This window comes from Bidens hawaiensis, unplaced genomic scaffold (assembly GCF_021521415.1).
Source record: "Bidens hawaiensis isolate Kalapana, Puna unplaced genomic scaffold, B.hawaiensis_p1.1 tig00043759_1, whole genome shotgun sequence".
NCBI classification, from domain to species: domain Eukaryota; kingdom Viridiplantae; phylum Streptophyta; class Magnoliopsida; order Asterales; family Asteraceae; genus Bidens; species Bidens hawaiensis.
The window spans coordinates 1-126,022 of record NW_027497765.1 but is presented as its reverse complement, the minus strand read 5'-3'; the positions used below and the strand labels follow the sequence as shown (position 1 = coordinate 126,022).

General features: G+C 38.0%; 5 protein-coding genes and 1 pseudogene across 5 annotated transcripts; 4 read left to right on the top strand and 2 right to left on the bottom strand.

The window, feature by feature from the left end:
• Positions 1 to 16,688: 16,688 nt before the first annotated feature.
• LOC143594510 (protease Do-like 9) lies at positions 16,689 to 21,981 on the bottom strand. Its single transcript, XM_077073806.1, has 9 exons — positions 21,450 to 21,981; positions 20,028 to 20,227; positions 19,759 to 19,939; positions 18,735 to 18,926; positions 18,397 to 18,629; positions 18,219 to 18,320; positions 18,060 to 18,110; positions 17,885 to 17,989; positions 16,689 to 16,812 (listed from the first exon to the last, which is right to left on the bottom strand). Exons 1-9 carry the CDS (start codon positions 21,979 to 21,981, stop codon positions 16,714 to 16,716), a joined length of 1,695 nt encoding a protein of 564 aa, XP_076929921.1. The 3' UTR covers positions 16,689 to 16,713.
• Positions 21,982 to 52,482: 30,501 nt separating this feature from the next.
• Positions 52,483 to 55,878, top strand: LOC143594513 (xyloglucan glycosyltransferase 4-like). The gene is made up of 4 exons (XM_077073809.1): positions 52,483 to 53,307; positions 53,404 to 53,712; positions 54,183 to 54,587; positions 55,195 to 55,878. The coding sequence occupies exons 1-4, from the start codon at positions 52,660 to 52,662 to the stop codon at positions 55,831 to 55,833; spliced, it is 2,001 nt and encodes a 666-aa protein (XP_076929924.1). The 5' UTR covers positions 52,483 to 52,659; the 3' UTR covers positions 55,834 to 55,878.
• Positions 55,879 to 88,602: 32,724 nt separating this feature from the next.
• Positions 88,603 to 89,685, top strand: LOC143594509 (uncharacterized). The gene is made up of 3 exons (XM_077073805.1): positions 88,603 to 88,681; positions 89,122 to 89,407; positions 89,501 to 89,685. The coding sequence occupies exons 1-3, from the start codon at positions 88,625 to 88,627 to the stop codon at positions 89,683 to 89,685; spliced, it is 528 nt and encodes a 175-aa protein (XP_076929920.1). The 5' UTR covers positions 88,603 to 88,624.
• Positions 89,686 to 107,280: 17,595 nt separating this feature from the next.
• Positions 107,281 to 107,582, top strand: LOC143594507 (uncharacterized). Its single transcript, XM_077073804.1, has 2 exons — positions 107,281 to 107,403; positions 107,471 to 107,582. The coding sequence occupies exons 1-2, from the start codon at positions 107,281 to 107,283 to the stop codon at positions 107,552 to 107,554; spliced, it is 207 nt and encodes a 68-aa protein (XP_076929919.1). The 3' UTR covers positions 107,555 to 107,582.
• A 5,012-nt stretch (positions 107,583 to 112,594) lies between these two features.
• Positions 112,595 to 119,071, top strand: LOC143594512 (uncharacterized). Its single transcript, XM_077073808.1, has 15 exons — positions 112,595 to 112,814; positions 113,363 to 113,554; positions 114,613 to 114,768; positions 114,853 to 115,370; positions 115,474 to 115,548; positions 116,019 to 116,085; positions 116,189 to 116,514; positions 116,588 to 117,012; positions 117,112 to 117,250; positions 117,323 to 117,431; positions 117,540 to 117,642; positions 118,134 to 118,323; positions 118,412 to 118,510; positions 118,584 to 118,642; positions 118,730 to 119,071. The coding sequence occupies exons 1-15, from the start codon at positions 112,595 to 112,597 to the stop codon at positions 118,998 to 119,000; spliced, it is 2,949 nt and encodes a 982-aa protein (XP_076929923.1). The 3' UTR covers positions 119,001 to 119,071.
• A 327-nt stretch (positions 119,072 to 119,398) lies between these two features.
• LOC143594511 (senescence-associated carboxylesterase 101-like) lies at positions 119,399 to 121,876 on the bottom strand (annotated as a pseudogene).
• Positions 121,877 to 126,022: the final 4,146 nt, after the last annotated feature.

Sequence of the window (126,022 nt, the reverse complement as noted above, 5' to 3'; positions counted from 1 at the left end):
CCAATTCACCCAAAGTGTCACAAAATGAAGACCGAGCTTAGGTTTCCATTGAGAACCCAAATCTTCTAGAAGTAGACCATAAGTTGGTGATATATGTATTGGTTAATGTGTATCAAATTATCAAATGAAGACCAAGCTTAGGTTTCACAACATTTAATTTCCCATGTTTCTAAAACGTGTAGCGAAAAATGGAGTCGGGACAAAGAAAAGCTTGAACTCAAATTATTTAACAGCCGGGGCTAGGTTGAGGTGGCTCCTTTACCATCAAGTCGGTTTCAATTAAATAATTTACGAGTGAACTTTCGACTTATTTACTCCGGTTTAGATTGTTTGAATCAGCTTTACTAATTTAAAATCGCTAATTGGTGTGAAAAAGTATGGTATGACCAGCTCCAGGCTGGGTAACACCCCGAATATTCTAGGTTAATGAAGAAACACTAACAGAACCCCGGGCAGATTACTAGTAACCTGGGGGTTAGATAGCTGTTTCCCACGAGGGTTAGACCCTTGGAAGATGGTTCTTCTGATAACCTGCAAAACAGACACCGTGAGCTCGTCACTGAGAAGGGGGGGTTCCTCCTTGTGACCACCCTCCGGCGTGAGAATCAGACTAGATTGCTCTTTAAATATAAAAGTATATTAAGAGATTGCTAGAGCAGATATCAGGTATATTATGATGATAATATGATAATGTAATGTGTCGATGATCATACCATTTGGGGTATTTATAGCCGAAGGTAGGTTTCCAAAGAGGTATGGCCGGCTGCAACAGTGTTCCTGTTCCACCAACAGTAGCCTACGCACGTGCCCTGCTGGTAGTTGGTGGGTAGGTAGCGGCTGATAGTGACCAGGCCTGCTGTATACTATTCCTGTTCCACCAACTGACGGCTACGCACGTGGTATGGCAGTAGTTGGTGAGTAGGCAGCGGCTAATAGTGATACAGTACAGGAGCATGCTGCTCGCCATACTGTATCAGTGAGCTGTCGTATCTCTGATCAGATCTTTCGCCCATACCTCGTCAGGTACAGTAAAAGATCCTTCAGTATACGGACTGGCTTATTTGGGCGGGAGTATTCCCCCTCCCGCCTCTGTGCGGGATTGCTCCCGGCTTGGCTCATTCCTTCAGGTGACACTGAATGATCGAGAGCTAAGTGCCTTGTGCGTGTAGCCATGCTGCGCGGGTGGCCTTCCCTCATGGCTTGTATCCGAGGCTGCGGGAACAGGCGGAGTCCACCATGGGAGGCATTTCCTGCGGGAACAGCTTGCGTACTGCGCGTAAGGACGTCACGTCTCTGAGCATGGTTGGTCCTGCGGATCCAGTTGGTTTTTGCGCAGACGTCCCTGTTTAAGGTGAGTCTTGCGGGACCAAATGGGCTCTACTGGGACCTACCTCTTCAAGTCCCCCCAGTCCAATGTTCTTCTCACGCGTGTTTAATAAAGTGAGGTGAACTTTTGGACTTTGAGCAAAGGGTTTTGAAAAGGGTTTTGTAAGGTTTTCCATGGGGATTCTTTCCGCGGAAGTCCTTGTCACTTGCAGAAATGCCCGAGTTTCCTGCTTGGTCTTTGGGTATGATGCGGGTAGGTGTGTAACCTCCTCGCCAGTCAGGAGCATTGAGTCCCCGTTGTATGGATTTTCCATGAGGTTTTGGTAGTTTTGAACATAGTGATCAATTATGTTAAGACCACCAATTCCATCCTGGAGCTTCAAACAACGTAGTTCTCGACGTTCCCGCTATGCAGGGATGTTATTTCCGTTTCCGCTAGCATTGCCCAGAAGATCCTTCTTGGTTTCAATTCCCAGCGGAGCGCTAGGTATGTGAAGGGTTTTGCCTTGACACTGTACCTGCGCTCGTCTTACGGTTACTTTACTTCCAAGGTATTCCTGGCGTCAATTCCCTGCGGGTGCTAGGTATGTGGAGGGTTTTGCCTTTACACTGTACCCGCACTCGTCTTGTAGTTACTTGGTTGCCGAGGAATACTTGGCTTCAATTCCCTGCGGGTGCTAGGTATGTGAAGGGTTTTGCCTTAACACTGTACCCGCGGCCGTCTTACGGTTACTTGTTTGCCAAGGTTTATTTGGCTTTAATTCCCTGCGTGTGCTAGGTATGTGAATTGTTTTGCCTTTACACTGTACCCGCATCCGTCTTACGGTTACTTGTTTGCCAAGGTTTATTTGGCTTCAATTCCCTGCGGGTGCTAGGTATGTGAAGGGTTTTGCCTTTACACTGTACCCGCATCCGTCTTACGGTTACTTGTTTGCCAAGGTTTATTTGGCTTCAATTCCCTGCGGGTGCTAGGTATGTGAAGGGTTTTGCCTTTACACTGTACCCGCATCCGTCTTACGGTTACTTGTTTGCCAAGGGGTAAGGGGTATTTTCCCGCTTACCTTTTAATATTTTCAAATTTTTTGAATTTTGAAATTTGAAGAGTTGGTGAAAAGATAAGAACAGTCCAAACCTCTGAAACGTCGTGCGACGGTTTCTTCTGACTGTGTCAGGACGTGCCGGAAGTTATGGTGACGTGACAGAACATGGTCATTCCAGACGCTTTTCCTGGCGCGTGGGCACGATTTTTCGGGCGCGTGGCCGCGAAATTACTGGCACACGTCCTGTCAACAGCTGTTGCCAGCCTGCTTTTTGCCACGTGTCATAGTTTCATTGCACCTTCGATTTCTCTCTCCTCCGCATTAAATTCACCGCATTAATTGCGATTAGTATATAAAGGGGGAGAGGCCTCTTTGTAATCCACACTTTCACCTCTCTTCTTCTTCTTCTTAGTGATTTCCGGCAAATACTCCCCTTTTTCAGGCAAGCATTTTCCCGAAATCACTCTTCTTTCTGCAAAAATGTCTTCTCATGATGCTGAAGCTGTAGCCGACGATAGGAGTACTGCTGGCGAGTGCCAGTGTGCTCTACCTGTCGATCAGTACCAGTACATCGTCAGGAAGTTCATGCTCGAGTCTCTCGAGCCTGAGTTTCCTGAATCCCACCAGACTGTGTACGATGCCCCCAGTGGCAAGATCGGGGTATATGCTGCATTCTTTGTTTATGGGAACCTTAGGTTCCCATTGACAAAGTTTGTGTACCGTGTCCTGGAGAGGCACGGGGTGCACCTGACCGAGGTGCATCCGATGGCGATTGCCAAGGTCCGGCCTTTCTAGTGGGTGTGTCGGATTCTGGGTATTGAGCCCTACGTGGACCGCCTAATGACCTTTTATACTTGGAGGTGCGTCCAGGGGTGGTACACCCTGACAACCCGTATTAAGGGTTTGAAGATCTGCGTGACCGAGCGCAGTCTCCGATCGTGGAAGCGGGAGTTCTTCTACATCTCTGCCCGCGCCATCCCCATTGCTATGAAGTTCAAGAAGGGTCAAGCGCTTCCGAGCCTTCACGCTTCCAGCTACCAGGAGGCGGAATGGTTCGCGAAGATATCCCGGGTCCAATCTCCGGTTTACCGGTTTGCGGAGTCCGGGATGGTGCTGCTGGGGATGAGTCGGGTATGGAAGGATGCGTCCCGGTTTCCCATCCTTCTTGAATATGGTTTGAACTCTATTCCTTATGGTATGTCTTGTCTTTCTTGCTGATATTAGTTAATTTTCTAACTGTTTCTTTTTCTTTCAGAGGGGAATAATTTGGAGTCGCTCCTGTTCCCGCGGGAAGCTGACAGTCCCGTGCGGGTGGGCACTCGTGCTCTGGACGACAATGAGTTGCCCATCCTGGAGCAAACGGCGGATAGGTTTGTGGAGGTCTATCCGCCGGGCCAAGAGATCCTGAGCCACCGGCGGCCAGGTAAGGAGATATTCTATCCTGAACCCCTCAATGCTGTACCCGTTGCTGGAAATCCTTACATCCTGTCTTCTTCTGAGGAATCCGCAGATGGTCCTCCCCTTGTGCGGAAGAAGAAGGCTGCTGCCGGCGTGAAGGGGAAGGAGAAGGCCTCCACAGCTGATCCAGTGGTTCTCTCTGACTCAGAGTCAGATAGTGAAGAGGTGGCGGGGAAGCCCGGTGGTGAGGAGACCACTACTCCGGAGGCTACGACCGTTACCTCCGGAGAACCAACGAAGACGACGGTGACCGGTACCAAGAGGCCGGCTCCATCGGGTTCCTCCCCGCCCGTCCGTACGTTCAGGGTCAAGAAAACCCGTAAGTACAATCATAATGTCTGCAGATTTATCACTATAAATTTATCTAACACTTTCTTCTTTGTGCAGGCGTGGGTGTTGACGCATTCCGGGGTGAAGCGCAGGGGAGTATCCCCCCGCCAATGACGGTAGGCTCGGTCAGCCTTCCTGAGGCGTCGACCCAGGCGCCTGCGCCTGCATCCGCTGGTCCAGTTGCTCATTCCTTTGAGCCAACTGTTCCGGCAGAGATGACGTCACTGCCGGCTGTGAGTGCGATTTTTACAGCATCCTTCACAGAGCCGGCGGTTACTGCTGCTGCTTACAAGGCGGCGACCACAACGGCGACCACGGCGGCTGCCGCCATGCCCGCGCCATCGGCACCGATGGCCGGACCATCAGGTACGCGCAGGGCTTCCCGTCGATTTTTGCCACCTTCCCGTCTGCCTGACCTGTTGGATGGATTTCCTTTAGGTTCAGGTGATGGGTTTGGCGGCTATCGGCCTGTCATTGACCCTACAGGTGCGTAGGGTTCCTTTCTTTTTCCCTTATGTTTTTTATCATCTTTTCCTTACTGCTTTTGTTTGTTTTGCAGTGTCGGATTCCAATGAAGTGTATGTTCCTCGATGGAACATACGCCGAGGAACAACCCTTCGCACACCTGTGGAGTGCGTGGACTGGGCTCGCCACGCTGCTCCTCCGGGTGCGTTGGGGGAAGCCATGGTTAGCTACCAGGAGGGTAGGCTAACTAATGAGCTTCGGGTTCTCCAGGCCCGGATGCAGCCGCGCGTCGAGCTGCTTTGTCGTGAAAACGACAAGTTGAAAGCAGCTCGCGCCAAGGACATATCTGAGGCGCGTGCTCTTCGGGAGGAGAACCAACAGCTGGCGGCAGCTGCCGCCGACAAGGAGAAGGCCTTCAAGGCCCTCGAGGTTGAAGTTCAGGCGCGACTCGAGGCCCGCTCCAAGGCTGCCCAAGCTTTGAATAAACAGCTTCGGCTGGCCAGGGAGACTGCGCGAAACGCAACCGAGAGGGCTGCCAAGGCTGAAGCCGTTGCTGAGCCTTTGCGTGTGGAGAATGAGGAGCTGAAAGGCAAATTAGAGGCTCTCCAACGCGCTCATGATGCCTTGGCAATGGAAGATGCCAAGAAACTCCAGGAAATCCTGGACCAGAGGGGGGTGCTTGACCACACCGAGCGGAGGCTTAAGGGCGTCGAAGAGGCTGCCGCAAAGGAAGTTTTACTTGCCAACCTTAACAAGAGCGAAGCCGAACGCGCCCATAAAGAAGCTCAAGCTGCCCTCCAATGGCTTCTTCGAGAAGCGTTGCCTCAGGTATGTTTAGTTTTATCTTCACGCTTTTCTTTTGTAAGAAAAGGTTCTAATACTTGTGTTTTTTCTTTGTAGGTTGTGCGTCGGGTCTTTTCAGAGACCTCTTACGATGATGCTATGACCGCAGCCCTCAACGCTTCTCATGAGGATGGGGAAAAGGCCGGCTTCCTGCTTGGTCTAGGGTTTGTTGAGAAAGGCGTCCCGCCTTCCAACTTCCCTTTGTTCGATGTGGATACCGAAGCCATTTATGACCAAGCATTGAATCAATACGCCGCCTTCCCGCATCCAGTGGTGGAGAAGGTGGACGAAGTAGCTGCTGCTGATGATGGGTTAGCTGTCCTCAAAGCGTTCCTCGAACCACCCCGTTCTTCTGACGGAGCGGGTCCAAGTGGAAGCGGCCCTGAAGCTTGATCCTGAAGATCCCTTCCCATTGCTAAGATAGACTTGTATAGCTTTTTTTTTTTTTTTTTCTTTTAGGCGGGTAGTTACCCGGCCATTCTTGTAATATATTTTTGAAATATTAATCTTTTTGCGTATAAGATTGTTATTTCCTTCTTTGGGTTCCTTGCTTTATAAACTTATGACTTGCATACTTAGTTTAAATTAGCAATTTTCCAAGTGTTTAGAATAAGAACCTTTGAACGTGGTTGATAATGTGTTAAAGTTTCGCTTCCTCCTTCGTGATTGTGCGGGTAGAACCGTCACTTGCACTTGGTAGGATGGCTAAACTTTAACTTTTATCTGACCTGCGTGTAGGTTTTCCTTTTCGAAATTTCTAAGGCATTAAGATAAGTTAACCTTTGAACGTGGTTGATAATAGGAAGTTTTGCTTCCTCTTTCGTGATTGTGCGGGTAGAACCGTCACTTGCACTTAGGATGGCAAAACTTTACCCTTATCTGACCTGCGTGTAGGTTTTTCTCTCCTTTTGAGGATAAGTTAACCTTTGAACGTGGTTGATAATAGGTGTGAAGTTTTGCTTCCTCTTTCGTGATTGTGCGGGTAGAACCGTCACTTGCACTTAGTAGGATGGCAAAACTTTACCCTTATCTGACCTGCGTGTGGGTTTCTCACCTTTTGAGGATAAGTTAACCTTTGAACGTGGTTGATAACAGGAAGTCTTGCTTCCTCTTTCGTGATTGTGCGGGTAGAACCGTCACTTGCACTTAGTAGGATGGCAAAACTTTACCCTTATCTGACCTGCGTGTGGGTTTCTCACCTTTTGAGGATAAGTTAACCTTTGAACGTGGTTGATAACAGGAAGTCTTGCTTCCTCTTTCGTGATTGTGCGGGTAGAACCGTCACTTGCACTTAGTAGGATGGCAAAACTTTACCCTTATCTGACCTGCGTGTAGGTTTTCCTTTTTAAGAATTTTGTTTTGAACCGTTCGACGCGCGGTTGCGTGAAGGTTTGTCACGTTATTGGGTTCGTGCGGGTAGGACCGCCTTCCCACGCAACGACTTCACGTAATGTGAATGCCGTCACCAGTGTTGCATAGTTTAACCGTTCGACGCGCGGTTGCGTGAAGGTTTGTCACGTTTTTTGGGTTCGTGCGGGTAGGACCGCCTTCCCATGCAATGACTTCACGTAATTATGCGGTGAAAACCGGCATATTAGTGTTCAGAAAAGTATTAAATGTAAAATCATCAGCTTCGATGTTCTTAAAAGAGAATCATTTCCATTAGAAGTGGCTCTTGGCCTTTTCTTTACAAATTGGAATTGATTTACATGCAAACTGTGTAAATGAGCTCCCTTCCATGTTGGGATGGGAGCGCCATCGAGCCGATACGCACCTGGTTCGGGATCTCGTTCTTTACGCAGCATGTAGTCTCAATGTTGAAGCTGGAATTTTTATTCGTTTTCCCCAGCTGGGGTTCTACACGCATCCGCCTGCTCAGCCTTTATTGCGCCACGAGGTGCGCGAGCGTCCCATCTCTGACAAATGCTTCGACCATGTCTTTTACATCTATGCATTCTTCAGTGTTGTGGCCCTTTGTCTTGTGAAAGTCACAGTATTTGCTCCGATCAGCATCGTGACGATGTCGGATTATCGGAGGTTTTGGCCACGGGAGCTCTTCAGTGGCGAATATCTCAGTGACGCTTTTGGTGAGTGGCGTCCATCTGGAGTTTCGGTGCGGCTGTACATTATCCCTTCCGCCCACTCGATGTTGCAAGCCGGATGAGGTGTCAAAGTTTACCCTTGACTGCCAAATGCCTAGCTTTCGCTTTTTATTTAGTCTGGCGGTGAGGACGTTGTCCTCTCTCGTCTTCTGAGTGTAGAGGTTTGTGCTCTGTGGGAGAGCTCTACCCAGTTGCTTCTCCGTTTCCGCATAGCGTTTTGCTGCTGTCATGATGCCATCCCATGTGGATGGCATGCCATCTTTACCCGTTAGGGTGCGGATGAGCTCTGGGTCATGTGCGCCCTGGATGAAGGCAGCGCGAACAAGATCTTCGCTGATATTGCCCAAACTTAGCTTCTTTGAGTTGAAGCGAGTGATGAAGTTTGGCAGAGATTCATCTTCCTCTCGTATGCATTTGAGGATTGTCCATTGTGTCACACCCCGACCAAAGGCGGATTATACATCGGGGCGCCACATATTGTTTCATTACCCGTGACACTATTGGGTGTCAATATTTATTAATACACATTTATCGCGCGCGCGCAGCGCAACACAAGATAACATAAATCAACAAAAATCATTATATTATAAAGCAAAGTATTCGATCAACATATACTTGTCTTGATACATTTTAATCTAGGTCCAAAATAAAAGAAAACTTCCTACGTGACCTCAAGCTCCAAAACAGCTACTGCAAACCTGAACATGTGTTAAAATAAACGTCAAACACTTGCGTGTTGGTGAGAAATCAAGTTTAATGCAATACGGTAAATCTGCGCGCAACACGTGTATGTCTAGAGTTTAGCAAGGGTGTAATCAGATTGTGATCAAGCCTAAGATAGATCATAGCTCATAGTTCAATCCGTGCTCCCAATTAAGCACAAAAACGAGAAAACATCAGTGCAAGTGTAAACAAAGAAAAACCGTAAACGATAGGTCTCCCGTGTTCATCCAATGGATCCATGAAAACTTCGGAATAGGCCGAACAAAGCGGTTAATGATACACACATACAAATAACAGCCAAGTAAACATCCTCAACACATGGGATACTGCGCGACTAAAGTTCATAAACAGTTTAAGACTCTAAGTTTGTATGAACACATGAACATCCCAAAACATTAAAAATAAAAAGGGATTAGGTACGAGATAACTCACATGATAAACGGTGCGATGAAGATAATTAAAGCAAGAACCAAACAAGCAAAGTTAACCTATAAATAAGATTATCGGTTTAACGATTGGTTTTAGTGTCTTGATTATAACTAACCATAGGTAATATGCATCGATTTACTTAAACAAATTATAAACATTTACTAACCGAGATCTGGGCAGAAAAGAAGAGAAAGAAAAACAGAGGCAAGGAGAGCTGGATTTATGTTGACGGCTGCGCTGCGAGGATCTTCAGCAGGGAGAAGGAGAAGAGATTAAGTGTCTGTGTGTGAAATGTTAAAGAAAAATGGCTGGGTATAAATAGGCAAACCCTAGGGAACACAATCCCGGAAAAAGGGGAAAATATCTCACCAAATCTAAGCAAAAGATATGGCAGCAGGAAAAGGGGAAAAAGCTGTCAGGTTACTGTTCACAGCACATGGGATATGTCAGGCAAACACTGTTCAAGATAAGGAAAAGAAGATCTCAAAAGATATTGTCAGTCACCTTTTTCTGTCAACCAATAGGATTGACGCGCATGCTGCGCCGAAAGTAACTTTTCAGACACAAAGCAAGTTAGGTCAACAGCCCAAAAGATAAGATATCACCAAAGGTAAACGGCTGGATAAATCAAGATAAAAGACACAAGACTTAGCGCGAGAAAGCTGAGTGCGCGAGCGCGAAGGCACACACAGAAGGCTGACACAGACAAACCTTAGCGCGCTGCGGGAAGAACCACAAATCCTTAGCGCGTCGCGGAACGAACTGAAATCCTTAGCGCGTCGCGGGAAGAACATAAATCCTTAGCGCGTCGCGGGAAGAATTACAATTCTTAGCGCGCTGCGAGAAGAACTACAAATTTACAGCGTGTCGCGGGAGGATCTACAATTCTTAGCGCGTCGCGCGGAGAAGTATCATTCTTAGCGCGCCGCGGGAAGAACTATAGTTCCTAGCGCGTAGCGCAGGAACAGTCAATCTTCACGCAGGCTTCCTTGTAAGGAGTTTAGCGCGTGGAGCTGCGCAGACATCCTTAGGCGGGAAGAGCCAAAGGACAAGCAAGGAGTTAAGAGAAAAAGGGGTTCAAGGCTCAAGGGTTAAACAAAGGGGGGGGGGGATGGCGACAAGAGAAAAGAAGGCGGGACGGCGGAAAGAAAAGAGAAGAAGAGGAAGGAGAGGCGGAAGAAACATTTTTAAAAATATATATATACATAAAGATTTATTAAAGGTTAGATTTATAAAGATTATAATTAATTTTTAAATCATAAAAAGAATCGGATCAGAAAACGGGTATCTGGGTCGGGTCGGATTCGGGCAGATGTTACAGTCTCCCCTACTTTAAGAAATTTCGTCCCGAAATTTATCTCGAAGTAGGATGCGCAAAGAAAAGGTACGGGGATAAGGTCGATCAAAAAAAAAAAAAAAAATCGTTTTCATTAAGGTTAAGCGTGCAATCCATGATTATAAAGTTTATTAAAATAGTTTCGCCATTAGCCAATTCAACAGAAGTTTTCCTTAAGTTAATGCGCGGTCGCGCGAGCTTCTGCTCAAACGCGCGGGAAATAAAACTTCTATCGGCACCAGTAACAAAAAGTATAGATGCATAATGCCCGTTTAAAAAAAAATGTACCATTAACTACGTCATTAATCGCTTGCGCTTGGTGCGCGGTTATATTAAAAGTTTGTCAGCGCGTCACTTGGTTCGAAATTTGGTTCACCGGATTCGCTTGCGTAATCTGTACTTGTAGCCTCGGGCACGCGTTCCGGAAATGACTGGGATCACCGCAGTTAAAGCACGATCTTGGTTGGGGATTCTGGTATGTTGGTTGTGGGTTCTGCGGGTAGGTTGGTGGTGTTTGCACCATTGGGTTGGCGGGAGGGACTCTACAGTACTCAGCAGAGTGACCAGCGCGGCCACATTGGTTACATTGCCTACACGAGGCTTGAGTTGGGTGATGAAATTTACAGGTTGGGCAGAAGGGCTGATTTCCTGTGTAGGGTTTCTTAGTTGGCGGGGTAGGGAGTGCAGGATTAGTTAAGGCATAGTTATGGACTACAGGGGGAGTTGGGTAGGTAGACAGTGGGTTAGGCGCGTATACTGGAGGTTGGTAAAGGGGTTGCTGGACAACGAGTGGGTTAGTAAGCGCGTAAGCTTGATGATTGGTTTTGCGCCTTCGTTTATGGTTTGAGGGTTCTGGCTTGGTTTCTGTTGGTTCTGGGTCAGTCTTGGTGGGTTTGGTCTTTTCAGTTCCCCGCAGGAACAGGGTTCCTGCTCTGACATGGTTGTCGCTGAGCACAGCGGCCAACTCGATGGCGTCAGAGAGGGTTACTGGGTTTCTCGCCCATACAGAATCTTGAATTTCCATGGGAAGACCCCCAAGAAATTTTTCGATGGCTCGGCGGGAAGGGGTAACAAGGTGAGGGACAAGCAAACTTAGTTCGTGGAAGCGCGTCGCGTACTCGCGCGCTTCGCCACTGTACTGCTTCAAGTTCCAGAATTCCTCCTCAAGGCGCTTGACTTCGTTGGGAGGGCAGAATTCTCGCGTCAGAAGTTCCTTGAATTCCTCCCAGAGCATGCTAGAAGCAACCTCTGCGCCACGCGCATGAGCTACTCCGTTCCACCAAGTAAGCGCTCTAGATTCCAGGACACTTGAGGCGTATAAGGTTCGTTGGTTTGGAGGGCAATGGGTATGGAGAAAAGTGTTTTCAATTTTCTCGAGCCACTGGAGCATTATGGTGGCTCCTTCAAGTCCTTTGAATTTCGGAGGGTTACCCGCATTAAAGGATTTAATATTGTAACCAGAGTGGTTATTGTTTTGGTTTAAGGCTTGGGCTATCGCGGCGGCCATTTCCTGGGAACGTTGCTGCCTACGTCTGCGCGCGGCTTCTCTCCTCTGATAACGAGCTGATAGTGGAGGCATTCTATAAAAGTTCTAGTTTTAGTTAATATCATGTTATGAGAAACCGTTTTAGCGCAAAGTATAACCTTGTTAAAGCTTGTTTCGCGAAGTTAGTTGCTAACAAAAGTTAAGGTAAAGTAAATGACTTTATATGCAGACTTAATAAAGGTAACAAATTCGAATCGAGAATCGACAATTCATGTATCACCATGACCTTCCGAATTCTCAATTTTTAAAAAAATATACGAGCAAACGGGTATTGGAGATTGACGATTCATGTATCACCATGACTTTTCAATCCTCAATATAAAATATACAAGTAAATAAGCATTGGAGATTGACAATTCATGTATCACCATGACTTTTCAATCTTCAACTTAAAAATATAAAGTAAATGGGAATTGAAAGTCAACTATTCATGTATCACCATGACTTCTCGGATTTTCAACTCCAACAAACGAACATAAATAAAAATCGAAAGATCGCGGAATAAAACATAAAATCATATACTGCGCAGGCGCGAGCATATTTATAAATAACGAGTAATTAACAATAAGCGCGCAAACACGAGATTTCTCTCATGCGCGAGAGGGGACTTAAGTTTTCTAGGTCGTTACGTCTAACCACCTATCCTAAAGTCAACGAGCTCTGATACCAATCTGTCACACCCCGACCAAAGGCGGATTATACATCGGGGCGCCACATATTGTTTCATTACCCGTGACACTATTGGGTGTCAATATTTATTAATACACATTTATCGCGCGCGCGCAGCGCAACACAAGATAACATAAATCAACAAAAATCATTATATTATAAAGCAAAGTATTCGATCAACATATACTTGTCTTGATACATTTTAATCTAGGTCCAAAATAAAAGAAAACTTCCTACGTGACCTCAAGCTCCAAAACAGCTACTGCAAACCTGAACATGTGTTAAAATAAACGTCAAACACTTGCGTGTTGGTGAGAAATCAAGTTTAATGCAATACGGTAAATCTGCGCGCAACACGTGTATGTCTAGAGTTTAGCAAGGGTGTAATCAGATTGTGATCAAGCCTAAGATAGATCATAGCTCATAGTTCAATCCGTGCTCCCAATTAAGCACAAAAACGAGAAAACATCAGTGCAAGTGTAAACAAAGAAAAACCGTAAACGATAGGTCTCCCGTGTTCATCCAATGGATCCATGAAAACTTCGGAATAGGCCGAACAAAGCGGTTAATGATACACACATACAAATAACAGCCAAGTAAACATCCTCAACACATGGGATACTGCGCGACTAAAGTTCATAAACAGTTTAAGACTCTAAGTTTGTATGAACACATGAACATCCCAAAACATTAAAAATAAAAAGGGATTAGGTACGAGATAACTCACATGATAAACGGTGCGATGAAGATAATTAAAGCAAGAACCAAACAAGCAAAGTTAACCTATAAATAAGATTATCGGTTTAACGATTGGTTTTAGTGTCTTGATTATAACTAACCATAGGTAATATGCATCGATTTACTTAAACAAATTATAAACATTTACTAACCGAGATCTGGGCAGAAAAGAAGAGAAAGAAAAACAGAGGCAAGGAGAGCTGGAGTTATGTTGACGGCTGCGCTGCGAGGATCTTCAGCAGGGAGAAGGAGAAGAGATTAAGTGTCTGTGTGTGAAATGTTAAAGAAAAATGGCTGGGTATAAATAGGCAAACCCTAGGGAACACAATCCCGGAAAAAGGGGAAAATATCTCACCAAATCTAAGCAAAAGATATGGCAGCAGGAAAAGGGGAAAAAGCTGTCAGGTTACTGTTCACAGCACATGGGATATGTCAGGCAAACACTGTTCAAGATAAGGAAAAGAAGATCTCAAAAGATATTGTCAGTCACCTTTTTCTGTCAACCAATAGGATTGACGCGCATGCTGCGCCGAAAGTAACTTTTCAGACACAAAGCAAGTTAGGTCAACAGCCCAAAAGATAAGATATCACCAAAGGTAAACGGCTGGATAAATCAAGATAAAAGACACAAGACTTAGCGCGAGAAAGCTGAGTGCGCGAGCGCGAAGGCACACACAGAAGGCTGACACAGACAAACCTTAGCGCGCTGCGGGAAGAACCACAAATCCTTAGCGCGTCGCGGAACGAACTGAAATCCTTAGCGCGTCGCGGGAAGAACATAAATCCTTAGCGCGTCGCGGGAAGAATTACAATTCTTAGCGCGCTGCGAGAAGAACTACAAATTTACAGCGTGTCGCGGGAGGATCTACAATTCTTAGCGCGTCGCGCGGAGAAGTATCATTCTTAGCGCGCCGCGGGAAGAACTATAGTTCCTAGCGCGTAGCGCAGGAACAGTCAATCTTCACGCAGGCTTCCTTGTAAGGAGTTTAGCGCGTGGAGCTGCGCAGACATCCTTAGGCGGGAAGAGCCAAAGGACAAGCAAGGAGTTAAGAGAAAAAGGGGTTCAAGGCTCAAGGGTTAAACAAAGGGGGGGGGGGGGGATGGCGACAAGAGAAAAGAAGGCGGGACGGCGGAAAGAAAAGAGAAGAAGAGGAAGGAGAGGCGGAAGAAACATTTTTAAAAATATATATATACATAAAGATTTATTAAAGGTTAGATTTATAAAGATTATAATTAATTTTTAAATCATAAAAAGAATCGGATCAGAAAACGGGTATCTGGGTCGGGTCGGATTCGGGCAGATGTTACACATTGCTCCTCGGTATACTTCCGTTGCTGGCTGAAGTGTTGGCTAAACTTCTGTTGGAAGTCTGCCCAGTCGTAGATGTGGTTGACCGGTAGACGATCAAACCAAGCTCTAGCAGCCCCAACAAGCGTCATTTGGAACATGTAGCACCACGTGGGTTCCGTCCAATTGCTGACGGTTGCCCCCGCTATGAACCTGTTCAAATGATCGTCTGGATCAGATATACCGTCATATGTGCCTATGTTGGGCATTTGTTTGGCACTCTTTGGGGCGATTGCTTCAGCAATGTCCCTTGCAAATTTGGACGTTCCTGCATTTGCAACGTTTGGTCTGAACGTTTTAGAGAAGTCTCGTGGACTTCCACCTGTGCTTTTTGGTTTGAAGGCTTGTCCAAAATGCCTTTTCGGTTGGGATTCCGTTTCCTTACGCTTCCCTTTTGCCCTATGGCAAGGGTTCGCGTCGGAGTCGGATTCCTCCGAGTCATCCTCCCAATACTCGAATTCGTCGGCCTGTTGCACGGAACGCAAGCGTTCGTCCAACTCAGCCTGGAATTCCTTTTGTCGTGCCTCCGCCCATGCCTTAACTTCATCGAGAGTCTGGCGGGGGAGTCTTCGTTTCTCAAACTGGGTATCGGTGGATCCCAGTAGGCGGTCATTTACTGCACTTGCCCCAGCTTTGGTAAGTGGGGTAGTGTTCGTAAAATTTACTTCACTTGCCCCGGCTTCGGTAGCCGGGGTAGTGTTCGTAAAAACTGTGTTGCCGGTGTTCATCCCAGTAGCTGGGGTTGTGGTTACCGGAATTTCTCTAACCATCTTTGTAGAAGTTTGAAAAAACTGGAGAAAAATAAAGTTCTAGCTTTATGCACGGATGGCGCCAATGAAGAAACACTAACAGAACCCCGGGCAGATTACTAGTAACCTGGGGGTTAGATAGCTGTTTCCCACGAGGGGTTAGACCCTTGGAAGATGGTTCTTCTGATAACCTGCAAAACAGACACCGTGAGCTCGTCACTGAGAAGGGGGGGTTCCTCCTTGTGACCACCCTCCGGCGTGAGAATCAGACTAGATTGCTCTTTAAATATAAAAGTATATTAAGAGATTGCTAGAGCAGATATCAGGTATATTATGATGATAATATGATAATGTAATGTGTCGATGATCATACCATTTGGGGTATTTATAGCCGAAGGTAGGTTTCCAAAGAGGTATGGCCGGCTGCAACAGTGTTCCTGTTCCACCAACAGTAGCCTACGCACGTGCCCTGCTGGTAGTTGGTGGGTAGGTAGCGGCTGATAGTGACCAGGCCTGCTGTATACTATTCCTGTTCCACCAACTGACGGCTACGCACGTGGTATGGCAGTAGTTGGTGAGTAGGCAGCGGCTAATAGTGATACAGTACAGGAGCATGCTGCTCGCCATACTGTATCAGTGAGCTGTCGTATCTCTGATCAGATCTTTCGCCCATACCTCGTCAGGTACAGTAAAAGATCCTTCAGTATACGGACTGGCTTATTTGGGCGGGAGTATTCCCCCTCCCGCCTCTGTGCGGGATTGCTCCCGGCTTGGCTCATTCCTTCAGGTGACACTGAATGATCGAGAGCTAAGTGCCTTGTGCGTGTAGCCATGCTGCGCGGGTGGCCTTCCCTCATGGCTTGTATCCGAGGCTGCGGGAACAGGCGGAGTCCTTCACCATGGGAGGCATTTCCTGCGGGAACAGCTTGCGTACTGCGCGTAAGGACGTCACGTCTCTGAGCATGGTTGGTCCTGCGGATCCAGTTGGTTTTTGCGCAGACGTCCCTGTTTAAGGTGAGTCTTGCGGGACCAAATGGGCTCTACTGGGACCTACCTCTTCAGTTAAGTTCTGGCTTCTAACTTCATAATCATGAACCGGATCTTTAAACCGAGGTTTTCAAATCGTAGAATCAAACCCACATAAATCTTAAAATCAATCGAACCAACCATGCTTTAATTTAGAAAATGCAATCATTCTAAACTATTTACAATCACCTCCATTTTACATTCACTATATGTACTTGTGTTTATTGATGTGTTTAGATTCGCAAAGCTTTAGTTAATATAATTACCACTATATAATTTAATGTAACATGATTAAATGGATAACGCCACCTAAAGCAAAGGCTGCATTTAACAAGTGAGTTGTCCTTGTTTAACTAAACATATCACCTGTCAACCCTTTTGCTCGGCATCAAAGGTCCAAAACTGTGGTCGTTGTAGTTAACCGGTTACAAACAAATCACAATACAGAAAAGAAAACACCTGATAACTAACACAGGATTAGCAAAATATGAGCAACAGACCAGATATCGGTTGCCCGTCTTATAACTCCCATGTATGGTCAACCGATGGAGACCATATATGCATCAGTTCCACAAGACTCGGTTTTTATGACTTAAGATCCTCCGACATGGCTGAAGGTATACAATGTGTTAACAGAATATCCCGGGTTGCTTTCTTCGCCGGCTTAGTGCGCAACACCACAATCTACATGCATTATAATAATCAATACATCAGAAAACTAATCTTAATAATAAGAGTAGACTTCGGTTTTTGTTCAAGTGGTTTGTCCAAATCTGCAGTTTTAGTCCAATACTTACAAATTTACGATTTTCGTCCCTATGGTTTCATTTCACTTGCAATTAAACCCGAATTCGCTAATCCCGTTAAGTCTGGTCATTAAACCCATCAGCGTGTCCTTCACGTGAGGGGCGGTTTTGTCCTTTTACTCCCCAAATAAACCCCAGTCCTAATTCGCAGGCCCCCTCACGTGAGGGGCTGAGGTGTATTTTGGGGGGAAAAAAAGACAAAACTGCCCCTCACGTGAAGGACACGATGATGGGTTTAACAACCAGACTTAGCGGGTTTACTGAATTCGGGTTTAATTGCAAGTGAAATGAAACCACAGAGATGAAAATCACAAATTTGAAACTATTGGACTAAAACCGCAGATTTGAACAAAACACAGGGACGAAAACCGCAGTTCACTCTAATAAGAATGAAAAAAGAGTTAATTACAGGAATAGTCCTTGTAGTTTGACCAAAGTCACACCTTTAGGTACTAAATTCTAAAGGTAGCAAGTCTGGAAAAATAAGACCAACTTCTGTTAAATTGGAATATAATGACCAAAGTATCATTTTATAACCTAAGGGGCCATTTTTGTAATCAGAATATAGTTAATTGCAGAAATAGTCTTGTTCGTTATAAAAGGGTATTTTGGTCATCTTATCTAAACTTAATAAGAAAGTTAGTATAAGTTAGTATTAGACCACAAACACGTTCCATAAACCCCAAATTGCGACTTTTGGAACGTAGTACCCAAAAAGGCAAGCAGGGACAACTTAGGTAACTAACTCTGAAACAAATTATATAACTTTTAGAATAAGATGGTTTAAAAGGTTGTAAAATGTAAACCATCCGCTTTCATTTGACCCACACACGGACATACCTAACCTTTTTTAAAACCTGCGTGTTTCACCCGTTATCAATAAAATATAACTTGTTCAAATAAACGAGTTGAAATTGAAAACTTGGTGTTAAAAAAAGCTGCATAAGAACCTGTTCATATTCAAGGTCAAACTTCAAGAATTCTTCGGTACAGCTTTCTACCATATCTGCCAAACTTTTCAAATTCTTAACGGGCTTGTTGTTAAAGGCAATAACCTACACAAATCACAGCGAGTGAGAAAAAAGATGGATATAATATTCACATTTTGGATCTTTTGGGTTTAACCTGAGTGTTCACTATCTCTTCATAACCAATATTGATGTCTGCCACAAGCACCTGAATTTTAATAAAAATAATATAACTTCATTATTTTCAGAATATTCTTTGTTCAGAAAAACATATAATATAAACCAATGTGGGCCCACTTATACAAAGAAACCTAACCTGAGAAACCACAACAAGTTGCTCATCAACAGTTTCTGCCATAGCATGCAGATGCTTGTCCAATAGTTTCACAGGAGCATCGAAATCATAATCTTTCCCATACTGAAAATTAGAAAATGTAATTTAAAAAGTTGATTTTAAAAAAATAACTATAAATAAGTCAATTTCGAGAATGTACCTCAGACCGCAAATAAGGCACAGAAACAGCTGTAAAAACAAATCCAGCAATAATATAATAAGAAGGCGGCTTGCCGCCAATATGTGCCGGTATTAACCTCTTGTGAGTTACAAGATTAACGTTGAACTCGCGTATCTTTGAATTTCTAAGTATTTTAACTAAAGCCTTATCACCAGTATACTTTTGAGAAACAAGGTAACTGAAACCAATACGCTCACCATGCCGGAACGGAACTATAACCAATGATAACACACAAAATGAGCAAATAATCCCAAACAATAACATATAAAAAAATATTTACTCAACAAACAGCTAACAATAAAAACGTAATGTCATGCCTGTTCCATCATTGGCAACATTGACCCCATCAAAGCTAAGGATTATATCAGAAGGATTCAACAAGTTAGATTCGGCAGCAGTGGGTTCGATTCTTTTAACACGTACACCTTTATGCTCATTACCCATTCCCACTGACATGCGAAGATCTGGATTCTCCATCTTTTGCCACTCAACTCCAAGAATTGGAAACCCTAGAATTTGGATCCAAAAAGAATATGACTTTGTGAAAAAAGAAAACAAGGATTACTAACTTAATACAATATAAAGTCAGCATACTTTTCACTTGGTACGAAAAATATCAAAATAATGGTTTTCCTTAAATAAGGATCAATCATTAATGAAGTGTCATCGCAAACTAAACTAAATTAAAATAATGACGTGATTGTGCTCTCGTTTATGTTCGTTTGTTAATTATATAAATTAACAACTCACGAACATAAACAACAAACGAAGATAACTGAACATAGATAAGTGAACATAAGCAAACATGCTAAACTAGAATAAATTGTAATATGGGATTTCTAAACATAAAACCATACTAAATTGTAATGAGCAAAAAGGATTTAAAAGAATATGCAAAAGAAAAATCTTAAACGTAATCTAGCAAACATAAACAAATGCAAACAAACAAGCATAAACGAACGTTCACGACCATACACGGAACAAACAAAACATATGTTCATGTTCACTCCTTTAACTAAACAAAACAAACATAAACAAACTTCCCGCTAAATGGTTTATTGAACGTTCGGTTCATTTACAGGCCTATCTACATATCTACATGACATCCACATCAACAAAAAAAACCATCTACCTATCTCTAGGTGTGTAGCAGGTATGCTACTAGACGACATTTTTCATTTATTTCACGAATGCCCGCATTTTAAACAAACTCAGCAACTTTTAGACACCAAAATTACAGTTGAAAAACATTTTCACAAAACAATGAAAAGGTACGCTGGTTTGTAAGGTATTAACCCAGAAAATATACAAAAACTTAGTTATTTAAACATTTTAGCCAACCTGTATATTCTCCATTCTTCTCATAGTCACAAATAAAATGAGTGATAACTGGAGTTGGTATGACATAACCAATATTCTCTGCATCTTCATGTTTAAGAGACTGGAACGCGATACCAACACACTCTCCTTTATCATTAAAGGCAGGCCCACCGGAATTTCCAGAATTTATTGCAGCATCAATCTGCAAATCAAGAACATAAACAACAAGCAGCAATTATAAGTCAACAAAGACATTTTTTTAATAAAATAGAGAGAAGGAATTTTCATGCCTGCAAACCAAGAAGCTCGGTTGATCCATGAACATAAGATAATATCTCAATGCGTGACACAACACCACTAGTCACTGAGATTGTGTCTCCACCAATGGGATAGCCAACGACAGTAACAGCGTCTTGTAATGCAGGCAAGTCCCCAAACTCCAAGGGTGATACTCCTTCCCAGAATTCATCATCATTCACAGTCAACATTGCTGCAATTGCATGCAAAATCGCTTAGTTTATAACTAGGTTTGTATATAAATAACTAGCAGAAATTGTGATTACACAATATGCCACTTTAGATTGTTAAATTCTTCCCAGATTCTAGCAATGACTTCTTTTTGTCTTGCATGTTACAAGGCCTACCAACGAATTCTTTAAAACTCCAACCACTAACTTAAAAATCATACCCTAACAATCAAATCAGAAAAGCTAAATAATCTCTTTAATCAGCAATCACACATCCAAAAACCCTATTTAACCTCAAATTTCACAATAATTCCTAAATATTTCAAGTAAAAACCAAAGATTAATCACATTTTACATAAAAATGGTGCCACTTTAGATTATAAAATTCTTGCCAGTTTCTGGCAATGACTTCTTTTTGTCTTACATGTTACAAGGCCTACCAATGAATTCATTAAAATTCCAACTGAAAAACATACCCTAACAATCAAATCAGAAAAGCTAAATAATCACTTTAATCAGCAACTACACATCCAGAAACCCTATTTAACCTCAAATTTCACAATAATTCCTAAATATTTCAAGTGAAAAACAAAGATTGATCACATTTTACATAAAAATGGTGCCACTTTAGATTATTAAAGTCTTCCCAGTTTCAGACAATGACTTCTTTTTGTCTTACATGTTACAAGGTCTACTAACTAATTCTTTAAATTCCAACTACTAACTTAATAATCAAATACGAAAAGCTAAATAATGTGTTTAATCACACATCTAGACACTCTATTTCACCTCAAATTTCACATTGATTCCTAAAGATTTCAATTACAATACAAAATTAATGAGTGCTAAATAACCGTCTACCAAGACACGACAAGACCTGTTTAGCTAAAAAAAGTACACCACGCAATTTTATGCTTTTTTAAGTACGAAACTAATCATTTCTCCTTCTTGATACATAAAACATACTCAAACCACCAAAGACAAGTGTTAAACGAGTCGTTTTCATGTTCGATACTAGTGTTAATATTAACAGGCTGGCAATTCATGTCTAATATAAGTATCAAACATGAATACGACCTGCTTACCTACTTTATACGCCATGACTAGACAGTTTTAAGTTTGGTTTATCAATAGTCTAGCCCACTAATTTCAATTATTTAAGAAAATAAAAAATTCACATACCGTACTTTTTTAATTAGCAAGTACCGTTAAGCGCGTAATATTACAGAATATGAATGTACTAACCAATATCACATTCGGTGCCAATAGCAAGCACGGTAGCCAAATACTTGGTATCCGAGCCACGTTTCTTGACTTTAACCTGCGTGTGATGCTCGACCGAATGCGCATTCGTCAAAACCCGACGTCCGCCAATTATAAACCCGCTGCTACTGGAGCTATACTGCCGCTTCCTCTGCCACGTCAACGAGAAATTAGGCTCCGTGTGAACGCAAAACACCTTCACCACCGCGTCCATCGACGGAACAACCTTCGAAACAACCGCCGTGACGTCATACTCTCCGTTATGCTCGCTGTACCTACCCGCTCGTCGTTCGGGTGACGTAACCATCGCCACGTCATCGGCTTTCTCTTTTCCGGTTTTCCTCCGGCGTTTGGAGCCGCGGCGGTCGGTTGTTGTGGTGTCGGTGGCGGCCGTTAGAGAGGATACGACGTTGTCGGCGGCGGCGGTGGTGGCGGTTGTGGAGGAGTTAGGGTTTGGTTCGGTGTCCGGTGTGGCTTTGGCTTTCCGGCCACGTTTTCTCGCGGGTTTTTCCATGGTGACACGCCGGTGGCAAATGACGTGACGAAATGGAATTTGACGGTTTCCGGCGAGAAAGAGACGAAGCTACGAGAAGAGAACGAGAAAATGGGCTTGAGCTTATAAGACCTAATAATTGTTACGGAGTTGGTGGGTTTTGAGAAGCCCAATTCATTAACCCAGCTGACTTTTACATTTCAATTTGGATTGTTCACGAGCTGAGCCGGATCGAGAGAGGGCACGCTCGTTACTTGGCTCGTTTCAAATTGAACCGAGCCAAGATCAAACCAATCCAAACTGAATCGATTATTTTTCACGCATTTTTCAAGCGGTATCGAGTGAGTTCGGAGCATTGCTTTTTTTTTTTTATTTTTTTTCCCATTAAATTCTTTTATAAGAAACAAGCTTGAAGTTAAATATGATGTGCATGAAAATAAATTAGTAAATTTTAGAAAAGCTAGTGGTAACTTGTAATTTTTGATAAAATTGAAATTTGAAGTTGGATACAATGTAATAGAACAATTAATAATTAAAAAATAATTATTTATATAAATATATATGCACAAATATATAACTTATTTTTATAATTATCTTTAATATTGAAAACTAAATATAATATTTTTTATATTTAAAGTAATAGAAAAATATTCAGTAATTAAAAGATATTATATTTAATATTCAGTTTTTCAATATTCAAAATAATTATTAAAACAAAATAAATATTTATGAGTATATAAATTTATATAAAATGAATTTAAAATATTTGACTCGAACCGAACCGAGCTGACCGTTGCTTAAACCGAACCGAGCGGAGCGGCTCGTTTACAATCGAGTGAAAAAACGAGCAAGCATTTTCCGAACAAATTCTGAATGAGCGACGAGCGAGTTCGAGCAACGAGCGGTTTAGACAGTCCTATATCTAGTAAAGATTCACATAAATATGACGAAGTCGACTTAGTTGAGTTTTAATATTTTACTAAGTTAGTAACATGTGTATTACACATGCTGAAAAAATAATATAATGTCAATAAAAGAAATATTTATACATTCGATACAAGTTACATGTGAAATCAAGCATGAAGTATACATCATATCATATGAAACAATTATAATTATTTAAAAAAAAATCCATAATGACAAACAATTTAGGAATAACAATTTCTCATAAATAAAATTATATATTACACGAAATATAATAGTGACAAGGATTATAACATAAATTGTTCATAAAGGAAATAATTCAATAGAAAAAGTTTTTCGTCGGGTTTGAAAATGTCAGTTGTTTCAACAAACTTGTTTTGAATCATATATGAACCTGAACCGCTCGTTCAAATTAACATAAAACTAAAAACATATGAATAATGAATTTGACTTTTAAGTTAGAAAATACTATACCTTAAAATAACTCATTTCGACTCAGACTCATTCTGATCATAACTCTTTTTTACCCGTCCATTTTGACCCGAACTAATTTAATACTCTTTCAAAACAACTTGTTTTGAACCGAACTTATTTTACTCAAAAAACACATTGACCTAAACTTGTTTTGAACCAAACACGAATCTGACCCGTTTTTTTAAGTTAATATAAAACTAAGAATACATGAATAATGAATTTTATTTTTAAGTTAGAAAATATTATGATTTAAAACAGCGCGACTCGACCCGAATTTATTCGAATCATAACACTTTTTGACACACATGTTTTAACCGAACCAATATGGTATTCTTTTAAAACAACCTGTTTCGATCCGAACACTCTCCGTTCATAACCTGTTTTGGCTGAACTAATTTTACTAAAAAACCATGACCTAAACTAAATATGAGCCTGATCCGTCGTTTAAATTAACATAAAAACTAAGAAGACATCAATGATAAATGTATCTTTGTTTCTATATATAAACTTTTATGTAGCATTGTAGATGTTGCATTTGTTTTTTAGAGTCATGCAAAACAAGAGCTTGAATCTTACACACACATATAAAATAACCATAACCATCTTTTAGTTGAAAATGCTAAAGCTTACTCACTCATATATAGAGAAACGACCTTAATCATAACACCATTGGTAGTCATTTATCAACTATTAGCAGATTTTTTTTGTCCATTACACGTTAATCACAGCTGTATCAAAAAAAAGTCAAAAAGAAACCTTGAGATAAACATAAAAAATAATATTAGGGCAAATATTTTTGAAATATTATGAACAGTTTGTTAGAATAAATATATATTTTATATATATTTTATATATGGCCCTTATAATTATTTATCTTATTATTGATCATTGACCTAAATAACCTTATGTTTATAACTGGTAAATCCTTGATGGACGGAATTACCCTTACTAACATTAATAGGGTTTCCCCTTGGGTGTATATATAGAGAGCTTATTAGAGAGGTTAATAACTAATAATGAATAATAACACCATAAGAATCATCCCCTACCTCTCTCTCTCAAATCGTGTTCATCAAGAACACCTAATCTCCATCCTAACCATACACCCTAAAGGGGAACTCGATCAGATTAAGAAGATGTCAATCTCAAACATCACTGGATTATCAGGTATTACATATTTCCTTGTTTACATTATATCATCGATTATAGAAACTGATCAACATGTGGTATCAGAGCATGATGTTGATTAATCAGTTTCTTCGATGTCCATAAAAACCCTTATGTTTACGGTTTTGATCATCATCATAAAACTGATTGGATCTGATGTTCGTATTACTTCTAACGAATTGTTAGGTCTGATTAAAACCTGTTCATTATAAAAACCTGATTATTTTCGAAATCTGTTTTACAAAACTTTCAGATTTCGATTCCAGTATTAAATCTGATAATATAATCGAAAACAGTTTCGTAAAATTCTTGAAACTGTTCTTGTTTTTTTTTCGAAGATGTTCTTGAAGAACATCATAATTTTCGAAAACTAACCTTAATTAGGATTAACTTGGGAAAATGAAATCTGTTAAAGAGATAATATTATCTCTAAGTTTAATTTCAAAATCTTTTAAATAAAATAAAAGATATAATTTTGAAATCTTATTAAAATTAGAGATAATCTAAAACTTTAAAGAAATAATATTATCTCTAAGTTTAATTTCAAAATCTTTAATATAAAATAAAAGATATAATTTTGAAATCTTATTAAAATTAGAGATAATCTAAAACTTTAAAGAAATAATATTATCTCTAAGTTTAATTTCAAAATCTTTAATATAAAATAAAGATATAATTTTGAAATCTTATTAAAATTAGAGATAATCTAAAACTTTAAAGAGATAATATTATCTCTAAGTTTAATTTCAAAATCTTTTAAATAAGATAAAAGATATAATTTTGAAATCTTATTAAATTTTGAGATAATCTAAAACTTTATAACAGAATCTCCCAAATCCCTTAAAATTAGGAAAAGGTTATCAGGTTGATTATTCTTTTCGAATTCTGCTAATGTTGCGAATCAAGGCATCTATTCACAACAACTGGACTCTAATCGCAACAAATGAAATGTTGCGAAATCGCATGATGTTGCGAGAATTACATATTATCTTGCGAGTAACATGTTGCGAATGTCCACTAATTATGTTGCGATCAGAACCTAGCATCACAGAATGTTGCGAAGGGACATATGTTGCGAAAAGTCACTAATGTTGCGAACCTTAAGATGTTGCGAGTATTACTTAAGATGTTGCGACGAGCTAATTTTGCAAGATGTTGCGAGTATTACCTATTGATGTTGCGATCAGCCCATAAAATCACAGGATGTTGCGAGTACTCTTAATCGCAACAATTATGTTGCGAGTGCTTTAAATCGCAACAATGCTGATTACATCACAACAACTCCATTCGCAACATCTCTCATAACAACATCATTCGCAACATCTCTTATAAAACATCAATCGCAACATTACTTATGACTGCACTGTTCGCAACATCTAAAATCCCCTAACCAAATTCGCAACATCACTTCGAAGAAATCGCAACTTTACTTATATCTTACATGTTGCGAAATGATCAGAAACCCTTATATATAACCTAACTGATTAAGGGGCCCTGCTCCGTTAAATTACTTAACTTAAATAACACTTATAGTTCACTTCTGCCCAACGGTGATGTGTAACCTAATATTGTTATTTAAGTCTAATTAAGTATGTCACTTAAAAGTGTATGTCCTAACATTATCAGACATTCGCATGACTTTAGTTTTGCTTAACTTAAACAACACTTCATGAGTTCACTTCTGCCCAATGGTGATGTGGTAGCTTAACAAAGTTGTTTTAGTCTAACTAAGCATAGTCATCTAAAAGATGAGTATCCTAAAATTGCTAGATACTCAAATGACATTAACTTTGCCTTAAATACCTTAAATGTCTCAATTCTGCCCAACGGTGATTTGTTACATTTATGTATTGCAAACTTACCTTGTGCATAACAACTTGATTGTTCCAATTCTGCCCAACGGTGATTTGTTACAATTATTTTCGCACAAGAATTTTATACTTAAATAATACATTTTCTGCCCAACGGTGATCTATTTTATTTAAGTATAATAAAATTAATTTTGGTGTTATACTTAAAATTATCACATCTTCATAATGATCCTTACATTAATGATCCTTCATTAATGATCCTAATTTCAGTCTGCCTTATTAGATTACCCATAACATAAATCACTCTAAAATTCTTCTATAAAGTTTGAATCTCAAACCTAAATCATCCACTCTTATTACAAAACTTAAGAAGAGTTTTGCTTCTAAAAGGGTCTTATAAAATTTGCCCTTTTGAGTCTTGATTATCCTTAAAGACTTGAAATTCTTACTGCTCATTCTGATAAAAGTATTACAGAAAAACACTTGAGCATAATCAGTGGGATAAATAAATATGTCTCTTATGATAATCAAGAACTCCTTACATGATTCCTATCAGGTGAGCAATTACGGATTCTAAAATTCCTAAGACTAACGTTTTTTTTTTTTTCTATGGAAATAATAGAATCAAAACAATTCCTAAGATGCATGCAAAACACTCTAATTCTAAATAAAAAGGTTAATTGGCATTTGTGAATACATCCTAATATTTAATTCCATGACCCATAAACTGAGAGCTTAAACATGGAACTTAATGAAGTCTTTTCAGTGTATTACTTTTCCACCAGTACAATTAGATGCCTTAAGAATCAACTATAACACTCAGAAGTACTAAAGGAAACTGAGTGTGTTGCTAGCAATATATGTACAGGAAAAGGAATGCCTAAAATTGAAAATCAAATGTTATTCACCTTATTACCACTAAACCTTAAAAGAGGATAGTTCTAAAGTCTTGAAACAAAATACAAGTACTGATTCCAGCTCTAAGTTCTCAAAGGGAAAGTCTCACTGCAAAATCATGCCATTAGACTAGGCACGAGCAAAGAGACTATCCATACCTCAAGGGAACAGTTGGCTAAGAAAGGTAGTTACCAATTAATGATATTTAACTCCACTAATATTAATATCCCTATTAACACATGTTAGTTGAGTTTAGTTTTATACGTTTCCTTATCAGAAATCGATAATAATTAAGATGAGAGTCAGTGACTCATTTAATGTTAAGGTTGTAAGAACCATAAAAGCTGTTTTGTATTAAGCTTTATGATACCTTAAACATTCTAGAGTTTACTCAGAATTTAGTATCAATACTAAAGCTACATTTTGACAGTTATAAGGTTTTAAATGACCAAAACAAAGTCACTACTAACTAAAACTATCATATTATCGGTCGTTATTATCTGAATAGAAACCTTATAAGATAAAACTAAGCGATGCTACAAATTTCACAACCTTTTGTTATCATAGAAATGAGAATTTAACAAAAGATAAATGAGACTTACGTACTTCATCCATTAAGACCAAAATTTTCATGAGAAATCATGACTCGGTTGACAAAGGATGAATTGCCATTAAATCTCATTCTTAGTGATTTGAAAGCATGTGTTAAATGCCCTAAATATAAACTGGAAAAAGGGAGTAAGTGAGGTCCACCATAAGTTAAAATTCACTGCTATTAGTGGAGCTTAGAAGAATATCAACTTGTATCTAATCTGTTTCCTACTGGACAAGTTCTTTAAAGAAATCAATTCATATATACTTATCAGTATTCCTTCTAAATATGTCCTTAAAATTTCTTATGAAATATGGACAATAAGGAAATCAAGTCTAAACTGTATGAAAGTTTCCTATGACATGAATCGCCAAAACTTGTATAGAGTTTTAGAGGCCTAAAAGATCAGTGGGAGCACTGAGTGTCCTTATATGCAAGAGATGGGGGAGAAACAACTTAATCTACCTCATAAAACATCCCTTGTATAAGACACTGCTCCATTATATCTTGTCTCCTTAACATTTAATGCTACTCCTAACAAATTTTGTTGGATACCTAAATATGGGAAAACTTAGATTTCTTACCAAGACTAATTAATATAATCCTCAATTAGAATTTATTGGTCTTCTGATGTTGACCCTAAGCATGCTGAATTCTTACATATTTCTAAGGTCAGTAGGAGCAGTAAAAGTCCTTATCATAACTTGGCTAAGTACAAGACGCGGGGGGAGAGATTGTCGCTTACTTTAACTCCGATTACACCTCTTGTACACCATACTGCACCAACTCTTACATACTTAGAAACTAATATTGCTCCTAATATACCTGAAAATATGAAACTCCTTATAAACCCAATAATCAACTCAGGAGGTCATCTAGGTCTCAAAGGCCTACTAACTTTGATGATTATGTACCCTACCTGACTAAAGATTAAATGGATTTTGGAAGGTTTAATGATCCTACCTCTTCTAATTAAACCATTAGAATCAATCAATCTTCTAAAATAGTATAACGTTTGGGATTTGGTTGAATTACCTAAAAGGTAGTCATTACTAAACTAAATCTGAATGAATAACGTTAATACACTAAAGGTATGATTGATTGATAAAGGTATACTCAAGAGGGAATAAATTATCAAAGAACCTAGTTCCTTGTCTTACAAAAGGTTACATTGAGGATCATCACTGTTCTAGTAGCTTATAATAATTTAGAGCTACATTACATGAACATTAAAACAACTTTCCCTAACACTGGCCTACATGTTCGTAAAATAACCTGTAAGTTCTAAACTGAAGGTTAAGAACACTTAGTTTGTAAGTCAATAAAATCCATGTATGGGTTGATGCAAGAATCAATAATGAAATCATAATGCAACTCTCTTCATCAAGAACTAAGTGGATTGATTTACCTACCTCAAGATGAGTGGGAGCAACTAATGTAAACTTGTCCTTATATAGATGACATTCTTTTGACAAGTATATGTTACATGAGTCAAAGTATTGTTAACGCATATCTTGACCTAATCAATCTCGGAGATACCTCTTATTTAATAGTTATCAAAATACACCGAGATAGACTCATTAGTTTTATATGTTTTACATGAAACGGGTCCTTACACTTGTAACATACAATATTGCTCTCCTTTAGAGGCTAATAGGATAAATGAGATTATTTCCTTATGCATCATTAATTAGATGCCTTAAGAAGGTTCAAATCTATACTCGTTTAGATATTGGTCACATTGCTAAACACTAGACTAATTATTTCTATTGTGAAGCATCTGATAAAATATCACAATATCTCTAAGAAACGAGACACAATAATTTAAAGAAGAAGAAGTGAGAACTAAAAAAAAAAAAAAAAAAAAAAAAAAAACGGTTGACTACTAATATTCTAACTTTGTCAACTTCTGGGTATATCCTTATGTCAGCAGACATTACTATCTCATGAAGGAGTCCTAACTAACTGATAACAACGACCTAAGTTATAATGACATAATATGTTGCTGATCATAACGCAACGTGTCACTAAATGTTGTTGGAAAACTTTATCAGTTGACTCATAATTTATTAACTTCATATAAATCCAATATTGAAGACTTATTGTGATAAAGTCAGCTACCCTTATTTCTTGAACAGTAACAGTTCAAGCGGAGCTGCATTAGAATTCGATACAAGTCTAAATTATTGTTCGCTTATGACTTAAGAACAAATAGAGGAAACTAAACTTTTGTATCGAATGCATTCATGATATGCTTATGGATCCACTAATTAAAGGTCTGTCACCCATAAGTCTCCTAAATGGCCGATAATAGAGACGGGTTTTACCAATGACCAAGCGCAACTGCGTATCGTACTATGAATGATTAATTATTAATTTTTCCTCATACGTTGAAAATTTGTTTTGTCTCTAAATACGTTCATGCATGCCTAAAGACGTATAGACACTAATTATACAAATCAACGGTAAGGGCTTATTTGTCAATTTGATCCTAAAGTTAGGTTTTAAATTTGAGTTGTAGTATGATTAATGGGGGTCCTGAGTCGAATATTGATTCAACGACTGTATTTCTCTGCTGCAATTTGGGTTTAGAACTAAAATGAGTATTAACCTCTGATCAGACTAATCTAATGCTCATAATAAATAATTACTAGGCCAAGTGGGAGAATGTTAGAATAAATATATATTTTATATATATTTTATATATGGCCCTTATAATTATTTATCTTATTATTGATCATTGACCTAAATAACCTTATGTTTATAACTGGTAAATCCTTGATGGACGGAATTACCCTTACTAACATTAATAGGGTTTCCCCTTGGGTGTATATATAGAGAGCTTATTAGAGAGGTTAATAACTAATGATGAATAATAACACCATAAGAATCATCCCCTACCTCTCTCTCTCAAATCGTGTTCATCAAGAACACCTAATCTCCATCCTAACCATACACCCTAAAGGGGAACTCGATCAGATTAAGAAGATGTCAATCTCAAACATCACTGGATTATCAGGTATTACATATTTCCTTGTTTACATTATATCATCGATTATAGAAACTGATCAACACAGTTTGATAACAAACCGTATCCTTGAACCTAAACTATATCAAACTGCTATAATTTCTTTTCAACTACGTCCCAATTGTTATGCCCAAATGTAGTCCACTTGTACCAGACACTTTTTGACCGATAAATCAATAATATATATGTCATAAAAATTCAGCCAATTAATAAAGCTATTGAAACCAATCATTCGTTCTTAGATAATAATAACTTAATTGAAGTAACTAGAAACTGTTAATAATAAAATTTTAAAAAAGACATAACTGGTTTAAATGTGGAAATTAATAAATATTACATAGCAGTAAATGTATTAACTATTATATCATTAAAATATTTTATTTTTTTTATCGACCAACAAACTATATTTACACCATATTCACCAAACATAAAGAAGATCAGCCACCAATAACCACCCATTACACCTTTACTAATAATTAAAATTAAACGCATTCCACCTTTCTCATGTTAGCTCCGGCCACTTTGTCCTAGTTTTTACCCACAAAAAACTCAACGCCTTGACCTCCCCTATCGTACTTCTTATGCATGCCGGTTTCCTTTCAAAGACCAACACGTTTCTTGTTTTCCAAATGCACCAAATTGTTGTTTGGCATACCGCGTGAAACACCTTTGCCATCCGTTTCGGCAATCAGGAGTATTTATGCAATTCCAGTAGATCCCGGACAGATAACGCAAATATCATCGGAACCTTATACCAAGTATCAACAATACTCCAAACCGATTGAACAAATGGGCAAGAAACAAAAAGATGCTCCGCCGACTCAACCTCTTCTTCACATAATGGACACACAACCGATGCCGCCATAATGCTCCGTTTCAGTAATGAAAACAAAGTTGATATTCTTTCTATTTCCGCCCTCCACTCTAAGATCCCAACCTTCTTTGGTACTAGATTATTCCACTCAATTAAGTAACTCTCTATATCCTCCCAATTAGTATTAGATCTACACTTTAAACCTTTAATAGAGAATTTCCTCGTTGTCTTCCAAGGCCCACACCAGTTGGTCCTCTCCATCAGTTAAATACATATACTGGCAAGCAAAGCAACAGCCCACGTAACTCTTCCACTTCCTCCGGCCCGAACAGAGGTCGTATCCAGCTCAAGTGTCCACAAACTTCACCCTAATACATTATCAAACGGTCCGAGACATGGCATAATTTATTTAAGGCATTGGTTATTCATACACCTTTGACCTATCCAAACATCCTTTAACATGGGGTTCCATACGATCGTATAGCCCCTATACTATCGTATGTAGGGTGTGTGGATAACCAAAAGGTGTACGAATATCATATCCCTTTATTTAACTCAAGAGCAAACAACTGTGGGAACCGGGTGTAGAACGCTTCATCTCCGCACCAACAATCAAACCAAAAAAGGGTGGTGTTACCACTTTTTACCTCTCGCCTCATAGCTTTAATTACTTATATCCACACCCAACTCCTCCACTTCTCTTGATATTTTAACGATATGCTTCAAAGGGCCTGATAATGAAAACTTTACCGGGATGGATGACCACGATCTATCTGAGTGATGAAGTGCCCATACCACCTTTCAAAATAAAAATTTATTAAATTAAAGAAATGGTAATTGAAAAATTAGTTAATTGTGTGGAATATGTATAAACATAAATTGATTAGTTGGCATCCAATCCAATATGAAAAACATATTTTGATTTAATAGATTAGTCAGATTAGATTATATATGTAGTAAAGATTCAAATATGCACTATTTTATGTAGAATCATACTCAAGTATCAAAATTTTATAGAAAATTTACATAACTTGGGAATGTAGAGTGATAAAGCTTGGACTTTTAGACTTTTTCTTTTTTTTTTGGGTGGGGGGGGGGGGGTGTAAGGTGTTTGCGAAAGATTATTCTCATCTAACTAGGTAAGTTGCCTATGCACACGTTGTACAGTGGTAGCCTTCTATGTTACACCCCTGGCTATGTAACCATGCAAGATTATTCTTATAGGTGTTTTCTTCTTATTCCTACAGTTTAGCTCAAAATCACGGTCATTTATAATTATTGCGGATGTTCTAAAATGCTTTTACGCCTCATTCATCATCTTTGTTTGGTCAAATAATATTTTTTTTTTCTTTTCCGAGATGAACAAGAAAATGACATAAGATAATGTATAGCATAAGATCATATTTTTTTTAAAGGTCATTTGAATCACTGACAGGCCATAGAGCCACCCAATCATTTTCATTCCATCCTCATGAAAAAAACCCACCATAAGTGAGAAAACTCTTTGACGCAACATGGGCCCCTAATTATTTATTGTTATTATTATGGAACTTGAATCTAAAACCTGCTCTTTTTTTTTATATAGTCTTTGGATGTCCTTGACCACTTAAGTCATGCATCAAATAACTTTTCATAAAATACACCTAAATATATTGACTTGGATATTAGTTAAAAAAAGCTTCAATAAATAGCTCAAATCACTTTGAGTTTTCTCTCTGCTTGCTTCTTGTTATCTTCCAAAAATCTTGTACATCACATCCCACGACTTTATTTCAACTAATTCATATTTCTATTCTTTTATTTATATTATTTTTCCTCTTTTTTCAACTTACAAACTGGACAAAATATGACAGTAATGAAGTCAAAAGTTAATCCCTAAATATGGTAAATGAAAAGTGAGTCGTTAATTTTCATCCTTGTAAATTAACATTTCTTCGCTTGGATTAATTCCGGCTAATATGCCAAAGTTGAGATTATTAAAATTCAGTAATCCAAACTTTTATAAGCAAGTCTTGACCAACAAAGAAGGAAATTTCAAATTGTTGAAAAATGGTGGTTGATGATCAACCGTTGCCCTACTGTGAACCAACTGTCGACCGTTTGTCCCATCTCTTGTGTGTGTTTGTCTGTTGTGCTATAAATCAAAGACTTCACTCATATTATTATGAGGACCAGCAAAGGGTCACATAAAGATCAAGATCTTGATTCTTGAACAAAAATAAGTTTGTATGTTTCTTTCAGTAATGTTCTGTTACCAATATATACGTGTAACATGTAAGTCAGGTTGATACAAAAATATCACACAATCAAGAATCGTTCCAGCTTTTATTAAAAAAAATTGTTGACTAACGTTCATTTATTTAAATTTTTGATGTAACGGGGTTGGGATACGAGTCATACGACACAATCAACATTTATGAATAATTGAAAATGGGGTCAACGATATGATCAAGTGCCCTTGTCTCAAAATTGGTATATTTTCACAGTTAGTCTTGTCTAATGTCTAGTATAACTATTGACCATTAGCATGTGTCGATATTTAACATTTCCAAAACGCCAAAGCTCGAAAACGAAGGTTAAGACGCGATGGCTGCGGTGTCGAGTTTACATCATAGATGAGGGAGGAGGAACATGGTTAATTAATGGGATTGTCTTTGATGCAGATTTTTGATCAAATAATATATGGTTTGACTTGAAGTGAACCAAAAGGAAAACAAACAAATGGGGTTATTATGTTGTGCATTAAATAGGGGGGGCTTCATCACATGTGAAGGGACCTTGGGCTCAATAGCCAACCTACCCACCAGCTCACTTGTGAGCTATATATATTGTGTTTTAACTTTTATACGTAACTAAAACATATTGAATAGTCATTCCCGGTTCCCACTTTGATAGAATGATAAGATGATTAGGCCGTTAAAGTGTTAAATAGGAGATCAAATATTATGGTTTTATGTGTATATATACATAATCATGTGTGAAAATTTATCAATAACTGGTGATGGAAAACTAAACGGACCTGTTTAAATGCTTAAGATTTTTGCAATTGCAAAATTGTCATAATATATTTGTCGTTTACAAACACTAAAGCCAAACAGACCATGTTTAATGTCTTATGTTTTTCCTCGCCAATATATACATCGCTATTCTTCATTATAAAATTAAATAAGACAATCTTTTTAGGTTTTTAAACCGACATACACAAACCTTATCCTCAACTAGCTTTTATCCCTCCGTATTACAGGGGCTGTTTTACATTATTCGTTTCTAATATTTATATATGTTTTTGGATTTTATTTTTATTTATTATGAAAAAGGTTAATAATATACTTACGATTTGATGATAAAAGGTTTTCACAAATAAATAAGATGTTATAATCCGGTTTAAAAGTTATCTGGGTTTGATGAGACCCATGACCCGCTTATTTTTTTACTATAAAATTGTTTCTTAATAGTTAATTATAAATATCTTTTTCAAGAAAATCAGCTATTAACTTTAGTATATCCCTATTTAACATTTATAGGATTTTCATATCAAATATTTGGTGAGACTAATTTTTAATGAGATGTTATAACCCGTTTAGCGGTTATCTAGGTTTGGTGAGTCCCATACTCGTAAATTCGAGTCAAATGCATGAGAAACCTTCATTTACAAATAAAACAATCCGGTAATTTGAAAGAATGTAGGGAACAACCAGATATCTTTTAAAGGTTTCGTTTATATATACTTAAAATACCGGGATAATCTACCTATTCTAATAAAGTAAAATAAATGGGGACACTTGTCATGTTTCGGTTAATTTTCACAATGTTTTTCCTCCAAAACTAATATACCATAATATATGTAATAAATCAATAATTATTCACTTTCCTTTTACACTATATTATAAAATATCTATATATTTTTATAAATATAAATATTAACATGTTATTTTACTATATATTTCAAAATACTTGGTGAATTCCAAAAATCAACAACAAATTCATGTTTCTCAAATGAAAACTATTTCGGGTTTTTGTGAAAGTTAAATTTGATTTTATGGGTCAAAATTTGGTAAATAAATTGTTTGGTACAATTTAACTACATTTAGATCAAAATTTTTTACGGGTCAAAAATGAAAATTTTGTGTATTTTTAAAAGTTTGAGAATGCAAAATTAGATTTATCGTCAAATTTGTTATGGATTCAAAGTGTTGACTTTAAAATGTTAAAAGTATGAAAGTTATAATTTTAAACATGATTCGGGTTTCAAGTTTATTTTTAAGGGCATTTTTTGAAATAATCAAAAGGTTCGGGATTTGACAAATTGATTATTTTTTCCCTCAACTATTAAAACATAAGAAAAGATTACGAACACTTTCGACATGCCACCCCTATGCCTATCAATGCTTCTAACTTTTATCAAATTTCAAATATTTATGTCAACGTTAATTTTTCTTCAATGGTGATCAGAACGTTGTATAGGAAGCATGTCATGCAAAACTATGCTCAAATGAAACAAAATATTCACAAAATTGAATGGGTTAACATGTTATTTTTTATGTTGTCATTTATGACAAAGTCGATAAGCCCTCTAAACTTATCAACATCTTTTTTTATGGTGTGGCTCAGAAAAACATAGTTCTTGAAGAACATCCATTGTTACAATTTAATATCCTACTTTCCTTTGATGGGTGGTAAATTAATAAATATATCAATAAAGGTAACGCATCTTTTGTATTTAGGCTGAGTGGTTGATGTGCTTGAAGTAGTTTAATATTTATTAACTAAATAAACGCTAATCTAGACACTAAGTAATAAATTATAGACTCTTAAACTTAACTAAACTACTAACCGGCAAGTGAACCGATCGACTCTAGTACATCTAAATAAGTCCGGATATTGAATCCACGAGACTCTTTAAATTATGTAAACCAGCTAAATTAGACTCAACTACAGACACGAATATTTATTTATTATTTGCCTAAGGGGGGTTTTACTAATAAACCAATTTAAACTAATTAAGGAAACTAAAGACGACTAAACTTATAACTTGGACTTAATTCAGATGATAATGAACAACCACTTAGGCTAGAATCCCCTAAATTTCAGTTATCAATTAACCCGGAATAATACTTAGTTATGGAACTGGGATCGTAAAATAGTCACCTAAGAGAAAACCCGAACAGGACCCCTGACCCTTCTCAAGAGACACCAATGGGTTTCTAATAAATTTTAACGCACATCAGTATTAAAAATCAAGTTTCCTTACGGTCACCTAATTAGTTACAAACTAGTTCCATTATACGAAATCCTACCTTACAGCCCGGAAATCAAAGGCAGTCTAATATATTCAATTGACTCGATAGACAAAGCTAATCAATCAAACCTAGACGGACTCCTTACGAAGAACTAAATCTAGTAATCCTGATCAACAAAGACCTATCAATAACCTAGCACCTTACAGCTATTTAGGTTAGCAGCACACTTAGGTTTATTTAATTAATAATTATTATTCCTATAATCTTAATGCATATCAATCATAAAATAATTAAGAACACAAAGTAATTGACCTAATAGCAACCTATCATGATGACAAACAATAATCAAGGCAACTATGGAATAATAATAATTAATCAAAAATCCTAAATATCCATATACATCAATTTAATATAAGTAAACCTTTTACTAGTTCATAAAACCATAACGATAAATAAATCTCAAGTCAAAATCAAACATCAAAATAGGTTCATCAGAAGCCTAGGCAGTCTATATGTTTAGACTAGCATCTTAAAATCAAACAAAACAATAATAAACGAAATCATGGCGAAAATAAATAAGAACGAAAGAATAAAGGCGATAAAACCCGGACTCTTCGTCCTTGATCGATAAGCACGCCACCATATGATTCCGAGCCTTCAAAACCTCCAAAAGATCACTTCTAGAGCTCCCAAATTCGTCCTGGCCGACTGGGGTATTTAGGTTATGCTTAAGGTTGAGTTTAAGGGTGTTTAAATAGGAAAATACAAGGCCCAAACCCATTTAATGAAGAAGATTCTGGAAGGTCTCACCACCGCGCTGCGTGGCGGGCATGAGGCCCCTATCGCGCGATGCTCCGGCCAAAAGAGGGGGGGCCCAGCCTAGTCCGGTTCACTCCTGGTTCGGTCCGGTTTGTTTCCTGATGATCCGGTTCGCCGGTGTAGCTCGTTTTTTTATCGTTTTTCGCCCTCTTTAACCACGAACAAGTCCCGGGACCTACATTTATTCAAATAAATTAGTAGTATACAAATCCTAATAAAAACCGAACATAAACTAATAAAATATTAAATAAAATGTACACAGGATTTATATATATTTAGCATTATATCAGTTGCTATAACTACTATCGTATGAGAAGTCTTATTTTCGAAATTTGTTCATAACCAAAATTCTTTCAATTATACATATATGACACCGAGAACGAATTTTTCAATAGAAAGAAGCATTCTCGGGTACAATTTTGCACGGACATTTTTTTATTAAGTTTATTTAAAAAATCCATTTTGTGATATAAATAAAATTAATTTATGTACAGATTGTATAGATACAAGATATATTTTTTTTCATATACGCTATGTAATTATTTGTTTTACTTATAATTTTATAATTTGAATTATCCCGTGTGTAATACGGGCTCTAAAACTAGTAAAATATATAAAAGATAATAATAATAATAATATCATTTTGCCGCCTTCTTAAAATAGAAAAAATAGAAAAGAAACCCATGTAATGTTTTTCATTTTACATTTTTTTCACTAAACTAAAACCTTAACTCGGTAACTCAGCACTATTAATTGGGCTAGTGGACGAGAGTGATGATGCATTGCCGGGTTGCTGGGGTGCATGACCGTCTTCTCCATACATTTGTCACGGCCACCTTTGTTTTGTACCATCATCCTTCATTATATATATATACACACACTACCATCCCCATTCGTAATTATTGTCTTTTTTTTATTAAAAGAAAACTCAGCCGTCAAACAATGATCGATCGTAGGTTAACAGTTAATCAAACATATGTCTTGTGTTCGAACTTTTCGTCCTTATTTTTTGGTAATCGACACAAGACTTTTAAAATCGTGCCTCTTTTTGTTTAAGATGATGTTTAGGGGCGTGCTACGATTTGACTAAAAGTCTTCACAGTGCATTTTGGCTAGGGCCGTCCAAAGCACTTGTTGCTCGAACTCGTTCGGAAATTGCACACTCGTTTTTTCGCTCGATTGTAAACAAGCCGCTCTGCTCGGTTCGGTTTGTAAATGAGCCAAGCAACGAGCAAAGTCTGCTTATTTCGATTCGGTTCAGCTCGAATACTTTTAATTTATTTTATATATAATTATATATGAATACCTATATAAATATATAGTACACACATTAAATATAAGTATACAATGTTTAAACCATTTAAATTTGTCATATTCCGTCAATTTCATAGTTTCATTAGTTCGATTCAAGTTTTATATAATATTATAAATTCGTTTACATATTCATTATATCTCATTTTAAATTTTTTTCTCATAAAAATTTACAACATATTACACGATTGTCAAAAAACTATTAATTTATTTACAAATATATTATTTACAGCATTCAAACTTTTTTCTTATTGAAATTTTTAGAGTGAAAAATAAATAAATAATGCTCAATGTTCAATAGAATAATGCTCGATGTTCGATTGAAAAATGCTCGATTCAATTTTGGCTCGTTTCGATTTTCGCTCGGTTCGAATTTTAACCGTTCTGTTCGGTTCGACTGTAAACGAGCTAAGCAACGAGCAAGCCTTCGCTCAGTTTGATTCGACTCGTAAACAGCCCTAATTTTGGCTAGTTTTTTCAAAAAGTTTGGGTCAAGCGGATAGTTATGATTTCGGAGAACGACAAACTAAACCGATCTGGTTGGGTTAGTCAGACCCTCTAAAGTCTAAAAGGTTCTAATTGGGCAGTTTTAAACCGGACTTTGGAAAAAGTTTTTAAATATCAAAATTTTGTATTAACTTACTAAAAACATAAAGATATCTCATATAATTATAAGAACCTATAATTGCATATCATAAAAAATGTATTACGTTTATTGATTTAGTGGTGTGGTATCCTTTTTTACATATGTGAAGTGATGGGTTTAAATTTTTATGAATGTAAACTAAGAGTGTAAACTAAAAAGAAATTTTGTAAATTTTGTTGTTTATAAAAAAAGTAAATTAATTAATTGGTTTTAAATTTCAAGGAAGATGATTTGTGCCGACACTTCTCGAACTGTCACAAGGATTACTTTATTTGGAAAACAACGTGTATTATGTTTTTTATTAATTGTATTTATATGCAAAATAATCATTTCGATAAATTAAATCAAAGGGGAAAGTCGGAAAAAGTGGATCACCATTAAAGGATAACTATTTTCAAGTACCATTTTTCATAATAATTTATAAAAATATAATGAAATGATATGTAAACTATACGAGATTTATGTAAAAAGCATATTCCTTTCCCCGCGGGTATATGACTCTTTTGATAGTTGAAGTGAAAGAGTGAGAGGTGCTAAAATGTTGGGTCCCATAAATCTGTGTAAGGCTAAGGGTTGTGGGGCTTGATCCTGGACCACGTCACCGCCTACGTGTCGTAAATATATTGGAGTAAATATATTGGATCACTTGGGCTTGGATCAAGCCCCGCAACCCTTAGCCTTACACGTGGTTGCCGGAATAATGGGGCTCGAGGGTGTCTTTGGACGAGTATCAAGTACACCTATATTGGCTTTGTTAGATGCATTCGAGGCACTTATATTGGCTTTGGACGAGGAATAATTGGCTTTGTTAGATCCAATATATTTACGACACATAGGCGGTGACATGGCCCAGGATCAAGCCCCACAACCCTTAGCGTTACATGTGGTTGCCGGAATAATGGGGCTCGAGGGTGTCTTTGGACGAGTATCAAGTACACCTATATTAGATGAGTACCAAGTACACCTATATTGGCTTTGTTATTCCCATCAAAGACACCCTCGACGCCCTCGATGCTTTGTTAGATGCATTCGATATGCTAAAACAAAAGCTTACAAGTACACCTATATTGGCTTTGTTAGAAGGTACAGAAGAATTTGTTGTATATAGTGACGCTTTTGATATAGGTCTGGGTTGTGTCCTTATACAAAGAAACAAAGTCAGAGTTTATGCCTCTTGATAACTAATAGTACACTAAAAGAATTATACAACTCACGACCTAGAGTTAGGTGCCATAATATTCACGCTGAAATTATGAAGACACTATCTCTATGAAGTTAGATTCATTGTGTATATTGGTCATAAGAGTTTAAAACATATTTTTGATTAGAAAGAATTTAACATGCGTCAAAGGCGATGGATGGAAACCCTAAATGATTACGACCGTGAAATAGTCTATCATGAAGAGAAAGGTAATGTTGTAGCCAACACATTAAACTGAAAAGAACATGAAAAACCTAAAAGGGTTAGAGCATTAAGATTATAACTACAAATAAATTTAATCAAACAAATCAAGAATGCTCAAAAGCACGCGATAGAAGAAAATCAAGTTTCAGAAGAAAAACGAAATGGTACCATTGACTTACTAGTCAAAGACGATAATGATATGCTCAGACTTGGAATAGAATCTAGGTACCGATTATTGAAAATTTACGTGATAAAATTCTGAACAAAGCATCCAAGTATATGATGCACCCCGATAGTGACAAAATGTATTAAAATTACTGGTGGAATGGAATGAAAAGAGATACTGCTTTATTCGTTGCCAAGTGTTTGACTTGTTTACGAGTTAAAACTAAGCATCAGAAATCGGCAGGTTTGTTGCAACAACCAGAAATACCTATTTGAAAATGGGAAATAATAACCATGGATTTTATTACAAAACTCTTCCATAGAGTAGATGTCAAAATGATGCTATTTGGGTTATCATTGGCAGATTGACTAAATTTGCTAAATTCTTACATATCAAAGAAATTTCTTCTATGGATTGATTGTCACGAATATACGTAGATAATATTGTGTCCTTATATGGTGTGTCATTATCTATTATATGTGGTCGAGATTGTAGATCTCACTTCTGCAAAAGCTGCGTAAGTGCCTTAGGTACTCAATTGAATCTTAACACTGCATACCGTCCACAAATAGATAGGTATAGCGAGAAAACAATTCAAACATTAGAAAATATGCTCCGAGCATGTGTGATAGACTTAGGAGACAGTTGGGATAACCATCTCCCTTTAATGGAATTTTCATACAACAACAACTATCACATGAGTATTCAGGCAACATCATTTGAAGCGTTATACGGACATAAATGCAGAACACTGGTGTGCTGGTCTGAAACTGGAGACAATCAAAAGTCTAGACCCGAAGTAGTTCAAGAGACGACAGACAAAGTACTTAAAATCCGTGAGCGACTCAAAGCAGCAAGAGATAGACATAAGAGTTACGCATATATTCGTCGTAAACTGCTAGAATTCTAAGTCGAGGTGTGACATTATTAAACCTTAAGGCGCAAGCGTGCAAAAAACCATAAATTAGAGGGACCAACCATGCAGTTAACTCCAAACAAAACAACAAATGTGGTTTATAAGGAAATATTTAGTAGTTTATGAAGATTATGTTTTAAAGTTTTAAATTTTGTTTGTACACATTCTACCATGTAACTTTATTTTTGTAAGTTTACGTCTTTGAATACTTTCTTTTCATATGAAGATTAATGGCAATTGTAAATCATGTTGCCGTCTCAAAAGATTAATTGCAATTGTTAAGGCTATGAGCCTTTTTATTTCGGCTCGGCCGAGGTATTTAAATCCTTGAGCACGGCTCTGAGTAGGTAATATCAACTAGCTAATAAACTTAATTAGTTATTAACCAAACTTTAACCCATTACAACGTACGGCCAGTGATAGATATTTTCGAAACCAGCCAACCGGTATTCGCACCTCTACGTCTCCGTCTCGTCTTCATGCTTTTCTTTAGGTTTTGCGTGGTCCTTCCTGGCTAGATTGAGTTAATGCTCTTTTGTTTTGGACCTTGTATATGCCATACTATCATAGTACCATACCGTTATGTTGCTGTTAAATAAAAACTGAAAACTTAATATATTATATTTAGTGAAGTGATTGGCCGCAATTGATGGTTCGGTTTGCACGTTGTCATTTGACTAAACTGGACTTTGCTTTGCTCGGCGCGTCAGACACGAAAACCACGCTAATAAACCAATTATAATTTGCCGGTGAATTAAATATTATAGTAATATTTAATTAAAAAGTGTATTTTCACTTAGACTTTAGACAATTGTTTAGTATTACAAATCTACCCTATAAACACTTGGAGAGAATATACGTGTAACACCAAATAGAACAAATAGACATGTATAAGAGCATTCGTAGCTCATTTCTTACCCTATATCTATATATATTATATAATTACACTAAAAATCATTGTTTTTTCACTCTTCTGTTTAATTAAATAATACTTTTTATACCTTTATCATTATCTTTTCTCTTTCCTTCACTCACAACCACTTTTAGAAAATATTAAAAAATTATACGGTATGAACAGTGAAACCCCAAATTTAACTTTCCACTATAACATTTTCTCTCTCCTCTACTCACAAGCACTCATAACCATACCATATAATTTACAAATCCTCATCACATATTTTTAGGAAACGGTCTGAGAATGCTCTAAATAGGTTAAAAAAACATATGGAAATGTTAGTTTGATTGTTTATATGTGCAGCAGCATTTATAATTGTACGTACAATGGACAAATTTAAAAGAATATATCATGAACAGAAAATTTGAAGGATTTACGTTAGTTTCTTTCTTTATCGCAATAATTTTGTATTATGTAATTGCATTTTCCTAAATTCGTAATTATAAATAAAAGCAGACAACTTTAACATAATTGTGTCTTCACTCAAGGACATAATACAACACTATTATGCACCTTATTATTTTTTTGCATTTATTTCATTCATCCTTATTATTTTTCGTGTCTTATGGTTTGTTATTATCCATTCATACAAACCATACCCAAAAAATTGCTCATGAATAAAGACCACCGCAATGCAAAGTTAGTGCCCTCCATCATTCGACACTCGTCATCTGCAGAACTCGCGATGAGACCTTGAGAATGCTCTAAAAAAATGTTTTAAAAATTAAAAAAAAAAGGTTATCAGTAAAAAGAAAAGGTTTAAAAAATAGCAAGTTTTTAGGTTAGACGATATGGATATAACAAAGACCCCAATGGCACAATGCCGATAAAGTTTTTATTGCAATTAGCAACTTGAAATCTTAATGATTATTTGAACAATAATGGTAGAAGAAAAGGTGTTGGACAAAAAAATATTGAAAGGGAAACGAAATAAAGAAACAATTATATATATATATATAGTTACCATAAAGTCATATTTAAACCTGACCATTAAATAAAAATCTAAGATTGATTCTCAGCCATCCGATAAGCCAGTGTTCTGGCGGTTCCACAATGCATAATATATAATAATAATAATAATATTATAAAATCCAATTCCAGAGTTACGTCTTCCATCTTCCAAATTGAAACCCTCTCTGTCAAATTAAAGCATCGATGCCATCGCGGGAGATTTATCTACAATTTGTCTAATGATGCAAAGAAGAAATTGGTTTGGTTGTTCTTCGTAAGGGTTCGATTGCATACGTCGCTCCCAAGGTTGGTCACCATAAACCCCTAGACAACGTTTTTATTTTTTATTATGGTAGAATTATTAATTTTATTTGTATTATCACTGTGTATTGAAGTTCTATTTTGCCAAGCAACTATGTTGAACTTATTTGTTATGTTCCTTTATGTTGTTTTGTCAGTGAGAAAGGAACGGAATGGATCGAGTTGAGATCATTTCAGGTTTACGATCTTGATAAGGTATTATTTAATTATGTATTTACTTTTTTGACAAGCATGCTTATGATACTTATGATTTTTGTTTACATGTTATTGCAGTATGAAAAGAAGGGCATATCAACATGTTATTGCAGTATGAAAAGAAGGGCATATCAATGAAGAGTGAAGGTGACCGTGAACAATCTAAAGGACATATAATCGGCCCTTTAAATGATATCAACAATGAACGGAAATTTGATTATGTGAGTAATTTTGACAAAAGTTGTATCATCTCTCATTACAAAATTATACAAATGAGGTATCCTATTCAGATTTGGCGGCACATGTGGCAACCAGGACTTCTTCTTATGATAATCAATCATTGTTGCCACTTCAGCAAATATTTCAAATAACTGAAGAGGTGATCATATCCCCATTGTATGTATTATTAATTAAAAGTTGCAATTTCAACATATTTAATGGCCAATATTTTTTACTCTTGTAGAAAGATCTTAAAAGTATGGAAGAGGAAGAAAGGAAAAGTTTACATGACTTTCGAGAGGTGATTGAAATGATTTCAACTTCTCAGAAACCTGTTGTTGTTCATAACTCTCTTAACGGTCTGTTGTTCATAATTCGTACTACTTATTATTAGCTAACTTGAACAGTTTTGAACTTACGACTGAAAGATGTTCTGTAACAAGAAAAAAAGTGTAGATTTTTGCAGTTTGTTGGTGTTAGATTAGTTTAGTTTTTATGCGTAAGAGTTGTCAAAACAATGCATATTTGTGCAGTTTATTGCTGTCAATTTAGTGCAGTTTTTATACACTATATAGCTGTCAAAACTGTGCAGATTTATGCAGTTTGTTGGTGTTAGATTAGTGCAGTTTTTATGCATAAAAAGTTGTCAAAACAATGCATATTTGTCAATTTATTGCTATCAATTTAGTGCAGTTTTTGTGCACTATATAGCTGTAAAAATGTACAGTTTTATGCAATTTTTTGTTGTCAAATTATTGTAGTTTTTATGCATGAAGAGCTGCAAAACAGTTCTGATTTGTGCAGTTTATTGTTGTTAGTTTCGTGCAAATTTCTAGCACTATATAGCTGCCAAAATAGTGTGGATTTATGTAATTTGTTGCTGTCAGTTTTGTTTAGTTTTTTTAATGCATTATATAGCTTTCAAAACACTGATGTTCGTTGCTGTCAGGTTAGTTAAGTTTCTTTTTAATACATAACAGAGCTGTCAAAATAAATATTAGATAGTAGTACTTATATTACGTTAGATGTGGATTATGTTCGAGCATGATAACACAAATTTTCAAGTTTCTCATCATTTGTAATGCAAAGTTGAATGAGTACTAATTGTTCAGTTATCAAGGTTGTAATGATGATATCCTTTATGAAAGGCAAAGAGTTTAAACGAGTAATGGGGTTTTCTTATATGTTATCTTGATTATAATCTTGAAGCCTTAATTATGTGTGGTTTAAGAATGCATACAACCTGGTTTCTTGATAATGTTAAAGCACAAATAGACTTAAAGTGTCATGTTAGTGCATTTGGGTCAAGAACCAGCAGGTTTGCCCCTAATTTGATGACTTTGTGATCTACTCGTGTCAAATGCTTTTCCTTTCCGAAGTTGCATACAACATGCCCAATCTGGCGTAGTCATGTATGCTTACAACCATGTCAACAGAGTCCCAAATTATGTTGACCACAATCTTTTAACCAACATTGCTAGAAAGCAATTGGGCTTTCAAGGGTACATTTCATATTAATTTGGATTTTTAATCTATCAGTGTTTCATATTCAATTACTAGAGTGGGCACTTATTTATAGTAATTACATATCTTTGTTCAGGCACATCGCTTCTGATTGTGATGCAGTATCCATCATATATGAAGTTCAAAAATCAAAATTATAAAAATGCATGTAGTGAAGTGCTCAAAGCAGGTATGTCTATTCTCTACTTTTATATTCATTCCTTTGTTTATATTATTAGTGGATGAGCCGATTTAGGTTATGCTAATTATTTCTCCAATGGGTAATACTGAGAAAACAAAAAAAATCAAATTAATTGGAAACTTGGTCAAATGGGTCCCAAGCAAGCCTAGCCACTCGTGAGTTGCTCGAGATCAGCTCGCTAAAAGCTATATTCGGCCGAGCTTAAATGATCCCGAGCTTGGTCTGAGGTTCGTTTAATAAACAAGCCTGTGCACGAGCTTTACTAATCGAGATTAAGCAGGCTCACAAACCTAAATATCATTTTTAGTGAATTGAACCACTTTAGTAGATGAACCAACTTATCATATTTAGTTAACGGGTCAAAAGTACCAGTTTTAGTGAATGTTAGTGAATTAAACTACTTAAGTAGATGGATCAAACTTATCATATTTAGTTAGCGGGTCAAAAGTACCAGTTTTAGTGAATGAGTCAAGCTTTTAATTAGAGTAAACGGGCCACACTTATAGTTTTAGTAAACAATTTGGTTAAGTTTTATTCTTATTAGTTTGAAAGTGGGTGGTTTATGACCTACTATACGCAAGCCATTCTTGGGCTATACGCCTAGTATAGCCCTATATGAGGCGCATATCCCTGGAAATGGCTTGCATGCAGATCATACATCTCATTCGTCGTCTATATTGGTAAATTATTTTTTTTCTTTTTTTAAACAATATATATAATAAAAGAACTTATTGTTTTACAGTAACAATTTATAAATATTATAAAAATTGTAAATAAACCTATAAACAATCGTATAAATATAAATAACAACTTATAAATATAATAAAAGTTTATATTAATAACAAATTATCTTAGAGTTTTGTAGTTTTCATTACCTTTTTAAATAGTTTATCTTTCGATTTTTCACCAACAGGTTATTTGGAGTAGGGTTCTCTTATGACTTATAAAATTCATTTGCTAATGAGGTGTGTGCTCTTGAACTATTTGCTTGCTTATATTCTTTATGCCCTAAAAAGGTTTTGATAAAAATAGTAAACCTTTTTTATGAAACTTTAAGAAGGTGTTCTTTATAATTTTTATACCTTCTAAGGAACATTAAAAGTTGTTTTCTTTATCTTCTTGCTATCTAAAATGCAGAAAAAAAGGATTCTATAATAGTATCATATATGATATAATTTTTCATTTTAATGACTTAGAATATCTTTTTAGCTACCGACTTAAAGAGCATGTCTTTTAATTGGGTCTCTGTTATGCACAGATATGGTGGAGGTTTTGTTGACTTCAGCCAAAGCTAATTTGGAGAACCATATAAAAATTAATTTTCTTTTCTTTTATGGTGCGTAATGGTTCTTTGTAAGCTTCCAATAACAGTGATTGGCTGTTGCTTTAGGTACTGGCTTTTGAAGCTGGAAGAAAACATAGAATCAGGAGCTCATGATGATATTTGCAGGTAAAATGCACCGAAAGACACGGGTGAGCTGTACTGCGCAAATGACAGTTGGTCAAAACACGAGTGAACCATGGATGATGTGCAAGCGAGAAGACAAACTATCCAAATTCCCACAGAGTGCTTGGGTTGATCGTTATACATCATGTTTGTATATAAATACCCGATGTTACTTTATGTTCAATTATTGTTTGAAGTTTGTTTCTGTTAATGTGATTATGTATATGTATGATATTGCATTCTATGCAATTATTGTTTAAAATTAGTTTTTGGTCAACACATATTGTTGAAAATTAGTTTTTGGTCAACTTATTTTCTACTTTTTGTTCATACTTATGTCACTATAACATTAAAACAAATTCAAAAGATACCGGTTAACATGTCAAAATACAATCATGCTTACACTTATTGTTTCTTACGATCTCAGTATGTCATCCATTTTTTTTTTCTGCTCATTTATGTTACTGAACTAATGTAGTCCTCACATTCCCACGTGTTGATAATAATTCCCGTCCACCGGACGGGTAAAATACTAGTTAATTTTTGGTTGAACAAAATGGATTTTCAAAAGACCCCCACTCTATATAGGAAATAAGGTTATATATAGTGGTTTCTAAAACTTCAAATCATAATAAACATTTTTTTTTAACTTTTTAGGTTTATCTATGTTGTTGTTCGTTATTCAAATTTGACTCGTAAAAGTGGAAATTTAAACTTCAAATTATAGATTCTGTTTTATTTTCCCTGGAGAAGTTCAATCAATTAGCCTGGAAAAGTTTATGCATTTTTCAATATTAGCTTATAACGTTAATCTTTTGTATGTCTAGTGTCTAGCATCTCACTAGCATTTTAATTTCTAATAAAGTTACCTTGGCATTAAAAAACAGAGATTAAACCGAATTCATATTTCGATTTGCAAATCAAGTTACAGATTTGTGATTTTCAAATGGATCGGGAAACTGAAATACTACACACACACACACACACACAATTTAGGCGCTCGTTTTAGTATAAAGTGAGTTCGGTTTAAAAGGTATAAGAATCGATAAGAATGTGACGCATGTTTGTTGTTTGTTATATGGGCTAGAGGTATTTTTGTCCATTTATGTGCGCAGACTACATCACAACTATATAATATAATATAACATTGCATCTATAATAATATAAAAATTACCCTTGTACGCTCAGTTATAATAATATAATTACGTAGTTATTCATTATCCACACAAGAAAACTATTTTTCTCCAAGAAGAGACTTTATAGCATTTTGCTTATTGATTATATATATCAAGGCTTTTTAAGTAAAAATTACATTTCTATGTGCGAAGCAAGTAAATATATTATTTAATTCACTCGTGTATAAACTTATATGCGTTGAAATGGACGATACCACAAAGGGGTGGGGTGATGATCCCGCTAAGCACCGTGAGTCCACATGTACCTTGCCATGCCATGCTATGCTGCTCCCACTTATTATATTCCAATGTGATTTAAGACTTTAACTAGATCAAAATAATACAATACTCGAGCTAAAATTTACACATATAACTAAGTAAAGTTAAAGTTAGTGTTGTAATATGTCAAAGATTTTATTGAGCTACTTATGTATAACTCGAGATCAAGCTCAATTGAGACTAGCCTTATTGACTTTGAGCATGTGGTTAAGCTTAAAATCAAGCTCGATACTTGATCAAACTAAAATTTTTAAGAGCTTGATTAAACTGTTATCGAGGTTTTCAACGCTATTTACCATGACATTATTGAAAAAGAAAAAATGTATACTACTTTTAGAAAAATGTAGCATGTCCTTAATGAGACATCCTGATCCTGATAATTAAGATGCGTGTCTTACAACCAAAAAGTTAGAAGTTTCAATTCTGAAAAAGGCAAGTTATGGTGTACAGTAACTCAACGATGTCAAAGAACGATAACTTTGTTTTCAGATTCAAAAGAGAGTAGCGGCGTAGTTTGTTGCTCGCTTAGCTGCCTCTCTATTGTAGTTGGATCCTTTTATTTGCCAATAAAAAAAAAGTGAGAAGTCATACCAAAAAACAATAATAATAATTAAATTAACTTAGAAAATCTTTGAATGGTTGTTAAGAAAATAACTGTTTACCTTTAACACCTTTAGTTTTTTAAGTTTATTTTTATGTTGATAAAAAAATCTCAAAACAAAACAAAATAAAATAAATATCTCTCTAAATAATCCCAATTGTTATGTATTGGTAGATAGTAATCCCAACTTTAAAAATCACTACCAGCGGTTCCAACTTTCAACTATTTTTGTTTCAATGGACCTCCGTTATTAAACGCTTAAAGGCGTTAAGTTTTTTTCCGAGTCTCAAACTGATGTTTTAAGGATTTTGATCGGAAGAACGATACGATTCGACTGAAGTAAAACTTATCACGAAACGGTGATCCAAGCGACGAAACAATGTTTCAATTCAGTTGTTTGAATTTCCAATTAACAAAAATCAAGTCATGTGAATCGCCGTTCCATTACATCTGTCGAATCGTATCGTTCTTCTGATCAAAAACCCTAAAACATTGGTTTGAAACTCGAAAAAAAACTTAACGGTGTTAAGTGTTTTTAACAGAGTTCCATTGAGACAAAATTATTTGAAAGTTGATACCACTAGTAGTGATTTTTAAAGTTGAAATTGTTATCAGCCAATACATAAAAGTTTGGATTATTTACTTCCAATTTGCCTTAATATTGATATGATTTATAAAGCTCTTCTTGTTACTTCTATCTACCTATATATTATACTAATAAAATAAAATAATGAGGGTGATGTGTCAGTCTCATATTCCTTCTTGGCTAATTTTTCCCTCTCAAATTCTTAATATCTTTTTATAGGCGTTCTAGAAACTTTCCATATAAATAAAGATGATATATTCTAAAATTGAACAATTCATAATAAACAAATAATGTTTATTGCAATTTATATGAGAAAATCTAAAACTAAAAATGGAATGGAAATATTTAGTCAATCTCAATTTTAATTTAAAATATATATAATAATGTCATGCATAATAATATAAAAAGGATGTACCAATAATAATAATAATAACAATAATATATGATTTCTTAGATTAGGTGTTTATTTAAAAATTAAATCACTCTCTTTAATATCTTAACTTTTCTAAATATCTATATTTTGTAGTGTAACAACAAAAATATATATATATATATATATATATATATATATTTTTCTAATTTAAAATACATTTTCATATGTAAAAAACGGATTTTAATCACAAAAGAATGGATTTGTGACATTAATAGCTAATTAACCTAATATTTAATTCATATAACAAAATCCGAATTGTTTTTACATACTATTCTCTAATCCTACTTATTTAAATAAATATACAATTAAAATTGAGAATGTTACTATTGCAATTGATCAACGTCTTCTAAGTGTATCACACCTTTCATTATTGTAATTTTTCCTATTCAAGTCTTTTCTTTTGATTTATTATACAATTACATATCAAACATTCCAATGAAAATCAATGTTTCAATGGACTCATAATTAACTTCTTTTGTTATCAAACTTTTAAAACTTTAACGCCATAACGACATTGGCCGCGGGTGAGCTCTTTTATTTGTAATTTTTTTACTAAATTGATACAAAATAATAATAATAAATGGTCATTTGTTTTTAATTATGTCTTATGGTGTGCAATAATGGGTAAAAACGTGAAGACGCTGGGCGTGACAATTGGGGTACTGCCACTAATAAGATTGAAGTGTAATTATTTACAAATTTGAAACATATAGACTTGTCACCTCTTGTAAGTCAACTTCTTTCATTTATATATTGCTTTAATATTGAACTTTGTATTTGTGTTATCTTACATTTTATTTTATTAATAATACACAACAAAAAAATGTATGCTTAACAATAAGTCCAATGCCAGAGAAAATACATTGTATGGTTAAAATCATTAGTTCTTTTGGTAGCTTATTTTATTTAACGAAATGTTTACTTTTGAGAGACTAACTGCATATACAGAAAATATACTTTTACTTTTATGCTTATGACAATTTCCTTCAAGAAGTTGTAAAGTAATCCTTTTTTACTTTTCTTCAATTTGTAAATTATAAACTTCATAGTATTTGTATATATATTCGAATATATTTGTAATATTTTTTTACATAATTATGTTTTATGTTTAACATTTAGTTTTTTTATTTCAAATAATTCATTGTATTAATTTGCACATTGACAAATTTCGTATAATACACGGGTTATAAAGCTAGTTTTTGTAATAATGAACCTAAATTTACATATTATATGTCGTAGCACATGAATCATGATTTATTTTAGACCAAGATAGAGTTGACCCAAACTTCATGGCATCTTCCTCACTCTTCCACATTTATACTTATGCAGCTTGCAGGCTTCAAATCCCACCTCCTTGAATCTTCCAGTTTGCACACAACAAACACACCTCTCTCTCTCTCTCTCTCTCTCTCTCTCACTAAAAACACATACTTTGACTAGTCATACATTCCAATTTAAGTCATCAAGATCCAAACTTTCACCATAAAACCCTTAAATCCACCTAATTGCTTCATGGGTCTTCAATCTTTAAGCTAAAAATTTAATCTTTTTCACCAATCTTGAATTCTTGATCCATTTCTTGCAAAATCCCATCTGGGTATTGTGGATTTCACTTCAAGAAAATGGCACCAAGCTCTGTGGTAGTCACACTAGACAAATCAAGCAACATCTCTTTACTAGAGCTTGATGACTCTGAAACACCTGTGTTTCTTGAAAAACAAAAAACAGCAAGCACAAAGCAGTTTTCTTGGCTGCTTTTACTCAAAGCTCAAAGAATATTATCTTTCTTTCCATGGGTAACAATGGGTGTTTCAAAAATAACCAAATCTGTTAAAAAAAGGGTTGCTTTATCAGATTCAATCAAAGATGAAGTCAAGTACAAAGAAAGAATCATGTACAGGTTCATAAGGGCATTTCTTGTCATTTCTGTTATTGCTTTGGTGGTTGAAGTGTTTGCTTATTTTCAAAACTGGGATTTGAATTTTATTATCCCTAATGAAGCTATGGGGCTTTTACACTTGTCTTACATGGGTTGGATTTCATTCAGAGCTGAGTATATTGCTCCATCTGTCACTATGTTGTCACAGTTTTGTGTGCTGCTGTTCTTGATCCAGTCTCTTGATAGATTCATACTTGGGATTGGGTTCTTTTGGATCAAGTTCAAGAAAATTAAGCCAGTGGTTGACATTGATGATCAAAGCGTTGATCTTGAAGATCCTGCCACTTTCCCCATGGTTCTTGTTCAGATTCCCATGTGCAATGAAAGAGAGGTAGTTAACCAATCACACACAAAAAAAAAAAAAATCTTTTAGTTAATCTTGATTTAATTTTTTGTTAATGTTTTGTTAATATTTTGTGTGATGAAGGTGTACCAACAATCAATTGCAGCTGCTTGCCAATTAGACTGGCCAAAAGATAGGATCTTGATTCAAGTTTTGGATGACTCAAGTGATGAAATTTTACAGATTTTGATAAGAAATGAAGTGAATTCATGGCAAGAGAAAGGGGTGAATATAATCTACAGACACAGATTTGTTAGGACAGGATATAAAGCTGGAAACCTTCATTCAGCTATGTGTTGTGATTATGTTAAAAACTATGAATTTGTTGCCATCTTGGATGCAGATTTTCAGCCTAATCCTGATTTCCTTAAGCTGACAGTTCCTCACTTTAAGGTAACAAACTTACTAACTAACCTAATCTATACTATCTATGTATAATGTATGTATCTCTCACCAATAATTGATAATAGGTGTGCTGTATGGTATGCACACACTCTATATTGAGCAACTAGTTCACCTTTTATTTTATTTTATTTTTATTTTTTTTTCATAGTTGGTGATTAAGTAAAATTATTTAAAAAAAGTTAGTTCACCTTTTTATTTTTAAAGTCTGTAACTTTTTTTCCAGTTTCCCGCCGGAGGCATTTACTCATTTTTTTAATATAATTCTACTCTTGCCGTGCGAAAAAAAATTTAAAAGTTAGTTATTTTAACAAGTGTTGTTCACTTGTTCTAGCTATTATTATTTTTGGTACATTGATTCACAAGAACTTTTAACTTTTGGTCAAGGCTATTATTATTTTAATAAATGTTAACCAACTGAAATTATCTAATGTTTTTTTTTAATTTTCGTGTTATTTTAGGGGAAACCCGACTTGGGTCTGGTTCAAGCGAGGTGGTCGTTTGTGAACAAAGACGAAAACTTACTCACGAGGCTACAAAACATCAACTTGTGTTTCCATTTTGAAGTCGAGCAGCAAGTGAACGGTCACTTTCTGAACTTCTTTGGCTTCAATGGGACTGCGGGCGTGTGGAGGATCAAAGCATTGGAAGAATCTGGTGGGTGGCTTGAAAGGACAACAGTTGAAGACATGGATATTGCGGTTAGAGCACATTTGAATGGTTGGAAGTTTATATATCTTAATGATGTGCGAGTTCTTTGTGAGTTACCCGAGTCTTATGAAGCTTATAAGAAACAACAGCATCGATGGCATTCGGGCCCGATGCAGTTGTTTCGACTATGTCTCCCTGCAATCCTCTCTTCCAAGGTTTGTTACATTCAACCACTTTTAAGTTTCCAACTTTTTTCGCTAAAATCATTTAGTTTTTTTTTTGTTCTTCTAAATTCAACAACTAATAAGTTTTCCGAAGTTTTTTTTTTTTCCTTTTAAACATCTGGTAAATAAGTCAGTAAATAATAATCAAGTTTCATAATTGATCAATTTAAGTCAAAACTGAAAATAAATAATCAGTAAACAGTATCAAAGATTCATATATGTTTCACTTGCCTCACCTAATTTAAGCCAAATTTGGTGTTTGAGTTTATAAAACCGTTCGGTTTTGTTTTCACAATGGGTTCGATTCAGTTTCATTTTTTTCAGTTTTTCCATGCGGGCTTGGATTTTTGGGCCGAAAAAATGGGCTAAAATAGTGAAAGGGAGCCTGAAAATTTGGGCCTAAATTTCTTTTTAATTGATTATTACAAACTTGAACTTAAATTTACTTAACATTCAGTAACAAATGTTAGTTTTTACGGGTACGGTTTGGTTTTCGGTTTTCTTATGTCGGTCAGTTCACTTATGAGTCCGTTATTCGATTTCTTGCACACCCTTTTCAAAATCTTGAAAAATTATTCAACTTTTGTTGTTCTTGCAGATATCCAAATGGAACAAGATTAACTTGATCTTCTTATTCTTCCTCCTCCGAAAAATGATCCTACCATTCTACTCCTTCACTCTCTTCTGCGTGATCCTACCACTAACAATGTTCATACCCGAAGCCGAGTTACCAATCTGGGTCATCTGTTACGTCCCAGTCACGATGTCGATACTAAACATCCTCCCATCCCCCAAATCATTCCCATTCCTAATGCCATACCTCTTATTCGAAAACACAATGTCGGTAACCAAGTTTAACGCCATGATCTCGGGCCTGTTCCAGCTCGGGAGCGCATACGAATGGGTCGTCACCAAGAAAACCGGTCGGTCATCAGAGTCAGACCTGTTGGCATTTGCAGAACACGAGTCAAAAGGCGAGGGCAAGATTCAACGACGGTTGTCTGAATCCGTGCTTGAAATGCTTGGGAAGTTGAAGGAACAAGAAGCTCCAACCTTCGAAAACAATAAGAAGAAAAACAAGATTTATCGGAGGGAACTTGCACTTGCATTCTTGCTACTTACTGCTGCAGCGAGAAGTCTTTTATCGGCTCATGGGATTCATTTCTACTTCTTATTGTTTCAAGGTTTGTCGTTTCTTGTTGTCGGGCTGGACTTGATCGGGGAGCAGGTAAATTGAAGTCGGGTCGGTTTTGGATTATGTGGATTTAGTGTTGGTACATACGTATTCAATAAGGGGATTTATCGCGCTGGATATAGAACGATATACGGATATGATATGAGAGTTGAATTTTTTGGTTTTGTTGTTGTATAAATAATCATTAGTGTTCTTGATTCTTAAATTCGTTGTTCAGTTAATAGCAGTTGATACTTAACTTAAACAGTGATTATATAAAGATTCATTTCGTGTTCGATGTAATGTCCAGGAGAGATGGTCTGGTTGTTGCTGCAAGTGTGTACACTAACTTGAATAACTGATGTAACCGAACCCAACAAAAAATCAACGGTTGGTTTTATGTTTTTAGAAACCCGTTTTTTGGGTTCGGTTTTGCTATAAATCAAAACCATAAATGAGTTGAACTGCAAAAATCGATTTTAAGTAAATTTATAAGAAAATAATAATTTGTGTATCTCAAAAACTTTAGGTCCAAATGTGTCGTGTCAGTTAATCATTAATTAACAAAAAATAAAAAATAAAAATCAGGCCCGATTTTATTATTTTAGGACTTTTTTGTTAGACCCAAATTTTCAATCCCAAATGGTAAAACCGAACATAATCCATTGTAAAAATTGAATAAAAGAAAAATCAAAGCCAACGGTTTTTAATAACCCAAAATCAAATTTTAGGTTTTTGGTTCGGTTTGAACCTTTTGTATTTGTGGGTAGGATTTTGTTTAATGTTCGTCTTTACGGTTGCATAAAGATTGTGATCCGTGATCTCTACAATCTGAATTTGGGCGTATTCGTATCGTTAGTTATGCCTTCTTGGTTACTGAAACAAGGCATTGGTAGCTTTACAAGTTGTGCCAGCTAGGTCATAACAACCATGTGAAGATTCACATTCTTGAATTTGATAAGAGGAGCCACATAATAAGCGGATCCGGAAAATATTCAGTCTATGTTTGCTATATTGCAGGAATTCGAATAATAAGATAGGAAGTTGTGAACTAGACAGATTGCGTTTTTGAATTCGTTCATTTACGTTCGTGAATGTTTATTTAGGTTCATTCATTAACGTAGTTTATGCTCGTTCATTCGCCAACAATTGTTTAAACTTTTTTATACATGTTAATTTTTGTTAGTTCATTTAAATATATATTCAAATTTGTTTATTATTAATATAATTTATAAGCAATTTAATTTTTATATTTTAAAACCATTTGTTGCCTTATATGTGAATTAGCCAGTTTAGAAAGATATAATTTGTAGATTTATTAGCCCATTCTGGCCCATCAATGATAACCTTGTTTAGCCCATCACAAGGGGCAAACAAATAGACCTATTAGTAATTAGGCTATTAGCTATAGCCTATAGGCGAGGCTTGAATGTTTAATTTTTTTAAGTACTAGTTTGAGGCCGGTATAATATACGAGTTTTTAATGAAAGATAAAAATATAGTATATAAATTTCTATTGATGTTTGGCAAACTAAATAATGTACAGAATTGAATAAATCTTGAAGAGAAAAGTGTTGCAAGTTATCCTAGCTCGGTCCATTTTAATCATACATAATTATGTTTTTTTAATTTTGAGTAATTGGTGGTGAGATGGTGACGAAACTTGGACAACAGGTGACGTGGTGGTTGGGGGGGGAGGGGGGCTGAATTTGTATATTTATATTATATATTATACATCTCTATTACATGTATTTATATAATCTTTTCAATATTTCATGTAATCTAAGAGGCTGTTTGGCAATTAAGTGTTGAATCAATATGACTGATTAAAACATAAATTCTGAATAATTCAACATGTTTCTGAAATTTAACCATTAAGAGGCTCCATGAGCCAATATAACTAAACACATACTACCTCAGACCGGTTCAGAGATAATCTTTTAATGGAATCCTTAGAGAATATCAAACAACTCTCAAGTAAAAATTTTAGCCGAAATTTGATTTTGATTATTAAACAAACTGAACCGAAAGTTGAAAAATTAGCCGAACAAACCAAGCCAATTAATCAAAATCTGAATGATTAATTTGATTGATGTTAATAAGTAATAACCGAACCTAGCTTATGGGCGAGTTGGGCTCGGTGGTTCGCCATGGACATAAGGGAAATGAAAGGTTCATTAATCAAGTCCGACATTTGGCGCCAATAACCCAAAACAAAACCTTTACACTCATGTCGTAAGCCGCAATCATCAATGGAGAACGAGGAGGACGTGTGTTACATTGTTAGGAAATGAGACATTGTTGGTGTTTACGAAAGCTTGAGTGACTATCAATCTCTGGTCCCGTCTTTTTTAGCTTGGCCGATAATAATCCCATCTTAAAAATTACTTTCACCGGTCAACTTTTCTCACTATTTGTTTTCATTGGACCCCGCTAAAAAAAACTTAAGTTCTCTTTCCAATTTCAAACTGATGTTTTAGGGCTTTTGATCGGAAGGAGGATACGAGTCAATTTATGTAAAGTTTACCTCGAAACGGTGCTTCAGTTCAGGTTTTTAAACTTCCAATTAACTAAAATCAAACCGTTTGTAGCACCGTTTCGAGATAAATTTTACATAAATCGACTCGCATTCTCCTTTCGATCAAAAGCCTTAAAACATTAGTTTGAAATTCGGAAAAACCTTAATGGAGTTAATTATTTATTTATTTATTATTTTTAGCGAGGGGCAATGAAAACAAATAATGTGAAAGATGAAACCGGTTGTAGCAATTTACTGAGGGGGATTATTATCGATCAGCCTAAAAAAGATGGGATTAATAGAATCCAGTTTTCCTTATGATATTGTTGAATTTTGATTGTTTTATTTAATAAATTTTTTGAGTGTTGTGTTGTTTAGCTGTGTTTTCCAGATGTTGCTGTGTTTAAAATTTAAATGCTATCGGTATGGTGTTTGAGAAGATATAGAACTGTTGTTTCACCAATGCCAACTTATATATATATAGGCTAAGTATAAAATAAAAACCCACTTGAGTTATGAAAACTCTAAAAACTCATTCTCAACCACATGTTTTTAATTAATGTTTAAATCTTGTCCATAATTAAAGTGAATAAAAAATGTAAATATAAATATAATTTTTTCTCTCTCCTGAAAACATATATAAAAATTAGTAAAAAAATGTTAAAAAATAGCAAAACATTTTTTTTATGTTTCGATGTTTTGTATTAAATGTTACAACATATATTACATGTAACAAAAAAAATGATGTTAGATAGGATTTTCGTGGGTTTTCACAACTCAAATGGGTTTTTATTTTAACCTTACCCTATATATATATATATATTGTACATATACATGCTTGTAGATTTTAAGTAGAGAATCGAGAGAATTGCATAATAGACTTATATACAGTGTTTGACAAAAGTATAACCATCTTATGTGTAACATTTAAAGCAAAAGGTACAAGTTTACATGTGATTCTCATGGTGCTGCAAAAGGTAACCCAGGACCGGCTGGTGCAGGGGTTGTGCTACGTGCAATAGATGGAAGTGTGGTATGAGTTACTCGACTCAAATAGTAAATAAATTATACTTACTATCATGTAATAATTAATATTTTGCAATGTTAATCTTTGTGGTCATGAATTTTATAGGTTTACCATTTGCGACAAGGTCTTGGTGTGGCAACTAATAATGTGGCTGAATATCGAGCTATGATTTTAGGGTTGCGTTATGCTCTTGATAGAGGATTTAGACATGTTCGCGTGCATGGTGACTCTAAACTTGTTTGTATGCATGTATTTATTTTCTTTTCTACTTTTCTTTCTTATGTATATTTTTTTGAACAAGCTTGAAAAAACTTAGATTTATGTGTTGATGAATGATGAGACTAGTAGCATGCATTGTACAACCTTGCTCTTTTGAACAAAAGTTTTTGTTAGTAATTTGTTTTTTAAATGATTTTTAAGTTAAAACTTGAGCTCGAACCGAGTCAAACTTTAACGAGTGAAGCTTAAGTAGGTCATGATTAGCTTGACTTGCCCTCAAATCTGATATAAGTTTAAAATGCCAGTAAAAAATAAAATGAGTCTAATAGGTTTAAAGGTTTCCAAGTGTTTGTTTTGTTTCAAAATTTCTCTTCTAATTTTTTTTCACATTATATATATATATATATTAAAAACCAAAAGATTCACCACTCACAAATTCACTATTCATCATATATACACGTTTTTAGCTTGATGTGCGATCTTTTAAAGCATGTGACTTATTACACTTTTTATAAATTAAAAAACAAGTCATAATTTTGATTTCTTAAACTTTTCTCATAAACTTTTAACGTTTTTTAATTATGACTCTATAGTTTATGATTTTGTGCGATTTCTTCTCATGCATTTTTTTACATTTTTTAATTACAACACTTTTTTGCTTTCAATTTTTGTCACTAAATAGTTTTGTGACGGTATCGTAACGAGCTGAACCGATAATGATCGAGTTCTCACCGCAACGCATGAGGCCTCTAACTTGTTTGTTTGTAAATATCATGAAACCATAAAATGTTTTTTTTATATAATTTTAAATGTATTATATTATAAATATATTATGTATTGTGATATGCTTCCGTATAGCATCATTACTGTGTAAGCATATGTTTGCTTGACCTTTTCAGTTACGTTTGGTGAATGAAGGGAATCAAAATCAACTTCGAATCTTAAAATCCCCTATAAATATAAAATAAGAAAACATTACCCCATGTTAGGTTTTGAAAATGGTCGGACAACATGTCTTAAGCATCAAGATTTATGCTTAGATTGCATTGGAGATCGACACTTTCTTATTATTTAAGGGACCCTAACACTTTAAACAAGTATATAACGGATCAAGTGGATCTAAGTAATTATATCTACTTCCAAGAATAATACGATGGTTTTGATTTTTAAACGCGGGAGTTCATATGTTGCGAGTGTCGGGTTGCTTGATGATCAAAATGTGAGGATGTTACTGTGACGATTTCTATAAAAAATCTATGTTTGATGGTAGCATTGCGTTGATGTTCTCACGAATCATGGTGCTTACATCACCGATTGTAACATCATACACAAATATGTTATTAGTTGGAGAACGAATAAGTTTGTAACTATATTGTTAATTAAGAATTAAGAATTAATTTTCTCAAAGGGTTAAATATTGTAGGCTTTAAATTTCATTTGACTTTGATATCTTTTTAAATCGTTTATATCATTTTCAGATTATAGCGTTCTATTGGTACACAAATTAATAATCAAATGACACAAAAAGCAATTTTTTTAAAAGGAGATGTTCTTTTTCGTAATGTTAATCAGACGTTTGTAAAAAATCAAATGTTTTCCCTTTAAATGGGGGGGGGGGGGGGTCGAACCATCACAATAATTCTATTAAACCGTTACAACCCTTCATTAAAAGAGTAACAATTGGGTATAACTAATTGTAGGAAACATTTAGCTATTGATGCTGCCAACTTTCATTCGACGCTTGGGTGTGACCCTTTCAACTGCTTTGTATTTAACATTCAGTAGAAAAGTTATCGGTTGTAGGAAACATTTAGCTATTGATGCTGCCAACTTTCATTCGACGCTTGGGTGTGACCCTTTCAACTGCTTTGTATTTAACATTCAGTAGAAAAGTTATCGGTAGGAATATTGTTGCTATTGATGTTCAGTAACATTGTTGCTATTGATGTTCAGTAACATTGTTGCTATCGACTTTCAATAACTCAGTTGTAACTTGCAAACCAACCGTCACTCTTGTTGCTATCAATCAACAGTAATTTTCTATTAAACTCTTGTTGAATTTAAATATCATCTTCTTACGACTTTTAGTTTTGTAAAAGAAAAGATTTGGGTTTCTGAAGAAACACTAAGTGAACCCTGGACAGATTATAGATAATCTGGGGGTTAAGTAATGTTTCCCACGGATGAGATCTAGCTGAGAAGGTTGTTCTTCAGGAGACCTGCAAAACAGACACCGTAAGCTCGTCACTGAGAAGGGGGGGTTCCTCCTTGTGACCACCCTCCGGCGTGAGAATCAGACTAGATTGCTCTGAATATAAGAGTATATTAAGAGATTGCTAGATAAGATTGAGATATCAGATGATGTCCTTACCCTTCCAAGGTGTTGGAGTATTTATAGCCGAAGGTAGGTTTCCAAGCAGGTACAGCCGGCTGAATAGTATTCCTGTTCTACCAACAGTGGACGTATGCACAGGCCATGCTGGTTGGTGGATAGGTTACGGCCAACAGTAACAAGGTCGGCTGTATACTGTTCCTTTACTGCCGGCTACGCACTGTTCCACCAACTGTAGGCTGCGCACGTCCCCTCGTAAGGGTTGGTGAGTAGGCAGCGGCTAATAGTGACAAACAGTACTAGAGGGTGCTCCTCCTCGTATTGTTGTCGGTGAGCTGTCACCCTTGATTAGTTCATGGGCCGCTCTGGTCAAACTGTCTGTTCCGTCCATACCTTAGTAGGTATAGTACGAAAGACCTTCCAGAAGCATACGGACTGGCTCATTTAAGCGGGAGTGTTCCCGCCTTGCTCATTCCTTCATGTGACAACTGAAGTAACGAATGCCTTGTGCGTGTAGCCTTGCTGTTAGTGCGGGTAGCCTTCCCTGATGGCTTGTATCCGCAGCTGCGGGAACAGGCGGGGTACTTTACCATTGGGAGGCTTTCCCTGCGGGTACAGCTGGCGTACTGCGCGTAAGGTTCTTTGAGCATGGTGGGTCCTGCTGGAGCAGTTGGTCATCGCGCAGACGTCCCTGTTCAAGGTGAGTCTTGCGGGTCCAACTGGGCTCTGCTGGGACCTACCTCTTCAAGTCCCCCCAGTCCAATGTTCTTCTCATGAATTATTAATAAGTGAGGTGAACTTTTGGACTTAGCAAGGGGTTTTGAAAAGGATTTAGTTTTTCGGTTTTCCGTGGTGATTCATCCCGCGGTTTTCCTGATGTCACGCAGAAATTCCCGACTTTTCTGCTTGACCTTTGGGCGTGAAGCGGGTAAGTTTGTAACCTCCTCGCGCGTCAGGAGTGTTGAGTCCCAATTGTGTGGATTCTCCATGAGGTTTTGGTGGTTTTCGACATAGTGATCATTTATGCTAAAACCACCAATTCCATTTTGGAGTTTCAAACAATATAGTTCTCGACGTTCCCGTCGTGCGGGAATGTTATTCACGTTTCCGCAAGCATGGCCCAGAAGATCCTTCTTGGTTTGAATTCCCTGCAGAGTGCTAAGTACGTGAAGGGTTTTGCCTTGACACTGTACCCGCACTTGCCTTACGGTTACTTTACTTCCAAGGTATTCTTGGCGTCAATTCCCTGCGGGTGCTAAGTATGTGAAGGGTTTTGCCTTGACACTGTACCCGCACCCGTCTGATGGTTACTTGGTTGCCAAGTTATTCTTGGCTTCAATTCCCTGCGGGTGTTAGGTATGTGAAGGGTTTTGCCTTAACACTGTACCCGCACCCGTCTTACGGTTACTTGGTTGCCAAGGTAAGGGGTATTTTCCCGCTCACTTTTGAATCTTTTTGAATTTTGAATTTTTTGAAATTCGAAGAGTTGGTGGAAAGATAGGAACAGTCCAAACATCTGAAACGTCGTGCGACGGTTTCTTCTGACTGTGTCAGGACGTGCAGGAAGTTATGGCGACGTGACAGTACATGGTCATTCCAGACGCTTTTTCAGGCGCGTGGGCGCGATTTTTCGGGCGCGTGGCCGCGAAATTAATGGTGTGCGTCCTGTCAACAGCTGTTGCCAGCTTGCTTTTTGCCACGTGTTATAGTTTCATTGCACCTTCGTTTTCTCTCTCTTCCGCATTAATTTCATCGCATTAATTGCGATTAGTATATAAAGGGGGAGAGGGTTATTTGTAATCCACACTTTCACTCTTCTTCATCTTCTTTACGATTTCCGGCGAATACTTATCCTTTTCAGGCAAGCATTCTCCCGAAATCGTTTTCTTCTTTTACAAGATGTCTCGTGAAATCGATTCTACAGCTGACGACAGAAGTACTGCTGGTGAGTGCCAGTGTGCTCTTCCTGGCGATCTGTACCGGTATGTTGTCAGGAAGTTCATGCTCGAGTCTCTCGAGCCTGAGTTTTCTGAACCCCATCAGACCGTGTACGATGCCCCCCGAGGCAAGATCGGGGTTTATGCAGCATTCTTTGTCTATGGGAATCTTAGGTTCCCATTGACAAAGTTTGTTTACCGTGTCCTTGAGAGGCATGGTGTTCACTTGACCGAGTTGCACCCCATGGCGATCGCCAAGATTCGCCATTTTGAGTGGGTGTGCCGGATACTGGGCATTGAGCCCTATGTTGACCGCCTGATGACCTTCTACACTTGGAGGTGCATCCAGGGGTGGTACACGTTGACAACCCGGATTAAGGGTTTGAAGATCTGTGCGACCGAGCGCAGTCTTCGCGCGTGGAAGATGGAGTTTTTCTTCATATCCGCCCGCGCCATCCCCATTGCTATGAAATTCAAGAATGGGCAGGCACTTCCCAGCCTTCACGCTTCCAGCTACCAGGAGGCGGAATGGTTTGCCCAGATATCTCGGGTCCAATCTCCGGTTTACCGGTTTGCGGAGTCCGGGATGGTAATGCTGGGGATGAGCCGGGTGTGGAAGGAGGCTGATGCGCGCAAGATTCCGATCGTCCTCGAATACGGTTCGAACTCTGTTCCTTACGGTATGCCTTTTTCCCTTTTGTTGATTTTGAATTTCTTCTAACTTTTTTCCTGTTTATTTCAGAGGGGAACGACCTGCAGTCGCTCCTGAACCCGCGGGAGGCTGACGGTCCCGCACGGATGGGTACTCACGCTCTAGATGAGAACGAGTTGCCCATCCTCGAACAAACGGCGGATCGGTTCGTGGAGGTCTATCCGCTAGGCCATGAGATCCTCAGTGCCCGTCGGCCAGGTAAGGCGCTCTTCGCCCCTCGACCTCTCAATGCTGAAACCTCTGCTGGAATTCCTCTAATCGTATGTTCTGATGAGGAATCCGCAGATGGTCCTCCGTTGGTGCGGAAGAAGAAGGCTGCCGGCGGGAAGGGAAAGGAGAAGGTGGCTTCCACTGCCGATCCGGTGGCTCTGTCTGACTCGGAGACTGAGAGCGAAGAGGTGGCGGGGAATCCCGGTGGTGGTAAGACCACAGCTCCGGAGGTTGCGACTGTCACCTCCGGAGAGCCAAAGAAGACGACAGTGACCGGCGCAAAAAGGCCGGCTCCATCGGGTCCGTCCCCGCCTCTCCGTACCTTTAGGCTCAAGAAAACCCGTAAGTACAACTTTCTTTTAGCTTTTATCTTCATAGCTTTATCTGTTTTAACACTTTTCTTCTTTACGCAGGCGTGGATGTTGGCGCATTCCAGGGTGAAGCGCCTAGTAGTACCTCTCCGCCAATGACGGTAGGCTTGGTCAGCCTACCTGAGGCGTCGACCCAGGCGCCTGCGCCTGCTTCCGCTGGATCAGTTGCTCACTCCTTTGAGCCGACTGTTCCAGCCGAGATGACGTCACCGCCGGCTGTGAGTGCGATTTTTACAGCATCCTTCACAGAGCCGGCGGTTACGATTGCCGCGGATTCTGCGGCGGCGACCGCAGTGGCGACCACGGCGGCTGCAACCATGCCCCCACCATCGGCAACGACGGCCGGTCCATCAGGTACGCGTGGGGCTTCTCGCATCTCTCCGCCACCTTCCCATCTGCCTGACCTCTTGGATGGATTTCCATTGGGTTCAGGTGATGGGTTCGGCGGCTATCGGCCTGTAATTGACCCTACAGGTGCGTAGGGTTCTTTTGGCCCATTTTTCTACATATATTTTTTATCATTTTTTCCTAACTGCTTTTTGTTTTTTGCAGTGTCGGATTCCAATGAAGTGTATGTTCCACGATGGAACATCCGCCGAGGAACAACCCTTCGTACCCCTGTGGAGTGCGTGGAATGGGCTCGCCACGCTGCTCCCCATGGTGCGTTGGGGGAAGCCATGGCTAGCTACCAGGAGGGTAGGCTAACCAACGAGCTTCGGGTTCTCCATGCCCGGATGCAGCCGCGCGTCGAGCTGCTTTGTCGTGAAAACGACAAGTTGAAAGCAGCTCGCGCCAAGGAAGTATCTCAAGCGCGGGCTCTTCGGGAGGAGAACCAACAGCTGTCCGCAGCTGCTGCGGAGAAGGAGAAGGCCTTCAAGGCCCTCGAGGTTGAGGTTCAAGCGCGACTCGAGGCCCGCTCCAAGGCTGCCCAAGCTGTTAACGAACAGCTTCGGCTGGCTAAGGAGACTGCGAGGAACGCAACCGAGAGGGCCACCAAGGCTGAAGCCGTTGCTGAGCCTTTACGCGTGGAGAATGAGGAGCTCAAGGCCAAATTAGAGGCTCTCCAACGTGCTCATGATGCCTTGGCGATGGAAGATGCCAAGAAGCTCCAGGAGATCTTGGACCAGAGGGGCGTGCTTGACCATACTGAGCGGAAGCTTAAGGGCGTCGAAGAGGCTGCCGCAAAGGAAGTGCTACTTGCCAACCTTAACAAAAGCGAAGCCGAACGCGCCTGCACCCAAGCTCAAGCCGCCCTTCAAGAAGCTCTGGTTGCCAAGGAATGGCTTCTTCGAGAAGCGTTGTCTCAGGTAAGTCTATCTTCATGTCTTCACGCTTTTCTTTGTAAATAGGGTGTTGACACTTGTATATTTTCTTATGTAGGTTGTGCATCGGGTCTTCTAAGAGACATCTTACGACGATGCTATGAGCGCAGCCCTCAATGCTTCTCACGAGGATGGGGAACGGGTCGGCTTCCTGCTTGGTCTAGGGTTTGTTGAGAAAGGCGTCCCGCCATCCAACTTCCCTTTGTACAATGTAGATACTGAAGCCATATATGACCAAGCAGTAAATCAATACGCCGCCTTCTCGCATCCGGTGGTGGAGAAGGTGAATGAAGTTGCTGCTGCTGATGACGGGCTAACTATCCTTAAGGCTTTCCTTGAACAGCCACGCTCTACTGACGGCGCTGGTCCAAGTGGAAGTGGCCCTGAAGCCTGATCCTGAAGATCCCTTCCCGCTGCTAGGACAGATTTAGTTTGTATAGATTTACTTTCTTGTAGGCGGGTAGTTACCCGGCCATTCTTGTAACGAATATTTATGAAATGTAAATCTTTGTGCGGCTAAGACCGCTTGATTCATTGGATTCCTTGCTTTATAAACGTTATATGACTTACATACTTTAGTTTAAATTAGCAATTTTCCAAGTGTTTAGAATAAGTTAACCTTTGAACGTGGTAGATAGGTGTGAAGTTTTGCTTCCTCTTCCGTGATTGTGCGGGTAGGACCGTCACTTGCACGTAGTAGGATGGCTAAACTTTACCATCTGACCTGCGTGTAGGTTTTCCTCATCTTTGAGGATAAGTTAACCTTTGAACGTGGTAAATAATAGGTGTGAAGTTTTGCTTCCTCTTTCGTGATTGTGCGGGTATGACCGTCACTTGCACTTAATAGGATGGCTAAACTTTACCCATATCTGACCTGCGTGTAGGTTTTCCTCATCTTTGAGGATAAGTTAACCTTTGAACGTGGTAGATAATAGGTGTGAAGTTTTGCTTCCTCTTTCGTGATTGTGCGGGTATGACCGTCACTTGCACTTAATAGGATGGCTAAACTTTACCCATATCTGACCTGCGTGTAGGTTTTCCTCATCTTTGAGGATAAGTTAACCTTTGAACGTGGTAGATAATAGGTGTGAAGTTTTGCTTCCTCTTTCGTGATTGTGCGGGTATGACAGTCACTTGCACTTAGTAGGATGGCTAAACTTTACCCATATCTGACCTGCGTGTAGGTTTTCCTTATCTTTTTTTTTTTTTTTTTTTTTTAGGATAACCTTTGAACGTGGTAGATGATAGGTTGAAGTTTTGCTTCCTTGTTCGTGATTGTGCGGGTAAGACCGTCACTTGCACTTACAAGGATGGCTAAACTTTACTTACATCATACCTGCGTGTATGTTTCCCTTATTGTGTTTATGCGGGTTTTGCCGCCTTCCACACGTAACGACTTACTTCTTCCCGTTTATGCGGTGAATACCGGTACCAGTGGGAAGTTCATAAGTATAAAGGTAAACACATTATGAAAGGAGAATCATTTCCATTAGAAGTGGCTCTAGGCCTTTTCTTTACAAGTTTTGGAATTGATCTACATATAACATTTGCGTAATTGAGCTCCATTCCATGTTCTTGGGATGGGAGTGCCATCGAGCCTTTCGAGCCGGTATGCGCCCTTTCTCAGGACTTCTTTGATAATGTATGGCCCTTCCCAGACCGGGGCCAGCTTTCCCGGGCGCTCTTGGTTTGAAGCCTCGTTGTTACGCAGTATGTAGTCTCCTATATTGAAGTTGCAGAGTTTTACCCGCGTGTTGTAGTACTTTTGCATTTGTCGTTTGTAGTTCTCTTCACGCACTGCGGCTAAGTCTCTGCGTTCCTCGGTTAGCATAAGATCCAACCGTCTTTCCGCATCATTGTCTTCTGGCTGAATCAAGACCCTTGGTGAGGGTAGACCAATTTCGACCGGGACCATGGCTTCAGTGCCATAAGTGAGGCTGAACGGGGTTTCTCCCGTACTGGCCTTCTTCAGCGTTCTGTTTGCCCAAAGGACGTGCGGAAGCTCGTCCACCCAGCCGGATCTGTGTTCCGATAGTCTCTTCTTGATGCCTTCGACGATGCTCTTATTTGCTCTTTCCACCTCACCATTACCTTGCGGGTGTGCCACTGAGGTAAAGGTGTGGGTGATTTGAAGTTCTTTTAGCCACTGTTGTAGCTTCTTGTCAGCAAAGTTGGTGCCGTTATCGCTCACCAAATTCTGTGGAAGTCCAAAACGACAAATAATAAATTCCCAAATAAATTTTTTGATATGTTTCGCGGTTGTTTGGGCTAAAGGTTTTGCTTCTATCCACTTGGTGAAGTAGTCGATGGCTACCACTAGGAACTGAACATTTCCTGCTGCTGTAGGAAATGGGCCTGTCACATCGATGTCCCACTTCTGAAATGGCCATGAAGAAGTGACTGGAACAAGTTCATTCTTCGGGCGGTGCGTGTTGGGTGCGTAAAGCTGGCAAGACCTGCATTTTCTGATGTATGCCAGTGCATCCGTATGCATCCCCGGCCAAAAGTATCCCGCGTTGTTTAGCTTGGCTACAACAGCGCGGGGACCTGCGTGTACTCCACAGATGCCTTCGTGTACTTCCCTTAGGAGGTAGTCAGCATCTTGGTTGTCCACGCATCTTAAGAGTGGGCCAAGAAAGTTACGTCTGTAAAGGATGTCATTGACGAGTTGATAATTCATTGCCTTACAGCGTAGTTTTCTTGCCTGTGTTTTGGACTCCGGTAGTGTACCTGTCGCAAGGTATTTTATTATTGGTGTCATCCACGTTTCCGTGCCGGTTTGGATGACACAAATTTCCTTGTGCGGGACCGAAGGTGTCTGGATGAGTTCAATATGGATATCCTTTCCTAGGTGGGTAAAGGCTAATGAAGCAAGCTTGCTTAACGCATCCGCAGATTTGTTTTCACTTCGCTTGACGTGTATGACTTTGCAGTCATTGAAATCGCGCATAAGGGATTTTGCTTGTGCGAGGTACAGGGCCATTGTGTCGTTCACGGCCGTGTACGTCCCGTTGATTTGATTGGCTACTAACATGGAATCCACGTGGGCTTCCAAGTTTTTCACTCCCATCTTACGCGCAATTCTCAGCCCAGCCAGGAATGCCTCATACTCGGCTTCGTTATTCGTACTTGGAAAATCCAATCGAATAGCGTAGGTGTATTCTTGGCCCGCTGGGTTGGTTAGCTTTAGCCCTGCGCCTGAACCCTCGTTATTGGCTGCCCCATCAGTGTAGAGTCGCCAGACATCATTGATGTCTTGTGCTGGAGAGGGTTGAGCCTCTTCCTGGCACTCTTTTTACCGCGATGCAGGCACTTCTGCAATAAAGTCGGCCAGAACCTGGTCCTTTATGGCTGGTCTTGGCCTGGACAGATTATGGGTTTCAAACGTGCATATCATGATGATGAAGGTGATACTAAGAAAGCCACAAATCGATTTAAGGTAAAACCTTTGCTCTATATCAAATAGTCATTCCAAAGTCAAAATCATGATGACCGAGTCAACGGTTGGGACATGGGACCAAAGTTTTAATTTCTCGTGCTTTACATGTAAAATTTTTACATATCACATGATCATAAACATGATTTTAACTCAACAGTTTTTAAACGGTGATTTTGATCACTGGCGAGTTATTGACTCACCCAGTTATCTTTATTCCACTACAGGTGAGAAAAGTCACCATAAATAAACCTCCTGACCCAACTTGGGAGTTGGTACACAGTAACTTTTTCTTACAAGTAGGGCTGTAAATGAACCAAATGAACACGAACACGGCCTTGTTTATGTTCATTCGTTAAGAAAATAACGTGTTCAATAACACTTACCGAACGAGATTTTATGTTCGTGTTCGTTCATTAAGGAAATTAATGTGTTCACGAACACAAATAAAATCGGCTGAGCCTATAGATTGAAACCGGTATATTCCTCAATGTGAATAATGAAAGCCTGTAAACGAATCGAATGAACACGAACAAACGCATGTTCATGTTCGTACGTTTAACTTTAAAAGAACACGGCCACTTAATCGAACAAATATTTCTGTTCATGTTCGTTTATTTAAAAATGAACATTTGTGTTCGTTTGTTTAAAATTTAAACGAACGCAACTGAACAAAGATAAAGTAACATACATGAATAAATGTAAATGAACACAAACAACATAAATGAACTTAAATGAAAACACTTAAATGAACACAAATTAACAAATGTAAAACCTTTAAGCAGATTATTTATTCATATAACATTTAATTAATTTCTATTAATACATAAACGAACATAAATAAACGGACATAAACGAACGTTCATGAACATAAATGAACGAACAGAACATGTGTTCATGTTCGTTCGTTTATTAAATAAACAAGCATAAACGAACATCCTGTCTAACGATTTACGAATAGTTCACCCAACGTTTGGTTCGTTTACAGACCTAATCATAGATAAGACTTGACCCTAACATCTTCCGAAGTCTTTGGTTTGGGTGCCTCACATCAATCAATTAGATCGAGGATAATTGACATTTAAACTCTATGTTTGATATGATTTTTCTGAAGAAAATAAAAATGAATAAAAACAAGCAATATGGTACTGATTTTGAAAATATAGAGGGTGGTGAGGTCAAGTGGTACAAATAGATAAGTTTTGAGGGACATAGTTTGCAGGTAAAATAATAATATTGAGTGACATTTGGTCCAAGCACAGGTTCCAAGGTCATAAAAAATGACCATGTCTCCTAAAGAAAGCTGGCATTAATTGGCCTACACCACAACTCCAGCTGGACTGAACTGCTTGCTGTTTCCACCCACTCCAAACTAATTGCATCCTATATCTATTCATACAATTTATTTACGGATTTTTTAGAGACACCGTCCAATTGCTAAAACACAAGTGTATACGTCGCGTATAGACCTATACGTGACGTATGAGTTGGTGTTTCTGGAAAATCCAACTAATCTTGTCTTGTTATGTCTTTTTTTTTATTTTATTCTTTGTTATTTTGTTATTATTATTATTATTATCATTATATATTAATTAATTAATTAATTATTTATTTTTTAATATCCTTTCGGTGAAAAACAGTTAACACATATATATATATCAAAAATCATTGTTAAATCTGTACAAATAAAAGAAAATACGACAACTAAAACATAAAATCTACGTGAAGTCCCCAATGTCCATGCCCATGTCGTCGTCGTGGCCCACGAGCCCCCCTGAACGCGTCGCCAATGTCGGCGTCGTCCTCTCCCCTGCGCCTCGGCCCCGAACCATCCGGGGCATCCACGTCGTCGCCCCGTCCGTGTCTCACACCAGACGTGCTCGCCTCGTGGTCAAAATTGGGGGGGGGGGGGTGGCGGTGGCACGGTGTACTGCTGTCCAGACAGCTCCGCTACCCGGCTGCCAACAAGCCAGTCGATCTGGCGCGACATCTGGCTCATCCGCCAGTCAATCTGGCGCGACATTCGCCTCATCTCCAACTCTAGGGCCTCCAACATAGCGTCGGTGACGGGACCCAGACGCAACGCGCGATATGTGCGTGGAACGTGCTGCGTCGGCCCCTAATAACAAAACCACATAAATACGTTTAGTACGAAGTCGAATTAAAAGAAACGATAAAACGTTAATATATTAAAACGTACCTGAGATGCGTCAGGATCCTCACGTCCGACACCACTGTCGTCCGAATCCCCGCCGGCCCCCTCCCCCGCGTCGACAGGCTCGTAGACAAGCTCCACATCCGGTGCCGCGAGCGGGGGAGGCTCGACTAAAGGCACCGGGACGTGAGGCACACGTGCCCTCGCCCCGGCCACCAGTCGGTCCCACGGGCCGTTGGGCCCGGGGAACGAACGCACAATGTGCATGTCGCCGCAACGGAGGCGGTCCAGCGGACTGGGAGAGGTCAGAGTGATACGCAGGCCGTCCACCAGGGCTCCATGGCCATTACATTATACTAAACAATAGAATACATTTTAAGAATGTACCTGTGCAGCGGGTCCCTGATAGCCGAGACCTTAGAACTGGTGTCCAAGGTCCTATCCCCAAAGTCGTGATCGTTGATTGCCCGCCACCATACCCGCAGCTCGTCCTCCGGCATCTGGTGGATGCTCTCCGTGTATATCGGGCTGCGTACCTCCTGCGCGGTGTATAAGCTCAGAGCAACCGCGAACTCCTCCAGCGAGAGGTGGACGTCATGCCCGAACATGCGGAAGTAAACCTCCGACTGTGTCGTATCAGCGCCTGGCACCCTCATTTGAATCTCTGGCGTACCAGACGCGCGGGGCCTGCAATAATATAATATAATTTATATTTAAATAGTATTTAAATTTATTATTTTAATAATAATAATAATACTATTTTAATAAATACAATAATAGTATTTTATTTTACTAACAATAATATTTTCATAACAACAATATCTTAATAATAATATTAATATTTTAATAGTAATAATATAATATAATATAATAAATATAATTTAATATAATATAATAAACATATTAAAAACATAACAATGTGAAGTAAACTTACGTAACGCGTATCGTGCTGTAAACCTCCAGCGTCAGCTCCCGGTGGGCTGATAGTGCATACTGAAGTATCGGCTCCAGGGCGTATCCTGTCCAATGTACTCAGCCGCCCGCTGGTGCGCGTCACAAGACTCCAAAAACGACCAGGATATAATCGTGCTGGGAAACGGGTGCATCTGGCGTAGGCGCATGTATCGTGTGTGGGCGGGAGAACCCTCATCAAACTGCACATGAGGGTAGGTGAGCAACACGTCGTTGCCCTCGGGGGATCCGCGGCCCCGCCCCTGGCCCCGGCCACGGACATAGCCCTGGCCCCGCCCCACCTGCTCGAGCTCGGCCTCAATCTCGTCGTCCACAAACTATAATAATAACAAATAATAATAATAATTATAACAATAACAACAACAACAATAATAATAATAAATACTAATAATAAATATTAATAATAATATTTATAATAAAACAGAAAATAAAAAAAAATTATATCAGACGCCGCGTATAGGGATATACGCCGCGTCTGATAGTCCCTGTAAACCGACGGCCGGACTCCGGCTATTTTACGGCCGGACTCCAGCCGACGGTTTTATCCATCCAAACAACAGGATCATCATCATCACATCATCATCATCATCATCATGTTAACATAATCATCATCAACATAATATTAAAAAATTACCTCCATGTCGTATCGGTGTTGGGTGAAATCTTGTCGGCTTGTTTGGTATTCCGGTCGGTGTCCGTCCGATATAGGCTCGTGTGTGGATGCTCGGATGCTCGGTTGATAAGGCGGGAGTTTGAAATTTTAAATTATGTGGTTGTTGAGCTGCCGGTGACTGATATAAGGGGACAATACGCCGCGTATAGGCCTATACATGACGTATTAGGCCTATTTTTTTTATTTAATTTTCATTATTTATTAGTATTTATTATTTATTAGTTATTAATATTAATAATAATTTGTTATTTGTTATTAATATTAATAATAATTTGTTATTTAGTTATTATTATTTATTATTATTATTATTTTTATTTTTATTTTTATTTTTTATTATTTAGTTATTCATATTAATATTAATTTGTTAATTAATTATTGTTATTTATTATTATTAAAATTATTATTATTTATTATTTATTATTTAATATTTATTATTATTATAGACTTTTTGTCCATTGATTTCTATAAGCTGTTTAGATCTACGTTAAAGGATTCCCTTCACCAACCCAAGCGTATGTCTTCGTACTCCTTCAAACGTTGTCCGAATCGTGTTTTCCATTCGAGCGCCGCCAGTACGGCGCTTCTTTCCCAATTAAGGTTTGGCGTAGGCATTAGGAAATCCCATACCAGGTTGATATATATATACAGTGATCACCTCCCCAGTTAGATGCCTATAACCTGTGGATCCGGAACCAAGTCAGGACCGATTCTCAGTGGGAAGTAAGATTCGGTCTAATTGCCTGCTAGGTTGACTAACACACACGCGTATGTCTGAGGAGCCACGTGCCCGTGCCCGGGTAAGTTGAACCAACGACTCGGCGGCGCCGGTTTGACCGTATTGGAGTACGGAATGCTGGAATGAACCCAGCCGTACAATCTGTCATCCTCTTTGTTGAACATCGCCCTTCACCACCCTTCATTCGTTTCCAGCTCGTTCTGCGTCGCTCGCTTAATATCCGGCCAAACTTTCTCATGTATCCCCAAACCCACTGCGATTGATCGAAAACCGCAGTTACCGTCTGGGCATACGTTTTTGATGTCTGGACGAACGGCTGGGCCCAGCTAGGAATGACGCTCCTAAACGTTTCTATCGCCGGTACTTGCGCTGGCGAAACCATCAAAGGAAACCCGAGGTGAGCTCCCGTAGGTTTCGATGTCTTAGGTCGTCCACCAGGAGTTTTAAACCGCGACGCTGACTGCGACAACGAACGAGTCGGCGAGGATGGAGTGGGGGTTTCTTGGCTGGGCCCTTGTGACGAGGATGGGTTGTAGGAGCTGTGTCTGGGGAGATCTGGAGCAGGGGTGTATGCGCTGTGGCTTGGGGGATCTGGTTTTTTGGGACCCCCCCCCCCCGAAGAGCCTCTCTTTTTTCTGGTTCCTTCTTTTTAGATCTCCCTGGAATAGCAGACAAGAGCTTGGCGAAAAAACTTTTCTTTTGATTAGGGTCATCTATAGACGATAGCGTATATGTGATGTCCCATAGACCTGCTGCGCAGTCTGGCTCTTCGTTCGGCGGACAGACTGGATCAAAATTAAGCCTCCTCCGGAACGGGTCAACATCCTCTATTGGGATACACGTGTCGTTAACTATGTATCCCTCAATCCGACAAGCACATGGCAGCCCTGAAGACGAATACAAATGGTGGTCGCATGAAGCGCCGCCGTTACGCATCTTGTGTATCAACCCATACTCGTTCACAAGTAGACCCAGAGCGTGAATCGACACCCTGTTTATTAACCTCTTCAACCAGACATGCTGTCGATGTCCTTCCTTGACCTTCGAACGGGAGGCTTCAAAAGATTTACCGTTTCTTTCATCTGCGAGTTGACCATTTTAAGGATTTGCCTGGAAATTGTGTCTAGCGAGTTGTTGCTTCCATTGAGGTAACTTTTCAGATTTGAGTGCTGGCTCTCAACTCGGTTCGTCGTAGTTTCGGCGTTCGTCGATCCAGCAGGCTACAAACTTGTGTTTGTATGGATCCAGCCAGCTCTTGCAAATGTATTGCCAGACCTCAGAAAAATAAAAGGAAACGTTATTAAGACGTATGTTTAGGCTATTAAAAAGTGTCAGGTGATACGAAGAACTCACCGGCTCTGTCGTCCCGTATCAAATGACGCTCCATGTTGAGGCGACGGTGGTCGTACTCCTATATCGTCGGCGACTGATACAGGACCTTCCACCAGTACGCAAAGTCCGTCCCCATTTCCGTGTTATATAAGCCCTTAAATTTTCTCCTTATATTCTAGGATATGTGCCACCTGCATAAATTTTTGGTGGCATTAGGGAAGACCGTGTCGCATGCGTTCATGAGGGCCTGGTCCGCATTAGTCAGGATCACGTGTGGCTCCATGCAGTCGTCGAGCATTTGTTTAAGTTTCTCCAGAGCCCAGCTGAAGTTCCTCTATCGTTCCCTAATCACAAACGCGGCGGCGATACAAAACGACTGTGATGTCGAGGTCACACCGATAACTGAACCAACGGCCAGTCGTACATGTTGGTGTTGTACATCGTGTCAATTATCAGCACCTCAGGGAACACACACCACATCTTATGTGACTTACTATGACAGAAGAAAATTTCCTCCGTCCTGTCGTTGGTATCACTCTCTCGGGTATAGAACGTGAAACCGTTGCATGCGAGAAAGTTTTCCAGCGGCTGCGTTGGATGAAATAAAACTTTGGTAAATATTACAAGCACGACAAGTACACATTAAAACTACAAGTGTTTTGAACTACCTTCATAGTGGTGTCGCCTAGTAGCCCATCCTACCTAATCATGGCGGTGTGGTTGTATATATCTTTTATTACAGGTTGCACACCGGGAAACTTTTCGCGGAGGGCTGCTTCGATTTCTTGCGGCTTCACGCCGGCCCTGTGTAAACTCTCAACCATATCCAGCAGGTCGGTGTTCATTTTTCTAAAAGATGCACACCCCTCCTCGAATTCAACGGGATCGTGGTTGTGAGTCTCGTTTACCACTTAAACCCTCCAACATGCACCCCTCGAGTCATACCTACCCAGGATCTTAAATGGACAGCATTTTTTGATGTTGTCGGACGTCTCACCGTCACCTTTATTTTGGGTTCGCCTCCACGATTGCATGCAAGGTCCACGGTGTTTTTCCTTGACCGCTGGACCACAACAACAAACCCATGCTCCCGTCCTCTAATTTTTACCCATTTCTCCAGCTCCTCGCGGCTCTTAAAAATCTGAAACATTTTATGCTAATTCTTAAGCCGTTTATTAAATAACATACAAACAAACAATATTAAATTAAACAAAACACACGGTGTCTTATAGCATCTGTTTTATACGAAACCTTCACCTCGCGTATATAGTCGTCATCGTACCCATCTTCATTATTTGGGTTTGGCCCGGCTTGATCATTTCGCCCGTGGTGCGATGAAGACTCGGTTCCGTAAAACGGATCATTTGGTACCGGTGGCTGGTACGATGACGTTGGCTGACCTCCATAATCCGACCAGGCGACAGATGACGGGTACGACAGCTGACTATCGTAATCCGACACGAAGTACTCCTACCATACATAAATTAGAAATTCAAACAACAGTGGTAGTGATAATAATAAATAATAATACCTATAAAAAATAAAATATATTATTTTAATAATAAATAAGAATATTAAAATAATAATAACATAACCATATATTTACAATAAGACTATATAACGAAACCTGGTTCAAGTTTGGCAAGCCCGGCGAGCCAGTGTTACCATAAAACTGTTCGGGATGACAGTAAGGTTGTTGGGGCTGCGTATCATACCCGACATACTCCTAACAAAACGTAATGCAGCATGTGTTTGTAAAAAAAACTACCAAATTCATACTAAATAAATATATAACGAAACCTGGTTCAAGTCGAGTAAACACGACGTGCCAGGCTGATCGTTAGCGGCGTAACCCGGCTCCTCCTTTGAAAATAAATGGTTAAACCAAGACATTCTGGGTATATATAATACAAATGTTGTGTTGTTTTTTTGTTGAACGTTGAGAGATACAACGTCTCCATCTATAATAAAGAAAGGAAAGGAGGGAAGGGAGGGGAGCCGGGCTCCAATAATTCAGCAAAAGCAATACGCCGCGTATAAGGTATGAGTTGACAACCTTTCCCATCTTTTGCAGGGCAGGTTGGAATTAAACTAATACGCCGCGTATAGGCCTATACGCGGCGTATAGGGTAGTTTTTCTAGAAAAACCAACCAGCTTGTCTTGTTATGTTTTTTGTTTTTTTTCTTTTTGTTATTTATTGTTATTTATAATAATTATTATTAATATTATTTTATTTATGAATAATATATTATTATTCACAATTCGGCAAAGCGTGTTCGGTAGTAGGGCTTCTATGGGAAAATTGACATTGCAAAACGACCATTCAATTTATTGGCTGATATCGTTATGGACATCTTGAATCAGTTACGGTGATTACCTTGGGAAAAACTGGCAGTGCCAAACGAACCCTTTCTTGGATGCTCTCGGTATCGGCATCTCAAATCTGCCTCTTCGATATCTTTAAACTCCAACGGTCTTGACCTTTGGCCACCACCAGCAACCGTAGTTGTGTTCACTCAAACACATATCAGTCGTCACTAAGCTTAATCTTAGGCTTGTTATTAGTTTTATTTTTAGTTGTGGGTATTCTAAGTTGGTCATGTTGCGTATATTAAAGAATTATCGGCGTATATATATACGTATAAATATATAGTAGATGTGCGGTATAAGAATTCATTGCGCCTACATAACCAGCAGCAGATTGAGACACTAGTTTGATGAGTTTGAGCCTCTCGGATCCGCGGTATCCGTTAACGACAGCGAGAACGTGAGCCCATACTTTGGACAGATAAGTGGAAATTCGGTCATTGCTCCAGCTTAACGAGCACCAGACTGAGATATTAGCCCGGACTTACCTGAACCGGTTGACACATAAGCTGACGTGGATTTAGGCTCGGTGTTGAAGCTGATATTAAGACGTTTGCATAATACACAATGAAAGTACAAACTCAAACAACAATCCATACAATAGCAATTCTCTTCAACAACCAGTCAAACAAGAAGAAGAGAAAAATAACGAAGACAATTGCTATTGTATGGATTGTTGTTTGAGTTTGTGCTTTCATCGTGTATTATGCAAACCTGTCAACCAATGCTGTAAACAACCATGTTAATATCCGCGTCAACACCGAACCCTAAATCCACGTCTGCATACGTGTCAACCGGTTCTGCTAAATCCGAACTAATATCTCAATCTGGTGCTCGTTATGTTGGAGCAATGACCGAATTTCCACCTATCTCTCCAAAGTAGAGGTTCCCGTTCTCGCTGCCGTTAGCGGATACCGCGGATCCGAGAGATTCAAACTCATCAAACTAGTATCTCGATCTGCTGCTGGTTATGTCGGCGCAATGAATTTTTATACCGCACATCTACTATATATATATACACGTATATATATAAGCTGATAATTCACTTAATATACGCAAGATGATCAACTTAGAATACCCCCAACTAAAAATAAAACTAATAACAAGCCTAAAATTAAGCTTAGTGATGACTCATATGTGTTTGAGTGAACACAACTACGGATGTCGGTGGTGACCGACGGTTAAGACCGTTGGAGTTCGAAGAAATCGAAGAGCCAGATTTGAGATGTCGATAACGAAAGCGGCTAAGAAATTGAAAGTTCGTTTGGAAATGTCAGTTTTCCCAGGTAAGCCACTGTAACTGATTCAAGATGCCCATAACGGAACCAACCAATGAATTATAAGTTCGTCTCGCACAGTCAATTTTCTCAAATAAGTCCTGCTACTGAACGCCCGTTATCGAATTTCGAATAATAATATGTTATTGATAAGTAAATAACATTATATTAATAATAATCATAAATAACATTAAAAATAACAAAAGAAAAGAAAAAAAAAAGAATAATAAGACAACACTGGTGAACTTTTATAGAAAAACTCACTAATATAATATAATATAATATAATATAATATAATATAATATAATATAATATTATATTATGTTATATTATATTATATTATATTATATTATATTATAACGGAGTCAAGATGCCCATAACGGAACCAGTCAATGAATTATAAGTCGTCTCGCACAATCAATTTTCTCAAATAAGTCCTGCTACTGAACGTCCGTTATCGAATTTCGAATAATAATATGTTATTCATAAGTAAATAATATTATATTAATAATAATCATAAATAACATTAAAAATAACAAAAGAAAAGAAAAGAAATAAAAAAAAAGGAAAAAAAACCATTATAAGACAACACTGGTGGACTTTTATAGAAAAACTCACTAACATAAATATAACATAATATAATATAATAATGTAATAATATTATTATATTATATTATATTATATTATACAATACGTCATACAAAGGTATCTCTAAAAGTCTTGCGTCGCAGCCTAACCCCGGCATCTGACTCTCTGGCGTACATCAGGTACCTAATAATAATAATATTTTAGTACTAATAATAATAGAAAAATTAATGCTTTAATACTAATAATTATATGTTTAGAATAAAAATAATAATAATATGAAAATTAATGTTTTAATAGTATTTTACTATAATTATTTTATAATATTTTAATAATAATAATAAAAATATAATAATTTATATTTAAATAGTATTTAAATATTATTATTTTAATAATAATAATACTATTTTAATAAATACAATAATAGTATTTTATTTTACTAACAATAATATTTTCATAACAACAATATCTTAATATTAATATTAATATTTTAATAGTAATAATATAATAAAAATTTTAGCGCTAACGGTAACAATACGGGAAATCTATTTTAAGTTTAGGAGGCCCGGCAAACTAGGGTTACCGTCAAACGGTCGGTGCCTAGACAAATTTATAAAGTAAATCATTCACCAAATCTCTATCCTAACATCTACAACTATGTCCTAACATATAAAAAATAAAGATAAAACGAAACCTGGTTTAACTCCGACTGACCGTTAGCGGCGTCCGGCATCTCCTCGTCCGACTACGGAAACATACATGGTTTAACTACGACTGACCGTTACCCGTCCGGCATCTCCTCGTCCGACTCCGGAAACATATATGGTTGTTGGTGTTGGTTGAATGAAGAGGGTGAGGGTTAAGAAAAAAAAAATAAAGGAAAAAAGAAATGGTGGAGAGAGAGGGGAGAGAGCCGGGCTCCAATAATATACAAAAGCCAATACGCCGCGTATAGCCCTATACGCGGCGTATAGCCCGTACGATCCAAAAACCCTATGACAGAGTCAGGCTATGACGTCAAATCGTACTCTAATACGCCGCATATAGCACTATACGCGGCGTATAGGGTGGTGGTGTGGCGGTGTCCCTAGCAGGACCCTTTTTTAACATTAATTTTAATTATTAACGAACACTAACACTAACTTATCCGATTATCTTTTTTTCATCTTTAAAATAAAAGTTTGTATTTTTTAAACTACATCCTTTTTTTATTCTGAGACTAGAAAGTGTCTACACACCTTATTATTGTATGATTATAAATCCTTTGTAGTAAATTAGCTTAAATATGTAATTATGCTTTCAATGTTTGTAACTATTTGTATAATAAAATTTTAGAAGGTCATAGATCCTGGATTGCAAACAAGGTTTGTTATTTTTATTCAACTGAAAATCTTTGGCCTTTAAAAAAAAGAAATATTTGTTTTAAATAATTCTAACTATGTCCTATTGGTAAATAACAGTCTCAACTTCAAACTTGCATGTTGGCGGTCCCAACTAAAGAAGTATTTGTTTTTAACGGACCGCGACTAACGGATGTTAACTCCGTTAGTCTTATGCTTAATGTGGCACGCTTAGTTGTCAAAAACTGGATTATATGGCAGCTTACATGGCATGCTTTGTTGTCAAATTATTGCTTATGTGGTAGCTTACATGACAATTATTATATCAATCTTCAAACCAAAACCAAAAACCCAGATCTTCAACCAGCCCACCCACCTTTTAACTTCATTCAACATGATTGAACCCACTGGACACCACCACTCTGCTCACGCGAGCCACCACCACCGCTACCCTGCTCACTAAAGGACCACCGTCTCAAACCATATAAAAAACCCTAAACACAAGCAATCAGAATATCAAGTGTACGCGGTTTTAGGCAAGGATGGTTGGGCTTTTTGATTAAGGCAAAATTCCGGCAAGGTTTACCCAGATCCGATATGGGTTTTGTGAAGAAATTCTAACATAGATCGGAATAATGATTAGGGGGGGGCGGGTTGTGAGTTGTAGGTCACTGGAGTAGGGGATTGAGGTTCCGAAGAGCTCATAAGTGGGGAATGATGTTCCGTTGAGAATCAGCGAAAACAGCAACTCAACAAAAAAAAATTGCAGGTGGTGGCCGGAGAAGATGGCGTTCGTAGGGGTGGTCGGAGAACATAGCCAGAAGCTGCAGGTGGTGGCAGGAGAAGATGGTTGGAAGTTTCAAGTACAAAGGTCAACGGGCAATTTCTGTATGGATATCCACCACCAGTTATAATGGTAGGGGTTGTGGGTTATGGTGGTGGTTGCAGGGGATGGACATGGTGGTGGTCGTGGGTTCCGGCGATGGTTGCAGGTGTGGTGGTCTGGTGGTGGCTATGGGTTGCAAAGAGTAGAGTTGTTTTTGTTAGGTTTTGTTGGAAGTGGTAGGTTGTAGAAGATCATATGATGAAGATGATATGTTTAGTGGCGGGTCCAACAAAGTTGCCTACTCAGCATTAGATGCCACGTAAGCTGCCACACAATCAAAATTTTGACAACTAGGCGTGCCAAACAAGCATCAAACTAACGGATTTAACATCCGTTAGTCGCGGTCCATTAAAAATAAATACCCCTTTAGTTGGGACCGCCACCAGGCAAGTTTCAAGTTGGGACTGTTATTTACCAATAGGGCATAGTTGGGATTATTTAAAACCAATATTCCAAAAAAAAGGTAAAACTATCTACTTTGGAATTGTTTCTACCAAACTCATTTAACTGTGAAGTTCTTATTTAGTACATTAACATTGCATTTAAAATATAGGGGCATTTACATATTTCCCCTTCCTAAACTTTGAAATTACATATTTCCTCAAACCATGCTTAAAGAGCATTGTATATTTTGCATTAAAAACTTGTATTTTGTGGAAATATGTAATTTCAAAGGTTAGGAAGAGGAAATACGTAAAAATCCCTAAAATTATATTAATACTAGCTTTTGAACCCGTGTATTATACAGAATATGTCAAATTGTAAAAATTAATAAAGTTCATTACTTGAAATAAAGACACAAAATTAAATGAAAAAAAATAATGAAATATACAGTACAAACAATAAGAAATCTAGAATCTTAATTTTACAAATCAGAGAAATCTTTTTATATGCAATATTTGTAGTTTTATCACAAGTGTGTACTATTTAATATTCTTAGGACTATAAGCATAATCAATATTTTTTATTTCGTATCTTTTTTTTTCAAATAATTAATTTTATTAATTTAAACATTGATAAATCTCGTGTATGAGACAAGTTCTAGAGCTAGACGAAATAAACAAATGATAAAATAAATTTATTTAGGTTTACATTTATAGCCTAATTTTCCTCTGAAGTTTTTAAGTTATAATCCTTTTGACAAAATGGTTTTACCCATGATCCATAGATAGTTAGGATGAATAAGGTGAGAGATTAAAAAATTAGGAAAAAAATTTAGGCTATGAATAAATATGGTTAGGACACCTAAGCATTAGTATTTTTGTTTATTAAAAGAGTAAGATTATATTTCTTCTAAGTTTTTTAAATAACAAATTGTTTCATCTAAAAACAATTTTAACCTTGCATTTACAAGTTGCAGCCAACTCACTTATTTAAGACGTGTCTTCATTTCTTTGTTTGTTTGTTTATTTATTTTATTTTGACAATTCTTCTAAATTAAAAAAAAATAATTTTAAAATAGGTATTTATGAAAACAAAATTCTAGTTTTAGGTACGATTTTCAAACAATTCCAAAAATAGGTATTATAAACTAGTCGTGACGAGTTGATTGTTTTAGTACACGAGTAGTTTCTGGATCCAATCAAAATATGACGCGTGGCAATAAACTAACCGTGACGAGTAAGTTCGCTAACCATCTACTCGTCACGACTAAAGTAGTTGCATGCATCGTAAACAACAACCACGAGTACTGCATACATGTTTAAGTCGTGACGAGTAGATTAAAACTTTTCGAGACACGAGTAAAACTAACCACAACGAGTTGTTTTGTTACCAAATTAATCGAACCGGTTAGTTTTACAAAAAACTAACTGGACTTTGAAATCTCAAATACTAGGTACGGGTAGTTCTTCCTTAAACATTCCCAATACGGGTAGTTCTTCTGTAAACATATACAATACGAGTACTTTGTTACCAATTAACCCGTCGCGACTAGTTTAACCTTATAATCTATTCATGACTACTATTTTAGCGTTAATACTATTTAATTAGAAAATATTCTAAAAAATTACTCGCCACGATACAATTAATTAAATCTACTCGTCGCGGTGCGTTTATTTGGATACTACTCTGCCCGAGTTGTTTGCAGAAACCGTTCAATTTTTTTTTTATTTTTTTGCATATACCTTTCAAATTCTTTTGATATATATACGAGTAGATTATAAGGTCAAACTAGTCGCGACGGGTTAATTGGTAACAAAGTACTCGTATCGTATATGTTTACGGAAGAACTACTCGTATTGGGAATGTTTAAGGAAGAACTACTCGTACCTAGTATTTGAGATTTCAAAGTAACCGGTCCAGTTAGTTTTTTGTAAAACTAACCGGTTCGATTAATTTGGTAACAAAACAACTCGTTGCGGTTAGTTTTACTAGTGTCTCGAAAAGTTTTAATCTACTCGTCACGACTTAAACATGTATGTAGTACTCGTGGTTGTTGTTTACGATGCATGCAACAACTTTAGTCGTGACGAGTAGATGGTTAGTGAACTTACTCGTCGCGGTTAGTTTATTGCCACGTGTCATGTTTTGATTGGATCCATAAACTACTCCTGTACTAAAACAATCTACTCGTCACGACTAGTTTATAATACCTATTTTTGGAATTGTTTGAAAATCATACTTAAAACTAGAATTTTGTTTTCACAAATACCTATTTTGAGAATTTTCCTAAAAAAAACACCGTTGATGTCTTTTCCAATGTGGCGTAGTTGTATGAAATCTGAGCAATAGAGACTCAGGTTCGATCCAACAGATAACACTTTAAAAAGTGTATGGGTGGTTCAATGAAGAAAAACTGAGATTTTTGTGATCCCTGGTTTGATCATGATTCACGAGGGCGCCCGGGTTTTACCACTGATGGGTGTCTGGTGGGTTTTCCTCAAAACTGGAGATAACTTGAAGACGCTTAAAGGTTCTATATGGCTGGGTCGGGGCCAGACTTTTCGCTATTATGACACCCCGTACGGAACACCTAGATATTATTTGTTTGTTTGTCGTTAAAAAAAAATAAATGATTTCAATAAAGCTTCTTTTTATGTTTTTTTCTTTTGTCTGTATTCAATTTATTGACAGAGTTCGCAGAATAGACGAATTAGTAGTCTAGTACTTGGGCTAATCTGTCACATCTTTATTCGTTTCTTATATGAAAAATAATCGATGAACGTAATATAATTTTTAAACTTACAAAATTCTGATGTTGAATAAATATTTCATTTTAAGCAAATAATACTAACAACATGATTAAACCCATGCGTTGTGATGACATAAGCTCTTTCGGTTTAACGTACTCGCCATAGTAAAAGAAAAGAAAAACTAAAGATATATATGTTTAGGTGAGATTAAGCTTGTGCCGAGAAAACAAAAAAAAATATAGTTGTATAAAAAACAAAAGAAAAAATCATAAAAGATTTTTACCCGATAAATAATATTGAACTATTTGAAAAATCTATTTTAGATTCTGAAGTTGCAAATAACTCGAGTTTTTTCTCTATAAACTTTGAGCCTTCGCTTACCTTTTTGTGCTTTATTTGCTACATGAAATTTATCAAAATGCTTTCTACAACTTTAAATTGATCAATGCAATTGGCAAGTGATCAAACAACCACACACATGCATTGCTAAGCTTGGGCTAACACGTGACACTATACACACCATATGGACATGGTATGTCGTTCGGGAGACTCACCATCAACGAATGTAGCATCCAACCCGTTGAAAGACCAATGTTGTCTGTTTTCTTAGAGCATTCTCTGCCCATTCCTTTAAAATATGTGAGGAGGATTTGTAAATTATATGGTATGGTTATGAGTGATTGTGAGTAGAGGAGAGAGAAAATGTTATATGGGTTAAATTTGAGGATTCACTATTCATACCCTATAATTTTTTAATATTTTTATAAACGTAACTGATTAATTGTTTATTGGATTACATCGAAACAGAAGGCAAGCGGGCAACAAGCTGCGCCGCTATCCCTTTTGAATCGCAAAACCCAATATTTTAAAAATTATATTTGCTGATCTTGGAGTCATAACATTACTATGCATGACCCGCTGAACACGGGTAAGTAGCTCCACAGCTTCAGGCGCGAGGAAACCAAAAGTGTCAAAAGCTAATTCCGAAAGTGGATGTGAGTGGAGGAAAGAAAAAAGATAATGATAAAGGTATAAAAATATTATTTAATTAAACAGAAGAGAAAAAACAGTAATTTGTAGTGTAGTTATATGATATATACGAATTTAGGGTAGGGAATGGGTTAAGAATGCTCTTAAGGTTTTGTTTTTTGATGCCCATGTGAAGATTTCTCAGTACATCACGCATTTCGCTACTACTTTCACTTGAACAAACTTGACTCTGGAGTTTTTAATGTTTATACTCACCATCAAGAGTAACTTTTTTTTTTTTAAATAATAGACAAACATGTACTCATCATTGATTGACAAAATATATATATATATATATATATATATATATATATATATATATATATATATATATATATATAAAAGGATCCAATTACAGTAGAGAGGCATGTAAGTGGGCAACAAATTGTGCCGCTACGCCGTTTTGAATAGCAAAACCGATCCTACTGAAAACAAAGGTATCGTTCTTCGGCGTCATTGAGTTACCGTGCACGACCCGCTGAACTCTTCTCAGAAACGTAGCAGCATCGGGGGCAAGAGACCCAAATGTATCGAAAGCAAAAGGAATGAAGGCGCTTTGATTCTCAACACACACTTTCTTGTGCTTAGCTGCTTCTGCTTTTAACGCAGCATGCCTAGCAACAAACCCGGTGCCCCTAAGCCCGACAAGAGGTGACACCTCAGTAAGGTCCACACAAGCATGCTCCCCCCCGTCCATCCAAACACAAGAATGCCCGTTGGTCGGAGAGTAGACCTTCTTTCACATGGATCCGACAAAAAATTCACAGGAGCCTCATTTTTTACCGAGATTCCCTCGCTTTGTAATACATCACAAAGGACATCCCTGACCAAATCATGTCGTGATTGTGATATTTAAGGCATAAGATTCCTTAATCCTTATGAACTAAAGAATAACTTACGTCCACGACCAATAAAGGATTCATCAAGGTGTTATAACGAATATTTGAATGTTTATAGGAAATGGGTCGAAGAGGATACATATGTGTGACATATTAGGTCGATGTCGCACGGGATGTATGTCCAGCTAGCCTCGTCACATGGTCTGTATCCCATGACTCGTGTCTAGCCTAGACTAGTTAGGCCCAATATACCTAGAGCTAACTCATAACCTATATTATTAAATACTTGAAATAATACTAATTTAGTTTGTTTTTCAAACAATGAATCTTACTATCACGTTCGAGTATTTTTTATAACTTAATAGCAAGATTTATAATGGAACATAAATTAATTATCAGCTCTAGTTTTCTATTTATTTATTTTTTACATTATTGTTGGCTGTTTTTTCCATTGGTAGCAATATGTTTCGTCTAGAGGGTCCGTGGTCTATTATGATTAAGACATGTGTTTCGCACGTGCAAGCTATATTTATAAAGAACATCCAAATAATAGTTAGATATTTGCACTTTCATCTATTATTAATGTATAGTTTTGACAATTATACGCTAATACAACGGGAAAAATTCTTAAAATAAGCATTTATAAAACAAATTTCAAGTTTTAGGTATCATTTATAAAAAAATTCAGAAATAGGTATTATAAACTAGCCGTGACGAGTAGTTTGTAGAACCAATTAAAACTTGACATGTGTCCTTAACTCGTCATGACTAAATAAGTTTCATGCTTCGTAATCAACGTCACGAGTAATTCATAAGTCATTTAGTCGCGATGACTAGTTTACCTGGTTTACATTCCTTACACGAGTAGTTTTTTAGTAGTTAACTCGTTACGGCTAGTTTAACCTTACAACCTACTCGTCGCGACTAAAAGACTTATGAATTACTCGTGAGCTACGAGACATGAAACTTTTTTAGTTGTGACGAGTAAATGATTAGTGAACGTGCTTGTTATGGTTAGTTTAAGGGCGCGTGATAAGTTTTAATTGTTTTTACAAATTACTAGTAACGACTAGTTTATAAACATATTTCTAGAACTTCTTAACATAAAACTTGAAATTTGTTTGAAATTTTTCCTTGGGATATTGTGGTCTAAGGTTTGAAATCTGATTCAAGAAGGTTTTTTGACAGTGATGAGTTTGCTTATTGATAATGTACCCGAGTGAATCAAGCATGTAACGTCAAAATCAGTGGATAATTGACATCCTGTTTAAGTCAGTCGAGTATCGGGATACTTTCGTAATATTCAAAAATAATTAAAAAAAACTTATACGAGGAAAATAATATTCTTAATTTATGATGAAACCTGGTCCTCACCGGCTCTATTTATACCAACTATAGTCACCCCATCAGCAAGTGAACACACCCAAACTTGAAGCTGCTAAATATGGCTATAAAGATTCATCTCTTCCTTCTGGCTTCTTTTCTGCTTGTCACTACTTCTGTAAGCTTCTTCTTTACTTTAATCACTGCCATTTTTCAGAAACAAAACTTTACATTTTTTCTTGTTAATATTAATATTATTATTATTATTTTCTATTTTCAATTTTCAGCTTACATCCAATGAGCAAGAGGTATGAAATCAGATCTCTCTGCAAATATTTGTCATGATCTTCAAGTACATATATATTTTTTTTGGTTGTTAACTTATTATTCTAGATCTTGAAAAGAACAAAGAAACCAAGAATATACATAATATTTTAAACAAATAGCTAGTCTTGATTTACCTTTATTTAAATTTCAAAATTATTATTTAAAAAAGTTGTATCGGGTAAAGTTGCATCAGACCTAGTACAATTTTTTCGTTAGATAACGTAACTTTCGTTAGATAACGTAACTGTTTCATTCAAAAATGCAAATTATCTTGGATTTTGTTTGCTGCAGGCAGCTGCATATGTTGCCACCACCCCAGCCCCATCCAAAACCCCACCACCACCGCTGGTGGCCAAACCACCAACTCCTACACCTACACCACCGGTTACAAAGCCACCCACCCCAACACCACCAGTGTCTAAACCACCAGTGGCTAAACCACCAACCCCTACACCACCGGTGGCCAAACCACCAACCCCGACGCCACCGGTTGCCAAACCACCAACCCCTACACCACCAGTGGCTAAACCACCACCGCCCACCGCTGCGCCACCAACACCACCAAGAAACACTAAAGGTATAATCTTTTTTTTAAACAACCCAAGTTTTTAAATAAATATAATATTATTATATTTCCATTTAACACGTGTTATTTATTTATTTTGTGTAGAATGTTATCCACCGTGTTTGGTTCGGTGCAAACTTCACTCACGGCAGAATGTATGCTTGAGAGCTTGTGTGACATGTTGTGACCGGTGCAAATGTGTTCCACCGGGTCAGTCCGGCAACCGGGAGGTTTGCGGTCCTTGCTACATCAATATGAAAACTCACGGTGGCAGGTCGAAGTGTCCTTAAAATGTTTACTGTTAAGTAGGTGTTACTACTAATATTATGCGTAAGCTTGAGAAATAAAATGGGTTCGTACTTCGATTGCCTATGAAGAGGTTATTAGAAGAATAGGAGGTTCCATCGATTGTTAGTTAATGAGATATTATGTTGAGTTATGTAATGGTTCAAATCTATGTAGTGGTTCAAATCTTGATTGATATACTTTTGTGCACATTCCTCGGATACCATTTGCTACAACATAAAAATCAAATAGAAACGTCTAAAGAGATAAAAATAAAAGTTTGTCGTTTTGTCTTGATTCATAAAATGCCCAGAAGTTCAAGCCCGACCCGTGGGCTTGCAAAAACAAGTTAGGGCTTTAGGTTCACACTTAATTAAGGCCTTCAATCTAAAAGAAAACTACATGTAGATATATTATAATGAGTAGAGTAAATTTAAATTAATGTATTTGTGTGGTGGTAGATTTTGTTGTTATTAAAGTATAGGCCATGTTGTTGTTTTTCGATTTAGGCCCTACATTCATTAAGACGGACTCTCAGAAGTTAAGGCCAAATGGGAAACTTTAACTTAAGATTTCATGGGAAATTTATGATACCGAGGATCCATGACAAATATACTCCCTCCAAATCTAATATGTTAGTAAAGATTTGAGTCAATAACTTTGAAATGGTTGTGTTCGTGTGTCCTTCTAGTTATATAATTTGTTTAATAGTCACACATGAACTTTACACTTTTTTTAATAGTCATATATTAGCCATAAGGTGATTGTTTTCTTTAATAGTCACACATGAACTTTACACTTTTTTTAATGATTTAGAGATTTTAAATGTGTTTTTTGGTTTTATGAAGTTATTACTATGTGATTTTAAATTGAACTTTAAGTTTATAAGTTTCATCCATGTTTCAAAAGACTTCGGGTGCGATGTGTACTAAAGTCACATGTGAGGCGCACACCTCTTGCACATTGTGTTTTTTTTATGTATCAGAGTGTTGTATAGCAAAGCTTTTAGGTTGCACATGTATGTAATTTATATATTAAATCATATATAAGCTTGTTTAAGTCTAATATTGAGTAGATATGATTAAAAACCTATAGGACGTATATACAAAATTAATTTCTATAATAATTTGTGCTTTTGTGTATGAAAAGTCTATTACTTCGGCTCAGTTTTGCTTTGTAGTACAGATAAGCGTTTTCAGTATCGATACCGGTAGTGTCAGATAGATAGGGCGTGTTAGTGGAATTTTCCGTACTTGAAGTTAAAGATCTCGTTATATTGAAAATATGGAGACTAATGAGTAATAAGTAATGATGTGAACTGTGAAGGGTAGAAAATTAAAAACCCGGTTAGACGGGGAGTGCCACGTTTTTGGAAAAGGTGTGTGTGACTCATATTCAGTCAACATGAGGAGCAAGGGCGCATACCGGTCTGGGAAGGGCCATACCTTATCAAAGAAGTTCTGGGAAAGGGCGCATACCGGCTCGAAAGGCTCGATGGCACTCCCATCCCAAGAACATGGAATGGAGCTCAATTACGCAAATGTTATATGTAGATCAATTCCAAACTTGTAAAGAAAATGCCTAGAGCCACTTCTAATGGAAATGATTCTCCTTTCACAATGTGTTAATAGCCTTACCTTTATACTTATGAACTTCCCACACTGATGTGCCGGTATTCACCGCATAAATCGGGGAAGAAGTAAGTCGTTACGTGTGGAAGGCGGCAAAACCCGCATAAACACAACGGTAAAAATTTCAAGTTTTAAGGAAAACCTACACGCAGGTCAGATGTAAGTAAAGTTTAGCCATCCTTGTAAGTGCAAGTGACGGTCTTACCCGCACAATCACGAACAAGGAAGCAAAACTTCAACCTATCATCTACCACGTTCAAAGGTTAACTTATTCTGAACACTTAGAAAATTTCAAAGGGAAAGATGAGGAAAACTTCCACGCAGGTCAGATATAAGTAAAGTTAAGCCATCCTACTAAGTGTAAGTGACGGTCATACCCGCACAATCATGAAAGAGGAAGCGAAACAAACTTATAATTTGCCACGTTAAAAAGTTAACTTATCTAAGTACTAAAGAAATTGCTAAGTTAGATCAAAACATGCGTAAAATAAACAAGGCAAAGAACTAACACAATCTTTATTCCATCAAATTCAAATATTACAAAGATAGCTATACAAAAGCAAAAATCTACGCTAATGGTGGAAAGGAATCTTCAGAATTAAGCTTCAGGACCACTTCCACTTGGACCCGCTCCATCAGTAGAGCGTGGTGGTTCAAGGAAAGCTTTAAGGATAGCTAGCCCATCATCAGCAGCAGCGACTTCGTTCACCTTCTCCACCACCGGATGCGGGAAGGCGGCATACTGGTTCACTGCTTGGTCATAAACAGCTTCAGTATCCACATCATACAAAGGGAAGTTGGAAGGCGGGATGCCTTTCTCAACGAACCCTAGACCAAGCAGGAAGCCGGCCTTTTCCCCATCCTCATGAGAAGCGTTGAGGGCTGCGCTCATAGCATCGTCATAAGACGTCTCTGAGAAGACCCGATGCACAACCTACAAAGAAAAAAATACAAGTATCAGAACCTTTTCTATTTACAAAGAAAAGCGTAAAGACATGAAAAGCTTACCTGAGACAACGCTTCTCGAAGAAGCCATTCCTTGGCAACCAGAGCTTCTTTGAGGGCGGCTTGAGCTTGGGTACAGGCGCGTTCGGCTTCACTTTTATTAAGGTTGGCAAGCAACACTTCCTTTGCAGCAGCCTCTTCGACGCCCTTTAGCTTCCGCTCAGTGTGGTCAAGCACGCCCCTCTGGTCCAGGATCTCTTGGAGCTTCTTCGCGTCCTCCATCGCCAAGGCATCATGAGCCTGCTGGAGAGCCTCTAATTTGGCTTTAAGCTCTTCATTCTCCACGCGTAGAGGCTCAGCAACAGCTTCAGCCTTGGTGGCCCTTTCAGTTGCGTTCCTAGCAGTTTCCTTAGCCAGCCGAAGCTGTTCATTAACAGCTTGGGCAGCCTTGGAGCGAGCCTCGAGACGGGCCTGAACCTCAACTTCAAGGGCCTTGAACGCCTTCTCCTTCTCCGCCGCCGCGGCGAAAAGCCTCCTATTCTCCTCCCGGACAGCCCGCGCCTGAGCTACTTCCTGAAGGCGAGCTGCTTTTAACTTGTCGTTTTCACGACAAAGCAGCTCGACGCGCGGCTGCATCCGGGCCAGGAGAACCCGAAGCTCATTGCTTAGCCTACCCTCCTGGTAGCTAGCCATGGCTTCCCCCAACGCACCACTGGGAGCAGCGTGACGAGCCCACTCCACGCACTTCACAGGTGTGCGAAGGGTTGTTCCTCGGCGGATGTTCCAGCGTGGAACATACACTTCATTGGAATCCGACACTGCAAAACACAAAAAGCAGTTAGGAAAAGATGATATAAAAAAAAATATATAATAATAGGCCAAGAGAACCCTACGCACCTGTAGGGTCGATAACAGGCCGATAGTGTAACACCCCGACCAAAGGCGGATTATACATCGGGGCGCCACATATTGCTTCATTACTCGCGACACTATTGGTGTCAATATTTATTAATACACATTTTATCGCGCACGCGCAGCGGGGAAAATAAAGAACATAAATCAAACATAAATCAATATATTATAAATTATAACATTCAAACAACATTAACTTGTCTTAATACATTTTAATTCTAGGTCCAAAAGTGAAAACGTCCTACGTGTCCACAAGCTCCAAAACAGCTACTGCAAACCTGATCATGTGTTAAAATAAACGTCAAACACTTGCGTTTTGGTGAGAAATCAAGTTTAATACAATACATAGATAATCATAAATCTGCGCGCAACATGTGTATGTCTGGTTTTCAACAAGGGTGTAATCTGATCGGGACCAACTCTAAGAGACAAGACTGCCAGTGCTCACAATTGAGCTCACAAACAAGACTAACTGTGCAAGTGTAACAAAAGAGAAAATCATAAACGATAGTTCTCCCGTGTTCATCTAATGGTACCATGAAAACTGCGGAATAGACCGACAAGACGGTTAATGATCCACACATACAAATAAACAGCCAAGTCTACGTCCTCAACACATGGGATACTGCGCGACTAAAGTTCATAAACAGTTTAAGACTCTAAGTTTGTATGAACACATGAACATCCCAAAACATTAAAAGCAAAAAGGGATTAGATACGAGATTACTCACTTGATAAACGATGCGGTGAAAGATATGCAAGAATCAACTCTTAAACAAGCAAAGTTAACCTATAATTAAGATTATTGTTTTAACGATCTGTTTTAAGTCTTGATAATAAGTTAGCATAATTAATAAGTAAATTATTATATAATATATATATATTACCGGAAAAGCAGGGCAGAACAAGGAGGAAGACGGAGGCAGAGAGGAAGACGGCAGAGAGAGCAAGGAGCAAGAGAACAGGAGAGATTAAGTGTTTGTGTGTGATGTGTTATGAAAAATAATACTATTATTTATAGAGAAACCCTAGGAGACATAAATCCAGAAAAAAAGGGAAAAGATTCCAAGACAAACAGAACAAGACAAAACAAAAGATAACAAAAGATATCAAAAGATATGGCAGCTGCAGGGGGCAAGATAAAGCTGACAGGGAACAGTAAAAAGCATGGGCGGATCAGATAAAGGTACTGGTCAAGCATGGCAAAAGCAGATCTCAAAAGATTATGTCAGTCACTTTATCTGTCAACCAATGGGGTTGGTGCGCATGCTGCGCCGAAAGTAACTATTCAGACATTAGATGGGTTAGGTCAACGGCTCAAAAGATAAGACAACACAAAAGCAAACGGCTAGATTTAAACAGAAGATACAAGGGTTAAGCGCGGGAAGGCTGAGTGCGCGAGCGCGAAGGCTGGCACAACAATCCTTAGCGCACTGCGGGAAGAATCACATCCTTAGCGTGCTGTGTGAACTAGAATTCTAAGCGCATCGCGGGAAGAACATACATTCTTAGCGCATCGCGGGAAGAACATGCATTCTTAGCGCGCTGCGAGAAGAGTTCTCTTCACGCATCGCAGGAACAAGATGTCTTCACGCAGGCTTCCATGTAAGGAGTCTGGCGCGTGGAGCTGCAGACATCCTTAGGCGGGAAGAACCAAAGGACAAGCAAAGAGTTGAGGGAAACAAGGCTTAAGGGCGGGACGGCGACAAGAGGGAAAAGAAGGCGGAATGAGAGAAGGAAGAGGGAGGGGACGGCGGAAAGAAAGAGAGAGAAAGAGGCGGGAAGGAAATTTATATTATTATTAAAAGTAAAATATAAGTATAAATAAATATTAAATCATAAAAGAAATAGATCGGATAAGGGAAACGGGTACCTGGGTCGGGTCGGATCAGGGCAGATGTTACAGTCTCCCCTACTTTAAGAAATTTCGTCCCGAAATTTCTCGAAGTAGGTTGCGCAGAGAACAGGTGCGGGTACTTGATCTTCATTTGATCTTCCCTTTCCCATGTAAACTCGGCTCCGCGCTTGGACTCCCAACGAACTTTCACGATAGGGATACGACTGCGCTTGGTTTGCTTAACCTCGCGATCCATAATCTCAACAGGCTTCTCAACGAAATGCATAGATTCATCAACTTGAACTTCATCGAGTGAAATGTGAAGGTTCTCGTCAGCTAAACACTTCTTGAGATTGGATACATGGAACGTTGGATGCACATTACTGAGCGCGGGCGGCAGGTCAAGTCTGTAGGCAACTTTTCCCACACGCGCGAGAATCTTGAATGGACCAACATAACGAGGAGCAAGCTTACCTTTCTTCCCAAAGCGGACAACACCTTTCCAGGGCGACACTTTGAGGAGAACAAGATCACCAACTTGAAATTCGAGAGGCTTTCGCCTGCGATCTGCGTAACTCTTCTGTCGGCTTCTAGCAATCAGCAGATGATCACGGATCTTGGCGATTTTATCTGTTGTCTCTTGAACAAGTTCGGGTCCTGTGATTTGAGTTTCACCCACTTCGCTCCAACAAATCGGGGAGCGGCACTTACGACCGTAAAGTGCTTCAAATGGGGCCATACCGATACTGGAATGATAGCTGTTATTATAAGAGAACTCGATCAAAGGCAGGTGCGAATCCCAATTACCTCCAAAATCAAGAACACAAGATCGGAGCATATCTTCAAGAGTTTGAATAGTTCGCTCAGACTGACCGTCAGTCTGAGGATGATATGCCGTACTCATGTCCAAGCGAGTTCCTAGCGCAAATTGGAGAGATTTCCAAAAGCGAGATATAAAACGGCCATCGCGATCGGATATGATGCTCAAAGGAGTACCATGGCGGCAGACAATTTCCTTGACATAAAGCTGCGCGAGTTGCTCAACACGGTAGTTTTCACGAATGGGCAGGAAGTGAGCAGACTTAGTCAATCGATCCACTATTACCCAAATGCTATCATGTTTGCTTGCTGTCAAAGGTAACTTGGTAATAAAGTCCATCGCTACACATTCCCATTTCCACGTAGGAATTTCTGGTTGTTCGAGCAAACCAGATGGGCGTTGGTGTTCAGCTTTTACTTTAGAACAAGTCAGACATTTAGCTACGAACACAGCAATATCCTTCTTCATACCGGGCCACCAATAAGTAATGCGCAAATCCTTGTACATCTTATCAGTGCCAGGATGAATAGAATACCGAGATTTGTGTGCTTCACTCAGGATATCAGCGCGAAGATTCTCATCAAAGGGAATCCAGATGCGATTGAGATAGCAGAGAATTCCACTCAGATTAGGGACAAAGTGCGCTTCCGCGCCACACGCTAACTCGGCGCGAAGGTTACCATTACTGATGGATGCGCGCTGCGCGTCACGAATACGCGATTCAAGGTTGCTTTGAATCGGCGCGAAGTGAAGCTGGGTGCGCGGCAAGATACAGTTAAGCTGACAGGGTTTTCGGCTGAGCGCATCGGCTACCACATTAGCCTTACCAGGATGATACCGGATCTCACAATCGTAATCGCTGATGAGTTCGTTCCATCGGCGTTGTCTCATGTTAAGTTCCTTCTGATCAAAGATATGCTGAAGGCTTTTATGGTCAGTGTAGAGGATACACTTAGTACCATAAAGGTAGTGTCTCCAGATCTTCAAGGCAAAAACAACTGCACCAAGTTCAAGGTCGTGAGTTGTATAATTCTTTTCATGAACCTTGAGTTGCCTTGATGCGTAAGCGATAACCTTGCCTCGTTGCATAAGAACACAACCGAGACCTTGGTTGGATGCATCGCAATACACGATAAAATCATCATTACCCTCAGGTAGCGCAAGAACAGGAGCTTCACACAACAAACGCTTGAGCGTTAGAAAGGCTTCTTCTTGCTTCGAGCCCCAAATATACGGTTTACCTTTGTGCGTTAGAGCTGTTAAAGGCAAAGCGATCTTCGAGAAGTTCGAAATGAAGCGCCGGTAATAACCAGCTAAGCCTAGAAAGGAACGGATCTCAGAAGGAGAGGATGGCGTAATCCAGTTCTTGATTGCTTCAATCTTGGATGGGTCGACATGAATACCCATCTTGTTTACAACATGACCAAGAAACTGTACTTCATCAGACCAGAATTCACACTTGGAAAGCTTAGCATAGAGCTGCTCGGTTCGAAGCTTCTGCAACACTAACCGAAGATGTTGCTCATGCTCGGCCTTGGTCTTAGAATACACCAGAACATCATCGATAAACACGATCACGAATTTATCCAAGAAAGGCCTACACACCCGATTCATAAGATCCATGAAAACGGCGGGTGCGTTGGTTAGACCGAAGGACATGACCAAGAATTCAAAATGGCCATAACGAGTTCGAAAAGCAGTTTTCGGAACATCTTCATCGCGGATGCGCAACTGGTGATAACCAGAGCGGAGATCAATCTTCGAGAAACAAGAGGCACCTTGGAGTTGATCAAAGAGGTCGTCAATACGCGGTAAGGGGTACCGGTTTTTAATGGTGAGTTTGTTCAACTCGCGGTAATCAATACACATGCGAAACGATCCATCTTTCTTTTTAACGAACAACACCGGAGCACCCCAGGGCGAAGAGCTAGGGCGAATGAATCCTTTAGCAGTCAACTCTTGAAGTTGGCTGGCCAATTTTTGCATCTCAGCGGGTGCAAGACGATAAGGAGATTTAGCCACGTGGGAAGCACCAGGGACAAGATCAATACGGAACTCGACTTCATGAGCGGGAGGGATACCAGGAAGATCATCAGGAAAAACTTCAGGGAAATCACGCACAACAGGGATATCGCGAAGCTTCTTCTCTTCAGCAGGTTTAACCACATGGGCTAGAAATGCAACACACCTTTTCCGCATGAGCCTACGGGCTTCGGCGCAAGACATAAGTTTAAGACCACTGGAGGGTTTTTCGCCGTAAATGTAAAGATCACCATTTTCTCGAGGTATGCGAATCAATTTCTTGGCGCAAATAACTTCGGCGCGATTCTTCGAGAGCCAGTCCATACCAATGATAACATCAAAGCTTCCAAGAGGCATGGGGATGAGGTCGATTAGAAAATCGTTTTCGTTAAGGTTAAGCGTGCAATCTTTAATCACTGAGTTAATTAAAATAATTTCACCATTAGCCAATTCAACTGAAAAATCTTCTTTTAAATCGTTGCGCGGTCGCGCAAGCTTCTGCTCGAAGGCGCGAGAGATAAAGCTTCGATCGGCGCCAGTATCAAAAAGTACAGAAGCATAAAATCCGTTAAGCAAAAATGTACCATTAACTACGTCATTATTCGCTTGCGCTTGGTGCGCGGTTATGTTAAAAGCTCGTCCACGCGTCACTTGGTTCGAAATCTGGTTCACCGGATTCGCTTGCGTAATCTGAACTTGTAGTCTTGGGCACGCGTTCCGGAAATGACTGGGATCACCGCAGTTAAAGCACGATCTGGGTCGTGGGTTTTGGTAGATTGATTGTGGGTTCTGCGGGTAGACTGGTGGTGTTGGCGCAATTGGATTGGCGGGAAGGACTCTACAGTTCTCAGCAGTGTGACCAGTACGGCCACATCGGGTACAAAGTCGACACGGGGTTTGGGTTGGGTGGTGAAATCTACAGGTTGGGCAAAAGGGATGGTTTCCTGTGTAAGGTTTCTTAGGAGGCGGGGCAGGGAGTGCTGGATTGGTTAGGGCATAGTTGTGAACTACAGGGGGAGTTGGGTAAGCTGACAGAGGGTTAGGCGCGTAAACTGGGGGTTGGTATGCGGGTTGCTGGACAATGGGCGGGTTGGTAAGCGCATAGGCCTTGTGCCTGCGCTTGAGGTTGTTACGGTTTGAGGGTTCTGGTTTGGTTTCTGCGGGTTCAGGGACAGTTTTGGTGGTTTTGGTCTTCTCAGTTCCCCGCAGGAACAGGGTTCCTGCTCTGACATGGTTGTCGCTAAGCACAGCGGCCAACTCGATGGCGTCAGAGAGGGTAACTGGGTTTCTGGCCCATACAGAATCTTGAATTTCCATGGGGAGACCCCCAAGGAATTTCTCTATGGCTCGGCGGGAAGGGGTAACAAGGTGAGGGACAAGCAGGCTTAGTTCATGGAAGCGCGTCGCGTACTCGCGCGCTTCACCGCTGTACTGCTTCAAGTTCCAAAATTCTTCCTCCAGGCGCTTAACTTCGTTGGGAGGGCAGAATTCTCGCGTAAGAATTTCCTTGAATTCCTCCCATGTCATGCTAGAAGCAGCCTCTGCGCCACGCGCATGGGCTACTCCATTCCACCATGTAAGCGCTCTGGATTCCAGGACACTGGAAGCATATAGGGTTCGTCTGTCTGAGGGGCATTGGGTGTGAAGGAAAGTGTTTTCTATCTTCTCGAGCCACTGGAGCATCACGGTGGCTCCTTCGAGACCTGTGAACTTTGGAGGGTTACCCGCATTAAATGTCTTAATGTTATAACTCGAGGTGTTGGTATTGTTTTGGCTCAAAGCTTGGGCTATTGCGGCGGCCATTTCCTGGGAACGTTGCTGTCTACGCATGCGCGAGGCTTCTCTTCTCTGAAATCGGCGAGATAGCGGAGGCATTCTATAAAAGTTTTAATTTTAGTTAATATCTTGGTTTTATCGCACAGTATAACTTTATAAAGCTTGGTTTCACGGAGTTAGATGCTATCAAAAGTTAAAGTAAAATAAATGACCCTAAATGCAGACTTAATAAAGGTAACAAATTCGAATCAAGAATCGACAATTCATGTATCACCATGACTTTCCGAATTCCCAATTTAAAATATACGAGCAAACGAGCATTGGAGGTTGACGATTCACGTATCACCATGACTTTTCAATCCTCAATATAAAATATACAAGAAAATGAGTATTGGAGGTTGACAATTCATGTATCACCATGACTTTTCAAGTCTCCAACCTCAGAACATAATCGTAAATGGAAATTGAAAATCAACTATTCATGTATCACCATGACTTTTCGGATTTTCAATCCCAACAAACGAATATGTAAGTAAAATCAATAAAAATCGAAATTCAAAAAAATCGAAATATCGCGGAATAAAACATAAAATCATATACTGCGCAAGCGCGAGCATATTCATAAATAACGAGTAATTAACAATAAGCGCGCAATCATGAGATTTCTCTCATGCGCGAGAAGGGACTCTTAGGTATTCTAGGCCGTTACGTCTAACCACCTATCCTAAAGTCAACGAGCTCTGATACCAATCTGTAACACCCCGACCAAAGGCGGATTATACATCGGGGCGCCACATATTGCTTCATTACTCGCGACACTATTGGTGTCAATATTTATTAATACACATTTTATCGCGCACGCGCAGCGGGGAAAATAAAGAACATAAATCAAACATAAATCAATATATTATAAATTATAACATTCAAACAACATTAACTTGTCTTAATACATTTTAATTCTAGGTCCAAAAGTGAAAACGTCCTACGTGTCCACAAGCTCCAAAACAGCTACTGCAAACCTGATCATGTGTTAAAATAAACGTCAAACACTTGCGTGTTGGTGAGAAATCAAGTTTAATACAATACATAGATAATCATAAATCTGCGCGCAACATGTGTATGTCTGGTTTTCAACAAGGGTGTAATCTGATCGGGACCAACTCTAAGAGACAAGACTGCCAGTGCTCACAATTGAGCTCACAAACAAGACTAACTGTGCAAGTGTAACAAAAGAGAAAATCATAAACGATAGTTCTCCCGTGTTCATCTAATGGTACCATGAAAACTGCGGAATAGACCGACAAGACGGTTAATGATCCACACATACAAATAAACAGCCAAGTCTACGTCCTCAACACATGGGATACTGCGCGACTAAAGTTCATAAACAGTTTAAGACTCTAAGTTTGTATGAACACATGAACATCCCAAAACATTAAAAGCAAAAAGGGATTAGATACGAGATTACTCACTTGATAAACGATGCGGTGAAAGATATGCAAGAATCAACTCTTAAACAAGCAAAGTTAACCTATAATTAAGATTATTGTTTTAACGATCTGTTTTAAGTCTTGATAATAAGTTAGCATAATTAATAAGTAAATTATTATATAATATATATATATTACCGGAAAAGCAGGGCAGAACAAGGAGGAAGACGGAGGCAGAGAGGAAGACGGCAGAGAGAGCAAGGAGCAAGAGAACAGGAGAGATTAAGTGTTTGTGTGTGATGTGTTATGAAAAATAATACTATTATTTATAGAGAAACCCTAGGAGACATAAATCCAGAAAAAAAGGGAAAAGATTCCAAGACAAACAGAACAAGACAAAACAAAAGATAACAAAAGATATCAAAAGATATGGCAGCTGCAGGGGGCAAGATAAAGCTGACAGGGAACAGTAAAAAGCATGGGCGGATCAGATAAAGGTACTGGTCAAGCATGGCAAAAGCAGATCTCAAAAGATTATGTCAGTCACTTTATCTGTCAACCAATGGGGTTGGTGCGCATGCTGCGCCGAAAGTAACTATTCAGACATTAGATGGGTTAGGTCAACGGCTCAAAAGATAAGACAACACAAAAGCAAACAGAAGATACAAGGGTTAAGCGCGGGAAGGCTGAGTGCGCGAGCGCGAAGGCTGGCACAACAATCCTTAGCGCACTGCGGGAAGAATCACATCCTTAGCGTGCTGTGTGAACTAGAATTCTAAGCGCATCGCGGGAAGAACATACATTCTTAGCGCATCGCGGGAAGAACATGCATTCTTAGCGCGCTGCGAGAAGAGTTCTCTTCACGCATCGCAGGAACAAGATGTCTTCACGCAGGCTTCCATGTAAGGAGTCTGGCGCGTGGAGCTGCAGACATCCTTAGGCGGGAAGAACCAAAGGACAAGCAAAGAGTTGAGGGAAACAAGGCTTAAGGGCGGGACGGCGACAAGAGGGAAAAGAAGGCGGAATGAGAGAAGGAAGAGGGAGGGGACGGCGGAAAGAAAGAGAGAGAAAGAGGCGGGAAGGAAATTTATATTATTATTAAAAGTAAAATATAAGTATAAATAAATATTAAATCATAAAAGAAAGAGATCGGATAAGGGAAACGGGTACCTGGGTCGGGTCGGATCAGGGCAGATGTTACAGATAGCCGCCAAACCCGTCACCTGAACCCAATGGAAATCCGTCCAAGAGGTCAGGTAGACGGGAAGGAGGCAGAGGTTGGCGAGAAGCCCCATGCATACCTGAAGGATCGGCCGTCGATGCCGATGACGGAGGAGGCATGGTGAAGTCCGCCGCGGTCGCCGTTGCAGAGTCCGCAGCAAAAGTAACCGCCGGCTCAGTGAAAGATGCTGTAAAAATGGCACTGACAGCCGGCGGTGATGTCGTCACAGCTGGAACAGTTGGCTCAATGGATTGAGCAACTGAACCAGCGGAAGCAGGCGCGGCCGCCTGGGTCGTCGCCTCAGGTAGGCTGACCAAGCCTACCGTCATGGGCGGGGTACTCTTCCATGCTCCACCCTGGAATGCGTCAACATCCACGCATGCACAAAGAAAAGTATTAGAGGGAAAACTATGAAGTTAAAAATAAAGTTTGTACTCACGGGTTTTCTTGAGCCTGAAAGTACGGACAGGCGGGGATGAACCCGATGGAGCCGGCCTCTTTGCGCCGCTCACCGTCGTCATCCGGGGCACTCCAGAGGTGACAGTCGCCACAGCCTCCGGAGCGGTGGTCTTCTCACCACCGGGGTTCCCCGCCACCTCTTCGCTCTCGGCCTCGGAGTCAGACCGAGGCACCGGATCGGCAGTGGAGGCCACTTTCTCCTTCCCCTTCCCGCCGGCAGCCTTCTTCTTCCGCACCAACGGAGGACCATCTGCGGATTCCTCATCAGAACATAAGATTAGAGGAATTCCAGCAGAGGTTTCAACATTGAGGGGTCGAGGGTCGAATAGCGCCTTACCTGGCCGCCTGGCGCTCAGGATCTCGTGCCCTAGCGGGTAGACCTCCACGAACCGATCCGCCGTTTGTTCTAGGATGGGCAACTCGTTCTCGTCTAGAGCGCGAGTACCCATCCGAGCGGGACTGTCAGCCTCCCGCGGATGCAGGAGCGACTGCAAGTCGTTCCCCTCTGAAATAAACAGGAAAAAAGTTAGAAGAGATTCTAAATCAACAAAAAGAAACAGAGCATACCATAAGGAACAGAGTTCGAACCGTATTCGAGGACGATCGGGATCTTTCGCGCATCCGCATCCTTCCACACCCGGCTCATCCCGAGCATCACCATCCCGGACTCCGCAAACCGGTAAACCGGAGATTGGACCCGGGATATCTTCGAGAACCATTCCGCCTCCTGGTAGTTGGAGGCGTGAAGGCTTGGGAGAGCTTGCCCATTTTTAAATTTCATGGCAAGGGGGATGGCGCGAGCAGAGAGGTAGAAGAACTCCCTCTTCCACGAACGAAGACTGCGCTCGGTTGCGCAAATCTTCAAACCCTTGATTCGGGTTATCAGGGTATACCACCCCTGGATGCACCTCCAAGAGTAGAAGGTCATCAGGCGGTCAACATAGGGCTCAATGCCCAGAATCCGGCACACCCACTCGAAGTGCCGAATCTTGGCAATCGCCATCGGGTGCACCTCGGTCAGGTGCACACCGTGCCTCTCCAGGACACGGTACACAAACTTTGTCAATGGGAACCTAAGATTCCTATAAACAAAGAATGCAGCATATACCCCGATCTTGCCTCTGGGGGCATCGTACACCGTCTGATGGGGTTCAGGAAACTCAGGCTCGAGAGACTCGAGCATGAACTTCCTGACGACGTACTGATACAGATCGACAGGCAGAGCACACTGGCACTCGCCAGCAGTACTCTTGTCATCGGCTGTAGCTTCGACATCGTGAGAAGACATCTTGCAGATGAAAGAAGAAAACGATTTCAAGAGAATGCTCGACTGAAAAGGTGAGTATTCGCCGGAAATCGTTAAAGATGAAGAGAGAAGTGAAAGTGTGAATTGCAAAGAACCCTCTCCCCCTTTATATACTAATCGCAATTAATGCGATGAAATTAATGCGGAAGAGAGAGAAATAGAAGGTGCAATGAAACTATAACACGTGGCAAAAAGCAAGCTGGCAACAGCTGTTGAAAGGACGCGTACCATTAATTTCGCGGCCACGCGCCCGAAAAATCGCGCCCACGCGCCTGAAAAGGCGTCTGGAATGACCATGTACTGTCACGTCACCATAACTTCCTGCACGTCCTGACACAGTCAGAAGAAACCGTCGCACGACGTTTCAGAGGTTTGGACTGTTCTTATCCTTTCACCAACTCTTCGAATTTCAAAAAATTCAAAAAAGATTCAAAAGTAGGCGGGAAAATACCCCTTACCTTGGCAACCAAGTAACCATAAGACGGGTGCGGGTACAGTGTCAAGGCAAAACCCTTCACATACTTAGCACCCGCAGGGAATTGACACCAGGAATACCTTGGAAATAAAGTAACCGTAAGACGAGTGCGGGTACAGTGTCAAGGCAAAACCCTTCACATACTTAGCACTCTGCAGGGAATTCAAACCAAGAAGGATCTTCTGGGCCATGCTTGCGGAAACGGGAATAACATCCCCGCATGACGGGAACGTCGAGAACTATATTGTTTGAAACTCCAAGATGGAATTGGTGGTTTTAGCATAATTGATCACTATGTTGAAAACTACCAAAACCCCATGGAGAATCCACACAAGTGGGACTCAACGCTCCTGACTTGCGAGAAGGTTACAAACCTACCCGCTTCATACCCTAAGATCAAGCAGAAAAGTCGGGAATTTCTGCGTGACATCAGGAAAACCGCGGGAAGAATCACCACGGAAAACCTAAAAACTAAACCCTTTTCAAAACCCCTTGCTAAGTCCAAAAGTTCACCTCACTTATTAATAATTCATGAGAAGAACATTGGACTGGGGGGACTTGAAGAGGTAGGTCCCAGCAGAGCCCAGTTGGACCCGCAAGACTCACCTTGAACAGGGACGTCTGCGCAACGACCAACTGCTCCCGCAGGACCCACCATGCTCAGAGAACCTTACGCGCAGTACGCCAGCTGTACCCGCAGGGAAAGCCTCCCAATGGTGAAGTACCCCGCCTGTTCCCGCAGTTGCGGATACAAGCCATCAGGGAAGGCTACCCGCACTAACAGCAAGGCTACACGCACAAGGCACTAGCTACTTCAGTAGTCACATGAAGGAATGAGCAAGGCGGGAATACTCCCGCCTAAATGAGCCAGTCCGTATGCTTCTGGAAGATCTTTTGTACTATACCTACTAAGGTATGGGCAGAACAGACGATTTGACCAGAACAGCCCATGAACCAATCACAGGGTGACAGCTCACCGACAACAGTACGAGGAGGAGCACCCTCTAGTACTGTTTGTCACTATTAGCCGCTGCCTACTCACCAACCCTTACGATGGGACGTGCGCAGCCTACAGTTGGTGGAACAGTGCGTAGCCGGCAGTAAAGGAACAGTGTACAGCCGACCTTGTAGCTGTCGGCCGTAGCCTATCCACCAACCAGTATGGCCTGTGCGTAGTCCACTGTTGGTGGAACAGGAATACTATTCAGCCGGCTGTACCTTCTAGGAAACCTACCTTCGGCTATAAATACTCCAACACCTTGGAATGGTAAGGACATCATCTGATATCTCATTATCTTATCTAGCAATCTCTTAATATACACTTATATTCAGAGCAATCTAGTCTGATTCTCACGCCGGAGGGTGGTCACAAGGAGGAATCCCCCCCTTCTCAGTGACGAGCTTACGGTGTCTGTTTTGCAGGTCACCTGAAGAACAACCTTCTCTGCTGGACCTCATACTCGTGGGAAACATTACTTAACCCCCAGATTATCCGTAATCTGCCCCGGGTCACTTAGTGTTTCTTCAAGTATCGATACCGGAAGTGTCAGATAGATAGGGCGTGTTAGTGGAATTTTCCGTACTTGAAGTTAAAGATCTCGTTATATTGAAAATATGGAGACTAATGAGTAATAAGTAATGATGTGAACTGTGAAGGGTAGAAAATAAAAAACCCGGTTAGATGGGGAGTGGTGTGACTCATATTCAGTCAACATGAGGAGCAAGGGTGGTTCCCACAACTAATTAATAATGTATGTATATATATATATATTTTTGTAATATTTAAAAGCCGTATAATTAATTTTTAAATTTTGTTTATTAATGTTTGTTTCTTAAAAATTAAAACTCCTCAGTTCTCCTCTGCCGTTAACCACGCATACCACCACCATCATTCTCGCTCGATTTCTACCCGATTCAAATCATATCCAGGTACAGTTTCTGTTTCATAATCTATTTTTGCTCTTCTATTTCCCTAGCTCCTGTCGATTCGTCTGCTCTTAGGGTTCGAACGGCTTGATTGTGAATGACTTAGGGTTTGTGACCGAATTATGGATTCTGCTCTTATTGTTCGATTATATTACAAATCAATCAACATCTATAAATCTGTGAGGTTGTGAACTAATTAGAGATTTTGCTCTTATTGTAGTTCGGTTCAACGTATTCGGTAAATTGCTTGTTCAAACCGACTCTTTGCTAAAATCTAATAGCTTGTTGCGCAGTGTGCACACAAGTTGTTTGATAAAATGCTTGAATCAAAATGTGACGAAATTGATGTTAATTTCTGATCCAAAATGTGATGGCTTTTATATGATCATGATAACTATGATTATTTGAGAAAACCTACCCACTTTTGGATCTATAGTTGTTTCTCTTATTTAAATGATGGTGTTAGTGATTCATGTATTTTTTTATAATTATATGCATATGCAATTTGTCAATAATGTTGATTTCATACTTTTCATAACTTTAACGTTTTAATTATCTTTTATTGATGCCGGTTTGTTCAAGTGTAATATTGGAATATCAACCTCTGAATATTGAGCTCGATTAGATCATCGAGGTTCAGTTTATTTTATAATAACATTTGTTTAAATATATTGATTTGATTCCACTAGTTAGAGGGTTTTCTTACTTTAGCGTAACACACGAGCTTTATCTGTAACACGTTTGTTTATACAATTTGTTACTAGTTGCTGTTAGTTGATGAATAGTTGCAATCCTTAGTTTTCTATTTGAGCAAATAGAGATCTTTTGTGGCTTTTATAATGATTTTTCTCATTGATTCAACCAAAATAGATCATTTGGAAGGAAACATTGATGAACCAGTTGAAGATGGAGATTCTGCACTTCATCTCACCTGTCTCTATGGCCATCTGTCTTGCGTTCAGGCATGTTTAGGTGAAAATATATAATCCGACTGTTTAACCAACTATAACAATGATTGTTTTCATTTAGTTATTGCTGGAAAGAGGAGCTTCAGTGGAGGCTAAGGATGAAGATGGTGGTATTCCTCTGCATGATGCGTGTGCCGGAGGTTAGCTAATAGTCATACACTCTTACTATTAATTTGATAGGTAAAGCCGATTCTACTGAATAGGGGCGAAGGTTAGTGTGGGCCTGGGCCCTTTTACTATTAATGGAAAGGTTGGTGTTTGATTGGTTTGAGGTTCATATTTATGTTTGATTTATGGTCATGTGTGGCTTACGTGTATCACTTGGCAGACACCTGGAGAGCTAGCTGAACCTAATACAGAAGCATGGGTGATCATGGAAGCTGCAGCTACACAGTGCAGTGGTGGCTCAGGTTTAATATTAATGTCTAAAAGTTTTGTTTTTGTTTGTTGAGACTTTAGATAGCTTATCTTCATGATTAAAGGATTGTATGATTCAATATTATCTTCAGACTATGATGATCAGGAGATTGAAGATGACATTGCTCATACATGTAGAGATACATGCGCAATTCGTTTTGACCCAACCAGATTTTGTAATGTTTTCTTTGTTTGATTTTCGTCTTAGGTTTGGGGAGGCAAAGACGAATACCCAAAGGTGGATTTTGATGCAGTTCGAGAAGAATGGTCGAATTATGCGACAATTTATTTTTCGCTAGTGATTTGTATGGTATTGAATATTAACCAATATTTTTGTTAACTTGAGAATATTTGTAATATTTTGAATTAGGATGACTAATTAAGAAATGAAATGGATAGTTTTTTGTTGTTATATTTGTGTCATTAATATAAATATTAGTAATTATGCAAAAATATATATATATATACACACACACATACAATGACACGCATAGATGCTTGTCATATATTGGTGTTGTAAATGCGAGTAATAAAAACGTGTCATACATGTGGGTGTATTGTTAAGTTATTTGGATTGACTAAAAAAATACATTTCATTCAGCACAAAATAGTTTAGAGGGGTAAAATAGTCATTTTATACAGTCATTCAGAGGTTAAGCCAAACATCACTTACTGGTTTAGCACTTACTGACTCAGAGCCTCTTAATCATTCATACTTCTTATTGGTTCAGCACTTAATGATTCAACATTTGCCAAACAGCCCCTTAATCTCCACTTACTTCGTGAGTCATGTTTATGGGTTTTCTTCTTTGAAACCGGTTATTAACGGAATCAGTTTCTGGCCAAACTGGTTTTGACCTTGTTGACCAAAAAACCAGTTCGGTTAATAACCGGGTTAACTGATTTGTGCACAATTGTTTGTATCATTTTCATGCTAGGCCCGACCTAGAGGGTGGGCAGAGAGGACGACAACCCACCAGTTTTTAAGGCATAGAAAAAGCTGACACGCTTATATATACATGCATATATAATATAAACTTTGTAATTTAATAACTTTAATTTGACTCATTTGGTAACACTCTCTCAACAAAACTGAGTTGCCCAAATTCAAATCTTGCATCGCTCATTTATACTCACTATTCTTGATTTTCATTAAAAGCTAATATGTCATGAGCCTAATTCTTATCAATCCATGTTAATTTCATATTTTTTTTCTAATTCATACATGCCTATATATATATATATAAATGGTTTAAATTATTATTCACATTTAAAGAAAAAAAAGACCATTTAGTTAAAAACCAAAAATGGTAGTATAACTTCACGGTTCGTTTAAATATTTAAAAATTATTTTACTGATACACTTTCGTTTTATTTATTGTTTCACAATTGTCGTCGTATAATTTACTTTAGGGATTCTCGGAGACGGCTCTAAAGAGGTATTCTAAAGAGGTGTTCTAGTGACCTTGTTTACACAATTTATTAACTTAACGCATTATCATAAAGCAATAAGCTTATAATTAGTTTGTTTTTAACTTCAACATCAACTTATTCGGACTTGTTTCCAACTTCACATAGATATTCTTCTTTTGTTATTTTCCCTAGTCCTTCTATCATTATAAGTGTATAAGCTAATCTAAACAATCTTTTAACAACACGTGTGTCAATATTATCACACTACACATTGTTACATCATGTAGTAATTAATGATATTAGGAGGTGGTATTATGTAAATACGTAATCCTATATAACCCTCTTTTTAAATCTATTATTTTAGGTTCTAAAACATTTAACATATAGTCCAAAAATTTATCTTTGTAACAAGATTTATGCTTCTTGTTTTTGTCACCGGCTTCAGCCTTCTTTCTTGTATTTATCATAAAATCGTTTCTAACAACACATCTTTTTGCTATGTATTAACGAGTCTACAAGGTTTGTAAACAAAACGAAAACCTGGTCCATTGAACCAGAAAACCTGATAACAAAAATACATACGGATGACTTCTTTTCAAATTGTTGTGGTCGCTTTTGCCATCTTCTTTGTGAGTGCAGCAATGCAAGCAAATGCTGCCGAGTGGACTGCACCGGCTCCTGCCCCATCACACGCATCAAATGCACTTCCTTTAGTACAATCAGCGATTATGGGTTTAGCAGGTGTCGTGTTATTTTTCTTTTTATTTAAAAAGGGTGCTTAAGTTCTGATTTTTCGTTATTGTTGTTTTCTAATGTATTATACTCATATCGACATTAATAAAGCCATCATATTTATTTATTTTACCATGGGAGTGTTGTGATGGTTTTGGTCCTAGATGATTTTGGATGCCAATTTGTACGTGCATTGTCTGAGTATTATATTGATTGAAAATTATAAAACATGTATTGATACCGGTCTTGATAATACCAAATTACCAACACCGGTAACTATGTTCTAAAAGACATCGACATGTGTAATACATCGATCAAAAATTATAAAAGGGAACACCGGTAATTGTACGAATAAAAATATCAACATCGGTGTCTACGTTGTTTGGTCGGTGACGATTCGGTTCATCCTAGCACCGATATGGTAACGACACTCGGTATAAAATTAACTACACAATTGCGTATTTACTTTTCTATTTTAAGTTAGCAAACAATATATACAAATACCGGGAAGAATTCATGGGAAATGACAAAGTTACGAGAAAACCAGGCGGCAACAATTGTTGGCACAACTTGAAACACGACCTGAACATGACACAAAAAAAAGGGGTTTGAGTCAACTAGTACAACCCGTTTAAACAACGGGTCCGATGTTTAACTTTAAAAAAAAACTTTCATAATTATATTTTTATTTATGTTTTTTCCGTTTTCTATTTTCTGAAGACACACTTGTAATTTTCAATTCAATTTCAAGATTGTAAAAAAACACTCTCTAAACAATGGACACAATTATAGCAAAAATGTATTTTTAAATTATAATTTAATTAAGAAAAACATGTTTTTTGTTATTTAAAAAAACAAAAAATCGTATTAAAAATATAAAAAATATTCTTAATAACATGTGTTTTGAAGACAATAATAATAAAAGATAATAAAATGACAAAAAAAATCAAAAATGTTTGAATTGTATAAATGTGAAACTTGAGGGAGGGGGTATATTTAGTAAAAATTGAATGAAGTGGGTACGTTTAGCAGCACCCTTAACAAACTATTGTTTGTAAAAAATAAGTTGAAAGTTGAAACTATCATAAAATATTTATTAAGTTGGGCTTAAAGCGGCAACCAATAAGCCAAAGTTAGGATTACTAAAATCCAACCTATTATAAACCAATACTTGAACGATGACTTGTCAACCAACAAAAGCAGGAGGCTTTATTCGTAGGAAAAATGGATTTAAACAATCTCAACTATTACCTATTGGCCGCCAATAGTCATAACTAACAAATTGCTTTGTGATAGTCAGTCCTTTTAACTATTTTTTCCTAACGATCCCATACGCACAGAATACTAACGTCATTAGTTTTTTTTTATGATGTGGCATGCTTGTGTGTCAAATACGTGGCAAAATTATGCTTGTGTCAGATTACACCACCACCAGCAGTTAATAATAGTTAGGAATATTTAAATCTAATTCCTCTTATTCTTAATATCAAAAGTTTGTAGACTATGTGTAATAAGTTCACACCCGCTATACATCACCACCATTAACACTCCTCTCACCGCCACCGTTCCTCATTTTCGTAGACGTTGCCTCTTCTTCTTGAATCTCTTCGCTTGTTGATGAAATGTTTTTCTAAAAACCATATTTGATTTATTTCTTTAGACCAATCACAATTTCACACATCGCACCCTTTTTCTATTTATTTAACTTAAAACATTATTCGTTATCTCATTCGTTCGTGAAGTAAAATTAACGTAATTTTAATATGAACAGGGATGAATATAACACTTGCTAAAAAAAGTTAGTAAAATCATGGTTGTAATTATTGGGGTGCAAAAGAGCCGAGCCGAGCTTGAGCTTGAGCTCGACTCGTTTAACTTATACAGAGCTCGAGTTCGGTTCGTTTCGAGCTCTATTTTCAAAGCTCGAGCTCGGCTCGTTTACTATATATCAAGTATCAACTATTTTTTATAATTATTTTTATATATTTTTTCATAAAATTATATATATTAATTAATAATTATTAGATATATATTTTAAAAAATTATATAAATGACAGGCTCGTTTAGGCTCGCGAGCCGTTCGAGCTCGATAAGTGAAGCTCAGGCTCGGGCTCGTTTATTAAATGAGCTTACTTTTAGGCTCGAGCTCGGGCTCGATTAAGCTCGGCTCGATCGAGCTTTTTAACGAGCCGATCCCGAGTAGCTCGGCTCATTCGCACCCCTAGTTGTAAAAATCCAGTTTAGGCACCAATTAATCGTTAGCCGGTACTCCACCGACTAATGGCTTATTAATCACGATCTGGTCAAAACTGAAAAATTTATGTGTATAAAAGCATAAAAAATAACGTAAAAATTCTAATCTAATTAATCTCAATTAACCACGATTAATCGATACTATGTACCCACCCAACTAGCGCTTAACGATAGTAAAACTATTACTTACGAGGTGTTTGTGATTCCTTATTTTACCTTCTTGTAACTTTTCATTAAGTTAATAAATTACAATATTGTAATTTATGTAACTTTTCCTCTTACATAATAAGCAATCCCAGAGACCTTGTTATTTTTCAAAAAGTTTATAACTAATAAGTTGTGAATCAATCAACCTGCAAGATTTGAACCCATGGAAGAACATGGAATCTTGGGTGTGAAACCCCGAAAGATCAGAGGACGAAACTGGGTGAAAAGGAGAGAGATATGGTTTGTTGCGCTGGGTATAGCACTCCATGCCATCTACATGCTCAGCATCTTTGACATTTACTTCAAATCACCTATTGTTCATGGCATGGATCCTGTTTCCCCTCGTTTTACTCCCCCAGCTAAGCGTCTCGTGCTTCTCGTAGGTATTGTTACTCTCATGCTATTCATGCACACCAAGTGTTTGATTAAATGCCAATGAGAATATGCCCATCAACTGTTTGATTAAATGCCAGTGAGAATATGCACGCCAAGTGTTTGATTATATGTCACCGATAACTTGCACACTAACTGTTTGATTAAGGGGGTGTTCGGGATTGCTTATTTTAGCCAACTTATAACTTATTAACTTTTTGAAAAGTAATAAGGTGTTTGGGATTGCTTTTGATGTGAGAGGGAACGTTAATAAGTTACACTTTTGTAACTTATTGAAAAGTTATAAGCAGTTTTCGGGGGTGTTTGGGATTCCTTATTTTATCTCCTTATAACTTTTTATTAAGTTAATAAGTTACAACATTGTAACTTATGAAACTTTTCCTCTCACAATATAAGCAATCCCAAACACCTTATTACTTTCAAAAAGTTAATAAGTTATAAGTTGGTGAAATAAGCAATCCCAAACACCCCCTTACTGATAAAAATGTGGAATCGGTGTAATGGTAGCAATGACTGTTTGATTTAAATGTGATTTCAGCTGATGGGTTGCGGGCCGATAAGTTTTTTGAGCCTGATTCTGATGGGAATTACAGAGCACCGTTTTTGAGAAGTGTGATCAAAGGACACGGGCGGTGGGGTGTGTCTCATGCTCGTCCTCCAACGGAATCAAGACCCGGGCATGTTGCAATTATAGCTGGTTTTTATGAGGATCCTAGTGCCGTCACAAAAGGTTGCATTGTCTTTCCACACTAGTTTGTATTGAAATTTTCAGGTGGTTTTTTCTGTAGTTTTGATGCACAGCGGAAGCATAAATAACGCAGAGAGAAATTCTCAATAAACTTTTGCACTGCATTCTCGGGTTTAAAATATAAGGAAAAGAAATGATAAGATTGGATAGAGGAAGAAAGGAAAAGAAATTATATATTTAAAAGGCATTCTCGAGTTAAAATAAAAGAATAGAAAAGAAAGTGTTAATTACATTCTTGAGTTAGATAGGAAGGAAAAGATAGGAAAAAAATTGTAACTTTACAATCATGTCCTCATTATTGAGTTAGATAGGAAGGAAAAAATAGGGTAAATTAGTAATATTGTACATGACTATAAACTTTCCTTTAGAATCAGACCATATTTGGCTGGAAAGTTTTGGAGGAAAAAAACCCTAACTTTTCTTTCCATTTTCTTTTCTTTTTAATGAAAAAACTCAAGAATGAAAAAAGAAAAAAATTCTTATCTTTTCTTTTCCAAACCCTTAAATAAAAAACTCAAGAATATAGTGTTGATGAAAATGAATACATAAACCAATACAAGAGATGCCCTTTTTTAGAGATTTTCAAATTGACTAGTACAAGTTGAAATAAATAACCAAAAATAGACGCATAAGTTATGCTAATCAATGGTTTATGCGTTTTAGATTTAAAAGGTAAGTACTAAAAATTGGCAAAGTTGTGGACAAATCTTGAATGATGAAACCAGAGCTGCAGATCAAGGAACTTGGGTCTGGTTAAGGTCCACATGATCTGGCTCATCGAGACGTTTTCATCTGTTGGTTATGGGCCCTGTAACACCAATTCTGGCCCAAGTTGTGCCCGTTTGAAGTTTGGGCCTTTTCTGCTTTGTTTCCCCTTGCCCAGCTTAGGGCTGCTCACAAAGCCGAGCCAGGGCAAGCTCGGTCTCATAAAAAGATTGAGCCAGCTCATGGTCAAATTAAGAGTCCGCCAACTCTTGGTTCAGCTGCTCATCAAATTTGATGAAACATACGAGTTGACTTAACAATATGAATATGTGCAGGATGGAAGGCAAACCCTGTGGAATTCGATTCGGTTTTTAACAAAAGCCGACATACATTTTCATATGGTAGCCCGGATATTGTTCCAATATTCTGTAAAGCTCTGCCCCATAGCACATGGAAATCCTATCCTCATGAGTATGAAGATTTTGCTACTGGTGTGCAAACACACTAAACCTTATTTAATCAAGAATATCTTAGTTTTTGTTGGTTGTTAAACACTCTATTGATGGTGTATGCAGATGCTTCGTTCTTGGACGAGTGGTCATTTGATCAATTCAAGAGCATGGTTAATAGGTCCAAAAAGGACCTTAAACTAAAACGGTTATTTCAACAAGATCAAAATGTTATATTTTTACACCTTCTTGGTTGTGATTCAAATGGGCATGCACACCGTCCTTATTCTTCTATATATCTCAACAATGTTAAGGTTGTTGACGGTATTGCTGAAGGTGTTTATAATCTTCTTGAAGATTACTTTAAGGATAATCAAACAGCATATATATTTACAGCAGATCATGGAATGAGTGACAAAGGAAGTCATGGTGATGGGCATTGGTCAAATACAGATACTCCACTTGTTGTTTGGGGAGCAGGTGTTAAGAAACCTAAACCAGCATCTAACAATAATAATAATCATAATCATGGTGAAAGATTTGTTGATAAACATGATATGCATGATACACCTACACCTGATGATTGGGGTCTTAATGATATAGAACGAGCGGATGTTAATCAAGCTGATATTGCACCATTGATGGTTGTGTCACCTTACATTTGCATAATTTATCTTTTACATTATTTTTACAAAGTTTGTTCTTTTTAGTTTTGTGTTCTGACTGGCTTTTCTTAATGTTTGACAGTCAACTCTTGTTGGTTTGCCCTGCCCGGTTAACTCAGTCGGAAGTCTTCCCCTTGATTACATTGATTTAGACCCTGTGAGTTATAAACATTACTATGCAGGGCTGTTCAAAAAGCTCACTCGAAAATCGGCTCGTATGTGAACGAACTGAGCCGAGCTGAGTTGACTCGATTTGTAAACGAGCCCGAGCCCGAGCCAAGGTATGCTTGGCTTGTTGGTTCGCTTGTTAGGCTCATTTAACTGGCTCGCTTAAATTAAAACCCAATTTTAACATATAAAGTTATAACCCAAAATATAACCCAACTTTTAGTATATATATATGATTAATCTTGTAGTTTATTAATTATGTATTATGTGTATGTGAAATTTATTTTTCTCTCGATATATTAATATGTGTAAAAATATAAAACTAAAATTTTTAAAAAACAAAACGAGCTGTCTCGAGCTCAACATTTCACAGCTCATTAAGATAAATGAGCTGGCTCAGCTCTTTACAGCACTGTTATTATGTAACTCAGAATTCTGTCTGTTGCTTTCTTTTGTCAGGAGAGTGAAGTATTGGCTGTGTATGCTAACGCAAAACAAATTCTCGAACAATTTCTTCGTAAATCACGTATCCTTCATATCGTTTATAAATTTTTATCCTTCAAAAAGGATAAAGTTGTTAATGTCTTTTGTGGATGTTTTTTGGTGCATCTTAACATAACAAAACTCAGAACTGAAACAGGCAAGCTCATTTAGATTCAAGCCATTCGAACCTCTAGCAGATTATGCACAAACTTTGTATGATATTGAATCTCTCATATCTATTGGAGACTATGAAAATGCAATGGGCCTATCTCAACATCTTAGAACCTTGGCCATTAACGGGCTCCATTATTTTCAAACTTATGATTGGTTCATGCTAATGACCGTTATAGTCATGGGCTACTTTGGGTGGATGCTTTGTCTTATTCTCCACGTGTTACAAGCTTACACGTCTTTGCCTGCCAAAATTCTTAATAAGGAAGAAACAGTTTTCACAAGAGACCACCCATCAAAGGTATGTATTCACAACCTTTATAAAAATGTGTATGCATAATATAATGCATCTAGATGATTATATTGTGTGACAGGTGTACATATGTGGAAGTCTCATAATGGCATCAATTATTATTGTGCTATATTTGGAACACTCGCCTCCACTTTATCATGCTTATTTTGCAATGACGGTATTTCTATGGACCAATATAGTTAGTGAGTATCGGTTTCTGAGAGCCATATGGAAACACTTTGTACAAGCAAAAGAATCACGCCACGCCATCGAGCTCTCTGCCACGTGTATTGCCTCCATCATCGTTCTTGAGCTTCTAGTAAGAAGCTTCACTGAGAGAATTATGTACACATGGTGTTTTTTAACTGTCGGGGTCGTTTCTTCACTTTTTATTTATAAGTCAATCCCTTGGAAATCTGGAATACCAGCTTTTTTGTGGCTCACATGTTGGTTTTTGTCTGTTTTTACTATGATGCCAGCAGAAATCCCGGACAATACAATATTAGTGTATGTTAACAACTTTCTTCTTATTATTATTAATACTAATATCAGTTAACAATCTTGATTTGATGATATTATCTTAAACTTTTTGTTTTCTTCTTGTAGGAGTATAAGTGGATTTATAATTGTTGTAATAGGAGGATTCAGCAGGTATTTAGATAAAAATGTCAAAGATAACAAGTACTGGCAATATCTTGTTAACAGTTACTCAAAACCCAAATTTCCATTCCTTTTTCATTTACAGGTATATTTTATATATTACTTTTTTCTGTTAAAATAATAATATCTGACTATTATTTTCTTGATAAATGTGTAGGCATGTTTGGTTGGTTTGTCATCTGTGTTGGTGTACATTTCAACATCTCATAGAACAGAAAAACGTGAACTGCTTGCATTGCATCAAGTGATGAATTGGTCCATTGCTGGTAAAATATGTCACAACTCTTTTATTTAAATCATTAGCAAGTATTGTTTAATAATTGAAAACGATTATATTAACTAGTTGCTTAAAAGTCATTATTGTATTTGTGTAGGTATATCTATGGTGCTCCCACTATTTTCAGCAACTGATCTACTTTCTCGGTTAACTTCAATATTCCTTGGTTTTGCACCACCTTTCCTACTACTATCTATTGGGTATATCTTAACAACCCCCCACTCCTTCCCCCCCAGGTGGCGGCCCAACTTAGTTTCAGGGTCCAAAACGATATTCAAATTCGAGTTTTTTATTTCTTCAAATGTTGTGTAAATAGGGTAAAATGATCAAATTGCCCTCGTGTGCAATGCACATGACTGGGCATACCGGAAAAAATTTATGACCATTAGTGGAAAAGACGTGATGATTTCTGTTATTTCCTCAGTTTAAGAATGGAAAGTGAAATTTGCTATATACCTCAAGGACAAATAATGTAATTTATCCTAAATTTATAGGAAAAATGATGAAGAATATATATAATAATATAACAAAAATAATTAAGCAACTTTTTTAAGTACTTTTTAAAAATATAAAACTAAAATTTGAGGCCCTTTAAATTTGGGCTTAATCTGCGCCCCTAATTTTCACTCGATGAAGGCATTGTATTATAATAATTAAGATGCATAAGTTTAGCATTCTGAACCATGTGCAGATATGAAGCTGTCTTTTATGGGGCTCTCGGTCTTGCCCTTTTCGGATGGATATCGTTTGAAAATGCACTTTTATATGTTTACAAACCTAACAAGTCTGCTACTTCATTTGAAGCAGAAAACAGTAACATCATTCTTGAAGAAGGTGATAGATGCCTACAGTTATCTGATATGAGAATACCAGTTGTTTTTGTAAGTATCTGTTTCCATTTTTCCGGTGTTAGTTATTTCACTTGCATTTAACAGTCTTTTTAATATTTTATATTCTATCCTTTTCTAGTTGGTATTTTTTAATATTGCCTTTTTTGGAACCGGAAATTTTGCAAGCATTGCAAGTTTCGAAATTTCATCGGTTTATCGGTTCATCACAATATTCAGTGTAAGTAAAGGTCAATAAACAGTTATAATAATATTCAGTGGCAATTGTTTGACAATATTTGTTTCTATTACAGCCGTTTCTTATGTCGGCTCTGCTCATTTTCAAACTGTTCATACCGTTCATGCTTGTTATGTAAGTGAAACAAAATTTCAATTTTATAATGGAAACAATCAGTTTTAAAAAACGATAATTGTTATATGATTTTGAATTTGAATGCAGATGTGCATTTAGTGCAATAACCAAATTGGCCAAGGTTCCAAGATCAGGATGCTACTTTCTTGTGATATTATGCTCAGATGTTATGACCATTCACTTCTTCTTCTTGGTGAAGAACACAGGAAGTTGGATGGAAATTGGTAACAGCATTAGCCATTTTGGAATTGTGAGTGCTCAAGTCGTGTTTGTTCTGTTGCTTTTCGCCCTCACAAGCGTGTACACGAAAGATATCCAAACTCGGTCAACGGATCAGGTTTCTCAAAAAACTATGTAGATTTGAGTTAATCTTGTTGAATGCCTTGTGGTGTTTTCAGACCTTTGTTTTCCCCTTGTTAGTTGTATAATTTATGAGAACATGTAAATGCGAGTTTGAGGTTTCCTTGTTTGATTACTACGCCCGTGGAAAACTAAGTTCTTGTAAGATAAATAGCCGATTCATTGTCTACCAACGTCTTCACAGTTTAAGGGTCCTTACCCGTTAAGTCACTGCCCAGATTCCTTAGCCAAAGAGCTTGACACGCTGCCGATATAAACAAAATAAGATCACTCTTTAGAAGGTAAAAAAGACGCTTCCATTTCAATTATGCAATTAAATAACATGATAGGTTACACACAAGCAAAATCGGAAAAATGTAAATTTACATCCAAAACACACAAATAGTTACTGTTAACTCACAAATAAAATTTAACCTCGTCGTTGTGATAATGCTCGATTAGTTGGCCCTTGTATGATTTATAGCTCTCATTGTTCATGTATTGATAAAACTTAGAAGTATATGTAGTCCCTTTGTGTGCCTTATACTCCTTCCACCATGTCATAAAACTACTCCCCTCCACGAAAATATCCGTTGACAGCGAGTAGTTATTGAGCGCTTTCATCATATAAGCCTCGAACTCCTCCAACTTCTGCTTGATGTCGGTTGACCCTCCATTCAGTAAGTCCCTTAAAGAAATCAATGCCTCCTCCACATGTGCCCAAAAACAAGAATCCTCGGTAAGACTAGCAGCCGTGTTCCTTTTCACTTCACTTGATTCTAAATCCGTCTTGTCTTCATCGAGCCACGTCTCTAACAACTTATAGTGGCTCGATCTATACTCTATATAGTGTTTGTCACCTTTTTTGTAGTGTTCGGCTATGTCCATAGGCTCGACTATCCTCCTGTAGTTCGTCCCATCGTAGAGCCAACGCTTACGCAACTTTGCTCCTTGTTTTTGTGGCATTTGATCTTTTTCTTCAACAGTCTTTTCCCAATACTAGTTTAGATGACCTTTAATAATCAAAATTGCTTCGTGACTCGTGATTTCGTCTCTTGTGTCATCGTTCTTGTAGACGTCATAGTAACCGCCTTTCTTTTTCCTAGCCTTCATGTACCATTCCATATATGTCAGGTTTATCTTCATTTCGTTTAGCGCCTTCGTAGGCTCGTAAGCATTATTCTTCCTTTCAATTCTCTCTATTTGTTTGTTTTCCATTTCTGCAATTTGATCATTCGGAATAAACTCCAAGACACCGATTTCCCTCAATTGCATTGTGATTCCCGCCCTCAACGAATTCAAGTTGAATTCGCTTAGCTCAGAAACCCCACGGTACAATGCTTTCCTTTTGATCGATTCCAAAACGTTTGCATAATCATAAATTTGTACATTACCTTCATTCGATGTCTTCATGGCCTTCAGAACTCGCATGATCGAGTCTTGATCTTCAAAAGCTGCATACCCACCCGATTCTGTGCAAAATAGGAATGTGCCAAGTGGTTTATACGAAATATCTGATGATAAAAAGCTAGCAACATGATCCTGCTTTGTGACCACATTCAGAATGCTGGATTTCCATCGCGGGCGTTGAGCGATGGCACATTGTAGAGCTTCATCACCAACAAGGGGGGAACCGAAAATTATGCAAATCGACCTTTTGGTTTCTTTGGAACCATTTGATTCTTCAACATCTACGGCATGGTGCAAGCGTAGCGTGGCAAGAATGGCAAGGTATCCTCCTAGACCTGATCCGGTGGTGGTTAACGGCGTATTTACATGCTGAAAAACAACAATAATTAAGGACTGGCGTTTCACTTTGTTGAATACTAGCGTATATGTATATGTTTCCGTATATGTTTCCTTCCTTGTCTATAAATACTAGTTTGTAATCAATGGCGAAGGTTTCTTAGGGCCTGGGGTGGCCTTGACCCCCTTGCTTTTTTTTACGTAGTAATGCAAATTTACCCGTTTTCGTCAGAAATTTTTTATACGCAGTGTAAATTTAGCCGTTTTCGGCTGAAATTTTTTATACGTAGTGTAAAATTTAGCCTTTTTCGGCCGAAATTTTTTATACGTAATGTAAAATTTAGCCATTTTAGGCCGAAAATTTTTATACGTAGTGTAAATTTAGCCGTTTTCAGCCGAACATTTGAGCACGGCCCCTTCGTTTGTGAAATTTTGTATACATTTTGAGTCCGGCCGCCAGGTGTCTTAGTTCAAGCTTCGCCACTGTTTGTAATCACATTTACATTTGAATGAGAATATATGGGAACATTTTCATTCAAATGTAAATGTGATTACAAACTAGTATTTATAGACAAGGAAGGAAACATATACGAAAACATATACATATAAGCTATGCTAGACAAGCGTATATGTACATATACGCTAGTATTCAACACACTTGACCTTGATCTCCAGATCTACTATAGATAAACATATACACATTGTCACATACCTGTTTTTTCCAGTTCTTTGAGTTTGCGGTCATCACCGAACTGCTGAAACAGCTCACAGCATCTTTGTTAATGGAGAATGAAGGGTTGACTTTTGTGGGAATGAAGTCAACGACTTGGAGGTTTTTAGATGGGACTAAATCGAACTATCTTTTGAGAAATCGAGATGTATAATCAGGGGAATAACCGAAAGCCAAAACATTGATTCCAGATCGACGATTGGTATGAAGTTTATAAGTCTCATTTGTCTCGGAAATTGCGTGATATGAATCTGGAATGACATCAATGCTGCCAAGATACTTGCTTAGCTCGACTTCACTGCTAAACCTGCAAGTTTTTGGTAGATGATCAAGAAAATTTATAGTCTTAAAGCCCATTTTTAAGATATTATAAGATAGATGGGAATATATATACATAAAACATACCTGATGTGGGTCATCTTTCTGTTTTACTTGTTTCCAAAAAGACTTTGGTGTTTTCTTGTTGGTGTTAAAGATGATGGGATGCATGGGACTTTAATCTTATATAGCAAAAGAAATATGTAACTATTTGCATGAAACTTCGTGGTGATTGAGAGATGCAGTTGAAGTTATAGCTTGTTTTGAAGACGAAGTCTTGGGTGACTTGGTCCACTACTATATGTAATGTCTCGAAGAGGTCTTTTATCTACTAGTCTTTTCAACAATTAATGAGAAACTCGACCTCTGTGTTTCGTTAATTAACATTCTCAAAAAACTCGACCTTTGTGTTTCTTTACGTGTGAAGGTTTTGCCTGATCAAGGAAGGTTGTGACTTGCCTTCTAATTAGTTACTAAGCTAGTTTGAGGTAACATTTATAAGTTTTAGTTTTTAATTATATATCTATGTAGATGGTCTAAAGGTATAAATGTTAGGATAGTCTATCGAAAGAACAAAATGAATATTAAAAAAAATTAAAAACTGGTTTTGAACTATAAAACAACGTAAACGCTTAAAAACAAGGCTTGAAACAATGAAATCAGAACTTGTACAAGGTCCGAGTCTAGACCCAATGATGATTTAGAGATTTTAAATATACCTATAATGTAACTATAGGTTAAAGAGCATTGGACAATCTCAAGTTTGCAACCGACTATCGAAAGGCTATATCAAGGTGAATAAGTTCAACTTTCTTTAGAGTGCCTACACTTGCTCTTTTAGAAAGTGAATATGTGTATTCACATTGTAAAAGTCTTAAAATATTTATAACGGATTCAACTATATTGTTACTTAAAATCATTTTGATATGTAAGATAGTGTTAAGAACTCTCAGACTATAAGTACACTTATGATTAGGTATATGTGTTACTATAGGCATATTGTAACCATAATTGCCATGAACCCGTCAAAGGGTGATTGTACTGCCAATGGGATGGCTTAGTATGTATAATTGGTTGTAACGACTTGGAGTCGCGTAGTCTTACCGAGAGGTTTGAACAACCCGGGAGTGTCATATGTTACAAAAATTCTTTCTAAGTTAGTAACATCATTCACTCACATTGTGCTAACGTATTTTCAAAAATGATTTCTGGTGATCAGGATTAAGGTGATTGCAAGGATAGATTGCCAAAGAAATGGATGATCCTGTAAGCAATAAACAGATCTAACGTCCCATATATTTTAATTCCTTGTAACAAGTTTTGAAGAAAGTTTAAACAACTTTTTGTAACCAAATTAAGGGTGCTTAATCTCCTTGCTCTTAAGTTAATACTTAAATCAATATTCTATTGTTTTAATTAAATAAAAAATTTCGTCGCGTTTTAACTCTGATAAAAAAAGAGATCGATACTAACGGTTGGTAAATGAATAATAGAAATACTACTTTTGTAAACTTTTAATCTTTTTATATTATTATAGTTAATTTGCGTATACTTTGTTATTCTCTTATAACTTTTAAGGTACGATGTTTTTATAAATTATGAGTATACCATTGCGACGGGCCTATTTTATATACATCTTGATATAATTTTTTCGAAGCCGCGTTGTGAGTAGTATTATACATATAATCAAAGCACAAACGTAAACGATGTCAAAGATACCTTAATGCCTTAAAAAATTCCGAATATACGTTACCGTCGCAACAATATTGATACACAAACCGTATTCGTTTTCAATTTCGTTTCTTTTATCGAGTGCCGAAATTGTACCGATGTTGTAACGAATCAAATTGATACCAAACAAAAGGCCCTCGCGACATGTTTATTTTTCCTGAACATTCTGGTATAAACTTCATTGAAAACCACCTTATATTCAAAATACAGTATAATTTTTGGAATTGTAGAGACGATGTTGTCCCGGTATCATGATGAACTTAACTGGTTCTAATCAAACGACATCAGTATTTGTATCGCATTAATAGGACTTATACAAATATTAGTATTTATGGTTTTCGATCAACTTTATGTTGAAATCGGAGTTGTATTTATAATACATTTTTTTATCCTATGCAATAACGAGTTCCGTGATAAACTGAACCAGCATGGCCACTCGTATTGTAATTATCATAATCGTTACCAATATTCGTATTTATAGTTTTCAATCGATGTAAAACGGTGTTTATATGCTTTTAGGCACATCACGACTTTATTTTTATTTTTTTGTTTTTTATTTTGGTTGCTATATCAAGTGTTGGCAATGCATTGATACTCCAATGAATCGAATCAATACTGACTGAATTTCTGCTCTTCTGCTTTGTTCTCATTTCTTTTCATTTTAATCTTCGGACTTTCCGGCTTGCGTTTGGTCCGGAATTTTGCCTTTTGAAAGGGAAAAAAGTTAATATATATAAGGGAAAATTCCCAAAATGTTCCATTTTAAGAGAGAGATTCAAATTCCATGGCGGGGGAGGTGACGAATTTTGAGCTAATATGGCGGAGAGATAACGAGTTTTGAGTTAACATGACGGTGAGACAACGAGTTTTGAGCTAACATGGCAGGAAGACAACGAGTGAAGAAACATGTCGTCTCGAACTCCAAATATAGAGACGACAACATGCTAGTAAAGGGACAAAGATGAAATTTAACTTTTATGGGGACATATTTAGAATCTATCTTTAAAAAAAAGAATATTTTAGAAATTTTCACAATATATAAAGTCTGTTCATATTATAATTCATGATATTAAAACATGAATTCTAATTATTAAGTTAGATGATTTCCCAAGCCCTTCTTATCTTTTGCTCATATGAATATTATTTGGACCAACAATATATTATATCTATAACGTAGCTATAGCTTTGCAAATTTTGGATTTATAGCAAATAATAAACTTTCGAAGAACTAAAATATTAAGCGCGTTCTTTTAGGTAACTAGCCCTAATTATGGCCCCCACGCGGTCCAGTAACGGGGAGCTTTTGGATTTTATATTCAAGGGACAGGGAGTCATTTGATCTTATAATTGAAAGTATATTAAGATAAAGGGAAAAATTTCAAAAATTAGTGTTTATGAAAACAAATTTTCAGTTTAACGTGTCATTTGCAAAAAATTCTAGAAATAGGTATTATAAATTAGTCGTGACGAATAATTTGTAGAACCAATTAAAACTTGCCACGTGCACTTAAACTAACCATAATGACTTAATGAGCACGTTCACTAATTATTTACGTGACACGACTAAATAAATTTCATGCCTCGTAAACAACGTCCACGAGTAATTCATAAGTCCTTTAGTTGCGACGAGTAGATTGTAATGTTAAACTAGTCGCGACGAGTTAACTACTAATAAACTACTCGTGTAGGGAATGTAAACCGGGTAAACTAGTCGTCGCGACTAAAGGACTTGTGAATTACCCGTGGACGTTGATTACGAGGCATGAACCTTATTTAGTTGTGACGAGTAAATGATTAGCTAGCGAACATGCTCGTTACGGTTAGTTTACGGGCACGTGACAAGTTTTAATTGGCTCTACAAACTACTTGTGTGTTATCATAATATACTCGTCACGATTAGTTTATAATACCTATTTTTGAATTTTTTTGCAAATGACACCTAAACCTTGAAATTTGTTTTCATAAACTTCAGATTTTTTCCAAAGATTAAATCATCAAATAACTGCAATAAGCACAACCAGCTAGACGACATGATTAACATCTACCTATACTAATAAAATAAAATAATGAGGATGACGTGTCAGCTCCATATTTTTTCTTGGCTAAATTTTCCCGCTCAAATTCCTAATATCTATTTATAAACATTCTAAGAACTTTTCATATTATAAATAAAGATTATATATTCTAAAATTGGACAATTCCTTATAAAACAAATAACTTGGACAATTCCTTATAAAACAAATAACGTTTAACGCAAATTACATGTGAAAATATAAACCTAAAATTGGAATTGAAATATTTAACCAATTTCAGTCTAATTTATAATATATAATAACATCATGCATAACAATATAAAAAAAAATGTACCAATAATAATAATAATATACGATTTCTTAGATTACATGTACATTTAAAAATTAAATCATTTTCCTTAATATTTTAACTTTTTTTAAATATCTATATTTTGTAACATAACAACAAAAACATGAATACAAATATATTATCTAATTTAAAAA

Coding starts and splice junctions, on each gene's coding strand:
- LOC143594510 (XM_077073806.1), bottom strand. CDS start 21,981: ATGGAAAAACCCGCGAGAAAACGTGGCCGGAAAGCCAAAGCCACACCG. Junction 20,228..21,449: donor TGGCACCGAATGTGATATTG/GTTAGTACATTC, acceptor ATGCAATTGCAG/CAATGTTGACTGTGAATGAT. Junction 16,813..17,884: donor TTGACCTTGAATATGAACAG/GTTCTTATGCAG, acceptor TAATGCATGTAG/ATTGTGGTGTTGCGCACTAA.
- LOC143594507 (XM_077073804.1), top strand. CDS start 107,281: ATGATTTTTCTCATTGATTCAACCAAAATAGATCATTTGGAAGGAAAC. Junction 107,404..107,470: donor GCCATCTGTCTTGCGTTCAG/GCATGTTTAGGT, acceptor GTTTTCATTTAG/TTATTGCTGGAAAGAGGAGC.
- LOC143594509 (XM_077073805.1), top strand. CDS start 88,625: ATGGCTATAAAGATTCATCTCTTCCTTCTGGCTTCTTTTCTGCTTGTC. Junction 88,682..89,121: donor TTCTGCTTGTCACTACTTCT/GTAAGCTTCTTC, acceptor TGTTTGCTGCAG/GCAGCTGCATATGTTGCCAC. Junction 89,408..89,500: donor ACCACCAAGAAACACTAAAG/GTATAATCTTTT, acceptor TATTTTGTGTAG/AATGTTATCCACCGTGTTTG.
- LOC143594513 (XM_077073809.1), top strand. CDS start 52,660: ATGGCACCAAGCTCTGTGGTAGTCACACTAGACAAATCAAGCAACATC. Junction 53,308..53,403: donor CCATGTGCAATGAAAGAGAG/GTAGTTAACCAA, acceptor TGTGTGATGAAG/GTGTACCAACAATCAATTGC. Junction 53,713..54,182: donor TGACAGTTCCTCACTTTAAG/GTAACAAACTTA, acceptor GTGTTATTTTAG/GGGAAACCCGACTTGGGTCT.
- LOC143594512 (XM_077073808.1), top strand. CDS start 112,595: ATGGAAGAACATGGAATCTTGGGTGTGAAACCCCGAAAGATCAGAGGA. Junction 117,251..117,322: donor CATTCCTTTTTCATTTACAG/GTATATTTTATA, acceptor ATAAATGTGTAG/GCATGTTTGGTTGGTTTGTC. Junction 117,643..118,133: donor TTCCTACTACTATCTATTGG/GTATATCTTAAC, acceptor AACCATGTGCAG/ATATGAAGCTGTCTTTTATG.